Here is a 144,179-nt window from a genome sequence, read left to right on the forward strand (position 1 = left end):
GGGATTTTAACAGCAAATTTGAGGAAAACACTATCGAAGTTCTATCAACACATTGACTGTATGTAATACTTGCATTGCCAAAACAATCGACCACTGCTACTCCAACTTCAGGGATGCCTACAAGGCCCTCCTCCGCCCTTCTTTCGGCAAATCTGATCACGACTCCATTTTGATCCTCCCTTCCTATAGGCAGAAACTCAAACAGGAAGTACCCGTGCTGTGGAATGCTGGTCTGACCAATAAGAATCCATACTTCAATATTGTTTTGATCACAATCTTGAACATATCATGGGATATGTTCCGGGTAGCGTCTATGAATAACATTGGCTGGAGTGTTTAAGGACATATTCAATCTCTCCCTATCCCAGTCTGCTGTCCCCACATGCTACAAGATGTCCACCATTGTTCCTGTACCCATGAAAGCAAAGGTAACTGAACTAAATGACTATCGCCCCATAGCACTCACTTCTGTCATCATTAATTGCTTTGAGAGACTAGTCAAGGATCATATCATCTCTACCTTACCTGACACACTAGACCCACTTCAATTTGCTTACCACCCCCAATAGATCCACAGACGATTCAATCGCCTTTGTACTGCACACTGCCCTATCCCTTCTGGACAAGAAGAATACCTATGTAAGAATGCTGTTCATTGACTACAGCTCAGCATTCAACACCATAGTATCCTCCAAGCTCATCATTAAGCTCGGGGCCCTGGGTCTGAACCCTGCACTGTGCAACTGGGTCTTGGACTTCCTGACTGTAGTATGCCTGATAACCAAAAATTATGAGACAGCCTAGAGGAATCAAGTGAGGGCCCTGGGAGTGTGGTGCCAGGAAAATAACCTCTCACTCAACGTCAACAAAGCAAAGGAGCTGATCGTGGACTTCAGGAAACAGCAGAGGGAGCACCCCCATCCATATCGTCGGGACAGCAGTGGAGAAGGTGGAAAGCTTCAACTTCCTCAGGGTACAAATCACTGACAAACTGACATGGTCCACCCACACAGACAGTGCGGTGAAGAAGGCGCAACAGCACTGAGGAGGCCTCAGGACGCTGAAGAAATTTGGCTTGGCACCTAAAACACTCACAAACATTTACAGATGCACAATTGAGAGCATCCTGTCAGGCTGTATCACAGCCTGGTACAGCAACTGCACCGCCCACAAATGCAGGGCTCTCCAGAGGGTGCATCACCGGGGGCAAACTACCTGCCCTCCAGGACACCTACAGCACCCGATGTCACAGGAAGGCCAAAAAGATCATCAAGGACAACAACCACCCAAGCCACTGCCTGTTCACCCCGCTATCATCCAGAAGGTGAGGTCAGTTCAGGTTCATCAAAGCTGGGACCGAGAGACTGAAAAACAGCTTCTATCTCAAGGCCATCAGACTGTTAAATAGCCATCAGTAGCACCTTAGAGGCTGCTGCCCTATATACATAGACTTGAAATCTCTGGCCACAGGGCGGCAGGGTAGCCTAGTGGTTAGAGCGTTGGACTCGTAACCGAAAGGTTGTAAGTTCAAATCCCCGAGCTGACAAGGTACAAATCTGTCGTTCTGCCACTGTTCCTAAGCCATCATTGAAAGTAAGAGTTTGTTCTTAACTGACTTGCCTAGTTAAATAAAGGTAAAAACACCAGTCACTTGAATAATGTTTACATATTTTGCTTTTCTCATCTCATATGTATATATTGTATTGTATTGTATTCTACTGTATCTTAGTCTATGCCGCTCAGACATTGCTCGTCCAAATATTTATATATTCTTAATTCCATTCCTTCACTTTAGATTTGTATGTATTGTTGTGAAATTGTTGGATATTACTGCATTGTTGGAGCTAGAAATACACGCATTTTGCAACACCTGCAATAACATCTACTAAACATGTGTATGTGACAAATAAAATTTGATTTGATTTGATATTCTGAAGCCATTCTTCATAGTCTACATTCAAGTCTTGTGCCGATCAAATTCTTATTAAAAAGAACATCGTATTTAAAGGGATTGCTTTAGATAAATTAACAGAAAAACTAATTTAACAAAAACTCCCTGATCAAATTGGTAGGCTACCGAGTGGGTGTTTTCTGGGGTTGAATTAAATGTATTCAGTGCCTGCAACAGAATCATACCCGTAAACCTCATTACGTACCTCCTTCCGATAAGTCTGAATACCAACTACTGAGAAGTGCGTATGTAATGCGTGCTTAGTCTGAATCGGCCCCTAACTACATAGGAAGGTTAGCTCCACACAACAGGGCCTTGGTCATAAGTAGTGTAAATATACTGTATAGAGAATATGGTGTCATTTGGGACACAGCCTAAGCACTAGAAGGGTCAGCTCAGTGGAGACTGGTGGGGGGACTTCACTGAGCTCTGTTAACATGGTACAACCAGGGAGGAACCAGGGGGATGAGCCCCTGTTTACCCCCACACTGCACTGCAGCTCTGAGGAGCTGGATGTTTGCTTTAGGGGGTCAGAAATGTGTAGATTTACTCGTTTCTGAGTACAGACCAGTGTGAGAGTTACGAGTTAGGACTGTGTTTGTTTGTGTGTGTGTGTGTGTGTGTGTGTGTGTGTGTGTGTGTGTGTGTGTGTGTGTGTGTGTGTGTGTGTGTGTGTGTGTGTGTGTGTGTGTGTGTGTGTGTGTGTGTGTGTGTGTGTGTGTGTGTGTGTGTGTGTGACAGCCCCACCGTTAAACAGACTAACAATCTCAGACTCCTCCCTGGAGACCTCTTATCTGCAGGAAGGCATCTTTGAGTTGATAATCCTGCTCGTCACCTCAGCACCACACACACACACACACACACACACACACACACACACACACACACACACACACACACACACACACACACACACACACACACACACTCCCCTCCTTGTCACTTCAGCACATCACACACAAACACACACACACTCCCATTCAGCATCCCCCATCCCTTCTCACCCCCGCTCCCCTGCCCAGACCCCAAGGGAGAGAGAGGGCTGCTACCTGTCATTGCTTATGCCTCCTGGCGGCTGAACCAGAGAGGAGGAGGGTGGAGAGTGAGAGGTTGTCACTGTGCCTCGCATGAGTCACATTTCTAAAATTAACCAAACTAATTTTGTTTTATTAAGGTTGACGTGCTAGCTTAAAATGGTCAACTACAGAGGATCACCAACGTGTGACTGTCAAAAACCCTGTACAGCAGCATCATGTTCTAACAGACAGATAGAATCACATCAAATTATTCCTCTCCTCTGCGCTCCTCTCCTCCCTCGGCTGCCCATTAACAGTCATTACTCATTCTTTGAAATTCTCCCCTGCAACAAAACATTTGAATGACAACGGCATAATCCTATAACATCCCTACCAACATTTCCCTGACTAGTGCTCCGTACAGCTCCGCTCCCCTTTCCTTCCCTGGGTTCTTCAATCTCAAATCAATCAGAAGGAAAACAAACGACCTGGTTTCATATCACCACTGACTGACGCACGCACGCACGCACGCACGCACGCACACACACACACACACACACACACACACACACACACACACACACACACACACACACACACACACACACACACACACACACACACACACACACACATACGGTGATGTCTGAAATAGCTCCTCACTACAGAGGGAAATGAGTGTTTCCACGGTACAAAAGGTTCCATTAGTTGTGGCTGACCTGGTGCTATTGTGACGCCTGGCCCCTGAACAGGGCACCCTGGGACGGGCTGGGAAGGGGGGGATTGGGTATATGTCCCAGATAGCATCCTATACCCTATTGAATGGCCATAGGGCTCTTGTTAAAAGTAATGCACTATATAGGGAGGAAATAGGGTGTCATTCGGGACAAGTGAGAGGGGAGGACGGGCTCTGTGCTGTAATCCTCTGTGTACCTGGGTGGTTTATACCTGCTCTACTGGAAGAAGGCCAGAAATACTGTCTTTCCCTCTCACTAGGAATCTCGCTCTCTCTCTTTCTCGCTCTCAATCTTTCTCCCTCTCTTTCAATCTCTCTCTCTCTCTCTCTCTCTGCTCCTCTGTCTCTCTCCTCTCTCCAGATCTTTATCTCCCATGCACATTTTTGCTCTGTGTGTGTGTCTTGTACACTATTTCAAATATTGTACTAGGGTAAATGGGATTCTGTAATTGAACTGATCCTACCATTGTTCCCAATGTTGTAGGAGAGAGGCATTGCTCTGTCTGTCTGTCGTGTGTGTGTGTCTGTCGTGTGTGTGTGTGTGTCTGTCGTGTGTGTGTGTCTGTCGTGTGTGTGTTTCTGTCATGTGTGTGTGTGTGTGTGTGTGTGTGTGTGTGTGTGTGTGTGTGTGTGTGTGTGTGTGTGTGTGTGTGTGTGTGTGTGTGTGTGTGTGTGTGTGTGTGCATGCTTTTGTTGTGTGTGATGTGTAGCTGAGATAGTGTTGATGTAATTAGTGATGTGCCAGGTTGGTCTGTCCTGTCTGTGTGATTTACTGCTGCTATCTACCTGCTACTGTTGTTCCTCTCGACTTCACTGGTAGTCTACACAAAAACAAGGCACTCTAAATGCTGACTGTACTGCCTACTACTCTGGAGTCCACACTGGAGGACCACTCCGGTCCACGCTGCCACTCCAGTCCACGCTGGAAACAAGTGTTTTGTTGTATATGTTTTTTACCCAAATAAATTCAATTCACACTGGGAGTCCACACACATACAATACATCCTGAACACTGTATGTGCCTGTTTCTAAGCAAACACAGTAAGCAGTTAACAGCTAGCACATGGCCCAATAAAACAGGATGATGTCATAATTGGCCTACGATAGAGGGTTACTGAAACTGATACAAGAGTTGGAATTGCATTCCCTTTCTTCGTTCCCTTTCATCATTCTTGAATAGCTATGCAGTTTGGGAGTGGTGACTGAGGACTAAGGGGGAGGGGCTAAATGATGTGGAGATTATATAGCAAATGGTTCTCATTCTCCCCGAGCATGTTCCTTCATTAGCCCTAACCACGCAGCGCTAAGCAGCGCAGTGTGTCGTGTGGAGCAGAGAGGGACCAGAGTAGAGCAGGAGTGGCTGTACTAAGTGGTACAGAGCACATCAGCAGTTGGGTGAAATTCAACTGCCACTTTCAATGTTGATCACATATTGCAACTCGCAGCAACCCGCAACCCCGCAAGGCCGTAGACTCGCAACGCGTCTGGGAAAGAGATGAAATGAAAGAAGAAGAGACATTTGTTTGTAATCCTACAAAGCAACACGGCAGAGAGAGATAGAATAAATAAATGCATAGTTGTATTGCAAATTAAGACTACGAGAAATGAGAAATAGGCCCAGGCCAGGGTTGCAAAACATAAATAACTCCAACTGTCATTTGGAATATAACTTTGAAGTCAAATCAGGGTTGATAGAAAAATGTTTCTGTCACTCTGTCTGTCACTACTACATTTTGAGTTTAACTTTAGTATTCCAATAGAGCTTCTCCATAGATATTTGAAGACAAATCAGGATTGATAGAAGAATTCTGTTACATAAGACTGCCCCTGAAGTGTCTGTCACCGAATTGTCTGTCACTTCATCACATTATCATGGAGAGTGAAGTTGTGAAGACGTATTAGGATGATGTGAGTGATATAGCCTATTTGAGCAAATGCCTAAATTATGTTAAGTGAAGTTCATCTTCTTTTCCCTTCTTGTGCAACAATAGGCCTCTCTACTGACTGGTATCAGATCAGTCACATGGTGTGCAGTAATCGCCAAGGAGAACTGACACTGCCATCTCACTTTTCTTGTCTTTACTTTTTTTTTTTTTTTTAAATACTGCCAACATTTTAGGTGCTAAAAAGTTCAAAGCTTGTATTTGTTTGTTGTTTTTCTCACGTTATTGGAGGGTATGCGCTATGCAGCTGTACCGTCATCTACCCTATTACAGTTTTTTACGATTGCTTACACACTAAAATTGAACTTTTCCCACAATTAGCAAAACCTTACACTCAAGGAGCAAAACACACGGCTAGATTTGCACAACTGTAAGCACATTGTCAGCTTCACACTATTTGCAAAACATTACACACAGTGATTTGCAAAACACTAAACACACTTGTATACATCAGACACAGAAGTATATCATGATGTCACTTCCTTGCAATTCCAAAGCACTGACTGTCAAATTACCACACCTATGAGCCAATCTGTTAAACACAGCCATCAGGTGCACAAACACATGATTGCTAAATTGTAGACACACCAATCAGGTTTAAGCACTATAAAAATGCAGCAGGTAGGTTCACCTGCCTTCAACCACAATGGAAGGAGTCAGAAGAAGAGTGAGGGTGAGAGGAGGAGTACACAGAGGAGGAGAAGGAGGTAGAGGAAGAGGCAGAGGCCGAGCCAGAGGTCGAGCCAGAGGTCGAGGAAGACCTGAAGCAGGAGGAGAACGTGCACAAAGAAGAAGAGGACCAAACTTATCAAATGACATTCGTGCAACACTAGTGGACCATGTTGTGAACCACGGATTGACGCTGAGGGAGGCTGGACTGAGAGTTCAGCCAAATCTTAGCGGATATACAGTGGCATCTGTCATAAGGACTTTTCGACAGGAAAACAGGTTAAAGATCTGTCAACAGTTACAGTAATCATCCGCTTATTGAACGGCTGTGGCATGAGTATGTGGAGGTTTGTATTGTTCACTTTAGCACTGATGTTGCATACTGCACACAACCTTTTTTTACATTGACTGTATACTAGACCTGAACTACACAATCTTGTCTTTCACTGTATTTCAGGGAGTTTTGCAGATGGATGCTGAGGAAATCCTGCATGAATTCATATATATTGATGAGGCAGGGTTCAACCTCACAAAAGCAAGAAGGAGAGGCAGAAATATCATTGGCCACAGGGCTATAATCAATGTCCCAGGGCAACATGGGGGTAACATCACCCTTTGCACTGCCATTTCACAGCATGGGGTTGTCCTGCGTCATGCCAAAATGGGCCCTTACAACACACCTCACATTCTCACATTTTTGGACCGATTGCACCACATCGTCACAGCAGGTAATGAAATGCACCAGATGCAATACACGGTCATCTGGGACAATGTGTCATTCCACCGCTCTGCTTTGGTCCAGAACTGGTTTCAGCACCATCCACAGTTGACAGTACTGTACCTTCCACCATACTCTCTGTTTCTAAACCCTATCGAATAGTTTTTCTCTGCATGGCCGTGGAAGGTTTACGATCTCCAGCCCCAGGCTCAGGTACCCCTCATTCAGGCCATGGAGGACGCCTGTGACCAAGTCCCGCGTTGTCTTGCTAATGACGATATTGCATGTGATGTTGATGCAATTCTCTGGCCAGATCCAGCTAGGCGAAGAGATAATGTATAGTATGTTTACTGTAGTATTTTCTGTACAATATTGTCAGGTTTTTTTCAGAATTTTTTGCTATTTACTGTAATTGTAACCTGTACTGGATAGTATTTTACGTTTGTCTGCTTGCTGAGCTAACAGTGTTGTGTAGTAGCATGAAAACTGGGACATGTTTTGTTGTGATTTTCCATGTTGACTGATTTGGGTATATGGAGAGAAATAAATGATAATTTCCTCAGTCTGCAGCATTGGTCTTGTGTAGTGTTTATAGTTGCACTTTCTCTGTATTTCATTTACAGTACTCTAATCACTGACAATTAGACTTGCTAAAAGTGTTTTAGGTTAGCAACAGCAGTGTGTAACTGGTTCAAAAAGATTGAAGTCATATGAAATGTGTGTGTTTCGTATGGTAACAAAATATTATTTTTATGAAGTCGTGAATAGTTTTGACAAAAGTGTTCCATTTGGCAAATGATCTGAAGTGTTGTGCTACTTTGGTGTAGGGTGGTGCTAATTGTGTGTAGTGTTTTGACAAACCGGGCCCTGTTTTCAAAATTGTGCTTAAACAATTGAAAAAAACGTACAAATGGCATGTTTCCTTCACCAGGTGGCAGTAAAGAGCCACATTGTCAGTATGGGGAGATGCACTGGCCTTTCACGCTCCATAGTCAAGCAAGCAACAGATCCAACAAAATACACTTTTGGCCTACAATTTCAGAAATGAAATAATTTATATCAGTCTGTCACTCCCCTCTCCATCTAAGAGTTGCTCTCCATGCACCCCTGCTCCACCCATGCTAGCTCAAACTCTGGCCCCCACTGTCTCTGACATGGCACTCCATTCCCTTTCACAGTGCACTGCTTTTGAAAAGTAGTGCACTGTGTATGTGGTGCACTACGTATGGAAACGAGTGCCACGTCGGACTTTGAGTTCATTGACATGCTGTGCACTTTGGCCAGAGGTAACCTGGCTGGGGGTTGACACATACTGCATCAGGCCGTGCCGTGAGGCTGAGCCATGTTCTCCATCACAGTCACTAAGGAACAGTAGCACATAGGCCGTAAGTGCTTTACATACACCAAAGACCCTCCGTATCAATATTGTAAAATTAGAAAGTGGCTTCAGGTCTGTAAGGGCCTGTGTGTGTGTTGGTTTGTGTGTTTGTGTGTGTGTGTTAACAGACAGACATGGATGGTAAAACTGCAAATAGCTTGACTGTAAATGAAGAGAGATCTAAGGTCACCAGTTTCAGTTTTGAATCATCCTCTCAGGGTGATGTGGAGTGGAAAATTCTCTCACCTCACATTTTCTACTCAAACTAATGATCTCATAGTAGCCTAAAGTATAAATGTTTATATGAACGTTAACATTAGCCCTACTGGCTTTATTATTTCCATGTGTAATTGTAAGTGTGTCATTTGAATCGTTTCGACAGACATATATTATACCCCGATGAAGACAGCTTGTCTGTCGAAACGTTGGTTATTAGGTTATTCAATTATTGCATCTGAGCTCCTAGAGTGTGCGGCCAACTTTTACCGACAGTTCTGGGAATATATTGAGAGAGAGAGAGAGAGAGAGAGAGAGAGAGAGAGAGAGAGAGAGAGAGAGAGAGAGAGAGAGAGAGAGAGAGAGAGAGAGAGAGAGAGAGAGAGAGAGAGAGAGAGAGAGAGAGAGAGAGAGAGAGAGAGAGAGCACGCAAACAAACCAACGACAGTGGAACAGAAGATGCTCTCGTGATCTTCACTCTCGTAGCCTATGCGTTCTCTTCTTGCGAAGGTGACTTTGCCTCTGCGCGCAAACTTCCCGACTTCCGTCAGCATCCATCCTTCTAAACTATGGATATGCATTACACTAACGAAACGGACCGGAGAAGCTAAGCCTGCAACTAGTTGTTCGTGTCGAAAACACTGTAAAATAGACTGATAAATACCGAAACTGATAATATCGAAACTTTTTTTTATTTCTTTGTGTGTGCGCTCCCTGCCTGCTGTTGCTGCTGTGTGTATGTTAACCCAAGGAGGCTCGTAGTGTCAGGGTGGTCCGCAACGGAAGGTGTGCTGCGATGAAGGTACTCGGTTGGACCATTGTGATCCTCTCCCAGTGGATTTTACGAAAGGTAAGCGAGTCGGATAACGTCTGGTTAGGCTACTGAACCTTAACGTATTGAATTAACAGAAAGTTGTTGCACCGTTCTTCACTAATGTTCTTGTAAAATGTCAAACATGTTGTCTGTAAATGGGGTTTATCAAAAGACTTTCAGAAGGTAATGGACCCCATCATTACGAGAACATTTTCAAATACATTCATAGACGAGTAACGTTTAGCCAATAGAGATGTTAGGTCGGGCTCATCTCTAAAATTTACCAAAGAGGATAACCTACTATTTGACATTCCACCTGTGTGACCTGCCAGTCCAGTCCAGCTACTACGTGAGAAGCGATGAGATGTCCAGATACATAAGCGCGCTTTTCAACCCCACTTTTTTTTCATTTTTTTTGACAGTTGCTTGTATCTCATGACTAATTAGCATATGTTTCCGAGGATAGTGTTTTTAACAGTTCGGGAGAATGGTGAGCTTCTCTGGAATGGAAGAGCGAGCGCATTACTTTTCCGCACACACCCTGCCACGCGCGGAGGCTCGCTTGGCCGATTTTCAACCGTAAAGCAGCATGCAGACAAACAGCTCCAGATCCTTACTGGCTCACAGCCCCGCGCTTCGCTGACTCAATTATTCCGTCTGAGCGTTTCCCTTCCCCCCACTTAAGCATCCCGCCATTATCTATTTATCTATTTGCGCTGGCAGCAACTTCCTTCAAATTTCTTCAGAAGTTAAAAATGCCTTGGGCTTGTTTTATCTTCACATCGTTTTACTAAGCAAATAGTTTGTGTGTTTATTATAGTTGGAATTTACAGTGTGTGTGTGTGTGTGTGTGTGTGTGTGTGTGTGTGTGTGTGTGTGTGTGTGTGTGTGTGTGTGTGTGTGTGTGTGTGTGTGTGTGTGTGTGTGTGTGTGTGTGTGTGTGTGTGTGTGTGTGTGTGTGTGCGTGTGTGTGTGTGTGTGTGTGTGTGTGTGTACGTGTGTGTGTGTACGTGTGTGTGTGCGCGTGCGTGTATGTGTGAGAGGCAGTATAGAATGTACTGCGTGAAAATTCTTGGAACTTGGGAGGAGTAGTTATTTTTTATTGTGGATAGAACAAACGTGTTGTTTGCCACTTTGATCCATAAATACCGTTCAATCCTAGGTCATAGGAATGGTCTACATGTGATCAACCATCAAACCCACTCATTCATATAGAGGGGCAATGTTTTTGAAGAAAGGTACAATGGAAGGTTTGGTTAGAAGTGCTTGTGGAGTAGTAAGGGTCACACCTCAAGTCTCTCAAGTTCACCATGTGATCTGCATCATAGGAAGGGTCATGACTCATGACCTATGCACCAACCTTACTATAAAACCTTTTAGGAAAACAAACCCCTCTCAACCAGATAAGACATACGCAAACAGGCCTGCATTTTTTTTGGTGTGCAGGCATGAAAATATGCATTTTGGTGACCTTGTGAATATTGAAATGCCACACCTCAAACTCTCTTATTATTCTAACATTATTTGTAATATTGATGTCAGTATATTTTACATTATATTACCCTAATTCTCATGATTGTGTTTGTTTATCATCACATGAAAACATGTATCAGAGACAAAAAGAACAGACTCACTCAAACGTTAGTAGCCATGGCGACAGCTCAGTAGCTTTTTAGCTATTTTTAAAACGACTTAAAAGCAGCCATGAAGTGTAAAACAAGTCTTTCTTTTTAGTCTGGAATCCAACAGAATAAATTGTTTCAAAGTGACAAACCTTAGTGTTACTAGGGCTGTGAGAAGAGGCTGAGGCGATCATTTTCAGCAGTTTGTGTGTGTGCGTGTGTGTGCCTGCCCGTCTGTCTGTGTGCCTATGTCCCTGTGTGTATCTGTGTGTGTTTGTGCGTGTGTGTGTGGGTATGTGTCTGCTTACAGACAAGTTTACAGTTGACTTTTCAGACATGTTGGGGATGTTAAAAACACTCTGTCATCTGGCAGATTGAGGTTACGCCAACTATTGTGACAGATGACACTTAGTTCTTTTGAGGATTTGAAAACAAACGGAAACATTTTACTGGTCATAAATTATACCTGTATTCTGCTCTCACATCAGCGTAAACTCAACTGCCACTGTATTGGTTTCTCTTAATGTTGGAGTTAAAACCATAATGTAATAATGTGTCTTGAAACACTATTCCAATACATGTCTTCAGGACATTTATAGTATAGAGAGAACATTAAGTAATTGCTAGGTTGAAATCAAGTTATTATTATAAGCCTATGGGCCTGTAGATTAGGGGGGGGGGGGGGGGAGAGAGAGAGAGAGAGAGAGAGAGAGAGAGAGAGAGAGAGAGAGAGAGAGAGAGAGAGAGAGAGAGAGAGAGAAAAGGAGGGAGGACCGGAAAGAAGCAGAATATGTGTGAAAAAGAGATTGTTTAGACTCCAGGCACTCCGCAGCGTTGAAGAGGGATGATCACACATTTTCATGGTGGATGTAAAATGGCCCATCGCCGTTAGCTGATATGGAATTATGTTTTAGTCATATTTTTATGAGTAGTATTAAAATCGGATTATTATTATTACATTTTGATGACCATTTTATGTTACATAGCCTATCTAATATTGTATACACTGACAAAAAATATAAATTCAACATGTAAAGTGTGGGTCCTATGTTTCATGAGGTGAAATAAAAGATCCCAGAAATATTCCAAAAACCTTATTTCTTTCAAATGTTGTGCACAAATTTGTTTACATCACTTTTAGTGAACATTTCTTCTTTGCCAAGAAAATCCATCCACCTGACAGGTGTGGCTTATCAAGAAGCTGATTAAATAGCATGATAATTACACAGGTGCACCTTGTGCTGGGTACAATAACAGGCCACTCTAAAATGTGCAGTCACACAACACAATGCCACAGATGTCTCAAGTTTTGAGGGAGCATGCACTTGGCATGCTGACTGCAGGAATGTCCAATAAAGCTTTTGTCAAAGAAGTGAATGTTTATTTACCATAAGCCGCTTCCAACGTCATTTTTAGAGAATTTGGCAGTACGTCCGACCCGACCTCACAACAGCACGCCACGTGTAACCACGCCAGCCCAGAACCTCCACATCCAGCTTCTTCACCTGTGGGATCATCTGAGACCAGCACCAGCCACAGACAGCTGATGGAACTGAATCAAATCAAATCCAATCAAATTTTATTTGTCACATGCGCCTAATACAACCTTACAGTGAAATGCTTACTTACAAACTCTTCACCTATAATGCTTTAAGAAGTTTGACGAATAAATAAGTGTTAAGTAAAATATAGATAAGTAAAACATTTTAAATAAAAGTAATAAATAATTAAACAGCAGCAGTAAAATAACAATAGCGAGGCTATATACAGGGGGTACCGGTACAGAGTCAATGTGTGGGGGCACTGGTTAGTCGAGGTAATTGAGGTAATATGTACATGTAGGTAGAGTTAAAGTGACTATGCATAGAAAATAAACAGAGAGTAGCAGCAGCATAAAAAAGGGGTCTGGATAGCCCTTTGATTAGCTGTTCAGGGGTCTTATGGTATGGGGGTAGAAGCTGAGTATTTCTGTCTGTAAAAAAGCCCTTTTGTGGGGAAAAACTCATTCTGATTGGCTGGGCCTGGCCATCACAGGCCCACTCATGGCAGCGCCCCTGCCTAGTCATGTAAAATCCATAGATTGTGGCCTAATTCATTTATTTCAATTGACAGATTTCATTATATGAACTGTAACTCAGTAAAATTATTGACATTGTTGCATTTTGTGTTTATATTTTTGTTCAGTATTTATATCTATAAATATACAGTGGGGCAAAAAAAGTATTTAGTCAGCCACCAATTGTGCAAGTTCTCCCACTTAAAAAGATGAGAGAGGCCTGTAATTTTCATCATAGGTACATTTCAACTATGACAGACAAAATGAGAAGAAAAAAATCATATTTTTCTTTACGAAGCCCTCTGTTCTCCACTCATTACCTGTATTAACTGCACCTGTTTGAACTCATTACCTGTATAAAAGACACCTGTCCACACACTCAATCAAACAGACTTCAACCTCTCCACAATGGCCAAGACCAGAGAGGGTGTAAGGACATCAGGGATAAAATTGTAGACCTGCACAAGGCTGGGATGGGCTACAGGACAATATGCAAGCAGCTTGGTGAAAAGGCAACAACTGTTGGTGCAATTATTAGAAAATGGAAGAAGTTCAAGATGACGGTCAATCACCCTCGGTCTGGGGCTCCATGCAAGATCTCACCTCGTGGGGCATCGATGATCATGAGGAAGGTGAGGGATCAGCCCAGAACTACACGGCAGGACCTGGTCAATGACCTGAAGAGAGCTGGGACCACAGTCTCAAAGAAAACCATTAGTAACACACTACGCCGTCATGGATTAAAATCCTGCAGCGCACGCAAGGTCCCCCTGCTCAAGCCAGCGCATGTCCAGGCCCGTCTGAAGTTTGCCAATGACCATCTGGATGATCCAGAGGAGGAATGGGAGAAGGTCATGTGGTCTGATGAGACAAAAATATAGCTTTTTGGTCTAAACTCCACTCGCCGTGTTTGGAGGAAGAAGAAGGATGAGTACAACCCCAAGAACACCATCCTAACCGTGAAGCATGGAGGTGGAAACATAATTCTTTGGGGATGCTTTTCTGCAAAGGGGACAGGACGACTGCACCGTATTGAGGGGAGGATGGATGGGGCCATGTATTGTGAGATCCTGGCCAACAACCTCCTTCCCTCAGTAAGAGCATTGAAGATGGGTTGTGGCTGGGTCTTGAAGCATGACAACGACCCGAAACACACAGCCAGGGCAACTAAGGAGTGGCTCCGTAAGAAGCATCTCAAGGTCCTGGAGTGGCCTAGCCAGTCTCCAGACCTGAACCCAATAGAACATCTTTGGAGGGAGCTGAACGTCTGTATTGCCCCAAAACCTAAAGGATCTGGATAAGGTCTGTATGGAGGAGTGGGACAAAATCCCTGCTGCAGTGTGTGCAAACTTGGTCAAGAACTACAGGAAACGTATGATCTCTGTAATTGCAAGCAAAGGTTTCTATACCAAATATCAAGTTATGCTTTTCTGATGTATCAAATACTTATGTCATGCAATAAAATGGAAATTGATTACTTCAAAATCATACAATGTGATTTTCTGGATTTTTTTTAGATTCCGTCTCTTGTAGTTGAAGTGTACCTATGATAAAAATTACAGACCTCAGTATATACAGTAATATATATATATATATATATATATATCGTCCCCAAGAACACAGTGGCCTCCAGTTTGGAACCTCCAAGTTTGGAACCACCAAGACTCTTCCTAAAGCTGGCCGCCCCGCCAAACTGAGCAATTGGGAGAGAAGGGCCTTGGTCAGAAAGGTGAACAAGAACCCTGACAGAGCTCAAGAGTTCCTCTGTAGAGACGGGAGAACCTTCCAAAAGTACAACCATCTCTGCAGCACTCAATCAGGCATGGTACAGTGGCTAGACGGAAGCTACTCCTCAGTAAAAGGCACATGACAGCATGCTTGGAGTTTGCCAAAATGCACCAAAAGGACTCTCAGACCATGAGAAACAAGATTATCTGGTCTGATGAAACAAGATTAAACTCTTAAGCCTGAATGCCAAGTGTCACGTCTGGAGGAAACCTGGCACAATCCCTATGGTGAAGCATGGTGGTGGCAGTACAATGCTGTGGGGAAGTTTTTCAATGTCAGGGACTGGGAGACTAGTCAGGATCGAGGGAAAGATGAACAGAGAAAAGTGCTGCTCCAGAGCGCTCAGGACCTCAGCCTGGGGCCAAGTTTTACTTTCCAACAGGACAACGACCCTAAGCACACAGCCAAGACAATACAGGAGTGGCTTCGGGAAAAGTCTCTGAAGGTCCTTCAGGGGCCCAGCCAGAGCCCGGACTTGAACCCTGTCGAACATCTCTGGAGAGACATGAAAATAGCTGTGCAGCGACACTCCCCATCCAACCTGGCAGAGAAGAATGGGAGAAACACCCCAATTACAGGTGTGCCAAGCTTGTAGTGTCATACCCAAGAAAACTTGAGGCTGTAATCGCTGTAAAAGGTGCTTCAACAAAGTCCTGAGTAAAGGGTCTGAATATTTATGTAGATGTGATATTTCAGTTGACATATTTTTATACATTTATACAAAAGTCAAGGGATCTGAATATTTTCCGAATGCACTGTATATACTGTATTTAAAATATATATATATTTTACTTTATTATTTTCCCCTAACCCTACCACCCCTCCACAAATTGGAATGCAGTAATGGAAAACAACACTTAGACTTCTACTTCCAGCTTATGCATACTTTATATTTATGGACACAGTATATTTGACAAGAGTTCTCCTTTTTTTGTTTTTAGTCCCATCCTTCAGCTACCCTCAATCCCTCCCATCTATCTGAAGACCATCCAGTTCAACTGTGCTGTTTCACAAAAGTTATGAACCTACAGTATATACATTTTATGGACACATTGTATTTTGTAGTCCCACCATTCAACTCCACTCAACCCTTCCCATCTATCTCTGAACACCATCTAGTTTTGATTTCTATTTGCCATGTATTTTTCAGCTGTGCTGTGATGTTTCACAAAAGTTCTGAACCTTTCTATTATCATAGTTTCTACAGATTGTAAATTAAAGATAAACATTTTTGCTATTTACAGTGTTAGCTCCAGGTAAACGTTGCAATTCTTTATCCATTCCTGAACCTGTAACCAAAAACAAGCTACATATGGACAGTACCAAAGCAAATGATCTAATGATTCTCTCATCATTCTCTCCAAATTTTCAGAGCTGGGATGGTTGTATCCCCCCATATATATAACATTCTATTGGTTGCAAGAATTTTTTATATTAATTTGAATAGAAAAACTCTTCGTTTTGTGTATCAGTTCCATGTGCCATCAAATCGGTAGATCGAAAATCTCTTCCCAACTATTTTGCAGTTGCAAACCGTAGTCTGGCTTTTTTTATGGCATTTTTGAAGCAGTGGCTTCTTCCTTGCTGAGCGGACTTTCAGGTTATGTCGAAATAGGAATCATTTTACTGTGGATATAGATACTTTTGTACCGGTTTCCTCCAGCATCGTCACAAGGTCCTTTGCTGTTGTTCTGGAAATTATTTGCCCTTTTCACACCAAAGTACGTTCATCTCTAGGAGACAGAATGCATCTTCTTCCTGAGCGGTATGATGGCTGCGTGGTCCCATGGTGTTTATACTTGCGTACTATTGTTTGTGCAGATGAACGTGGTACATTCAGGCGTTTGGAAATTGCTCCCAATGAGGTCTTGGCTGATTTATTTTGATTTTCCCATGATGTCAAGCAAAGAGGCACAGAGTTTGAAGGTAGGTCCTGAAATACATCCACAGGTACACCTCCAATTGACTTAAATTATGTCAATTAGCCTATCAGAAGCTTCTAAAGCAATGACATAATTTTCTGGAATTTTCCAAGCTGTTTAAAGGCTCAGTCAACTTAGTGTATGCAAACTTCTGACCCACTGGAATTGTGATACAAAACTCAAAGCGGGCTATCATGTGCCTTTTACTGAGGACTGTCTTCTGTCTGGCCGCTGTACTATGACGGCCTGATTGGTGTAGTGCTGCAGAGATGGTTGTCCATCTGGAAGGTTCTCCCATCTCCACAGAGGAACTCTGGAGCTCTGGAGCTCTGTCAAAGTGACCATCTGGTTCTTGGTAAACCTCCCTGACCAAGGCCCTTCTCCCCCGATTGCTCAGTTAGGCCGGGCGACGAGCTCTTGGAAGAGTCTTGGTGGTTCCAAAATTCTTCCATTTAAGAGGAGGCCACTGTGTTCTTGGGGACCTTCAATGCTGCTGAAATGTTTTGGTACCCTGCCCCAGATCTGTCCCTCAACACAATCCTGTCTCGGAGCTCTACGGACAATTCCTTCGACCTCATGGCTTGGTTTTGCCCTGACATGCACTGTCAACTGTGGGACTTTATATGACAGGTTTGTGCCTTTCCAAATCATGTCCAATCAATAGAATTTACTATAGGCGGACTCCAATCAAGATCATCTCAAGGATGATCAATGGAAACAGGATGCACCTGAGCTCAATTTCGAGTCTCATAGCAAAGGGTCTGAATACTTATGTAAAATAAGGTATTTCATTATTTTTTATACATTTGCTCACATTTCTAAAAACCTGTTTTCACTTTGTCATTATTGGGTATTGTGTGTAGATTGATGAGGGGGAAAAAACATTTAGTCCATTTTAGAATAAGACTGTAAAGTAGCCTGTTTATTGGGGAGTTTCTCCCATTCTTCTCATACTTTTCAAATGCATTGAATGTTATGTCGGAAAACGTAAGTAATACATTATTTTGTTGTGGTTAAAAACAAGTAGGTCACCCAATAGACTTTGATACATTATTTGATGGTCCGACCCCATTCTGTCCCCTATCAACACTTTTTAAACTTTTGGTGCTATCGAGAATGACATAAGAATGTATTCAAGACAATTAGCTTGATTGAGCTTTCGTCATGTATATCTCACTAGGTCAGGATATTTAAGCCTCCATACTTGTTCCAATATATCCATGATATTCGTGATTTCCTTAAGTGCACGAGGGTGATATTTTGTAGGGATTTCCTTTACGGTCCATTGAGGTATTAAAAACCACATTGTAGTCTCCCACCATAGTAACAGAGTATTGTATTTAATTCTTTCTCGCATCTATCTACGTGCTCTCACCTTTTCCCTTCGCTTGTGGACTTCAGTGCAGTTTAGCAGTTACACCGCCTGGCCCCTTTGTCAATACATTTATAAATCCAAAAGCTTACCTTGACTTGGAAGAGTTCCAGTGTTGGATAGCCATAGCCAGCTAGCTAACATAACATCCCTCTCTGTTTGAGCCGGGTGTTTGAGTAGGCTAAAATAGCTAGCTGCAGTCAATGCTAGCTAAGTAAGTGAATGTGAAAAAATATATACTATGAAATCTCTCTCTCATCTCCTTAATTTTGGAAGAAATGTATTTGTTAAAAACTGTTAAACTATTGTCTTTCTCTCTCTTTGAGTCAACTACTCACCACATTTTATGCACTGCAGTGCTAGCTAGCTGTAGTTTATGCTTTCAGTACTATATTCATTCTCAGGTCCTTTGATTGGGTGCATATGTCAGTTCAATGCGTGTATACAACTACAGCTTGCTCACTCCATAGAAAGCTCCTATATCCGCACTGATTGGTGAAGTAATGTAATGTTGATCTAAATGTAAAACAAATAATAATAATTCAGAGGTTTAAAAAGGAACAGAAAGGAACGATATAAACCGTTACTTGTTTTGAGATTAAACGGTTCAGAACTTTATTTTGCTGGTCAGAACAGTGGAACAGAATGAAAAAAATAATGCTTCTGTTCAGAACCAAACAATTGGAAAGTAATTTTGGTTCCAACCTCTCCTTCTGAAGCATGTGCTCATTCTATTGTCAGTCAGACACCTGAGCCAGCCACTAGAGTAGAACTGTTCCTCTCCCTGCCAGGTCATATGGCTCTCTCTGAGGGGGAGAGAGGGCAGGGTAGAAGGGGAAGGGTGTGTGTGTGTGTGTGTGTGTGTGTGTGTGTGTGTGTGTGTGTGTGTGTGTGTGTGTGTGTGTGTGTGTGTGTGTGTGTGTGTGTGTGTGTGTGTGTGTGTGTGTGTGCGCGTGTGTGCGTGCGTGCGTGCGTGCGTGCGTGCTTACGTTAGTGTGTGTGGTGGTGGTTGGTAGGTAGGTAGGTAGGAGGGTATGCGTGTATGACTGGCAGTCGTCCGGTCTATTTTCAAGGCCCAGAATCATCCACAATAGGTCCCCTAATCTGTCAAATTATATTCTATGTTCACTAACCCATAATCTGTTGTGTAATCTGTTGCATGATGAAAAAAGCAATCACATTACTGGTATACCAGACAAGTAAGTATCTATCTATGCCTAGTGTATATTTATCATAGCTACTGTATTCCCTCTGAAACAGCATTAATTCCCATTGCCCAGATCAAACTATAGCCACCAAGATTTTTATTTTATTTTAACATTTGGCCTACCTACAATTATTAATTTCCGTCCCAATGAAGTTTTTGACATTTGTATCAACATTTAGGCTATGACAAACTACTGTTTTTATATTACTCATTGCAGACTACCAAAGACCTTTCTTACAACGAGTACAAAATACCTTGGCTATGGTGCTAAATATTTTCTGTGGTTTTCTTTTGGATTGTCTAGAGATACAACCAGGAGGTTATCAATAATTTCAGACATGCCAGAATGTTCTATTCATTGATCTCAAGGCCTCCTTCAGACCTCTGGCTGGTTGGACACACACAGCCTTAGCATTGTGGATTCATTGTAGTGTAGCAAGCAAATACGTGTGTTGTTGTTTGTACATAATATATATTTTTTTAACTTAAACCAATTTCCATTAAGATCAAGAACACTGCAAACATATTTCTCATTCCGACTGGAAGTATCTATGGAGTATTACAGTAAATGAGATGGACAGCATACCAAAAAATAATCAGCAATAATTAATTTACTGTCCTGCAGAAAATGTCCTATGGAATTGTATCACAACCAACTTTTACCAGTGCTCTGGTTCGACCTCTCCTCTCTTCTCTTCTCCTTTCCTCAAACTCAACTCTTCTCTCCTCCCACTTATTATCTCTCTCCTGTCTTATCCTTCTCTCCTCTTGTTTCTTCCTCTTCTCACCTCTCCTCTCTCTTTTCTTCCCCTCTCCTCTTCTCTCCCCCTGCCTCCCCTCCGCTCCTACCTTCCTCCCTAACCCTCATATTTCTTCCCTCCCTTCCCCTTCTACCCTGCCCTCTCTCCCCCACCCCTCCTGCCTCCCCCACCTCCCCTCCCTCTCTGCCAGTGCTCTGGTTCCTCCTGGGGAGTCCTGGTCTACTTCTTCTTCACTTCTTCTAAAAAAAAATGAGCCCCATCTGTTCAGGCTCTCTGCTGGTGGGCCATGGTTGTTAAATTAGATGGCTTCTGATCCATCCATCTATCTGGCCTGATCTGGACACTCCTCACAACTCTCTCCCCTATGTCCACAGGGGGGCACACCTCAGGTCATTAACTATCAGACACTATGGTTGGACTACGGATCGGATGGTGAGGGGAGAAGGGGCTGCCATCATTGGTGGTGTTAATGGTTGCTCTCTGTGATCTTATTTGGTATCTCCTCTCCCCACCCTACTGCCTTCCTGCCTCCCAGTAGGGTGGGGAGAGGAGAGGCAGAACGAGAGCACTGGGCTCCAGATCAGACCTCAGCCTGTTTTGATTGGCCAGGTCTGGGTGTATGGTGCCCTACAGTACATGGTGCCAGCCTGCTCTGGAGCTGACCATAGCCAGCTGCTGCCCTACTCCTCCAGGACGCCCTTCTCTCTCTGCCCAGCTGGAGGCTGGGTCCAGCGGGGAGGGGTCTCCTCTGTACTGGGGCCAGCCTGGTAGTGGTGAAGGTGTGGTGGTGGAGGGGTGCTTCCAGGACTAGTCTCCGCCAGAAAGGCCAACAAATGCTGATGCCAAGACGACGTAAGGATGCCTGAAACCTGCCGTGTCTAGCTAGTCTACTCTGGTCCCATGTGTAGTGTAGCTAGCACATGCCTGGCATTTCAATTCACTCACAAAGCCCACACAGACACACAGGCCTGATAACAGTCCAGATCACCGACGACGATGATGAAACAGCTTTTAGGGAGGAGGTCAGAGACCTGGCAGTGTGGTGTCAGGACAACAACTTCTCCCTCAATGTGGGCAAGGCAAACAAGCTTATCGTGGACTACAGGAAACGGAGGGCTGAACACATCCCCATTGAAATCGACGCGTCTGTAGTGGAGCAGGTCGAGAGCTTCAAGTTGCTCGGTGTCCACATCGCTAAGGACCTATCATGGTCCAAACATGCCAACACAGTTGTGAAGAAGGCACGACAAAGTTCTACAGCTGCACCAATGAGAGCATCTTGACTGGCTGCACGGCAAGGCGCTTACAGAGGGTGCGTACGGCCCAGGTGTCAGGCACCTAGGAAGGCCCTAGAAATTGTCAAAGACTCCAGCCACCCGGCAAACAATACTGGAGCGCCTAGTCTGGGACCAAAGTCTCCTAAACAGCTTTTACCCCCAAATCATAAGACCGCAGAACAGTTCATCAAATGCCTACCCGGACTATTTACATTGAACCCCTTTATTATTTACATTTTTATTTGCACTGAATCTCTTGCACTGGCTCTATGCACAATCACTAGACTCTAGCCACACACTCACACATAGTACACTGACACTCCAACACACACACGCATGCATGTACACACACACACACACACACACACACACACACACACACACACACACACACACACACACACACACACACACACACACACAACGTATGCTCACATACACAAAACACAGACACAGACATGCATATTGAGGCCACACACACACACACACACACACACACACACACACACACACACACACACACACACACACACACACACACACACACACACACACACACACACACACACACACACACACACACACACTCTCTCTCACACACAGTCACTCTTCGACACTCTTCACACACACTGCTGGTACTCTGTTTATTATATATCCTGATTGCCTAGTCACTTTTACCCCTACCTACATGTACATACTGTATTACCTCAATTACCTTGTACCCCTGCACATTGAATTGACTTCAAATAATCTAATCAAATCAAAGGTCACATACACATGGTTAGCAGATGTAAATGCGAGTGTAGCAAAATGCTTGTGCTATTATAGCCTTGCTATTGTTATTTTATTGTGTTACTATTTCCTTCTTTTATATATATATATATTTCTCACTTTTTAAATCTGCATTGTTGGGTGAGTAAGCATTTCACGGTAAAGTCTACACCTGTTGTATACGGTGCATGTAACCAATAAAATTTTATTTAATTTGACACACACATTCCTTGCTCAATGGATGGGTGACTGAGCATCACAATGGCATTGTGTTTGTGTAATTATTCAGCATATGTGACTGCTCCCCGAAAAGAGAAAATGTCAGGAAAAAAAATTCAGACTAGATGATAATGTCTAAAAAGGAATCAATTTCAGAATATCCTGGGCAATACACTCATCCCAAGTAATAATCTGTGTGACAGATACAGCTATATATCACCACGCAACCAGCAGAGCACACTGGAAATGAATAGGCCAAAAGAGAAATATATTACCGACGCTAAGGCATGGAAAGCCATGGAAAATGAGGAAACGCTCGCATATACTGTGCCTCTGTTGTCAAGGTGCGAGGGGGGTAGACAAAGAGTGTATTTATTACACTGCAATTACCATTGAGGTATCACAGGCGTAATGGCAGCGGAGAAAATGAACACTTTGCGGGAACCGATAAAGGGGACATTATAGCAGGGTTTGTCATGCCCTGTGAGCCTCTCCTCCTGGTGGTCCACTATCCATCACAACCACCACACCACATCTGCCTTTAGAATGCACCTGCAGAGAGAGAGGAGGAGAGAGGGAGGGAGGCAGATGGAGGGAGAGGGGAGAGAGAAATAGATAGGAAGAAAAAGAAAGAGGGAGAGTGTCCCCACAATACAGAAGAGAAGAGTGAGGACTATAAGAGGCTTCCTCATCATCATCATCACTTATGTTAACTCTGTGTGGTGAGTCTGCCTTCATCGTAGTGGTGTCTCTTTTAAGTGCCTCTTTGCATGTATCTAATAATGCCGAAGGAAGGGAGTTTATTGTCTTTAGCAGATGAAGTGGTCAGCCCTACTTTAGATTGGGAGTGTAGTGTGTAGGGTGTTCAGCAGATAAAGTGGTCATCCCTACTTTAGATTGGGAGTGTAGGGTGTTCAGCAGATGAAGTGGTCAGCCCTACTTTAGATTGGGAGTGTAGTGTGTAGGGTGTTCAGCAGATGAAGTGGTCAGCCCTACTTTAGATTGGGAGTGTAGTGTGTAGGGTGTTCAGCAGATGAAGGGGTCAGCCCTACTTTAGATTGCTCTGATGCTCCAGTTAGAGAGGTCCCCAGTCGTGGCTGAGATGTGAAATGTGAGCAGTGAATAAATGTGTTCCCCTCTATAGCTCTGAGGAAGGCTATGAAATAGATCACATCATAAGGGACGGAAGGACTGGTTGGCACTGATCGTCTTAGCACCACTCTTGTTGGTTTTTATCTTAGTTACTTGTACAGTGCCTTCAGAAAATATTCAACCTTCTTGACTTTTTCAACATTTTGTTGTGTTACAAGATGGGATTCAAATTGATTTAATTGAATTTAATTTCATCAAAGACTTTCTAAAAAATACTTCCTAAGGTCAAAGTGGAAGGAAAATAATATATTTTTTATTGTTTTTATGGAAAATATAACACAAATATATCTTAATATAAAGATAAGTGTTCATATTCAACCCCCTGAGATCATATATGTTAGAATCACCTTTGGCAGCGATTAGAGCTGTGAGCCCTTTTGGGTAAGTCTCTAAGAGCTTTGCAATACCTGGATTGTACAATATTTGCCCGTTATTCTTTTTTAAACTCTTCAACCTCTGTCAAGTTGGTTGTTGATCAATGCTAGACAGCCATTTTCAAGTTTTGCCCTAGGTTTTCAAGCTGATTTAAATCAAAAGTGTAACTAGGCCACTCAGGAACATTTAATGTAATCTTGGTAACTAATTATTGTAGGGCTGGGTGATATGGCCAAAATATAATTTCACGGCATGTAAAAAAAATTGATGGTATGACGGTATTATATGGTATTTTATGTTTTTGAATAATAAACGTCCAACATTTGCTTTATGAGTAGTGCATGACTCTACGGTGGCAGCACATACATTCTAAGTGACTTCATTTTGATTTGTTTTATAGTGCACAATTCAACTTCAACCCAAAATGTTAGCATTTTCTGCAATCGTTTGAGATCATTCTACACTGCCATGTAGATGAATGAAAATGCCTGGGAGGAGTTACTCTGACATGGTAGGAACCAAAGTGTTTCGTAGGGGACCCTATAATCTTTGGTTAAACTGAATGTTTTGACTTAGATACTTTATGTAGCTAACATATTCATGCTTTGTTGCACAAACAACATGATGATTTAGGTCTACACCATCACTGGTATTATCAAGCCGTATAGCTAATTACGTTTGCTCTGACTCAGTACATTCATTAGCTAGCTAGCTAACTAGCGATTAGCATTAGATGCGAACACAATTTAGGCCCAAATTGCTAAGAAAATACCAACTATACTGTTTGCAGATGTAAGAAACACAAACTAATAGTGTAATTATAGAACACATGTGGATTTATATTAACCCTTGTGTAGTCTGTATACTCCCCTTGTCCTCAGGGTAAAAAATGACCCTCCTTCACTAAACCCCTAAAATAAAGCATCTTAATTGAATTTTTTACCCTAAATCTATTTTGCATGAAGAAACAACCCGTCATTCATCACACACTTTGTGAATATCTGGGTTTTCCCTCTTCACAATGCAGAAAGACTGCATTTAATCAGTGGACGCCACTCGTTTTTATTACAACACACCTGTCATAATTGTTTTCTTTACTAAAGTAGAGGTTTATTGTTATTATTATTACCAAACGTACTGCATAGGTGTAAACACATTTGTATAGCCTAAGAAAGTAGCAGAAATGTGCAGAAAGTAGTTTTGAATGCATTTTATTAAAGGGAAACAATAACAGTCTTGAACTTTTTTGGCAACATAGTGATATATTCTTATAAACTGTACAATAAGGAATTCAACTACTAAAATATTAGTCTTCTCACATTTTGTTAACCATTGCCCCCACCAACAACAATAAATAAGAATAAAATAAGATAATAGATACAAAACAAAATGTGAAGAACATAAATCAATCAACTCTAATTAGCACATGTAGGACAGTAAGCAAGTGTGTGTGCATGGACTTTACAGATGTATTTCTCACGTGCAGCACATAGTATTTGTTTTACAGTCCTTCTTTGCACCAGCTGCAGCCTCAGGTGAATCAGAACAAGATCCAGCCCCCTGAACAGCTTTCACAAGTGCTGCAGTGGCTGCTTCTTTTAATATGTGGGGTTACAAGTATATTTTCCCAGCTGCTCCAGAAACACCCTCCTCTTGTTCCACTTATCAGGCATCCAGGTAGGGTTGATCTTGTTCCATATCACGAAGGCATTGAATGAGGACACATCAATGATGTTATGGAAGATGACCAGGGGCCACCGGGCAGTCATCCTCCTGCAGCTGTACGTTCCAATCGCCTTGTCCAGGTTGTCCATGCTTCCTTTGTTGTGGTTGTAGTCCAGGATGATGGCTGGCTTCCTGTCCTCACGATCACTGATCTCAGCCGTTTTGTGCAGTGTGCTCAGGAGGACCACATTCTTGTTCCACTTTGGGAGGTAAGAAACTAGAGTGGGGGTGGGGGTGAAGGCACACTTTGATAAGATGGCCTCTCTCTCCCTTGTTGTGAGGAGTGCAGGGGGGAGCTCAGGCTTGTTCTTTCTAACTGTGCCACCCATGATCTTTCTTTCTAACTGTGCCACCCTCTTCAGGAGCTGCTGGCTGAGTTCAATCAGTAGCACACCATCTCAATTTCTCATGTGTGTGTGTGTGTGTGTGTGTGTGTGTGTCTTTGTGTTTTTTTGTGGTGTGTAAATGATTTTATAACTGCCGGGTCAAAAATGACCCTAAGACAATATTTGTACCCTGGTGGTGTACAGCTGTCATGGAAATATGAACAAAGGCAATGTTTCACTTTTTCCAATGTTGTTGTCACTCTAGGAAAAGTCATGCAATTTCAAGATGAAAAGAACATAATTTGGAGGGTATTCTCTGCCATTAAACATAGTGGCTGGTCATTTTTATCCTTAAGGCAACACAAGGGTTAAGAAACAAAGTGAAAACAGCAACATTGTCATGAACATTGTTGCATGTGCTGCATTGACCATTCATACTGAAAGCAAGTGTCTTGTGGTTGAGGAACAACAAATGTGCTCCTTAAGTGATGGGTGCGGGGCTAAGTCTGTGTGGAAAGCAGCATGGAGAGAGAGCAGAGAGAGATGACTCAAGTAGCGAAGTAAACTATAAAAATGGACATGGTGTATCACATTTAACAAACCAAACATTCAAATACCATTATAGAAGGTAAAGTAAAAACCCAAACCGTGCATAAATACCGGTATAAAGTAAAATACCACCCAGCCCTAAACTCTAGTGTATATTTGGGCCTTGTGTTTTAGGTTATTGTCTTGCTGAAAGGTAAATTTGTCTCCCTGTGTCTGTTGGAAAGAAGACTGAACCAGGGTGTCCTCTAGGATTTTGCCAGTGCTTAGCTATATTCCGTTTATTTTTATCCTAAAAAACGCCCGTCCTTATTGATGAAAAGCATACCTATAACATGATGCAGCCACCACCATGCTTGCAAATATGAAGAGTGGTATTCAGTAATGTGTTGGATTTGCCCCAAGCATAACACTTTGTATCCAGGACAAAAAGTTTGTTTCTTTTCCACTTTTTTTTCTGTATTACTTCAGTGCCTATAATGCAAGCAGGATGCATTATTCTGTACCAGCTTCCTTCTTCACTCTGTCATTTAGGTTAGTATTGTGGAGTAACTAAAATGTTGTTGATCCTTCTTCAGATTTTTCCTATCACAGCCATTAAACTCTGTAAATGTTAATTAAATCACCATTGGCGAAATCCCAGAGTGGTTTCTTTCCTCTCCAGCAACTGAGTTAGGAAGGACGCCTGCATCTTCTATTGATATACCATCCAAAGAGTGATTAACTTCATCATGCTCGAAGTGATATTCACTTCGATGTTGTTGCCATCTACCAATACAGTGCCTTGCGAAAGTATTCGGCCCCCTTGAACTTTGCGACCTTTTGCCACATTTCAGGCTTCAAACATAAAGATATAAAACTGTATTTTTTTGTGAAGAATCAACAACAAGTGGGACACAATCATGAAGTGGAACGACATTTATTGGATATTTCAAACTTTTTTAACAAATCAAAAACTGAAAAATTGGGCGTGCAAAATTATTCAGCCCCTTTACTTTCAGTGCAGCAAACTCTCTCCAGAAGTTCAGTGAGGATCTCTGAATGATCCAATCTTGACCTAAATGACTAATGATGATAAATACAATCCACCTGTGTGTAATCAAGTCTCCGTATAAATGCACCTACACTGTGATAGTCTCAGAGGTCCGTTAAAAGCGCAGAGAGCATCATGAAGAACAAGGAACACACCAGGCAGGTCCGAGATACTGTTGTGAAGAAGTTTAAAGCCGGATTTGGATACAAAAAGATTTCCCAAGCTTTAAACATCCCAAGGAGCACTGTGCAAGCGATAATATTGAAATGGAAGGAGTATCAGACCACTGTAAATCTACCAAGACCTGGCCGTCCCTCTAAACTTTCAGCTCATACAAGGAGAAGACTGATCAGAGATGCAGCCAAGAGGCCCATGATCACTCTGGATGAACTGCAGAGATCTACAGCTGAGGTGGGAGACTCTGTCCATAGGACAACAATCAGTCGTATATTGCTGGCCTTTATGGAAGAGTGGCAAGAAGAAAGCCATTTCTTAAAGACATCCATAAAAAGTGTCGTTTAAAGTTTGCCACAAGCCACCTGGGAGACACACCAAACATGTGGAAGAAGGTGCTCTGGTCAGATGAAACCAAAATTGAACTTTCTGGCAACAATGCAAAACGTTATGTTTGGCGTAAAAGCAACACAGCTGAACACACCATCCCCACTGTCAAACATGGTGGTGGCAGCATCATGGTTTGGGCCTGATTTTCTTCAGCAGGGACAGGGAAGATGGTTAAAATTGATGGGAAGATGGATGGAGCCAAATACAGGACCATTCTGGAAGAAAACCTGATGGAGTCTGCAAAAGACCTGAGACTGGGACGGAGATTTGTCTTCCAACAAGACAATGATCCAAAACATAAAGCAAAATCTACAATGGAATGGTTCAAAAATAAACATATCCAGGTGTTAAAATGGCCAAGTCAAAGTCCAGACCTGAATCCAATCGAGAATCTGTGGAAAGAACTGAAAACTGCTGTTCACAAATGCTCTCCATCCAACCTCACTGAGCTCGAGCTGTTTTGCAAGGAGGAATGGGAAAAAGATTCAGTCTCTCGATGTGCAAAATTGATAGAGACATACCCCAAGCGACTTACAGCTGTAATCGCAGCAAAAGGTGGCGCTACAAAGTATTAACTTAAGGGGTCTGAATAATTTTGCACGCCCAATTTTTCAGTTTTTGATTTGTTAAAAAAGTTTGAAATATCCAATAAATGTCGTTCCACTTCATGATTGTGTCCCACTTGTTGTTGATTCTTCACAAAAAAATACAGTTTTATATCTTTATGTTTGAAGCCTGAAATGTGGCAAAAGGTCGCAAAGTTCAAGGGGGCCGAATACTTTCGCAAGGCACTGTAGGTGCCAATAGGTGCTGAAGAATGTGTGTACTATGTGTGTGTACCTAGGTGGTCTGAGTTATTAGACAGCCTTGGGTTTTCACAATGTTGTTGGTGATTAATAGTGACACACCTGGGAGAGATATATAGAGGACGATTTTGTGCATGTAATGAAATATTAAAGTGTAATCCCAGAGACACCAAATATCATAACTCATACTGCACACGGGAGTGCTCAGGGTCAGGCCGAACCCTGTGTGTGTGTGTGTGTGTGTGTTTGTGTGTGTTTCTCGGTGTGTTTGTGTTTGTATTTTGTTTGTGTGTTTGTGTGTGTGTGTGTGTGTGCATGCGAGTGCCCGTGTACGGCTGGCTACAGATGTGACTGGGCTATTAGGATTAGTTTCTATCATTTTTTAATATCTCTACCATCGTGCCTTGTAATGCATTAATTCAGACACGCATTGAATGTATTAGAGAGAAAAAAGTCAGTGGTCCACAGCTGAAATGATGACCCTGCTAAGCCAGACGGAAAGCACTGTAGCTTTTGAAATACACACAATAAATACAGAAGAGATTGGAAATCATTTCTAAAATCCGTATTAGACAGACATATACAAGTCTCTAGGTTTTTATTAAGATAGATGCAGTATGTAATAATAATAGATATGGTGTATTGCCTGAAATCAGAGGATAAATAGTAGTGCTGGGAATTGCTAGGGACCTCTCGACACAATATTATCACGATACTAAGGTGCCAATATGATACGTATTATGATTTTCACGGTTCTCCTGATTCTATGTCTGTTGCGATTCAATACTGTGATTTGATGTTCCAAACGTATTTCTCACCATATGTCTGCTGCAGAGGGACAAGAGAGAGCATGACAAAATTAGTTTTGATCTGTCATGGCTCACTATGTAAAAAGAAGATGAAGAACAAGCTAAGAAGGAAAAATACTATAATTTTGGTGCAGGTACAGCTGACTAGCACAAAAATAATATTGCAATATTGTCCAAAATACTATCCCGAAATGTAATTGTATAAATGTTTTTGCACATAACTAATAAATTAGTAGAACATGTTAAAGAAAAGGGAAGACTTTTTGTTATTTTAGAATTATAATGTCCAGGAAAAGATTTTGTCCATAAAGCCTTTATGTACATTTTCTGTTGGCAAGACTCTATGGCAAGCATATAATTTACCTGAAGAGAGCACAAGCAGTATTTGAACACCAATATTACTGACTCATCTTCTGCACCTGCCTTTCAATCCTGGCCAAACTGTCACATCCTGCAATCCTTCCTTCTTTCCTGTTGCTCTCTCTTTTCTTTCTCTTTCTTTTGCTTCCTCATTCTCCACCTATTCCTCCTCCTCCACTAATTCTTCGTCCTCCACCAATTCTTCGTCCTCCACCTATTCCTCGTCCTCCACCAATTCCTCGTCCTCCACCATCTTCCTTGTCCCCCACCTATTCCTCGTCCTCCACCTATTCCTCATCCTCCACCATCTTCCTTGACCCCCACCTATTCCTCGTCCTCCACCTATTCCTCATCCTCCACCTATTCCTCGTCCTCCACCATCTTCCTTGTCCCCCACCTATTCCTCGTCCTCCACCTATTCCTCATCCTCCACCTATTCCTCGTCCTCCACCATCTTCCTTGTCCCCCACCTATTCCTTGTCCTCTACCTATTCCTTGTCCTCCACCTATTCCTCGTCCTCCACCTATTCCTCGTCCTCCACCATCTTCCTTGTCCCCCAACTATTCCTCGTCCTCCACCTATTCCTCGTCCTCCACCATCTTCCTTGTCCCCCACCTATTCCTTGTCCTCTACCTATTCCTTGTCCTCTACCTATTCCTTGTCCTCATCCTATTCCTAGTCCTCCACCTATTCCTCGTCCTCCACCATCTTCCTTGTCCCCCACCTATTCCTCGTCCTCCACCTAATCCTTTTCCTGTTCCTCTTTTTTTCTCTTCCGATACCTCTCTTTTTCTTTCTCTTCTACTATAACTCCGAGTACTACTGGTCTCTGATTGTAGCCTGGCTAACCTACCCTACTTTGGTGCCATGTGTCTCCTCAGCCTTTTGCAAGTGAAGCTGATGAACATGTAGGCATTGTAGATATGAAATGTGTTAGGCAAATTCTGTATCTATGGTGCTGTAGTGTGTGCACTGGTGTTTAGTCTGTACTGTAGTGTGTAGTGTTTAGTGGTGTGTGTAGTATTTAGTCTGGTACTCTGTGCTGGAGTTGTGTTGGTTATGTGTACAGTATGTGCTGGTTCTCTGGCTCCTGTAGTGTTGTGAGCCTCTCAGGGTGTTAGTGGAACAGACAGCAATGGCAGACACACACACGCGCACACCCACTCACACACACAGATATGAATCACACAGTATATTCACTGTTGAATAATATACAATCTCAGCTTGGGTTTTAGTTAATTAGTCGTAAGGAGGGGGGATGAAGGGGGGGATTGGATTCTCTCTCCTTTAACTTGGTCCAAGTTTGCCCAAAGGAGGTTATTGGGGATGGGGTCAGAGCTGTGCAAGGAGAGGGAGAGGAACAAACAGAAATTGTGATTTAGCAGGAGGAGAGGAAAAGACAACAGGGCAAGGAAAGGGAAGGAAAGGAGAAGAGACGAGAGAAGACGAGAGGAGAAGACATTTTTCACCACCAGGACAGATTTAAAGTGCTCTTCTGCTCAAGCTGCACTTGAACTGTCTGAATGAATTAGAATGACTGTGACAGATCTTTTCAGCGTAATGCTTTTTGGGGGGTTGTTAAATGTTCACACTTCAGACATCTCCTTCTGCGTGGGCCTTGCGTAACTTTGCAGGAGTTTAACTTGACATGTTCTGAAAACAATGTTGAGAACACGGAGAGCTAGAATATTTGGACTACTGCCTTGGCTAAAATGTCATCACGTCATAACAGAGCCATCCAAGACAGAGGATTTGTCTGAAATGGCTACCTATTCCCTACCTAGTGCACTACTTTTTACTAGAACCCTACCGGCTCATGGTCAAAACTAGTGTACTATATAGGGACTATATAGGGTTCCATTTCAGACATCCCCAGATTGTGTCTAAAGACGTCTGCCATCTTGTAGTCCAGGAAACTGTGCAGATGGAACATACAGTAGCTCCCCTGTATTCCCAGATTACTTAACCTACCAGATGTCATCCTTCTGTTGGTTAGCTCCTAGATCACATAGATAGATCCAATAGAGACACAGTCAGTCCTCTGTAGTAACAACAACATGACCACTCAGAGGAGAGGAGAGGAAGGGAAGAGGGCAAGGGAGGAGAGGTTGGGAGGGCAAGAGAGGAGAGGATGGGAGGGCAAGAGAGGAGAGGAGTCCACGAAAGGAAGAGGCAATGCAGTGCAGTTCACCGTAGAAAAGAGTGAACAATGCAACGCTGCATGAACCAAATGATGTACCGTAAGCAGAGTATCTACCCCCCCCCACGGCACCAGCAGGGGAGTGCTGATGTGCTGTTCTTACTCTCAATGACTGGGGAGAAAAGCTCCAGTTATCCACAATATTATAGTAACAGCTAAAGGAGGTAAATGTAGTGATGTTGTGTTGTAGTCCAGCTGTGTATTCAGTGAGGTGAAATTCAACATTCAGACAGCTGACTCGCTTCGCTATTCTATATCTGTTCTACACTGAACATTGTTTTGAATGTGGTTTCACCCTTAGCAGGCCCCAGTTGACAATGCTCTTTAGAGAATGTAGCAACAGAGAAAAGGGACTGAAATCTTGTCTTTGGCGCGTGAATTGAAACAAGTACCCCTGATAGACAGTGTGGAAGAGGCTATAGGCGTTTTTAAACAAACCCCGAGACTAGTCTGGGGGTCAACCAGATCTAGAAGGCCAGGTGATTCTAGAAGGCCTGTCTGACAACATCAATCACTGGAGAGATGGACAGAAGGATGAGAGGGGGCAGAAAGATCGAGAGAGATTAAAAAATAGATTAATGGCCCTGTAAACCAGAATTGCTACCAAAGAAATCCTTGTAGTTGTTGTACCGTCACCCCCCAGGACCTTGAAGCAGTAAGCAACTAGTGTACCACAAACGCACACATGTACACACGCATGCATACACCTACTGTACCATAAGAAATGCTGTTGCACTGCCTGCCTGGAATTTATTGCATTTCAATCCTTGGTTTTAATTTAAGGAAATCATCTACCAAGATTCGGGCCTACAAAATGTGTTCCAATTTATTTTATGACACATTTTGTTTTGTCTGTGATTGTTAGTGTCCTGAAAGCATTATTTTATTGACACATGTTGTCAGTAAATTAGAATGCTTTGCCTGTGATTGTTAGTGTCTGTGATTGTTAGTGTCCTGAAAGCATTATTTTACTGACACATGTTGTCAGTAAATTAGAATGCTTTGCCTGTGATTGTTAGTGTCTGTGATTGTTAGTGTCCTGAAAGCATTATTTTATTGACACATGTTGTCAGTAAATTAGAATGCTTTGCCTGTGATTGTTAGTGTCTGTGATTGTTAGTGTCCTGAAAGCATTATTTTATTGACACATGTTGTCAGTAAATTAGAATGCTTTGCCTGTGATTGTTAGTGTCTGTGATTGTTAGTGTCCGGAAAGCATTGTAAAATGTAGATGTTGCAGATGCCGAAAGAAATAAGCTAAGAGGTACATGCATGGTACAGTACCTTAGGCCTGTATCAGTGCTGTAATACTGTAGTTTTATGTTCATGAATGGTTTCAACTGTAATTCTCTGGGATTACCTACTAACCCTGGGTCAAGCTGAGTGAACACACTATCCCCCCTCTCCCTGACATGCATGGGAATTGCACGATCTCCAAGTAATATACAGTGCCTTGCGAAAGTATTCGGCCCCCTTGAACTTTGCGACCTTTTGCCACATTTCAGGCTTTAAACATAAAGATATAAAACTGTATTTTTTTGTGAAGAATCAACAACAAGTGGGACACAATCATGAAGTGGAACGACATTTATTGGATATTTCAAACTTTTTTAACAAATCAAAAACTGAAAAATTGGGCGTGCAAAATTATTCAGCCCCTTTAAGTTAATACTTTGTAGCGTCACCTTTTGCTGTGATTACAGCTGTAAGTCGCTTGGGGTATGTCTCTATCAGTTTTGCACATCGAGAGACTGACATTTTTTCCCATTCCTCCTTGCAAAACAGCTCGAGCTCAGTGAGGTTGGATGGAGAGCATTTGTGAACAGCAGTTTTCAGTTCTTTCCACAGATTCTCGATTGGATTCAGGTCTGGACTTTGACTTGGCCATTCTAACACCTGGATATGTTTATTTTTGAACCATTCCATTGTAGATTTTGCTTTATGTTTTGGATCATTGTCTTGTTGGAAGACAAATCTCCGTCCCAGTCTCAGGTCTTTTGCAGACTCCATCAGGTTTTCTTCCATAATGGTTCTGTATTTGGCTCCATCCATCTTCCCATCAATTTTAACCATCTTCCCTGGACCTGCTGAAGAAAAGCAGGCCCAAACCATGATGCTGCCACCGCCATGTTTGACAGTGGGCATGGTCTGTTCAGGGTGATGAGCTGTGTTGCTTTTACACCAAACATAACGTTTTGCATTGTTGCCAAAAAGTTCAATTTTGGTTTCATCTGACCAGAGCACCTTCTTCACATGTTTGGTGTGTCTCCCAGGTGGCTTGTGGCAAACTTTAAACAACACTTTTTATGGATATCTTTAAGAAATGGCTTTCTTCTTGCCACTCTTCCATAAAGGCCAGATTTGTGCAATATACGACTGATTGTTGTCCTATGGACAGAGTCTCCCACCTCAGCTGTAGATCTCTGCAGTTCATCCAGAGTGATCATGGGCCTCTTGGCTGCATCTCTGATCAGTCTTCTCCTTGTATGAGCTGAAAGTTTAGAGGGACGGCCAGGTCTTGGTAGATTTGCAGTGGTCTGATACTCCTTCCATTTCAATATTATCACTTGCACAGTGCTCCTTGGGATGTTTAAAGCTTGGGAAATCTTTTTGTATCCAAATCCGTCTTTAAACTTCTTCACAACAGTATCTCGGACCTGCCTGGTGTGTTCCTTGTTCTTCATGATGCTCTCTGCGCTTTTGACGGATCTCTGAGACTATCACAGTGCAGGTGCATTTATACGGAGACTTGATTACACACAGGTGGATTGTATTTATCATCATTAGTTATTTAGGTCAACATTGGATCATTCAGAGATCAGAGAAGTTTGAAATATCCAATAAATGTCGTTCCACTTCATGATTGTGTCCCACTTGTTGTTGATTCTTCACAAAAAAATACAGTTTTATATCTTTATGTTTGAAGCCTGAAATGTGGCAAAAGGTCACAAAGTTCAAGGGGGCCGAATACTTTCGCAAGGCACTGTATAACTTAGGAAAATATAAGCATCACATACATACAGTGAGCTCCAAAAGTATTGGGACAGTGACACATTTAAACCAAAAAAAAATGTGGCTCTGTACTCCAGCACTTTGGCTCTGTACTCCAGCACTACTTTTGACTAGAGCCCATAGTGATGCCATTTGGGATCCAGTCATAGTCTGAATCAGGGAAACACACAGCCTGGAGGGCAGACAGGCAATGAAGCACATTGATAGACTCACTGAGGCAGGCAGGCAGTGAGCCAGTCAGAGGTATAGTATAAGCCTATAGACTGTACCAGGCAGGCTAGCAGGCAGTCAGTCAGGGGTATAGTATAACAGGCAGATTGCTCAAGAGTGACTTCAAAATTGGATGTCTATCCATGTCCTGAGGACGTCGGGAAGTCACTTCAAAACCCGACCACTAGGGGCAACATTGAGCACTATTTCAATCAAGTTGGCTTGGGTTTTTCAAAGGCATTGTGGACAGGGGTGGTGAATAGGTTCTGGGACTCTGGATCAGAAGGTTGTGTGTTCAATCCCAGCGGTGAACATCTTTTAATATATTTTTTTAACCTTATTTCAAACCTTAACCTTATCAAATTGTATTTGTCCTATGCTTCGTAACAACAGGTGTAGACTAACAGTGCTTATTTACAGGTCCTATTCCAACAATGCAAAGTTAAAGGTAAACATTTATTTAAAAAAAAATAGAAATAGTGACACGAGGAATAAATACACAGTGAATAACAAATACAACATGGCTATATACAGGGAGTACCATTACCGAGTCAATGGGCAGGAGTACGAGGTAATTGAGGTAGCTACTGCATGTACATACAGTATCAGTCAAAAGTTTGGACACACGTACTCATTCCACAGTTTTTCTTTATTTTTATTATTTTCCACATTGTTGTAGAATAATAGTGAAGACATCAAAACTATGAAATTATGAATCATGTAGTAAACAAAAAACTGTTAGTGTACTGTAAGTATGTGTGAGCGTGTGGGTAGAGTCCAGTGTGTGTGCATAGAGTTAGTGCAAGAGAGTTAGAGCAAAAAAGGTAGTCCGTGCAACCATTTTATTAGCTATTTAGCAGTCTTGTGGCTTGGGGGTAGAAGCTGTTCAGCGTCCTGTTGGTTCCAGACTTGGTGCACAGGTACCACTTGCTGTGCGGTAGCATAGAGAACAGTCTATGGCGTGGGTGACTGGAGTCTTTGACCATTTTTGTACTGGGCCGTACTCACCACCCTCTGTAGCGCCTTGCGGTCGGGTGCCTTGCAGTTGCCATACCTAGCGGTCATAAAGCCAGTCAAGATGCTCTTAATCAGGGCCTTAAACTAGCGTCTTTGTCTACCAGCGACCACCAGCCACTGTGGCAGCCACTCAGATATATATTTTTTTAATCGACCAGGCACTGAGGTTTTTTTTTACCAGCCCAAATATTTTTTGTACATTTCTAAAACAAGGATTGTATTACTAGCAGTGGTGACCCGTCATTCATGGCAGGTTATTTTGGCATTCATGTTACGTATCAATTTGCAAACAATGTAATTTTTTAAATAATAAAGTTAATAAATCCGCATACACTCTGGGTTCGTGCCCAGGCTCTGTCGTAACCGGCCGCGACCAGGAGGTCAATTGGCCTAGCGTCGTCCGGGTTAGGGAGGGCTTGGCCGGTAGGGATATCCTTGCCTCATCGTGCACCAGCGACTCCTGTGGCGGGCCGGGCGCAGTGCACGCTAACTAAGGTCGCCAGGTGCACGGTGTTTCCTCCGACACATTGGTGCGGCTGGCTTCCGGGTTGGATGCGCGCTGTGTTAAGAAGCAGTGTGGCTTGGTTGGGTTGTGTATCGGAGGACGCATGACTTTCAACCTTCGTCTCTCCCGAGCCCGTACGGGAGTTGTAGCGATGAGACAAGATAGTAGCTACTAACAATTGGATAACACGAAATTGGGGAGAAAAAGGGGTAAAATCCCCCCCCCCCCCCTCCAATTAAAAAATAAAAATAAAGCCGCATTCAACTGGTCTCTTTCTTGAGTAAGGCAGCTCCAAAATTAAGACGTTTCAGCCTAGCTCAGTGCTTTCTGTGGTGGAGGAGCAACCAGTGAAAGCAAAAAAGTGTAGACATAGGTAATCTTCGCTAGTTGCACCGTGATTGGCTCAGTGTTCTGTCACTCATTGGGACACTATGTCACTGCAGAATCGACAGGGAAAGCTAGACAGTTCAAGCCCCTTTGGGTGCTGCCATAAATTGACATCTACCATAGCTTTGATTGGACTGATCATGTCAACATCATACTTTCAAAATCTTAGCTAGCAGTCATCATCATGAATCATGTCTACAATCTAGTAAATACTTTTCGATCCTTGTCATTAAGCTTGAGACAATGGGTCTCGATGCCGCCCTGTGCAACTGGGTCCTGGACTTTCTGACGGGCTGCCCCCATGTAGTGAAGGTAGGAAACAACATCTCCACCCGCTGATCCTCAATACTGGGGCCCCACAAGGGTGCGTTCTCAGTCCTCTCCCGTACTCCCTGTTAACCCATGACTGCTTGGCCATGCACGCCTCCAACTCAATCATCTAGTAGGCAGACGACACAACAGTGGTAGATTTGTTTAGCAACAATGAAGAGACAGCCTACAGGGAGGAGTTGAGGGCCCTCGGAGTGTGGTGTCAGGAAAATAACCTCTCACTCAACGTCAACAAAACAATGGAGATGATTGTGGACTTCAGGAAACAGCAGAGGGAGCACCCCCCTATCCACATCGAAGGGACAGTAGTGGAGAAGGTAGACATTTTTAAGTTCTTTGGCGTACACATCACGGACAAACTGAAATGGTCCACCCACACAGACAGCGTGATGAAGAAGGCGCAACAGCGCCTCTTCAACCTCAGGAGGCTGAAGAAATGTGGCTTGTCACCTAAAATCCTCACAAACTTCTACAGATGCGCAATCGAGAGCATCCTGTCGGGCTGTATCACCACCTGGTACGGCAACTCCTGTCGGTCTGCACAACGCATCACCGGGAGCAAACTACCTGCCCTCTAGGACACCTACAGCACCTGATGTCACAGGAAGGCCACAAAGATCATAAAGGACAACAACCACCCGAGACACTGCCTGTTCACCATGCTATCATCCAGAAGGCGAGGTCAGTACAGGTGCATCAGAGCTGGGATCGAGAGACTGAAAAACAGCTTCTATCTCAAGGCCATCAGACTGTTAAACAGCCATCACATACATAGAGAGGCTGCTGCAACACACAGCCTCAAATCACTGGCACTTTAATACATTAATTTAATAATGGTATCGCTAGTCACTTTAAATAATGGCACTTTAATAATGTTTACATATCCTACATTACTCATCTCATATGTACAGTATTTATACCATCTATTGCATATTGCCTATGCCACACGCATCCATAATATTTATATGTACATATTCTTATTCCATCCCCTTACATTGTATGTATATGGTAGTCATTGTGAATTTGTTAGATTACTTGTTAGATATTATTGCACTGTCAGAACTAGAAGCACAAGCATTTTGCTACACTTGCATTAACATTTGCTAACCAAGTGTATGTGACCAATAACATTTGATTTGATTTGATATGAAGAGAAACGATAGACAAAACGTATTGGTGCTCATGGGCCATTGATCCTTACACAACAAGTCGGAAATGCAACTTTAACATTGAGTGGTTTGGAAGAAATCAGTGGCTAATTGCAAAAGTTACAAAGCAATCACTATTTTGCTTCCCATGCCTGCTATTCGGTGGTGAGGGTGTGTGGTTAGAGATTTAAAACATCTGTCTGAAAGGGTCTATTTTCCAAGCTTAAACAAATAAACTTTGGTTGAATACATTGGCCATGCTGTCAATCCAGCATGACTTCTGCTGCATTCAAAACAACTGGGAACTTGGAACTCGGAAATCTCCCACTTCCAACTTCAGTGCGTTCAAGACAACTGAGAATTCTGAAAAGAAACGAGCTCCGACTATGAAAATACACTTTGAACGGTCATCCAACTCGGAATTCCAAGTCGGGAACTCGGGCCTCTTTCTAGAACTCCGACTGAAGATCACTGACGTCGTGATTCAAAGTAGAGGTTACAACGTCTACTTTGTGCATGACACAAGTCGTTTTTCCAACAATTGTTTACAGACAGATTATTTCACTTATCATTCATTCACTGTATCACAATTCCAGTGGGTCAGAAGTTTACATACACTAACTTAACTGTGCCTTTAAACAGTTTGGAAAATTCCAGAAAATGATGTCATGGCTTTAGAAGCCTCTGTTAGGCTAATTGACAACATTTGAGTCAATTGGATGTGCACCTTTGGATGTATTTCAAGGCCTACCTTCAAACTCAGTGCCTCTTTGCTTGACATCATGGGAAAATCAAAAGAAATCAGCCAATACCTCAGAAAAAGAACTGTAGAAGTCCACAAGTCTGGTTCATCCTTGGGAGCAATTTCCAAATGCCTGAAGGTACCTCATTCATCTGTACAAACAATAGTATGCAAGTATAAACACCATAGGACCACACAGCCGTCATACCGCTCAGGAAGGAGATGCGTTCTGTCTCCTAGAGATGAACGTACTTTGGTGTGAAAAGGGCAAATCACTCCCAGAACAACAGCAAAGGACCTTGTGAGGATGCTGTATGAAACAGGTACAAAAATATCTATATCCACTGTAAAACGATTCCTATATCGACATAACCTGAAAGACCGCTCAGCAAGGAAGAAGCCACTGCTCCAAAACCGCCATAAAAAAGACAGACTATGGTTTGCAACTGCACATGGGGACAAAGATCGTACTTTTTGGAGAAATGTCCTCTGGTCTGATGAAACAAAAATAGAAGACTTTGGCCATAATGACCATCGTTATGTTTGGAGGAAGAAGGGGGAGGCTTGCAAGCCGATGAACACCATCCCAACTGTGAAGCACGGGGGTGGCAGCATCATGTTGTGGGGGTGCTTTGTTGCAGGAGGGACTGGTGCGCTTCCCAAAATAGATGGCATCATGAGGTAGGAAAATTATGTGGATATATTGAAGCAACATCTCAAGACATCAGTTAAAGCTTGGTCGCAAATGTTTCTTCCAAATGGACAATGACTTCAAGCATATTTCCAAAGCTGTGGCAAAATGGCTTAAGGACAACAAAGTCATGGTAATGGAGTGGCCATCACAAAGCCCTGACCTCAATCCCATAGAAAATGTGTGGGCAGACCTGAAAAAGCGTGTGCGAACAAGGAGGCCTACAAACCTGACTCAGTTACACAAGCTCTGTCAGGATGAATGGGACAAAATACACCCAACTTATTGTGGGAAGCTTGTGAAAGGCAACCAAAAACGTTTGACCCGAGTTAAACATTTTAAAGGCTATGCAACCAAATACTAATTGAGTGTATGTAATCTTCTGATCCACTGGGAATGTGATGAAAGAAATAAAAGCTGAAGTAAATAATTCTCTCTACTATTATTCTGACATTTCACATTCTTAATATAAAGTGGTGATCCTAACTGACCTAAAACAGGGATTTTTTACTAGGATTAAATGTCAGGAATTGTGAAAAACTGTGTTTAAATGTACTTAGCTAAGGTGTATGTTATCTTCCGTCTTCAACTGTATGTCTTCTGCAGCAGAATGCTGCATAAAGGAAGTAATATGCCATGGAGATATTTACACTGTTGCTAAGAAATTAATACTAAGTGTATGTTGTGTAGTAAGCTGTTAGTAGCCCATGTGTCTCACCCTAAAAATGTGGTCCCTCCCCCCCCTCAGAACCTAGCCTACTGTTTGACTTGGTGGTGCACATGTAGCCTATAACCTGTTTTTTGAGAATTGTCATCATCAAATATTGTAAATGCTTTCATTGTCTGCTAATATATGCAGAGAATACTGTAAGAACGGCCCATTTTCTGAATTCTGTCGCTGTCCATTTCAGCAAATAGGCATATCACCACGTTCGTTTTAGCTCACGCTCGTTAATGTCTTCATCGAAGTTACTGCTTGCCTCTTATCCACAAGTTCAATAATAGGCCGATGTATTTCCAGTTGACATTGCAAGGGTTGTTTTGTTTGCACACTGCGCTGTTTGTGCATCAGTATGTTGTCTATAAAAGTAGATGTATTTTGTGTACACAATACAAATACAATACTGATTGTAATTTCCCTTCCTTTTTAGACCAAATAGGCCTAATTAAATACTTTAAATGGTATGCTAAATGAATCTCTCTCATCTCTCCCTCTCTCTCTCCCTCTTTCTGTGTGTGGTGACTTGAAGAAAAGTTAAGTTAAGGCCTCATCATCTTTCTGAATTTCTTAGGTAACATCTTTCTGAATTTATTTTGGTGTCCATTTTGAAAGTGTTGAACAAAGGCCTGCCTCGTTGCAGCTTATTTGCTTGCACTTGCTTATACTTAGAGCTAAGTGTTAATGATATAAGAACAAGCATTATGGATTTACTGAACGTAAACGCAATAATATTTGTGTAAAAGTCAAAACTCATGTCGGCATTTGTTATTGTTGCAGGAGAATGCAGTTCTTAATGAGTTACACAAGTCCACAAGAAGTCAGTAGAAACCATATTTATTGAAGCAAGTCAGAAATATCATCTATGGCTTATAAAAAGCCAGTAAATGAGGCTGAATGAACTGTTTCCACTGCCAGACGATGCTCCGCTGATAGCCAGGTGTAGTGGTGGTAAGAATTCACTCCATGGTGCTGAAAAGAAAGCTCTGCTGTTGGGAAAGCTTTATGTATGCCCTAACAGTTTGAAGGCACTGTTTGTCGCCGCAAGACCATTAGTGAGGTCGGGGACTAATGTTGGGCGATTAGGCCTGGCTTGCAGTCGGACTTCCAATTAATCCCAAAAGTGTTTGATGGGATTGAGGTCAGGGCTCTGTGTAGGCCAGTCAAGTTCTTCCACACTGAATTCGAAAAAAAACATTTCTGTATGGACCTCGCTTTGTGCACGGGGGCATTGTGTAAGAACTGTTGCCACAAACTGTTGCCACAAAGTTGGAAGCACAGAATAGTCTAGAACGTCATTGTATGCTGTAGCGTTAAGATTTCACTTCATTGGAACTAAAGGGGCCAAGCCTGAACCATGAAAAACAGCCCCACCAAACTTTACAGTTGGCACTGTGCCTTGGGGCACTATGCCTTAGCAGTCTCCTGGCATCCGCCAAACCCAGATTTGTCTGTCGGACTGCCAGATGGTTAAGCTTGAATCATCATGCCAGAGAACATATTTCCACTGCAATTAATGTGTGGTTTAGTCTTGTGTTTGGTAGTGTCTTTGCTGGCATGCATCTAAAAAAAAATGTCTTTGTTTGCCTCACCAAGATTTACATGCTAAAATCGGCACTGATTACTAGCAAGAAGTAATGTGGTATATTGTTCCATTTAATTTAATATTTTGTGACTTGAGTTTTTTAACCAAAATATCACAGATGAGACAAAAATGTTCAACTGCCCCTTTAAGGTTAATGTGGTAACGGGCCACTCGAGTCCTCATCATGTGTGCCACTCGAGTGTGTGCCAGTGAGAATCTGACTAGTAGAGGCTGACAACATCTCTTTGCTAGCAGTGGAAGCAAACTCAAACATTGAAAAACAACCTGATTGGGTGAACAAAACAATGGAAATATCCAAGAAACACGAGGATAGAGTCTCACTTAGACCAACTTTTATACCTGTGTGCATTGCTTCTAAAAACGTATATTTTAGCACTTCACTCACAGTGCATACAGCAGCCCACCAGCCAGGCAGTGTGGCTGCGCGAGGTGGGATAGCTATAACGTTAGGATTCCTATTTTTATGTGCATTACCAGATATGAAACCAAACGGCATAAATACTTAGAAAACAGCTATTGCAGGATTTATTTAGCTATAAATCACTACTCACACATGTGCCCAGACTTGACTTTTGACTAATTTTAGGAAATGCTCACATGTTAGAGCCCTGAGTGTGACCACCTGCAAGTGTGGCTGGTGAATTAGACATTCTTACCTTGCCAAAATCTTCCGGAATTTGGCAAGTGGCAGGTGTTAATTTTAGGCACTGCTCTCAATGGTGCAGCTGTATACCTTTTTTGAGGATCTGAGGGCCCATCCCAAATCTTTTCAGCCTCCCGAGGGGCTAGCATTCTAAATGTAATGTTCGGAGCAACTTTGAATTTTGATGTAATCCCATGACTCTGGATCAGGTTGCATGTTCGATCCCAGTGGAGGGCAGTTTACATTATCTTTTTTTTTTTAACCCCAATCCAAAACCTTAACTGTTAACTTTCTAAATTATGTTTTAAGCAATTTCGGAATTTGAGGCTTGGAGAACGGAACAATACTGAGCAGGATTTTGTATATACTGTGTTCTAGTCAAGGCCTATCCTATTGAACTATTGCTGTTCATATACTATTTTTTACATACATTCTATCCATATACTGTCTATACATCTTATCACATACATACAGAGCATCCGGAAAGTATTCAAAGCCATACATTTTTTCCACATTTTGTTACTTTACAGCCTTATTCTAAAATGTATGAAATTATTTTTCCCCTCATCAATTTATACACAATATACCAAAATGACAATGTGAAAACAGGTTTATAGAAATGTTTGCAATTGTATTCAAAATAAAAAAACAGAAATACCTTATTTACAGAAGTATTCAGACCCTTTTCTATGACACTTGAAATTGAGCTCAGGTGCATCCTGTTTCCATTGATCATCCTTGAGATGTTTCTACCAGTTGATTGGAGTCCACTTGTGGTACATTCAATATATTGGACAGGATTTGGAAAGACACACACCTGTCTATATAAGGGCCCACAGTTGACTGTACATGTCAGAGCAAAAACCAAGCCATGAGGTTCGAATTAACTACAATCAAATCCATTTTTATTAGTCACATGCGCCGAATACAACAGGTCTTACAGTGAAATGCCTTACTTAACCAACAAAAAATCCCCTAAACAACAAAGCTGTTTAAAAACAAATACAGATGAGAATAAGAAATAAAATAAACAAGTAATTAAAAAGCAGCAGTAAAACTACAATAGCGAGACTATATAAAGGAGGGTACCGGTACATTGTCAATGTGCGGGGGCACCGGTTAGTTGAGGTAATATGTACATGTAGGTAGAGTTATTAAAGTGACTATGCATAGATTATAACAACAGAGAGTAGCAGCGGTGTAAAATTGTCCATAGAGCTCTGAGACAGGATTGTATCGAGGCACAGATCTGGGGAAGGATACCAACAAATGTCTTTAGAATTGAAGGTCCCCAAGAACACAGTTCCCTCCATCATTCTTAAATGGAAGACGTTTGGAACCACACCTGACACACCTGTGGGGAGGTGACCAAGAACACGATGGTCACTCTGACAGAGCTCCTTCTAGAAGGACAACCATCTCTGCAGCAGTCCACCAATCAGGCCTTTATGGTAGAGTGGCCAGACAGAAGCCACTCCCCAGTAAAAGGCACGTGACAGCCAGCTTGGAGTTTGCCAAAAGGCACCTAAAGGACTCTCAGATAATGAGAAACAAGATTCTGATGAAACCAAGATGGAACTCTTTGCCCTGAATGCCAAGCGTCAGGTCTGGAGGAAACCTGGCACCTTCCCTATGGTGAAGCATGGTAATGGCAGAATCATGCTGTGGTTTTTCAGTGGCAGGGACTGGGAGACTAGTCAAGATTGATGCAAAGATAAACTGAGCAAGTACAGAGAGATCCTTGATGAAACCCTACTCCAGTGGCTCTCAGGACCTCAGATTGGGGCCAAGGTTTACCTTCAACCCTAAGTGGACCCAAAGCACACAGCTAAGACGACACAGGAGTGGCTTCTGTACAATTCTCTGAATGTCCTTTTTTATATATTTTTTTATTGAACCTTTTTCTAACTACAGGTGTGCCAGGTGTGTCCTTGAGTGGCCCAGCCAGTGCCTGGGCTTAAACCCAATCAAACATATCTGGAGAGACCTGAAAATAGCTGTGACGCTCCCCATCCAACCTGACAGAGCTTGAGATGATCTGCATAAAAGAATGGGAGAAACTCCCCAAATACAGGTGTGCTAAGCTTGTAGCGTCATACTCAAGAAGACTCGAGGCTGTAATTGCTGCCAAAGGTGCTTGAACAAAGTACTGAGTAAAGGATCTGAATACTTATGTAAATGTCATATTTCAGTTGTTGTTGTTTTATTAAGAAAATATAACATTTCTAAAAACCTGTTTTTGCTTAATCGTTATAGGGTATTATGTGTAGATTGATGAGAGAAAACAACATGTTAATCAATTTTAGAATAAGGCTCTAATGTAACAAAATGTGGAAAATGTCATGGGGTCTGAAAAGTTTCTGAATGCATATATCACAGGAGGCTGCTGAAGGGAGAACCACTCATCATAATGTCTGGAACGGAGACAATGGAATGGCATTGAACACCTGGAAACCATGTGTTTGATGCATTTGATACCGTTCCACTGATTCCGCTCCAGTCATTACCATGAGCTGTTCTTCCCAATTAAGGTGCCACCAACCTCCAGTGACATTTATACTTCGGACTCCGACATTGCTCGTCCTAATATTTATATATATCTTAATTCCATTCTTTTGCTTTTTAGATGTGTGTGTATTGTTGTGTATCGTCAGATATTACTGCACTGTTGGAGCTAGGAACACAAGCAATTCTGTCACGCCCTGACCTTAGAGAGCCTTTTTATTCTCTATTTAGTTAGGTCAGGGTGTGACTAGGGTAGGCAAATCTATGTTGTATTTTCTATGTTGGCCTGGTATGGTTCCCAATCAGAGGCAGCTGTCTATTGTTGTTATTGGGGATCATACTTAGGCAGCCTTTTTCCCACCTTAGTTTGTGGGATCTTGATTTTGTATAGTTGCTGTGTAGCCTGCAGAACTTTACGTTCGTTTTATATTTTGTTGTTTTTCGGTGGCCATTTGAATAAAAGTAAGATGGTCGCCTACCACGCTGCACCTTGGTCTCCTCATTCCGACGACGAGCGTAACAGTTTCGCTACACCCACAAAACATCTGCTAAATGTGTATGCAACCAATAACAAACAAACAACTAACTAACACCCTTGTCTTCCGTGAACTAATACTTCTTTCACATAGGATTTACGATATGTTGCCTGTAAAAAAAGGCAATGTGTTTTAGAACCCAATTCATATAGTCCCATTTTTACCATATTCTTGCCGGGATAAGCCTTTTTTACCTCCGGTGCACATGCCAGCAAGTTTAGGAGTGAGACAAGTTGGCACTATGCATTCGGGCAAGTAGCATTCTCCTAGTATCCCCCAAACCCATCTGGCAGTCCGACGGACAGGAGGAAGACTCTGGAAGCGCTGGACAGGAGGAAGACTCTGGAAGGACTGGACAGAAGGAAGACTCTGGAAGCGCTGGACAGGAGGAAGACTCTGGAAGCGCTGGACAGGAGGAAGACTCTGGAAGCGCTGGACAGGAGGAAGACTCTGGAAGCGCTGGACAGGAGGAAGACTCTGGAAGCGCTGGACAGGAGGAAGACTCTGGAAGCGCTGGACAGGAGGAAGACTGTTGAAGCGCTGGACAGGAGGGAGCACCTGGAGGGAGGAGACGGAGAGACAGCCTGGTGCATGGGGATGCCACCGGAGGCCTGGGGCGTGGAGGAGGCACCGGATGGACTGGACCGTGGAGGCGCACTGGAGGTCTCGAGCACCGAGCCTGCACAACCCATCCTGGCTGGATACTCCCCGTAGCCCGGCAAGAGCGACGGGGTGGAACAGACCGCACTGGGCTGTGCTGGCGAACCGGGGACACCGTGCATAGGGCTGGTGCCATATAACCCAGGCCGAGGAGACGCACTGGAGACCAGATGAGCTGAGCTGGCTTCATTGCTCCTGGCTCGATGCCCACTCTAGCCCCGGCCGATACGAGGAGCTGCGATGTAGCGCACCGGGCTATGCCTGCGCACTGGGGACACCGTGCGCCTCAAGGCATAACATGGTGCCTGCCCGGTCCACCTCTCGCCACGGTAAGCACGAAGAGTTGGCTCAGGTCTCCTACCTGACTTAGCCATACCCCATGTGCTCCACCCCCCCCCCCCCCCCCCCCCAATACATTTTTGGGGCTGCCTCTCGTCCCTGTTGCGCTGCTGTGCTAACTCCTCATAACGCCGCCGCTTGGCTTTAGCTTCCTCCAGCTCCTCCCTGGGGCGGCGATATTCCCCAACCTGTGCCCAGGGTCCCTTACCTTCCAAAATCTCCTCCAATGTCCAGGAGTCCAGAATCCTCTGCTCCTGGTTATCACGCTGCTTGGGCCGGTTGTGGTGGGTGGTTCTGTAACGGTTGTCGTCTTCCTCTTCTTCTGAGGAGTAGGAAATATCGGACCAATATGCAGCGTGGTAAGTGTTCGTCATATTTATTACACTGAACACAGGAAACAAACGAAAAACCGAAACAGTTCCGAATGGTGAAAAACACTGAAACGGAAAATAACCACCCACAAACAAGAGTGGGAAAACAGGCTACCTAAGTATGGTTCTCAATCAGAGACAACGATTGACAGCTGCCTCTGATTGGGAACCATGCCAGGCCAAACACATAGAAATATAAACACAAGAACAAAACATAGACTGCCCAACCCAACTCACGCCCTGACCAACCTAAAATAGAAACATACAAAAGGAACTAAGGTCAGGATGTGACAGAAAGGTGTTAACCTTTTACTGCAGTGGGCTAAATCAGGGTCACACAGAGTGTTTCTTTGTAGTCTTAAATAGATCTACTTTGAAACAAAAGTATATACCTCACACACATGGTTATGGGCTTAAAAAAAGAAGACATTGCACCATGTGAGTTTTGCATTCCAATATTACACATCATATCACAGGAGACTGAAATATAGCAAAATAGTTTTAAATAGAAACAAGCAGTTTTGCAGTTTTTTTTCAATCATGATTTTTCATTGTGAAATTATGAAAAATATGAATAACATTCCACCAATGAGGCCACTAGAGGGCGTTGTTATGTAAATGCACGTGAAAATGAACCAGTGGCTGGACTTGGCCCCAAGTCAGAGCAGGTCCGCTAGATGGAAACAGAAAAGTCTGGGCCTTTTTGGTAAAACACCAGGATAAATCCTCAGAGGAAATGCTCCATTAATGTGTGTTTTACCTATAGCTCATGTGTGTGATGTGTGTGATGTGTGTGTGTGTGTGTGTGTGTGTGTGTGTGTGTGTGTGTGTGTGTGTGTGTGTGTGTGTGTGTGTGTGTGTGTGTGTGTGTTGATGGGCTAAGCTCCCTCCCCAGAGAATAAGAGAGAGACAGGGGAGATAATGAGTGCTCATGATCTTAAAAAACACCATTAAGTCGAGAAGGGAGGTGCGATAGAGGGGTTAAAATAAGAAAATACAAAATCTAAACAGCATCTCAAAATTAAAAACATTCCAAAATGAAATAAAGATGAGTGCCTGTTTTGAGCCGCCCGTCTTAATCTAAAAGTCAAGTAGATTAAATATATATACAGTGAGGAGCTCCACCGAATGCTAAGCCTGGTCTATGCCTTCTCCCTGCAACACCGACTCTTCTCTTCGATTGTTCAATATCACAGAACATAGTATGGGATCAAAGCCATGCTGCTCTCCTGTGCTCCCTCCCTCTCTCTGTCCAAGGAGAAGGGAAATCCCTTCTCTTCTCCTCCACCCCCTCACTCCATCTCCTCTCTCTCTCTCTCTCTCTCTCGTTCTTTTATCTAATTTTCTCTATTTCTCTCTCCACTTCTTCTTTCTCTTCCTCTCTCTCTCTCACTCATTCTCCTTTCTCTCTTTCTCTCTCATAGGAGGAGAAAAGGAAGCAGCTCTCCCATATTTAATACAATTCGGTGTTATTTCCTACTCAACCCTATAATGCTTTTATTATTGCAGATTTGCTTAGTGCCCAAGTATTGATTAAGAGCCAGATCCCCAACTGGGTTCAAAGTACAAGAAGAGAGAGGAATAGAGGCAGTGGGTGTTTCTGAATATGCACACTACCGTGCTCTGATTTTGCAAATTGAAGCATGCATCAGTCGGATTGAGGCCAAATCAAATGCTTCAATCAAAGTATGCGAAATGGAGCATGGACGGCACTTCGCGGATGCACACTCCTTTTTTACACACTTTGAAGCATGTATTGATGCCAGTTTCAACGGAATGTATGCACAGAAAAACGATGCAACATTTCTTGAAATCAATGGCAGCCATTATTTGGGCTGAAGCGAGAGAAAATAACCTCAAACTTCGGAATGAGATATTGCCCATTCACGTCTCATATGTTGCCTGACCATAATATTTTATCTTGATACGTTAATAAATTCAATTTATGTTTATTTTGCCACGATTACCTGCCTACAATACCCACGGTAGTGTGCGTAGATCGCAACCCCATAGTAAGACAATAATTAGTCTACCTAGCTAGCTAGCCACAAAGAATTGGTAGCTAGCTTTCCATGAAGAATTTACAAATAGTAATCTACCTTTCAATACAATAGTTTTAGGTTGTTTTTGTCTGTTAAACTAGCTGGCTAGCTAGATTATTATCATTCACATATAGCTAGCTGATAATTATGAAGTTAAGAGTTTGTTTATGTAGTCATCTTGTGTCGCCTGTGTTGCCATTAGCCTGGCAGCAGATTGAGTGAACAGGCAGTAATGTTACAGGGCATAGCTAGTTGCTGGTATTGCTGCGGAGGTGACTGTGAGGCATGCACATCTCTCCTCTCTCAATATCTGACAGAGGGGATGGCGTCCAGTGTTATATTGGCATGTTTTCCCAGGGTTGATAGAGTACTTGAAGGCTGTGTAGTAGCCCATGTAGCCATGGATCACGATGAGTGATAGCTTAGCTAGCCAACTAATTGGGCAGCTTGCTAAATAACTATGGATCATGACGAGGGATAACCTATAGCTACTGCTAGTAGATAAGTAGTGTCATTATCTATGCCAATGTTAACGTTGTGTTAAAGTATGTTGCAAACTAATACATATTATGTAAACACAAGTCGTCTCTTGCTGAAGATAGCTAGCTAGGTACTTTCGTTAAACACATTTCTTTGTAGCTAAATAATGCAAAACACAAACAGATTAACTTCTTGAGAATACTTGACACGCAGACGTCCCAAGTATGCCCCTGGAAATGCAAATGCGCTACGCTAAATGCTAAATGTACTCGTTACAACTCAATCTTTGATCAAAATTCACAAGCAGGGTATTGAATTAAAGCTACACTCGTTGTGAACCTAGCCAGCAAGTCAGATTTTTAAAATGCTTTTCGGCGAAAGCATCAGAAGCTATTATCTGATAGCATGCACCCCCCAAAATGCCAGCTCGACACGTAAACAACAGATTTTGCGATAGCCGGCGCTACCCAAAACGCAGAAATAAAATATAAAACATTCATTACCTTAGACGAGCTTCTTTCTTGGCACTCCTATATGCCCCATAAACATCACTATTGGGTCTTTTTTTCGTTTAAATCGGTCCATATATACCCAAAATAGCTTTGTATGGAGGTTGTGTCATTCAGAAAAAATCATCGTTTTTAAACGCTGCGTAATTTTTTAAAATTAAAAAAGTCGACGATAAACTTTCACAAAACACTTCGAAATCCTTTTGTAATCCAACTTTAGGTATTAGTAAACGTTTATAATCTATCAAAATGATTACAGGGCGATGTCTCTTCAATAGGTCCTCACTTCAAAAACAATGCCATCTGATCTCTCCCTAAACTGCATCCGGGTGAAGACTGGGAAACTGGAGGTCAGACAGATGTATTTTCCAACAATTAATTCAATTGAAAATTAGTACAATGGCGCCATCGTGCGGAATTTGTATGAGGTGCAGGCAGATTCCCATTAAATTCTGTTCTCTTTTAACAACTGGTGGAAGTGACTTATGGAAATTATTTTTTGCTTTCAGAGAGCAGTTTTTCTTGCGTTTTTCAATGAAACACACGATCTGTTATAGTCACAGCCGTGATTTAACCAGTTTTATAAACTTCAGAGTGTTTTCTATCCACACATACTAATCATATGCATATACTATATTCCTGGCATGAGTAGCAGGACGCTGAAAAGTTGCGCGATTTTTAACAGAATTTTCAAAAAAGGTGGGGGTAGAAGTAAGATTAACAGTCTCAATTGCTTTACTGACAATAATGCAATATTAAACAACATCCAGTTTGTGTTGTCTGAAGGCAAGGGGAGAGAGAGAGAGAGAGAGAGAGAGAGAGAGAGAGAGAGAGAGAGAGAGAGAGAGAGAGAGAGAGAGAGAGAGAGAGAGAGAGAGAGAGAGAGAGAGAGAGAGAGTTGGAGGGTGTATCTTGACATGCTGTAGAAAGGGCAATGGTTATCTGAGAAGCCAGAGAAAGAAATTGTATTCCACTGCGTTATTGACCAGAGGAGTTGTCTCCAGTTTCACATCTGTAATGGGAAGATCCAAGGAGACAAACCCTCACTGCCATAATGTCCACCACCTACACCAAACTACTTTATGTAGTTAAGTGTTTAGATATCCATTGGGGTGTCCATCCATCTGTGTATTTTAAGACATTTATAGCCAGGTTTGTTCTAGCTCTTTATCAAATTGTGTTTTCACACTGTTTTTCATTTACCTTTCTTGCAAATAATCATTCTCAGTGGAAATAAAATAAATAACACTGAATATTGAAAAGCATAATCAGAAAAACAATGTTTCACCACCTCTCAGGTGTTTAACATCACCCTCAAGATGGTGGAAGCTTGGTTGCATATTTTGAAACATTTTCTTTTACAGAAACAGATGTCTGTCTGTCTGTGTGAGTGAATGTGTCAGGGCCTCAGAAGAACCCAGTTCCTATTCTTGTCCCTTGTGGCTGAAAACAGTCTCACACACACACACACACACACACACACACACACACACACACACACACACACACACACACACACACACACACACACACACACACACACACACACACACACACACACACACACACACGCACGCACGGACGCACGTGCAGTAGAGTAACTATGCTAGCTAACGACTGTTCCTGAAGGTCACCAATCCCTGGAGAGGTGTATTGTGGGAAAGGTGTCTCCGCCACGTGAGGGATGCCAGAGTGGATGGGATTGTCTTCTTTGACTTTGTTGTCCCCAAATTCATCACCGCTCCCTCTTTGTATATGTTTTTTGCACTCTCGCTCTTCCTCTGTCTTTTTCTCTTTCTGTCTCTCTCTCTCATACACATTTTCCTTCTTTCCTCTCTCTCTTACCTGTAACTGAGAACGGGGGTCTCCAACAACAACCGTATACTCTACAAGACACTCCTCCATCATTTTGTACCGCTAAGTACCGGAAGTATGCAGGTTGAGAATAAGATGGGGAGAGTCAGAGATTCAGAGAGAGAGAGAGAGACAGAGAATCAGAGACAGAGAGTGTGAAAGATACAGAGAGAGAGATACACACACACAAAACAAAGAAAGAGAGAGAGAGAGAGAGAGAGAGAGAGAGAGAGAGAGAGAGAGAGAGAGAGATAGATAGAGAGAGAGAGAGGGAGCGTGTGTCTCAGCCTCTCCAGTCTTTGTTTGCCTTGGATCATTAACTAGTGATATAATTAGCAGGAATGCCTGGCGGCCACAGTAGGAATACAGGCAGGGAGGTGTCAGGGTGAAGTGTGTGTGTGTTTGTGTGAGTATATTTGTGTGTGTGTTTGTGTGTTCATCTGTACGTCCGTGTGCGTGTGTTTGTGTCAAAGTGAAGAGTGTGTGTCCTCCTGTCCAGTGACACTGACCTGGCCCTGCCTGGCTCACAGTCTCACAGCTTGTTAGAAATTACAGATAGACATACTCCCTCCTCCCCTCCTCCCTCCAATCCCTCCATCCCTCCATCCCCAACTAGGCTCCCATCTGCTCTACACCAACACTGGCACCAGTCCACATTCTAAATGGGGGGGTGGGTATAAGGGCTGTGTGTGTGGGATGTGTATGTCCACATTTTTACATTTGAAATATCTACCTGTTGTTCCTATCTACGTCTTGGATTATGTTACTTATGTTACACAAAATGAAATATATTTGAACTACACTGTAAAACTCCTCCTGCTGTTTTTACTGTAACTTACATGCATCCAGTTGCCTGTAAGTTACCGTAAAACAACAGTACAATGCATTACTTGGGGTTGGGGTTTGTATTTTACAGTATTTTACCGTGATTGCATGGGATTGGTTCCAGCAGGTTGGCTGCTAGCTAATGTGTTTATACCTACAGCATATGCCAGTTGGGTCTCAAAGACTAGACGTAACATAGTAAAGTAAATCCGGGACACTCAAATTAGTATATTTTCAGATTTCAAGAATCTGTTGGAAAATGTTGGAAAATATGCAGCCGAAGTCTGACGAGAACGGATACAAATGAATTGCTTTAACTAATTATGTTGAGCAATGTAATAAAGTAATGACTTTTCAAATAAGTTACGTTATGGCTGACAATTTGTTAGCTATTCTATCCTTACCAGCCCACCTAAAATTTAGACCAAACAACTACCTCTTTCCCTACTGTATTTATTTATTTTGCTCCTTTGCACCCCATTATTTTTATTTCTACTTTGCACATTCTTCCACTGCAAATCTACCATTCCAGTGTTTTACTTGCTATATTGTATTTACTTTGCCACCATGGCCTTTTTTTGCCTTTACCTCCCTTATCTCACCTCATTTGCTCAAATCGTATATAGACTTGTTTCTACTGTATTATTGACTGTATGTTTGTTTTACTCCATGTGTAACTCTGTGTCGTTGTATGTGTCGAACTGCTTTGCTTTATCTTGGCCAGGTCGCAATTGTAAATGAGAACTTGTTCTCAACTTGCCTACCTGGTTAAATAAAGGTGAAATAAATAAAAAATAAAACAAACCGCATAGCATATCATTACAGCAGAATGTTAGCTAGCTACCTAATGTTAGTTGGCTACTAATACATCGGACTTGCCATTATAGTAACTATATTTTTATTTATTTATCCGTTATTTTACCAAGTAAGTTGACTGAGAACACGTTCTCATTTACAGCAACGACCTGGGGAATAGTTACAGGGGAGAGGAGGGGGGTGAATGAGCCAATTGTAAACTGGGGATTATCAGGTGACCATGATGGTTTGAGGGCCAGATTGGGAATTTAGCCAGGACACCGGGGTTGACACCGGGGTAAACACCTCTACTCTTACGACAAGTGCCATTGGATCTTTAATGACCTATTCTTAGCTTAGCTAAGTGGTATAGTCGTTGTGCATTCTCAATGGATATTGTTAATTCGGGTGCGTTCGTAAATTCGCTCTGGCTATCTAATCTGATTTCAGAACACTCTCATCTGAGTGTACCAGAGCGCAGAATAACTGATGAATTTTATGGACGCTCAAACACCCGTTGAATATGGATGGTATCAGTTAAGTACAGCAAAAAAGGGCATTTAAATAGTTGCCAGCAGCACAGTTAGTCACCAACGCTCTGGATAACAGCCTAACCAGCTCTGTTAGGGCGAGTAAAATTGTCAGAGTGAGGTGTTCTCTCATTTGTGTCTGGAAGTAGCTAGCAAGCTAGCCAACGTTAGCCAGTTAGCTTGGGTGCTTGACTGCTTTTGTGAGGTCAGAATGCTCAGATCAATCCTACTACTCGGCCAGACCATCCAGTGTGCACTCTGAATACTCCGAGAGGGAAACACTCTGAATTTACGAGCGGATAAACTGACAACGCTCTGAATTTACAAACGCACAGGGTGCACTCTGAGCGCATTCTGGCCCTCCAGATTGAATTTACAAACACACCCAAAGTCGTAAGATGGCCAGCTAGTAATTTGTTATGCTAACAAGCTAGCAAGAGGTTGCATAGCAACAGCGTCAACTTCCGGTAGACAGCCGTAGCGCTAGTACGCTCAACTGAAAGGATACCATTCATTTACAGTATACTAAAATGAACTAATAGTACATAGTATGTAGTATATACTCATTAAGTATGTAGTATACAGTATGTTAGTATGGGTATTCGAACACAGCTAAAGTCAAAGTCAAAGATGTCTGCGCCCATTGCCTGAAAAATATTAACTTATTTTGGCCACTTTTCAGCACGACTTGACAAGTTGTTTACCGTTTTTGACAAATCACAAAGCATATAAAATGTTATCACCTCACAGATCATCAACCAAATACAAGCCTACTGCGTAGCCTAACCGTAGCATGAAAGCTAAACAGGGATGAAACCATTTTAGGGGGGTTTCTGGGAGGTACAATTACATTTGTGAGGGGTTTCAAGTCCATATGTCGTAGAAATGGGAGAAGGTATCATGGGGGGATATGATGCAGGAAATATTACTATGGTGGGAGTTTTATCAATAAATGGAGGGGCAAACACAGAATAAGTTAATACGCTAAATAAAAATAAAACCCTGGGAAAGGGGGGTCTAAACTGGCAACCCCGAAGTTACAATGTGTTCAAAACAACTTGGAACTGGAAACACGGAAATCTCAGACTTCCAACCTAAATGCGTTCATGACAACTGGGAACTCGGAAAAAATGAGCTCCGACGTGGAAAAAACTTTTTGAACGGTCATCCAACTCGGAATTCCAACTCGGGAACTTGGGCCTCTAATTATAAATTGACAAATAAACATAAACTATAGATAATTAGCAGGCAGTGTGACTTGGTTTGAGGGCAGCGCGGGTTAACTCTCCTGCTGCGTAACAATCACATAAAAAAAACTAGTGCTGGAGGAAGCATTAGAGATATTTGGATATTTGGACACTTGAAAAGTATTAAAACATATGCCTAAATTAGGCATGCCTATACAGTGCCTTCAAAAAGTATTCATACAGCCTAAATTCGAAATTAATTAAATAGATGTTTTTCTCTCACCTATCTACACACAATAGCCCATAATGACAAATTGAAACATATTTTTAGAAACTTTTAGACATTTATTGAAAATTAAATACTGCAATACAGTCAGAAGTTTACATACACCTTAGCCAAATACATTTAAACTCAGTTTTTCACAATTCCTGACATTTAATCCTAGTAAAAATTCCCTGTTTTAGGTCAGTTGGGATCACCACTTTATTTTAAGAATGTGAGATGTCAGAATAATAGTAGAGAGAATTATTTATTTCAGCTTTTATTTCTTTCATCACGTTCCCAGTTGGTCAGACGTTTACATACACCCAATTAGTATTTGGTAGCATTGCCTTTAAATTGTTTAACTTGGGTCAAAGTCAGCCTAACCGACTTGCCAAAACTATAGTTTGTCAACAAGACATTTGTGGAGTGGTTGAAAAATGAGTTTTAATGACTGCAACCTCAGTGTATGTAAACTTCCGACTTCAACTGTATCTTATTTCATACCCTTTAGTCAATACTTTGTGGAAACACCTTTGGCAGCGATTACAGCTGTGAGTCTTTCTGGGTAAGTCTCTAAGAGCTCTCCACACCTGGATTGTGCAACATTTGCCAATCATTTTTTTAAATTCTTCAAGCTCTGTTAAATTGGTTGTTGATCATTGCTAGACTACCATTTTCAGGTCTTGCCATAGATTTAGGTCAATACTATAACTCGGCCACTCAGGAATATTCACTTTCTTCTTGGTAATCAACTCCAGTGTAGATTTGGCCTTGTGTTTTAGGTTATTGTCCTGCTGAAAGGTGAATCCATCTCCCAATGTCTGGTGGAAGCAGACTGAACCAGGTTTTCATCTAGGATTTTGCCTGCACTTAGCTTCTTTCAGTTTATTTCTTTCTGAAAAACAGTCCTTAATGATTACAAGCATACCCATAACATGATGCAGCCACCACTGTGCTTGAAAATATGGAGAGTGGTAATAAGTAATGTGTTGTGTTGGATTTGCCCCAAATATAACACTTTGTATTCAGGACATGAAGTTCATTTCTTGGCCACATTTTTTGCACTATTACAGGTTTCTTTTTTCACTCTGTCAAATAGGTTAGTATTGTAGGAGAAACTACAATGTTGTTGATCCATCCTCAGTTTTCTCCTATCACAGCTATTAAACTCTGTAAGTGTTTTAAAGTCATCCTTTGGCTTCATGGTGAAATCCCTGAGCGGTGTACTTCCTCTCCGGCAGTTATGAAGTACGCTTGTATCTTTGTTGTGACTGGGTGTATTGATACACCATCCAAAGTGTAATTAATAACTTCATCATACTCAAAAGGATATTAAATGTCTGCTTTTGTATTTTTACCGATCTACCCATAGGTGCCCTTCTTTGCAAGGCATTGGAAAACCTCCCTGGTCTTTGTGGTTTAATCTGTGTTGGGTACAGAGATGAAGTAGTCCTTAAATAAACATGTTAAACATTATTATTGCACACAGAGTGACTCTATGCAACGAATTATGTAACTTGTTAAGCAATTTATTTTCTCCTCAACTTATTTGTACTTGCCAATGGGGTTGAATACTTGTTGACTCAAGACATTTCAGCAGTTAAACATTAAATCAATTTAGAGTTGTTAAATGGGAGTGAAGAGTGTGTTGACAAGCACCAGAATTTGTAAGAAAATAAAACATTATGCATACCAACATATTATCAAAGAATTAAGAGTGATCAATGTGCTTGTCAGGCGAAAATTAAATAAAATGTTTTACCATTGCAACATTTGATGTACAGTCACGTTCATTGGTGGTTGTCTGAAGCTTGCACAAATGTCGATGCCTCATTGCGATTGGTTATTCCCCATCATTGGCAACAATGTCAAAGAGTAATGTAAATGAGCACAGTTCATCACAATGGTCAGTACATTTACATTTGACATAAGCCTCAGAGAAATCTGAAAACATATTGATGTCACAAATATATACGTTTTACAGTTCTTTATAAAAAATGTAGTAATTGGTTACATTGGACTGTGTAAAACATGATTATTTGTCTCTTTGAAATGAACCCATCAAGTGATAGATTTTAAACAAATACATGTCTGTCATTGAACAATGCCATGATTGGATAGTGAAAAAAATAGCCAATATCTTTCATAATTTCTTTAAACAATAAAAGCTAATTTATCAACAATTCTGAAAATGGATATATAGCATTTTGAAATGAAACGCTTCAAATGCACAAATTTAACATAGAAATCCTTGAATGAGATGGCCAGTATCTAGGTATTCCACAAATTGCAGCATTTTCCATCAATGGGGAAAATCTTTCAAAGTCTTTAAATGATTACGTATTGTTATTATTACGTTTATTTCAACAGGGACAATGTACAGTACAACAAAACAGTCTCAGTATCATGTATCATGACGGATAGTACAGTTCTCAGATTATAAATTAGAAACACAGGGCAGGCAAAGGGCAGGTCGAGGGCAGGCAGAGGTTCGTGATCAGGTCAGAGTCAGGCAGGTACAGGACGGCAGGCATGCTCGGGTTCAGGGCTGGCAGAGGTTTGTAATCAGGTCAGAATCAGGCAGGTACAGGACGGCAGGCAGGCTCAGGGTCAGGGCAGGCAGAATGGTCAGAACCAGGTAAAGCTAGGAATCAGAACTAGAGAAACAGGATGGTGGGAAATAACGCATGTAAGATCTGACAATACAAGACGAACTGGCAACAGACAAACAGAGAACACAGATTTAAAAGCACAGGGGATAATGGGAAGATGGGCCACATCTGGAGGGGGGTGGAGACAAGAAAAAAGACAGGTAAAACAGATCAAGGTGTGACATGACACTCAGTGCACTTGAGAACAGATGTGTCAGACCAGATTTAGCCAACAGCTACTGTAATTTCTATCTGCAGTACCTGGAAAGGTGAACTTATAAACAATAAAACATCTGACATTAAAAAAAACTAGGTGAATCTAGGTGAATATATATATCATTGTTGGCCTATTGTTCCCAATCAGAGGCAGCTGTTTATCACTGTCTCTGATTGGGTATCATATTTAGGCAGCCATTTCCCCATTGTGCTTTGTGGGATGTTGTCTAGGTATAGTTGCCTGTGAGCACTACTTTGAGCTTCACGGTTCGTTTTTTTGCTTTTATTGTTTTTCTTTGAGTTTCTTTTCCTAATAAAGAGGATGGAAACATACCACGCTGCATCTTGGTCCACTCCTTATAACGATCGTTAACACAGATACGTTTCCACACAGGAGTAAAGACATTGTATATAATAATCATCGGACACATTGCTATTGGAAATATAAGTTGTAAAAACAGTAAAAAAAAACATCAACAAAACCAAACAGCAAAAAAAAGGTTAATATTGGCTACAACTCTGCTGTTCTTTTAAGCACTGTTTCAGTTTTTGTGTAAACGCACTGACAATAGTTATACATTCTACGTTTTTCGGGAAGCTGATTGGGCAAAAGCTGTTCTGCACACTGGAATTCTACTGTTGCCATTCACTATGTGAACCTATAGATAGTAGTCACTTGACTAAACATTTAAAAAACAGCTTTACATTTCAACATTTACAAAAACTTTCAAAACTCAAAGTTGAAATCCAAGTGAAACTGGGTGAAACTGCCACGTCCGTTTGTGATATAACAACAACAAAGAAGTTACTGCAAACAACAAACATACATTTTGTTCTCTCTGACATTATTGCACAACGACGGAACAGCAGAATCTATACTACAATTGTTTTTGACCACACTGTTCGACGCACCTCACCTCCATTTTGTCCACAAAACAAAAACAATAGCAAAGGTTTTGGGGCGGACAGTGGTGCTGTTTCCCCTAATGTGGATTCCATCTTTAACAAATTGTGTTTCTTGAGAATTAAACAGTGGCGATGATCATTTGGTTGTTGATCAAAAAATGTTCAATGCCGTTTAGCAAACTCCAGGCGCTTACATTTGTTGGATGACATGAAAATAGAGCTCTTTGGATTGCAAATACATTCATTCAAAAACATGACTGCCTACAAAAAGACTAACACAACCATTCTTCTCTCTTGAGTGCAAGCAGACAAAAAATAAAATGTGTCTGTTCTAAAAGTCAGAATGGATCAATACATTTTCTTTGCAATCACTAAATCATGATCAAAATTGGAAGTACAACTATCCAAAGGTCTAGAATTCTGGGCAATCGCTGTCTTTGTATGCATATTTTACCAGACATTTTCATACAGCTCAAATCCAAAATGATTCCTGAGGGAAAAAAATATATGAAATAATAAGCACATTGTGTGAAGTATTTATTCATGAGTATCATCACAATCCAATTCCATGTATTCAATACAAAGGTTGGTTTATGTATAGTTTTGTAGACTTTCAATTGGTGTACAGTCCACAATAGAAATAAGGAAAGGTGAATACAATGGAGGAACACAACTGATATGAATGTACAGGCCTAAATCCACATCTAAGCAAAGCTCTATAGTGGAAGGCCACAATGATGGAGATGATGACTTAGGAGTAACCCAAAGTCATGTATAAGTAACCTAACTTCATTTTCTGCATCTCTGCATGCAACAAAAAAAATCATAACAATATGACAGTCCCCGTTGACTAGATCTTTCCATTTTACAAAGTAATACACTGATGGAGTGATTTCGAATTCAGTGCAGTAGCATTGATTATTAACACAATTGCACAGATTTCTCCTCTGATGAAAACAATGTGTTCATATTCTGTGAACAAAACATTTAACAGTACATTTTGTATTCAATGACATTTGTATTTAACGTTTTGCAAAAAGATGGTCTAAGATATCCAAGTCAGGTACTAAGAAAATGTGTTTGGTAAATGTATTTGAGCATTTGATCATTGCTGTTCTGCTTTAGATATGTTTCGAAACAGATCCAACAATTGCTTGTACGCGAATGAGAAAAACTGTAAATATGAATATGAATGAATTCTAGGCATGGAAACCCACATGTTTGAATTAATGAAGCTTGCACTTTTTAGCAGAAAATCTTTGAGGCGTCTGTGAAATGGCATATTTTTTACAACAGTGACCAGCTGGGATCATATGTCATTGTTCATTTCCTGTATCTTTTATTACAAAGGTCAAGGTGGATAATTCTGTCCGGCTATCTCTTCTCTTTAAAGACCAGACAGGACAGTGAGGAAAACTCCTTAGGGCTGGAAAACATAAATTAGAGGTAGTAGTACCAATATCCAATCTCGTAAATATGAAGAGTTTATTTTAGAAACGCGATAAACACATTTTTTCCACGTTTACATTTTTTAATCTGAAATTAAGACTCATGGGTCCCTTTCTATGTGTATTAATTATTGCAAACTTTTAAAACATTTACTTCAGGTGTGCTTTATTTTTTTTCTCCACTAAATGCAATATCCAAAATGCGCTATGTCCATTGTTTAGGATGAATGGAAAATTCCATATGGTTTTTGCATCTGGCACAAAAGTGAGTCATTTAGCAAATAATTTCCATTATATTTCTCTATTCAGTTGTAAATTAGGTTTCTCTAACTATTTTTCCCACACTTAGGAACGTAATCAGAACCTTATCTTATTCATTTAGGCTAACCCCTGACTTAGTCAGCCAGATGTGGTGATAGACAGCTGCCAACGTAAAAAAAATATTACAGTTTATGAATACTACAGTATCGGCTTGGGCGATTTACCGTTTATACCGTAAACCAGGGTATTTCGAAATATCGACGGTATGATATATCTTTTTTAAATAGTGCCCCTTGTACTGTATACCACGTTATGGTACAGAAACAGTATGACAGTATGAAAATCTGGATACTACCCAACACACCTACAATACTTACTATAGAATTGTATTTTATAAGAGAATTCATACTTTCTCTTCTTTTGGTCACTAGAGACACGGCTCAGTCGTTTGGTCGATTAGTTTGATTTTCATGGACGTGACCCAGTTGTTCGTTCTTTATGTTCCGTATACGTAATACGTAGTATACGTAAGGGATAAACACAGACATTCTGTACATTACCTTGGCAATAATGGACGCTGAGTCCCTTTGCATAGTAATGTACAGAACAAAAATGTTTATCCCGCTTATACCACAGTTGCAAATCTTAGATTTTTTTTTATAGTATAATTCAGACATTCTCATCTTTTTTGTTGCTAGAGACGCGACCAAGTCATTTGTTCGATTAGTCAGATACAGTACAATTGGAAAGTATTCAGACCCCTTGACTTTTTCCACATTTTGTTACGTTGCAACATTATTCAAAAATGTATCAAATCTTTTTTTCCCTCATCAATCTACACACAATACCCCATATTGATAAAGCGAAAACAGGTTTTTAGATTTTTTTGCAAATGTATTAAACATACAAAACAGGAATACCTTATTACTTATGTAATAACAGAACCTTTGCTATTAGACTCGAAGTTGAGCTCAGGTGCATCCAGCTTCCATTGATCATCCTTGAGATGTTTCAACAACTTGATTGGAGTCCACCTGTGGTAAATTCAATTGAATGGACATGATTTGGAAAGGCACACACCTGTCTATATAAAGTCCCACAGTTGACAGTGCGTGTCAGAGCAAAAACCAAGACATCAGGTTGAAGGAATTGTCCCTAGAGCTCCGAGACAGGATTGTGTCAAGGCACAGAAATGGGGAAGGGTACCAAAAAATGTATGCAGCATTGAAGGTCCCCTAGAACACATTGGCCTCCATCAGGTATTCCCCTTTCCTTTCCCTTTCATAAATGGAAGAAGTTTGGAACCACCAAGACTCTTCCTAGAGCTGGCCGCCCGGTAAAAATGAGAATTTGGGGAAAACGGCCTTGGTCACGGACGTGATGGATACTCTGACATAGCTCCAGAGTTCCTCTGTGGAGAGGGAGAACCTTCCAGAAGTACAACCATCTCTGTAGTACTCCACCAATCAGGCCAGACGGAAGCCACTCCTCAGTAAAAGGCACTTGACAGCCCACTTGGAGTTTGCCAAAAGATGCCTAAAGGACTCAGACCATGAGAAACAATATTCTCTAGTCTAATGAAACCTGGCATCATCCCTACGGTGAAGCATGGTGTTGGCAGCATCATGCTGTGTGGATGTTTTTCAGCGGCAGGGACTTGGAGACTGGTCAGGAGTAAGGGCAAGATGAAAGGAGCAAAGTACAGAGAGATCCTTGATGAAAACCTGCTCCAGAGCGCTTAGGACCTGGGCGAAGGTTCACCTTCTAAGCACACAGACAAGACAATGCAGGAGTGACTTCAGGACAAGCCTCTGAATGTCATTGAGTGGCCCAGCCAGTGCCCGGACTTAAACCCAATTGAACATCTCTGGTAGAGACCTGAAAATAGCTGTGCAGCGACTCTCCCTATCCAACCTGACAGAGCTTGAGAGGATCTGCAGAGAAGAATGGGAGAAACTCCCTAAATACAGGTGTGCCAAGCTTGTAGTGTTATACCCAAGAGGACTCAAGGCTGTAATCACTGCCAAAGGTGCTTCAACAAAGTACTGAGTAAAGGGTCTGAATACTTATGTAAATGTGATATAATTTAATTTATATTTTTATACATTTACAAATATTTCAGAAAACCTGTTTTTGCTTTGCCATTATGGGGTATTGTGTGTAGATTGATGAGTGAAAAACACAATTTCATAAATTTCAGAATAAGGCTGTAATGAAAAAATATGTGGGAAATGCACTGTATGTTCTGTATGTTCCGTTGCCATGCTTGCTGGCAACATTCTTGTCCGTTGCTTGCTAGCTAGCCACCTAGCTATAGCTAACACAGTCATGACCTCTGCAGTCAAAACAACAGCAAAGTAGCTGCATTTCACAATAATTTGGATACATCCATAACAATGAGCTGATGATGCCCGATTTTGCCTGGCGTAGCTAGAAAAGTGTGCCTTCTCGTCAGGACACTTGACAATGTTCATTACAAGGAGATCACATTGCATTTCAAACACTAGGCTACATAGGGACTGGATAAATTCACGTTCAACAAATCAATGCTAGCTCGGTAAGTTTTTCCCAGTTGGACCTGTGGTTACAATGTAACCAATTTCAGTTTGTGTGGTTGTTGGTTTAGCTTTCTGTAACTTTGTAACAAGTGCAGGCTCCATGCGCATATTGCGTCATGATGGCAAGGTGTCCCGATATCTTTTCCAACTGTCCCATTATTCAATGTCCATTCTAAAATTGAGATTTTGTTTCACTGGCCTATATCAAAGTGGAATTATGTTTTTATCCATTTTTACTAATTCATTAAAAATTAAAAGCTAAAATGTCTTGAGTCAATAGGTATTCAACCCCTTTGTTATTGCAGGCCTAAATAAGTGCAAGAGTAAAAATGTGCTTAACAAGTAACATGTTGCATGGACTCATTCTGTTTGCAATAGTAGTGTTTAACATGATTTTTGAATGACTACCTCATCACTGTTCCCCACACATACAATTACAGTGCATTGGGAAAGTATTCAGACCCCTTGACTTTTCCACATTGTTACGTTACAGCCTTATTCTAAATTTGATAAAATAGTTTATCTACACACCCCAATAATGACAATAATGACAAAGCAGTAACATTTTTTTTTTAACCTGACCCCTTGACTTTTTCAACATTTTGTTACCTTACAGTCTTATTTTAAAATAGATAAAACAATACCTCATAATGACAAAGCAAAAAACGTGTATTTTATTTTTGCAAAATTATTACAAATAAAAAACTGAAATATCACATTTACATAAGTATTCAGACCCTTTACTCAATACTTTGTTGAAGCACCTTGCAGAAATTACAGCCTTGAGTCTTCTTGGGAATGACGCTACAATCTTTCCCTCAAACCTGACTAGTCTCCCAGTCCCTGCTGCTGAAAAACATCCCCACAGCATGATGCAGCCATCATCATGCTTCACCGTAGGGATGGTGCCAGGTTTCCTCCAGACGTGAAGCTTGGCATTCAGGCCAAAGAGGTCAATCTTGGTTTCATCAGACCAGAGAATCTTGTTTCTCGTGATCTGCGAGTCCTTTAGGTGCCCTTTGACAAACTTCATGTGGGCTGTCATGTGCCTTTTACTGAGGAGTGGCTTCCGTCTGGCCTGATTGGTGGAGTACTACAGAGATGGCTGTCCTTCTGGAAAGTTCTCCCATCTCTACAGAGGAACTCTGGAGCTCTGTCAGAGTGACCATTTGGGTCTTGGTCACCACCCTGACCAAGGCCCTTCTCCCCCGATTGCTCAGATTGGCTGGGCGGCCAGCTCTAGGAAGAATCTTGGTGGTTCCAAACTTCTTCCATTTAAGAATGATGGAGGCCACTGTGTTCTTTGGGACCTTTAATGCTTATATGCTTTATAGCCAGCAGCATACCACCCTGCATACCACTGCTAGCTTGCTCCTGAAGCTAAGCAGGGTTGGTCCTGATCAGTCCCTGTATGGGATACCAGATGCTGCTGGAAGTGGTGTTGGAGGGCCAGTAGGAGGCATTCTTTCCTCTGGTCTAAAAGTATCCCAATACCCCAGGGCAGTGATTGGGGACACTGCCCTGTGTAGGGTGCCGTCTTTTAGATGGGATGTTAAACGGTGTCCTGACTCTCTGCGGTCATTAAAGATCCCATGGCACTAATTGTAAGAGTAGGGGTTAACCCCGGTGTCCTGGCTAAATTCCCAATCTGGCCATCAAACCATCACGGTCACCTAATAATCCCCAGTTTACAATTGGCTCATTCATCCCCCTCCTCTCCCCTGTAACTATTCCCCAGGTTGTTGCTGCAAATGAGAATGTGTTCTCAGTCAACTTACCTGGTAAAATAACGGATACAAAAATATTTTAATAATGCTGCCAAAATGTGTGCCTCGACACAATCCTGACTTGGAACGCTACGGACAATTCCTTCAAGCTCATGGCTTGGTTTTTGCTCTGACATGCACAGTCAACTGTGGGTCCATATATAGACAGGTGTGTGCCTTTCCAAGTCATGTCCAATCAATTGAATTTAGCACAGGTGTACTCCAATTAAGTTGTAGAAACATCTCAAGGATGATCAATGAAAACAGATTGCACCTCAGCTCAACTTCGAGTCTCATAGCAAATGGTCTGAATACTTATGTAAATAAGGTATTTCTGTTTTTCTTTTTTTTCTCTTTATTTCCAAAAACCTGTTTTTGTCATTATGTGTTACTGTGTGTAGATTGATTAGGTGGAAAAATTATTTTATACATTCTAGAATAAGGCTGTAAGGTAATATAATGTGGGGTCTGAATACTCTCCGAATGCACTGTACAGTATCTGTAAGGTCTCTCAGTCGAGCAATGAATTTCAAACACAGATTAAACCACAAAGACCAGGGAGGTTTTCCAATGCCTCGCATAGAAGGGCACCTATTGGTAGATGGATAAAAATAAACAGACATTGAATATCCCTTTGAGCATGGTGTAGTTGTTAATTACTGTACTTAATGGATGGTGTATCAATACACCTAGTCACTACAACGATACAGGCTTCCTTCCTAACTCAGTTGCCGGAGAGGAAGGAAACCGCTCAGGGATTTCATCATAAGGCCAATGGAGACTTTAAAACAGATACAGAGTTTAAAGGCTGTGATAGGAGAAAACAGGATGGATTAACCACATTGTAGTTACTCCACAATGCTAACCTAAATCACAGAGTGAAAAGAAGGAAGCTTGTACAGAATAAAAATATTCCAAAACATGCATTCTCTTTGCAATAAGCACTAAAGTAAAACGGCCCAAAAATTGGTAAAGAAATAACCTTTATGTCCTGAATAGAAAGCATTATGTTTGGGGCAAATCCAACGTAACACATCACTGAGTACCACTTTTCAAATGCTTTAAGTTCCTCAGCGTACACATCACGATCAAACTGAAATGATCCACCCACACAGACAGTGTGGCGAAGAAGGCGCAACAGTGCCTCTTCAACTTCAGGAGGCTGAATACATTTCTCGTCACCTAAAACCCTCAGAACATTTTACAGATTCACAATTGAGAGCATCCTGTCGGACTGTATCACAGCCTGGTATGGCAACTGCACCGCCCACAACCACAGGGCTCTCCAGAGGGGGGTGCGGTCTGCACAACGCATCACCGGGGACATCCAGATAGCGAGGTCAGTACAGGTGCATCAAAGCTGGGACTGAGAGATTGAAAAACAGGTTCTATCTCAAGGCCATCAGACTGTTATACAGCCATCAATAGCACAGAGAGGCTGCTACCTTCTTATTTTTATTTGACCTTTTATGCTACCTTCATACAGCCTTGAAATCATAGGTCACTTTAATAAATGGAACACTAGTCACTTTAATGATGCCACTTTAATAATGTTAACATATCTTGCATTACTCATCTCATATGTATATACTGTATTCTTTACTATCTATTGCATCTTAGTCTATGCCGCGGTCATTGCTCAGCCATATATTTTTATAGTCTTATTCCATTCCTTTACTTAGATTTGTGTGCATTAGTTATTTGTTATGGAATTGCTAGAAATTACTTGTTAGATATTTCTGAACTAGAAGCACAAGCATTTCGCTACACTCGGAATAACATCTGCTAACCATGTGTATGTGACCAATCAAATTTGATTTGATCATGTTATGGTTATGCTTGTCATCGGCAAGGACTAGGGAGTTTTTTAGGATAAAAAGAAAGGAATTAAGCTATGCACAGGCAAAATCCTAGAGGAAAACATGGTACAGTCTGCTTTCCAACAGGCACTGGGAGACAAATGAACCTTTCAGCAGGACAATAACCTAAAAGACAATGCCAAATATACACTGGAGTTGCTTACCAAGACCACATTGAATGTTCCTGAGTGGCCTAGTTGCAGTTTTGACCTATATCGGATTGAAAATCTATGGCAAGACTAGAAAATGACTGTCTAGCAATTATCAGCAACCAACTTGACAGAGGCTGAAGAATTGAAAAATATTGTGCAAGTATTGTACAATCCAGGTTTGCAAAGTTCTTAGAGAGGTACCCAGAAAGACTCACAGCTGTAATTGCTGCCAAAGGTGATTCTAACTTGTATTGACTCAGGGGTGTGAATAGTTATGTACATTTGATATCTGTTTTTCATTTGAAATACATTTGCAAACATTTCAAAAAATATGTTTTACTGTCATTGGGTATTGTGTGTAGATGGGTGAGAGAAAAAACATATTTAATAAATTTTTTATTCTGGCTATAACACAACTAAATGTGGAATAAGTCAAGGGATGTGAATACTTTCTGAAGGTACTGTAAATATACTACAGTATTTCATTTGCAAATACCCTGCACATTCAACTCCCACGTATTGCAATTTGTGCCACCCATAAGTAACAAACCTACATGCCAAGTATAGACCATGTATTATGTTTCCTACAGATTATAGAAAAGAGCAGAAGCGCAGTCTTACCTGCCCACAGGTTATGGAAATGTGTTGTTTTAATATTCCTCCAGTAGGTTTCCTGAAGGTGAAGGCCTTTCTATGTTGACAATAATTCAACCTAAACCTAAACCTAAACACAATACTACAGTCCGCAAAAACGCTACAGTAAATACTACAGTATATACTACAGTTTTATTTTACCATGTTATTTATTCTATAGGTAACTGTAAATACTACAATATACCACAGTAAATACTACAAGGAATACTTTAGTATTCATACCATAGTATATGATCATGTTTTTTGATGCACGTGTCACTCTCAGCTGTTCGCGTGCTGACTACCTAGGGTCATACTTTGAGCTCTTGCGTGTCATGGAGTTTTTGGTTATATATCCCTTCGCCAGTTTGGAGCCTGTGGTATCTGATCCTGTTGGTCAAAATAGGAAACTTTCTAAACAACCTCATGAAAAGGAGAGAGCCAAGATCCAGCAATGGGAAACGATAATAGGCTACTTGCTGCAAACATATGGAGGCTGCAAACATCCTAACAGGAAAACCTGTAAAAACCCCATAAGATTGTTCCAAAAGTTGCTTAAATGTCCAAATAGAAAACACACATTGTATACACTGTTCACCCTCTGAATACAACAAATGAGTTATGTTATATTGGCACAGTATAGTTGAAACAAAGAAATCATTTTTAAATGTATTTATTTATGTATCGATACTTTATTTATTTATGTATCGATACTTTACTTTATTACATGTTACTGTTTAAAACCCAATCGGGATACTTTTTCTATCGGAGTTCTGTTCTTACTTAGGAGCATGGGGGTAGGGGACTCGTTGCCTGTTCCAGTCAGTGTTCCCCCTCCGCAAAATACAGCTGGAAGATTTTTTCATTAATAATTCTGATAAAACGTGGGCTTTAAAACTATGTTTAGTAATTCATTTAACGTTTAACATTTTAATAACAAGGGCAAATCTGAGGGGGCACGTGCCCTTTGTTCCCCCTATGTCATGACACCTCTGGGTGAGAGTGTGTGTGCGTGCCTGGATGCATGTGTACGGGCGTGTCTGTGTGTTATTATAAAGGTGTGTATGTATTTACTAAAGCTATTAGACCTACCCATCTAGTCAACAGGCAGACAGAGGGACACACACAGTAATTGAACCAGCGATACTGCTGCCCTGCAGTATCGAAATGTGAATCCCTTTGTAAGAAATGTGAATCGCTTCGCTAGCTAACTAGCTCAGCTATGCTGATCTTGAACGACTGTTAGTATATGTCTTTCTTTTGTAAATTCATTCTGGCTATCTACTCCGATTTTAGAGCACTCTCTGAGTGTGCCAGAGAGCAGAAAAACTGATTAATTTCCAAAAATGCGCAACACCCGCTGAATATGACAGGTGTAAGTAAAATTCGGCAAAAAAAGTAAAATTATTGCCAGCTATTATTATTATTATTATTTCCAGTTAGTCATTAACGCTCTAGATAACATGTGAACAGCCTAACCAGCTCTGCTAGGGTGGGTAAAATGGTCAGAGTAAGATGTTCTCTCATTTGTGTCTGGAAGTAGATAGCAAGCAAGCCAACTTTAGCCAGTTAGCTCGGGTGCTTGACTGCCGTTGTGCGGAACGCTAGAATCTACCCTACTCCTAGGGCCAGATCTTCCAGTTTAAATAGTGCGGTGTGCGCTCAGAATGCTCGGAGAGTGAACCGCTCTGAATTTACAAAAACACAAATCTGACAGGGCTCGTCATTTACGAACCACCCAGAGCACACTCTGACACACTGAAGGCAATTTATGAACCCACACTTAGTTGTCAGTCAAATGTATTTAGCATCGATCAAATGGGCAGGCAGGTTCCCATTCAGTTGTCAAAATGTGGGTTGGGACAAGCATGCATTTGCAGGGAAGCTGCAGAAGGATGAGCAGGCTACTATTCCCCATTGTTTATCTGTGCAATTTTGACGGCCAGCTAGCTGAAAAAGTTTGAGAGGGTTTATCTAATGTTCCCTCTGTTAGATTTTAGCTCATCTCACTATGGCTAGCATTAGTTGTCGATCTTGTTGTTGTTGATGTGAATAACTGAGGGAGAGAGGGCCTACCTTTTCATGGTTGTTTGATCAATAGGACTGTATATTTCACAAATGTGAGAGGAATCCCATGGTGTTCACATATTTGCTGAAATCAATTCAGGTGTATTTTATGGCTGTTGGTGAATGTGTTCTAATGATCTAAATTTGCGGTGTTGCAACTACCTGTAAACACACAGTCCAGTTCAAAGTGAATGGTGGCAGGCCTTTGTGGCCAAAAGCTTATTTGCATAAAGGCCTACTGTAGCTCTGATTGGCTATGGCACACTGGTCTGCATAGACTCTGGTTCTGGATGAGACAGATGGGTTTTATTTACGGCGGTGTCTATTAATTGTCCAAATGCACGGTCGCTTTACCACTCTATATTGCTATAGAATTCTCACAAATGCCTTAATTTCCAAACATTCTATGAATTTATGAAGATGTGAAAATGACAAATCCGAGTGCTTGCTTGTCAGAAAAGAAAGAAAAAAGAGGTGTCATATTCTTCCTGTGGGTGTATATGAACAGATAAGAATAAGAATAAGATTTCGTGTTGCTAAAACCCTGTCAGTTCCACTTTAATTTGTTAATCCATTCATTCCGATTACCGTATGCTATTACAGTAGGTCTCCTCTGATATGAAATACAACATGTTACTTGCCACTAGGCTACCTATAAGTTACTGTCACATTCACGTTTTCTCTGTTCACATCTGTCACATATTGGACTTGTGAGAATGAAACTAAGTGGAATGGTGATGGAAGAGGCGCTCGGTCAGTCTCGGGAGCGGATGGAGGGATCTCCCTCTCTCTATGTCTCTCACTCTTTCCCTCTCTGGCCAGTTCTGGAGGAGTAAAGACACTGACATACATCACATATCTCCCTCTATACGCCTCTATACGCCCTCACTCCCAATCCAACTCTTCTGTGGATTTACCACTCTCATTCCAGGAGAACTATCTAGCTACGCTGGATCGATTAGCCTGTTCTGTAGCTACCCCACATCAGACCTGGGTTCAGATACTGTCTCACATAATTTCATATTTTATCAGAGCTTTATTTAGATTGCCTGGTTACAATGTAAACAATAGTATAGTCCCATAATGGCAAACCCCAATCTGGCACTCCGGGCAGGCTAGAGCAAATGTACTGTTTGAAAGTTGTTGAATAGTATCAAATAGTTTTTGAACCCAGGTCTGCTCCACATCTCCACATCTAGCAGTTTCTCTCCAGGAGAGAGGAGAGCAGTAGAGGAGAAGAGATGTGGTCAGCACTACTGCCTTTATGTCCAGATGGTGTGGATTGTAGAGAGCCCAGTAAGGGGGACCTATGCTATGTCCTTGGGCAGACACAGTGATTCAGTACATACAGGACATACAGCCAGACATTCAGTGGTAAAGTAAAAGCATCCAAAATGCGTGAGAGGAAGACCTCACTGTACAGAAAGCACTGCACTGTGTATTCAGCTCTGTATTCAGAGTCCAGACCACAGGAAAGCGTTGGGATAATAACTGAAAGTGGTAGCTACAGTGATTACTGTTATTTGTGAAGGATATTACACTATTTAGATATCTATAGTAACAAATTGTTGACATTAGTGTACAATTTTCTGGCCCCATCGGAAACCGAGCCTTAGCCAAAGGAATTGTGCTCCTCTGCTGTAGTTTAGTAGGTGATAGGGTAATGGCTGTGTGTGCCCATAGATCGGCCAGACCAGCACAGAGGGGAATCAGGGACATATTCATAAGCACCATCCATTGCCTCAGCTCCAACTAACCACCATCAGCCATCTCTCCATTTCTGAGCCAGCAAAAAATAATAAGTCAGAGAGAGAGAGGGGGGAGAGGGAGAGAGAGGGGAAAGAGAGAGAGGGGGGAAGAGAGAGAGGGAGGGAGAGAGAGAAGGAAAGGGAGCCAGCTAGCGAGAGAGAACGAGAGAGAGAGAGAAGGTCAGAGAGGAAAAGAGAAACCCGTCTGAAACACAGAGAGAACAGCTCACAGGAGGAAGAAAGACATGAAACGTTTAGTCTTTTCATCATTTTCTAATCAGCCAATTACATCCCGCCTAGCGCTACTGCCTGCCTTACAAACCACTCCAATTCCTTTGATACCCACTTTGCTCTGTGAGGAATTGGAAGGCGAAGACCAGATCGCACAGCTCTGGCAATGCATTGGGGGAAGGAACGGAGGGAGATGGAGAAAAATGGGAAAGAACAAGAAAAAGAAGGAAGCCTCGACCGACCACCCAACTTACTGGCAATGCAGTAGGGAGAATGAAGGGAGGAAGGGCGACAAAAAGAAAAGTGGGTCTTTATTAGTGCGAGTAACTTTGACACTTTGGGCAGACCACAGAGCACCCAGCGCCAGTCCATCCGTCATCCAGCTTTCCCACTGATGAGCTGGGGAAACAAATCACAGGCAGACCAGGCTTTGCCTGCAGCCCAAACGGCACCCGATTCCCTACCCTGGTCAAAATTAGTGCACTATGTAGGGAATAGAGTCCCATTTGGGACACAGCCTTTATTTTGCCGCCTGGGTGACTTGCTTGTCTGCGTTGTCAGAAGCAAGGCCCATGTGTTCCCGGCATCCCAATCCCAATCCCGCTGATGTCTCCCCCCAACCTGCTACACGCCATCCCCTCATCTTCCCCTCACCCGCTGGGACTTCTCTCTTCTTCTCTTCCTTCTCTCTTCTTCTCTTCCATTTCTCCCCCTCCTTTTCTCTCCCCCTTCTCCCTTTCCTCCCATATCTTCTCCCCCCTCTGCTCCTCCCCCTCTACTTCTTTCCTCTTTCCCCCCACTACCCCTCTCTCTCTCCCTCTCCCCCATTCCCCTATTCATTATGTAGATAGGTCTCTCCGTTTTACCCCCATCCCTGGTGTTTATGTTATTCTTTATTCATCGCTGATATACAGTATATTTCTGCTATTTATCTCTTATGGAGTGGCAGCGTCATTGCTTATACTGCTTGATAAGTTGAGTACACAGAGAGCATCAATCACTGTCACTTAGCGCCTCAACGCAACGACGCGTCAACGAGTCCCGTCTCTCATTCTGCCACCATACGCTCCCTCTCTCCTATCTGCCTCTCTTTCTCTCACTATATCTCTCTTTCTCTCTCGCTCTCCTCCCTCCTCTCCTCCTTTAACTGCCATGAACTCAACCAATACACAAATCTGCAAAGGGGGCACGGTTTGGCGTCGGCAATCTGAGTCAAATATATGTTTACACATTTACAAATGAGAAATTCAGCAGCGCGACGTCGGTTCTTATTCCGCTTTGCCTTTTTCGCCCCCTGGGAGGCTGCCTAGCTCTCCCCCCTCCGCCTAGCGCCCGGCTTCTAGCCTCCAACTCCGAGAGTTTCTCTGTGCAACTTATTTAGATGAATGATTAAACTTAAAGCACAGCCAGGAGTCTTGCTACTCTTATTTAAAGAAGAATGGGAAAGCTGTCATCTTTTGATGCATTGCCTGCCATCCGGCATGCAAAAGAGATGCCCCCCCATCCCCACCTCTCACTACCTCCCTCTCTCTGCCTCTCTCTTTTTCTCTCACTCTGTGCCTCTCTCTCTCTCTCTACCTCCCTTGCTCTACCTTTGCTTCTCCTCCTCCCTCTCTCCCCCTCTCTCCCTCTCTCTACTCTGAAAACAGTGTGATTGATCAGGGTGGAGCGGCATCAGTGACAACATCGTAGTCCACCCACCCAACCGCCACCCGAGCAGGGCATGCTGATCTGAGAGATAGATATGCTGATCTGAGAGATAGATAGAAGATTGCTTACTTCTCGCTGATCTATCAGTCACTGAAGTTACTCCAGAAAGAAAGAAAGAAGAAAGAAAGAAAGAAAGAAAGAAAAAAAGAAAGAAAGAAAGAAAGAAAGAAAGATAGAAAGGTTCCAATGGCTTTGGCTCTTCCACATCAAGCATGCACAGTCACACTCACACTGTAGAAGAAAGCATTCTAGCATCATCATCACCTGTCTCTCTGTTAGAGTTATAATTATGTTGGAAGGAATGCTGAAACCTTGAGAACACACACACACAAATGCTGAATTCCCCCAAAACCGTATCTCTAGATGGACGAGTTACTGTGTTGATTGATGAGGTAATATATTTTTTTTACTAAAAGTTGACTATAGAGTACTTACTATAGAATGCTGTAGTAAACTGTAGTATACTGCACATTGTAGTATCACTTGATCATGGGTAGTACTTAGTACAGAATTGTGTAGTATACTGTAGAATACTATAGTAAATACTAAAGTATTATCCACACAAAATAACACTATAGTAAATACCAAAGTAATATCAGAAAAAGCACTACCGTCCGCTAAAACACAATTTTTTAAAACTACTGTAAATACTACAGTATTTAATTTGCAAATACCATGCCCATTCCCCTCCCCTGTATCCCAATTTGTGCCACCTGTAAGTTAGACTGCGACATGCCAAATATAGACCATTTAGTGTGTTCCCTATGGTTATAAAAAAGAGCAGGAGCTCTGAACTCCCTGTTCAGAACCAAGTCCGACCTGCCTACAGGATATGGGAAATTTGCTCTTTTAGTATTTCTCCAGTAGGTTTCCTAAAGGAGAAAGCCCCCCACTTTTTTGTTGAAGTTAATAAAACAAAAACACTTTAACAAATACTACAGTAATGTCCCCAAAAACACGACAGTAACTAATACAGTGTACCGTACTACAATCTGCAAAAACACTACAGTAAATACCACTGCAGGGGTACTCAAGTACAATTTGAGAAGGTCCGGTCACACACATTTCCTAGGTGGTAAAGGTCCGGATGGATAATGTAATTTATCGGTGTAAAAACAAACCCCCACCTTTCAAACCATGCGACCCCAAACTTTTCACACCCCTCTTGTTGGACGAGAGAAAATGTTGCATTTTGCACGGGGCAGAGATTTTCCAATTGAGTATGGAGGTACTACATCATAATACAGTCCACAAAAACACTACTGTAATTACTACAGTATAGTATACACTACCGTTCAATAGTTTGGGGTCACTTAGAAATGTCCTTGTAGGGGCCTCCCGAGTGGCGCAGTGGTCTAAGGCCACTAGAGATTCTCGGTTCGAGTCCAGGCTCTGTCGCAGCTGGCTGCAAGCGGGAGGCCTGTGGGGCGGTGCACAATTGGTCCAGCGTCGTCCGGGTTAGGGTAGGGTTTGTCCGGCAGGGATATCCTCATCACGCACTAGCGACTCTTGTGGCGGGCCGGGGCCAGTGCACGCTGACACGGTTGCCAGGTGTACGGTGTTTCCTCCGACACATTGTTGCGACTGTCTTCCGGGTTGGATGGGCTTTGTGTCAAGAAGCAGTGCGGCTTGGTTGGGTTGTGTTTTGGAGGATGCATGACTCTCAACCTTTGCCTCCCCCTAGTCCGTACGGGAGTTTCAGCGATGAGACAAGACTGTAACTTCTACCAATTGGATACCACGAAATTGGGGAGTAAAAAGGGATGAAAATACAAAAAAAAGAAAAAGAAATGTCTTTGTTTTTGAAAGAAAAGCACATTTTTTGTCCATTAAAATAACATCAAATTGATCAGAAATACAGTGTAGACATTGTTAATGTTGTAAATGACTGTTGTAGCTGGAAACGGCTAATTTCTAATGGAATATCTACATAGGCGTACAGAGGCCCATTATCAGCAACCATCACTCCTATGTTCCAATGGCACATTGTGTTAGCTAATCCAAGTTTATCATTTTAAAAGGCTAATTGATCATTAGAAACCCCTTTTGCAATTATGTTAGCACAGCTGAAAACTGTTGTCCTGATTAAAGAAGCAATAAATTTGGCCTTCTTTAGACTAGTTGAGTATCTGAGCACCAGGATTTGTGGGTTCGATAACATGCTCAAAATGGCTAGAAACAAAGACCTTTCTTCTGAAACTCGTCAGTCTATTTCTGTTCTGAGAAATTAAGGCTATTCTATGCGAGAAACTGCCAAGAAACTGAAGCTCTCGTACAACACTGTGTACTATTCCTATCACAGAACAGCGCAAACTGGCTCTAACCAGAATAGAAAGAGGAGTGGGAGGCCCCGGTGCACAACTGAGCAAGAGGACAAGTACATTAGAGTGTCTAGTTTGAGAAACAGACTTCATTAAATAGTACCTGCAAAACACCAGTCTCAACGTCAACAGTGAAGAGGCGACTTCGGAATGCTGGCCTTCTAGGCAGAGAAAAGATTAAGATGATTAAGAACACAGACACTAGACAGAGGAACTCTGCCTAGAAAGCCAGCATCCCGGAGTCGCCTCTTCACTTTTGACGTTGAGACTGGTGTTTTGTGGGTACTATTTAATGAAGCTGCCAGTTGAGGACATGTGAGGTGTCTGTTTCTCAAACTAGACACTCTAATGTACTTGTCCTCTTGCTCAGTAGTGCACCGGGGCCTCCCACTCCTCTTTCTATTCTGGTTAGAGTCAGTTTGCACTGTTCTGTGAAGGTATAAAGCTTGTTTTAGTTTAGTTTATTCATTCAACCATTTTAAAAAACAAGAACACATAAACTTGAAAAAGCCATACATGCACATTAATAAAATCATGGAGGATAACACACAATAAAGTCTGGGACTTTTTTCCATTGTGGTCCTCCTGAGACAAGATGGCTAGACAAGATCGAACACAGTATGGCAGTGAAATAATAAAACAAAAACAGAGAAGAAGAACATCTATATCGTCATTCCAGTTACATCATAGGGGTTATTCATATGGGCACAGAAGACATCAAACATATTTTTACTTTATTTTTAAAGCTGCCCAGAGAGGACATTGGTTTTATGGGCAGAGGCAACTCATTCCATTCTGAGGCTCCAGTATACAAGAAAGTACCTTTCCCCAGCATTACTCCTGAACCTGTATAAGCACACATCAGCAACACCTGATCTGATGCTGTGATTGTGTGCATCCCTATCACGAGGAAAGTAATCACTTAGATATCTGGGCGCAGGACCATAAATACTCCTGTAAACCAAACCTAGTCTAATCTGGGACACCCTAGCCTCAACAGGCAGCCAATTTAGTTCCTGAAAGCAGCTCCTGCCTATGTGAGTACGTGGACCCACCTTTAATACTACCCTGATCAGCTTATTCTGGGCTATCTGTAGCTTCCCCTTCATAAATTTAGATACGCTCCCAAACTAGGATTTTCTAGCATAGTCAAAATTGCATTGAATGTGGGCAGTAGCAAGCACTTTCATGGAGAACTTATTAAGCAGCTTGGAGTTTCTAGTCAAAAACTTAGTCCTGGCATTAACCTTTCCTAGCACCTTATTGGCCATGCTCACACCTCCAAAGCTTCCATCAAGGATACATCCCAAGTAGCTAACAGAGGTTTTAGAAATCTGCACCTCACCCACTAACTCCACTCTGATTTCATACAACCTACACAATTTAGGTCTGGATCCAAAAATAATTGCTTCAGTTTTCTCTAAGTGCAGAGATAGCTTATTATCTCCAAGCCATTTGCTAATGTTAGTAAGCTCTGTGCTACGTATGCTCTCCAACATAGTTTTACTTTTGTGAGACACCAGAAGTGTAGAGTCATCTGCATAAAGAAAAATACGGCAAGAACAATCATTTTTCAAATCAATAATATACAATGAAAAGAGCAGAGGCCCAAGCACGCTCCCCTGCGGAATGCCACAACTCATTGGTTTTGCCTGAGACAGTGAACCATTAACCTCTACCACTTGCTCCATTCCTAATATATAGGACTTTACCCAGCCTAGAGGGATAGTGCTTAACCCCAGAGCCTCCAGTTTGAAGATTAGGAGAGAGTGGATAACTGTAGGTAAAAAGGTATAAAGAGGAGGAGAGCTCTAGGAAATTGTCTACTAACCCTCCAGCCCTATTAGAGAGAGACCTTTAGTCTACACTGTATATCTATCTCCTGACTCACTGCCAAAACACAACACAGGCCAAGTCAGCCACAAGAAATACAGTACAGGAGTTATAGCTTTGTCTTCTCTCTCTGAGTTAGGTGTGTGTGTCTTGGTTCCCGTTGGCTTTCTAAGGAAGAGAAGACTTGCATCCCAAATGACTATGTACTAAATGGCACCCTATTCCCTTATGGGCCCTGGTAAAAAGTAGTGCACTATAGGGAATAGGGTGCCATTTGGGATGCAAACAATACCATGTATTCATTCATTTTGAAGGAATTGTTATTCTAACAAACCATACTTTTTTACTTTACCGAGCTCAGTTATTGACATCATCTGTCTATCCATAAACTATTTTGAATATTTTATAGCTCATACTCGTACCCTGGGTCATGATTTATTTTTCTCTCTTGTTGAAGCCTCAGTGCAACACTCATATTGTACTATGCAACACATGCTGCATATTACAGTTAAACCAGTCTACTAAGAGAATAGTAGCAATGGAATGGAAGGTTTCAATCTTACTGTACAGGCATGCTTTATTGTTCTCATTCATTAATTCATTCATTTACATGATTACATTTATTATTTGTTTCAAATTCATGTTTATACAGCACATAACTGTGTGAAGGCAGGCAAGGAAAGCCATAAACAAACATTCCGGCTCGTCTATACAGATGCAAGCAACAATAAAATATGTAAATAGCAGGCTACTGTTTTTCATTTGTTCCTCATTCTAGTGATGAAAAGTACACGGTGTGTTTCAAATCAACCAGCCGTTATACCTAATGATCAAGCAGCTGTTTTTAAAATTATTCTATCATGATTTACAGATAAATTATTGTTGACTACGCCTATCAGTCCTCCAGCCAAAATCACAGTCCCAGAACTACCTTAAAATTGCATTTGAGATATTACTGCTGTAGAAGCTACAGTAAGATTATTCATTATTGGGTGAAGAGATCCTCATTTCTCTGTTATTATGCTCTCATAATCTCTCTTTGTGTCATATATTGTTTTTATTTGGCCTGTCTTTCTCTTTTCTTTCTTGCAATCTCCCTTGATATTCTCTTGTATGTCTTATTAGACCTCTCACTCTCCCTTTCTACTCTTTCTCCCTTACACTCCTCTCTGCCTCTCTCTCTTCTCCCCCCCCCTCTCTCTCTCTTCCATCTATTTCTCTCTCTCCCACTCTCTCTCTCATTCCCCACACTCCTCTCATTCGTTCTCTCTGTCCCCCGTCCCCCCTTACTGTGGTTATGTGTTATCTGCCACGGCTCCATTTCCCTGCTGACTGATACTCCCTGACTCAGTCGCTTTCATTTTCATGATAATCCAGCAACACCACTAGACTGCCAAATCGCGTTTACTGCCTTTTCTCTTTTTTTCCTATTTTTTCCCCAACTGGTTTATCTCTTTTCCTTGGGGCTTTATTTTTGCTCTCTGTAATTAAATGTCATTTCCAGCTCTCCCTTCTTCTTCAGCGAATGAAAAAAAAGTCTATTATTTTGTTATGAGATCATTGTCAAAATAGAATGGATGGATACGTCCTTGCCCTGTATCTGTCGTATGCATCCCAAATTCCATCCCATTCCCTTTATTGTGCACTACGTTTGACCAGAGACCCATGGGAATACGCACAAAAATAGGAGAACACTTTTTGTTCCAGGTAGTACCTTTTTGAGTTTCATGTAGGCTTCCAACTGGAACTAAAAGTGTTCTTCAAAGGGTTTTCTTATGGGGACAGTCGAATAACCCTTTTAGGTTCTAGATAGCACCTTTTTTTCCCCCTAAGAGTATAGATTGCCATTTGGGATGCAGACTCTGTGACTTGGCAGTACACTGAAGCCCCACCACCTGCTATCTATGTATGGAGTGAAAACAATATAATTCTACATTTCTGAAAGCCTTTTTATTCATTTGAATGAAAACAGTATATGTCATCCTGTGTGTGACCCATATAGTGCTGTAACTTCAGTTTCATATTCTACTCAATTCAAGTTCATTTCCATGGTAATAAGATTGTTTTATCTCATATCATATATCCAGTAAGCTAGCAACCTGTACTACTACACTAATCAAGACTGACAGAACTATGCCATTTCAATTTGTGAGAATCATTTTTAGATACTTCTACTACTCTTGTTTATAGCTACGTTTGTAGCTCACATGTAATGTAGTGTAGTGTAACATACGATTATATCAAACACAGCATGTGCAGGTGTTGTTTGTTGGATTCTCTCTTACAAGATCAAACCTTACTTGCCAGATAGATGTCTTGATTTTAATGGCTGGTTGATTTGAAACACACCGTGTACTTTTCATCACTAGAATGAGGAACAAATGAAAAACAGTAGCCTGCTATTTACAAATTCATTGTGAATTTCAGACATAGGGTTTATAAAAAAAAAATGTGTTCTGTTTTGCTTGAAAAGGAAATCGAACAGTAGAGCGAGCAAAAGGCAGAAATGTTGAGGTATAGCTACCACATGTAAAAGTATGCTCGCTCAAACGAACACGAGAAGAGTAAAATAAATCCAAACTCCAGCCGGCCCATTGCTCATCTCTAGTGCATGTGGGGTGGTCGGTGTGGCGGTGGTAGATTCTTAGGGGGAAAAAAAGAGTTCCAAAGGGGTTCTTTGTGGAGGATACGGGTTCTACCAAGAACCGTCTTCATCTGAAGAACCCTTTTTGGAAGATGAGGGTTCTTTGTAAGGCAAAGGATTCTACCTTGAACCTTAAACATCCTAAGAACCGTCGTTTTTGTGGGGAAAAAAATATTTGAGGATTCTTTGGAAGACAAGAAGGTTCTACATAGAAGCCTTTTGAATCTGAACACAGCAAACTAGCCAGTGAGAGAGTAAAACTTTTGCTGATTTTTATTGATTGTCTTTGTTTTTTCCATTTATGTATTTATTAATCTTATGCTACCTCATGATAAATAACATACAAAATCAAATCAGTCACATACACATGGTTAGCAGATGTTAATGTGAGTGTAGTGAAATGCTTGTGCTTCTAGTTCCAACAGTGCAGTAATATCTAACAAGTAATATCTAACAATTCCCAACAACTACCTACTACACACAAATCTAACAAGTAATCAAAAAATTTCTCACCAAATACCTAATGCACACAAATCTAAAGGGGTGAATGAAAATATGTATACGTATATAAATATATGGATGAGCGATGGCCGAGCAGCATAGGCATGGTGCAGTAGATGTTGTTTCCTACCGTCACCACCTGGGGGCGGCCCGCCAGAAAGTCCAGGACCCAGTTGCACAGGGAGGGGTTGAGACCCAGGGCCTCCAGCTTGATGATGAGCTTGGAGGGTACTATGGTGTTGAATGCTGAGCTGTAGTCAATGAACAGCATTCTTACATAAGTATTATTTTTGTCCAGATGGGATAGGGCAGTGTGCAGTGTGATGGCGATTGTGTCATCTGTGGACCTGTTGGGGTGGTATGAAAACTGAAGAGTGTCTAGGGTGGCCGGTAAGGTGGCGGTGATATGATCCTTGACTTGCCTCTCAAAGCACTTCATGATGACAGGAGTGAGTGCTCCGGGGCGGTAGTCATTCAGTTCAGTTATCTTTGCCTTCTTGGGTACAGGAACAATGGTAGCCATCTTGAAGCATGTGGGGACGATAGACTGGGATATGGAGCGATTAAATATGTCTGTAAACACACTAGCCAGCTGGTCTGTGCATGCTCTGAGGACACAGCTAGGGATGCCGAATGGGCAAGCAGCCTGCGAGGGTTAACATGTTTAAATGTTTTACTCACGTCAGCCACTGAGAAGGAGAGGGAGGGCCACAGACTTTGTTAGCGAGCCGAGACGGTGGCACTGTATTATCCTCAAAGCGGGCAAAGAAGGTGTTTAGTTTGTCTGGAAGCGTGACGTTGATATCCGTGACGTGGCTGTTTTTGTTTATGTAGTCTTTGATTTCTTGTAGGCCCTTCCGCATATGTCTCGTGTCTGAGCCGTTGAATTGAGACTCCACCTTCTCCCTGTACTGGCATTACACTTGTTTGATTGCCTTGCGGAGGGAATAACTACACTGTTTATATTCAGCCATATCTCCAGACCTCTTTCCATGGTTAAATGCAGTGGATAGCGCTTTCAGTTTTACGCGAATGCCGCCATCCATCCACGGTTTCTGGTTAGGGTAGGTTTAATGGTCACAGTGGGTACGACTTCTCCAATGCACTTATTTATAAACGCACTCACTGAGTCAGCGTATAGGTCAATATTGTCCTCTGAGGCTGATCGGAAAATATTCCAGTCTGCGTGATCAAAACAATCTTGGAGCGTGGCTTCCGATTGGTCAGACAGTGTTGAATGGTTCTCGTCACTAGTACATCCTGTTTGAGTTTCTGCCTATAAGCCGGGATGAACAAGATGGCGTCGTGGTCGGATTTGCTGAAGAGAGGGAGGGGGAGGGCTTTGTATGCATCACAGAAGTTAGAGTAGCAGTGGTCAAGAGTATTAGCCCTACTCTTAGCCCGACACGTGCAATCAATATGCTCGTCAGGGAAATGACCGGACCAAGGTGCAGCGTTGTGAGCGTACATTCTTCTTTATTGTTATAAATGTTGCCAACAAAACAAGAAAACACCAAAATACGAACGTGAAGCGGACTAGGGCTATACAGGCCACTAACACAGACAACTACCCACAACTAAGGTGGCAAAACAGGCTGCCTAAGTATGATTCCCAATCAGAAACAACGATAGACAGCCTGACCTAACCAAATAGAGAAATACAACGGCTCTCTAAGGTCAGGGCGTGACACTGATAAATTTGAGGTAGCATTGTTCTCAAATTTGCTTTGTTAAATTCCCCAGCTACAATAAATGCAGCCTCCGGATATATAGTTTCCAGTTTACATAGAGTTCAGTGAAGTTCCTTGAGGGCCCTCTTGGTGTTCACTTGAGGGGGATGTTCACAGCTGCAACTATAACTGACGAGAATTCTCTTGGTAGGTAGAATGGCCTACATTTAATTCTAGGTCGGGTGAACAGAAGGACTCGAGCTCATGCATGTTGTTATGATTGCGCCACCTTCCTCTTCCCAGAGAGGTGTTTATCTCTGTCGGTGCGATGCATGGAGAAGCACGGTGGCTGAACCGATTCCGACAACATATCCCGAGAGAGCCATGTTTCCGTGAAACAGAGAATGTTACAATCTCTGATGTCTCTCTGGAAGGCAACCCTTGCTCGAATTTCGTCTACCTTGATGTCGAGAGACTGGATATTGGCGAGTAGTATACTCGGGAGTGGTGAGCAATGTGCCCATTTACGAAGCCTGACCAGAAGACCGCTCCGTCTGCCCTTTGTCCATTGTAGTGTTGGTAAGTTGACGTTGCTCTTATATCCAATAGTTCTTCTTAAGTCTTATTACATAAGACTTAAGATTACATGTTTCTAAACTAATCCAACGTTCAAATTGTATTTATTGCACCTGTTACAGTTCATATGGTTTAGATCAGGAGTACTCAATTCTTACCCTACGTGGTCCGGAACCTGCTGGTTGTCTGTTCTACCTGATAATTAATTGCACATACCTGGTGTCCCAGGTATGAACCAGTCCCTGATTAGAGGGGAACATTGAAAAATGCAGTGGAACTGGCTCTGAGGTCTAGAGATTAGTTGTAGGGGTTTAGGTAGTCTCCTTTACCAATGCTCCTAACCCTGGCAGTCATTCTGAATACTGGTTGTGGGTGGATAAAAATTCCAACCGTTGGATATCATAACTCTGGCTGAATCCCAATAGGAATTATACATCACTTTGCAAGCTAGTATAATATTACTTGCAGGCCTGATGTGACCTGTAACCCAGGAGTTTTCTACCACCTCTGTGTTAGGGTAAAACTAGGCTATCAAAGTAAGGCCTTGTGATATATATAATTGTCATAAAGAGTTTAATTTTAAAGGCTAATAAGGCTCTAGGAAGAAACCTTCAAAGATAAAAGGATTCTCGGTAGAACTGTTCGTATAGGGTTTTAGGTAAAACCATATACAGGATTTTTATGAAGAACCATACATAGAGGATTGTAAGTACAACCCTCTGCAAAGGGTTCGTCCTAGCACCAAAAAGGGTTCCCCTGTTGGGAAAAACCGAAGAATCCTACATGGTTCTACTTAGCACCTTTTTTTAAGGAAAGTGTAGTGTGTGTGTGGAGGGGCAGACTTGGACAACATAGTCCTACTTCTTTTTTAACCAGTTATTTTCAACCAGCTCCTGATTAAGACAAATACAACATGTAAAAGCACCACTTGAGATACAACTCAACACCAGAACTGTGCCCCTATTGCCTCCCTGTTGTGCAGCCTGTCTCTGCGTCTTCACTGCTGTCACTCTCTGTCGGTCTGTCTATGCTTCTCCTTGTGCTCCTCTGTTGACACTGTCTGTCTGACTGTCTGTCCGACTGTCTGTCACTCTGTCTGTCTGTCACTCCTAAGTGTTAATTGCTATAACATATAGAGCCAACATATTAGGGACTTGTAGTACATCTGTGTCTCTCTGTTTTACTCCAACCTCCACTGCACCCACCCCTGAGCTGTCTCTGCTAGCATCCTTTTCCACAGCACTGGTACCAGAAGGCCAAGGGACCACGTTGCCGGTGCTGTGCGCAGCAACATCCTAGGGTAAAACTGTATTTTAAGGGTCCATATTAATAATCCATTTATAAGGCATTTACAAACCGTTCGCTCACCATTTATTAATAATTACTCCCACATTTGTAAATGTTAGTAAGCTAGTTATTATTATTCACATGTACCTTGCAAAAGTCTTCATACCCCTTCTTGGGTAAGAGCTTTACACTCCTGGATTGTGCAATATTAGTCCATTATTCTTTTTATAATTCTACAAGCTCTGTCAAGATGCTGGGGATCATGGCTAGACAGCAATTTTCAAGTCTTGCCATAGATTTTCATGCATATTTAAAACTGTATCTTGACCACTCAGGAAAATTCACTGTCTTCTTGGTAAGCAACTCCAATGTATATTTGGCTTTGATTTGCTCTAAACATTTTTCCGGGTGTACGCCAGGTTATGTTTTTGATTTGTTATTGTTACCCATCTTTAAGAAGCGTTCGAAAAGATCCCAGGTCTTTGTAGTTGAATCTGTGTTTGAAATGCAATACTTGACTTAGGGACATTACAGATGTTGTATGTATGGGGGACAAAGGAAGGGTTACTGTTGCTACTTGCATTTTGTATTTATATTTTGATGTGTGTATTTTCTGTAATATATGTAATTCAGGGCTCATCTGTAAAAGAGACCTTGGTCGCAGTAAGACTCCCTGATAAAACAAAAGTTAAATCAAATTTAACATTTAAAAAATACAATGTATTGTGAAAGTGAAAGACAATTTATATATATTATATATAATTCAGAAAGTATTCAGACCCCTCCCCTTTTGACATTTTGTTACATTACAGCCTTATTCTAAAATGGATTAAGTGAAAACATTTCCTCATCAATCGATGCACAAACCCCATAATGAAAAGTGAAGACAGGTTTTTAGACATTTTTGCAAATGTATTAAAAAAAAAAACAGAAATAACTTATTAACATAACTATTCAGATCCTGGGCCTACCGAGTGGCGCAGTGGTCTAATGCCACTGGAGATTCTGGGTCCAGGCTCTGTCGCAGCCGGCCGCGTCTGGGAGACCCATGGGGCGGCACACAATTGACCCAGCGTTGTCCGGGTTTGAGGGTTTGGTCGGCAGGGATGTCCTTGTCCAAGCGACTCCTGTGGCGGACTGGGTGCATGCTGACACGGTCGCCAGGTGTATGGTGTTTCCTCCGACACATTGGTGCGTCTGTCTTCCGGGTTAAGTGGGCTTTGTGTCAAGAAGCAGTTGGGTTGTGTTTCGGAGGACGCACGGCTCTCAACCTTCGCCTCTCCTGAGTCCGTACGGGAGTTGCAGCAATGAGACAATGATACTGTAAGGACCAACGCCGGCGATGAGAAGCAGGTACGGGGAGTTGAAATTTAATTCGTAACAGACAAAAAGTGCAAGACAGAATCAATTCAGCAACGGGGAATAGAACTGGGGAGCTGACAAATATAGGGGAGGTAATAAACAGGTGATTGAATCCAGGTGAGTCCAATAGTTGCTGATGTGCGTGACAGGGGGAAGGCAGGTGAGCATAATGATGGTGGCAGGAGTGCGCAATGCTGGGGAGCCTGGCGCCCTTGAGTGCCAGGACGGAAGAGCAGAAGCAGGCGTGACAGTACCCCCCCCCCCCTAGAGGCGCCACCCAGCGCCCCACCTAGGCAAGCCTGACGGTCCGGCTGGGTGTGAAACCCCCAACGAACCCGGCAGGGGCTGTTTCCTATGTCTGCCTATATAACCATGATTTAAGAAAGCTTTAGGTTGCTCTTTGGGCTAGGTGTCCCGCTGGCGGGACACAACATCCAGTGAAATTGCAGGGCGCACAATTAAAATAAATATTTGTAATATTATACATTCATGAACATACAATGTTCATATATAAGATAACAACATATACAACAACAACATATACAACAGTGGTGGGCCGTCAGGGCCAGCAAGGACTTCTCTGCTGGCCTAAACATCATCAGAATATAATTAAAAAATATATATATTTTCCCACAAATATGTATTCTATTATTCCCCAGAGTAAGAGTTATACTCTTCATTTCATAGCTTTCCTCTTGGTTGCATTGCTTCCAGCCCCAGGTTGAGATTTGGAGGGCTGGTCTTTATGTTAGATCTTTTATCCAATCATATTCAGCCATCATGAGTTGCCAGGGGTCTAAAATCTGCCCTCAGGCCTTCAGAATCAACAGTGCGGGCGCTTGTAGCTTGAAGTGAATGGAAATGAAAATTTAGTGTCAACCAATCAGCTTTACAATCAGGCTATTGTACGCCTGCTGGCTGGCTCCAGTGTTACACAGGAGCCAGCTAGCAGGCGTGGTGTGTGCACGTCTTAGATTGGATTACCAATATTGAGAGGCAGTTCCAATGGGAAGGTCTATGCAGAACCTCAGAACTAGGAAACTGAATTAATTTGCGTACTACTAAGCTGTTTTTTCAACCCACAATGGCGGAAGGAGGAGAAGATATCAATTTGGTCGAGGATATAATTTAACGCCATTCTCAAGACAAACTTTTCAAGAAAAGTTAGACATTGTAAGGAGAGGTCGCCCGATGCCGACGCTACAAAGCCTGTCACAGGTGGGAAAGGGGTTCGTTCGCCACTTTCAAAGTTCCAACTACGAGCGCTATCAATGGCTCACAGGCTCTGAGAAGCACTGCAAATTGTACTGCCTATTATCGGAATGCCTATTATTTGCAAGTGATGGATTTGGTGTTTGGAGCCACACTGGCTTTGCAAACTTGAGTTGTCTAACAAAGGCAGCAACGAGACACCAAAATACGGCTGGGCACTTACAAGCAATGGTGCTTTTGAAAACTTTTGGGGACACCCGAGTGGATCTACAGCTCAACGAACAAGCGCGCAGGGCAACGGAGCTGCACAATGAAAAGGAAAATAGGGAAATATTTAAAAGACTCATTGATTGTGTCATGTTTTTGGGTGACACCTGGTTATACTGCGTTTCTGTCTAAATGTATAGTGTCTAGAGCCATGGCTTCATAATGATGGTAATAAGAGGTGGATTAATTTGGGTGGGACTGTGTAGGACCTCACTGAAGGCCCAGGCCTCAGGCCCACGGCACGCCACTGATATACAACATATATAACATATATAAGAAACATACAGTGTCTTATATAATTTAAAAGCTTAACTTCTCGATAACCCAACTGCATTGTCACATTTCAAAAAAGCTTTACGGCGAAAGCATACTATGCGATTATCTTAGGACAGTCCCCCACCAACATATTTTTCAACCAGCACAGGCTTCACAAAATCACAAATAGCAATTAAATAAATCACTTACCTTTGAAGATCTTCCACTATTTGCAATTCCAAGTGTCCCAGCTACAACATGAATGGTCGTTAAAATCCATCTTTATATCCCAAAAATGTTTAGTTGGCGACATTGATTTCAGGGAATCCACTCGTTCAACAGCAAACAAAGGAGTCCAAAAAGCCCCGGTAAACTTCATCCAAACAACGTTTCTATATAATCCTCAGGTAGTCTAACATGTAAATAAACTATAATATTTCACACGGAAAGTACTATGTTCAAAAGGAAAGGACAATTTGTAAGCGCACGCTGAAAGACCGATTTGGGCCAGGTGCAACAAAAACTCTAAATACTTGTTCGTTTTTCAAAAAAGAAACCTGAAACCTTGAATTAAGACTGTTGACATCTAGTGGAATATGAATTGACATCTAGTGGCCATAGGAATTGCAATTTGCGTGACGGACATATGGGTTTCCAATAGGTTTCCATAATAAGAGCCTGTGAGATGAAATTGTTTTTTTTTCTGGTTGGATTTTCTTCAGAGATCTGCCTGCCATATTAATTCTGTTATAGTCTCATACATCATTGTAACAGTTTTAGAAACGTCAGAGTGTTTTCTATCCAATGCTACCAATTATATGCATATCCTGGCTTCTGGGCCTGAGTAAGAGGCAGTTTACTTTGGGCACGTCAGTCAGGCAGAAATTCAGGATACTGCCCCCTAGCCCCAGGTGCATTAGATAATGTTATTCTAAGTTACAATTAAATACTAAACCGTACATACTTGTCACGAGTCATCAATCTAAGAAGCCTTTAAGGATACTACATATTTGGCAACGAGGATAACTATGGAGGACTGTGTTGGATTTTTTTGCCACGAATTCAATGGAGTGTTTGGCGTGTGACGCTGGATGTGAGACTCAAGTGAGCGGTGGAAGAAGGGTTGAAGGTTTGATTCCCTGGATACGGGTAGGACAAATTATTGACTGTGTGAGGGGAGAGAGAATCGGAAAAGATGGTTTTGGCAACAATAGGCTCGCTACCACCATTTGATCATAAACATCAGGAATGGGAAGAGTACTGTGAAATAATGGAACAATTCTTTGCTGCTAAGGAAATAAGTGATGTTGCTATACAGAAATCCATACTCATAAGTGTTGTCGGTGCACAGATGTGCAGTTCATTGAGGAACCTGTTGAGCCCAGATAAACCAGGAGAAAAGGCATTCATAGATCTAGTCGATCTATTAAAAAATCACTTCAACCCCAAACCCAGTGAGAGAGTGCAAAGATTCAAGTTTGATTCACGTGTCAGAAAATCTACCGAATCAGTGGGGGAATATGTGGCTGAGTTGAGAACTAGCACTGGACTGTAACTATGGGATTACATTATCGCAAATGCTTCGTGATCGGCTGGTGTGTGATGACAGGATACAAATACGCTTGTTATCAGAGCCTAATCTCACGTTTGAGAATGCACTCAAACTGGCCCAGGTCATGGAGTCCGCGAACAGAAATGCACTGGATTTGCAGGCAAGCGGCGCAACTGCGTGCCATACAGTAAAAGAGAGCAGCTGTCCGGGGGGCAGCAGCAAAAAGAAACTGTTATCATAGCAAAGGCAAACACGCAGCGTTTGACTGTAAATTCAAACATGAAAAGCATGTGGGATAATAGGTCACATTGCGAGGGCGTGCCGCAATAAAAAAAAAAGCCACGGGCTGCAGAAAAGAGAACAGACAGAAAACCGGATACCTCCAGACGCTCTTGCTAAGGCTCTAATCAAGTGATAGAAAGTGAAAGTGAGTACGCAGACGCAGAGCAAGCATTCTCAATGTACAGTGTACAGGGGGCAGAATATGAAAAAGGTGAAGCCTTTCATTGTGGAAATGTGAATAAATGGATTTAAGGTACCTTTTGAAATAGACACAGGATGCAGTGTCACACTGAACAGGCCCCAATTCTATAGGAAGTGGAAAAAAGTTGAAGTGCCTAAACTGAGAGACACCCCCAATAAACTCAAAACGTACACAGGGGATAAGATCACTGTGATTGGAGTTGCTGATGTTCAAGTGGAATATCAAGGACAAAATAAAAGTCCGCCTCTCTTAGTAGTGGAAGGCAATGGCCCTAGCTTACTAGGGAGAGGGTGGTTGGAGGAAATAAAATTAAATCAAACATGTCACCACAGAGACATTGACACTGCAGCAGGTGCTTTCAAAGCATGAGTGTGTGTTTAAAGAAGAGCTAGGGACATTAAAAGGGGTCCAAGCTACCATTGATGTTGCTGCTGATGCTACTCCCAGATTCTATATGCCTTGATCAGTTCCATGTGACATGAAGCCTAAAGTGGATGTGGAAATTGGCCGACTCTTAGCAGAGGATATAATTATACCTGTCAAGTTCTCTGAGTGGGCAGCACCAGTTGTTCCCATACTCAAACCAGATGGTTCAGTCAGATTATGCGGTGACTATAAACTGTAAATAGAGTTTCCTCTCTGAAGCAGTACCCATACCTAAAGTGTAGGATTTGCTTTCAACGTTAACCAGAGGGCAACAGTTCACAAAACTGGACATGAGTGACGCATATCAGCAAGTGCTAATGATAAAGCTTCACAGAAGTACCTGACCATAAACACCCACAGAGGGATGTTTACCTACAAACGCTTACCTTTCGGGGTGTCTTCTGCACCAGCTATCTTCCAAAGAACCATGGATGGAGTTCTGCAGGGGATACCCAAGTAGCGGTTTACCTCAACAACATTCTTGTCACGGGAGTCACGAAGGAGGGACATCTCAGAAACTTGGGTGAAGTTTTGAGGAGGATAGAGGAGGCCGGTCTCCGGCTGAAGAGGAGCAAGTGTACACTGTTAGCTGATGAAGTGCAGTACCTGGGTCTCAAGGTGGATGCCACAAGGGGTTACACACTGTCAAAGCTAAAGTGAGGGCTGTTGTGGAATCTCCAGCTCTGACAAACGTTACAGAATTGAAAGCCTATCTAGGCTTACTGAAGTATTATAACGCTTCCTCCCTAACCTCTCTACCTTCTTAGCTCCTCTGCATCAACTGTTAAGGAAGAATGTGGCCTGGGAATGGTCAGCAAGACAGGAAGAAGCTTTTGCAAAGTCAAAGGTGTTACTGCAATCAGCAGAAGTGCTCGTGCACTACTCAGCAGACAGAGACCTCATCTTATCATGTGATGCCTCATCGTATGGTGTGGGGGCGGTGCCATCACACAGGATGGAGAATAGTGCAGAGAAACGTATCGGGTTCATGTCAAGAACGTTGTCGCCAGAGGAGAAAAAGTACTCTCAGCTGGACAAGGAAGGATTGGCTGTCATATTCGGAATACAGAGATTCCACAAGTACTTATACAAGAGAACATTCACTATTGTGACTGACCATAAGCATAACAGATCTCTCTGTTCCATGAACAAAAGCCAGTACCACAAATGGTCTCTCCAAGAGTTCAACATTGGGCTGTGTGGCTCAGAGCCCACGAGTACAGAATCATTTACAAACCAGGTAGATACCATGGGGATGCGGATGCTCTGAGTAGGCTGCCTGTTCCAGAAATCATCATTCAGGAAGAAGAAAATGACCAGGTCTTGATGATCAATGAGTTGGATGATGTACCGGTGAGCACCGCACAAATCAGGCAATGAACTTCAAAGGATGTGACATTATCACAAGTGCATGAATTTATCCTGAAAGGATGGCCTACAGTGACAGAGCCTCAGATGATGCCTTACTACACTCGCCGCTTGGCCTTGAGTGTTCAAGATGGATGTGTTCTGTATGGCTCAAGAGTAGTTATCCCACCACAAGGGCGAGGTATGCTACAGAAGTTGTTGCATCAGTCGCATCCAGGAATGTTGAGAATGAAAGGCCTAGCAAGGTCATACGTCTGGTGGCCAAAGATGGACCAGGATGTGGAAAATGAGGTTAGCCGGTGTGCAGATTGTTAGAGTAACAGGAAGTCACCCCCCCCCCCCACCACGCCATTACATCCATGGAAATTGCCATAAAAACCATGGACACGACTACATGTGGACTACGCTGGACCTTTCCTAGGAACATTTTTCCTTGTGCTGATTGATTCTCATTCAAAGTGGATGGATGTTTACCCCATGAACATGTCCACATTGTAAGCTACGATTGAGAAGCTGAAACAAAGCTTCAGTGTTATGGGATTGCCTCAAATGTTGGTTAGCGACAATGCTACTTGTTTTACAAGCACTGAATTCACACGTTTCATTAAACAAAATGAAATTCAGCACTTAACATCGGCCCCTTTTCACCGATCTTCAAATGGATTAGCAGAACGGCAGTTCAGACCTTGAAGGAGGGGATGAGGAAGATGCAAGGGCCCAGCATTGAAACAAGGTGTCAAGATTCTTGTTTAGCTACAGGATTACTCCTCAAGCAACAACAGGGTTGTCAACTGCAGAAATGTTGATGTCATGGAGGTTAAGGTCAACCTTGGAACTCATCAGTCCAGACTTGAAAGTGAAAATACACCAACACTGAGACGCTCTATTAGAGAGAGACGTTTGATCAGATGTAAATATGAAAATAGAATAGCTCAGAAAGGAATTAAGTTGGGTTATTAGCTTTAAAGGGGGGGAATGTAGTAACCTGGTATATTTATGTTTATCAGTAGATGGCAGTATTGACTCAAGATGGGGGTTTGCTTTCTGCTATCCGTAGCTGTTTCCTATGTCTGCCTATATAACCGTGATTTAAGAAAGCTTCAGGTAGCTTAAGCCAGGTGCATTAGAGAATGTTATTCTAAGTTACAATTAAATACTAAACCGTACTTACGTGTCATGAGTCATCAATCTAAGAAGCCTCTAAGGATACTACAGGTACCAAAACATTTCTGCAGCATTGAAGGTCCCCAAGAACACAGTGGCCTCCATTATTCTTAAATGGAAGAAGTTTGGAAACACCAACAAGACTCTTCCTAGAGCTGTCCGCCCAGACAAATTGAGCAATTGGGGGAGAAGGGTCTGAGGTGACACTCAGACCATGACAAACATCTGGTCTGATGAAACCAAGCTTGAACTTTTTGGCCTGAATGCCAAGTACCACGTCTGGATGAAACCTGGCACCATCCCTACGGTGAAGCATGGTGGTGGCAGCATCATGCTGTGGGGATGTTTTTCAACGGCAGGGACTGGAAGACTAGTCAGGATCGAGGGAAAGATGAACGGAGAAAAGTACAGATGGAAACCTTCTGTAAGGGCTATTTGACCAAGAAGGAGAGTGATGGAGTGCTGCATCAGTGCTGGAGTGTGCTGGTGCTGGAGTGCTGGACCCCACAATCACCCGACATCCACCCAGTTGAGATGGTTTAGGATGAGTTGGACCACAGAGTGAAGGAAAAGCAAACAACAAGTGCTCAGCATATGTGGGAACTCCTTCAATACGGTTGGAAAATCATTCCAAGTGAAGCTGGTTGAGAGACTGCCAAGAGTGTGCAACGCTGTCATCAAGGCAAAGGGTGGGTTGTGTGCTTGTTCTTTTACCTGGTACTGCAGGAATGGCATACCCATCTTTTTGTCAGAAATTACAATGGTCACTCAAAACATTTTATAAAGTATTTATAAAGAATAAATAGAACTGACTTTAGATTAAGGCCGGCAAAACTACTTTAGTAATGATTAATACATGTATTTTAAATGGTTTATTAATGACCATTAAAATAAAGTGTTACCACTCCTAGTTGTGAATTAATAAACAGATATATTAGACAAAAAATAAAATCACTGAATAAATGCCTTATAGATGACCATTCTGCATATGTAACTTTCTCACTCATCATCATTCACGATTCACTCAGGATTATCCATAATCGTGGTAGCATACACATTAATGTAGAAGTATTTCTAAGTATATTATATTCTTATTTACAAAGTGACTCTAAAATTACATAACACATCCTATTGTAACGCTCGAAGAGTGATGGGTGTGGAGTCAGGCGCAGAGAGCAGAGGATTCGGGAAAACGCTTTAATGTCCGTACAGGAATAGCGCACAAACGGGTGACGCCGAACACAGGCGAAAAACACTCTACCCAAGTACAAACTTGTACATACGGACAGCGAAAATCCCAACAATAAACAGGAACACCTCTTGACATAACAGCAAACAAGCCCGCACATACACAGGCGTGCTAATAGAACTTAAATAACCCCAACCCAAAAACCCCAACAAGGAACAGGTGAAAATCAGACAAAACCAAACGAAAAGGGGAAAAAGGGATCGGTGGCAGCTAGTAGACCAGCGACACAACCGCCAAGCGCCACCCGAACGGGAAGGGGAGCCACCTTCGGTGATATTCGTGACACCTATACCCTTCATTTCTATTGGGCACAAAATAAATCTGAACACAACCAAAACAAACAGAAAATGCTTCCAACAAATGTGTAGTCAGAAGCTTGATGTAGTCATTGCTGGTAATGAATATGGGACCAAATACTTTCTACTACTTTAATACACATAAGTGAATTTGTCCCAATACTTTTGGTCCCCTCAAATGACTATGTATTAAAGGTGCTGTAATTTCTAAACGGTTCACCCGATATGGATGAAAATACCCTCAAATTTAAGCTAACAGTCTTCCCATTAACCTCATAGTCATGGTATAATTTCAAACCTCATAGTCATGGTATCATATCATGCCAAGAAGTGATGGGTTTTCAGTGTACGAAATAAGCGGGATATTGGCTGGACTTTTCAGCATTCAGTGGTGATGGTTATGTAATGTAATCCGCCCCTAGTCTCTGGTCTGGAACCTGATGTCACGAGCTCTGCTGGTTGGCTACTGGGTAGCAACCTAACGGCGCCAAAAGCCTGGGCCTACCCTAGAAAGCTTATGTAAATTACGATCACAAGAAAGGCCAAACAAAAACATTTTAGATTGCCCTTTTGGCCGTTAACTTGAATTTATTACGATCAAGTTCAATCCCCACAGTGAATTATTTTCAATTTAGCTACAAATCAAGATATTTAATTAAATAGTGATCCATTCTGACTAGCACATTTATCGTCACACAGGACCACATGCTGACACAGATCAATCACAGGCTAGCAGGAGGCTCGCGCCCTCATGGGATATTTTATTTCACCTCATGGAACATGTGACCAACACTTCACATGTTGCGTTTATATTTTTGTTCAGTGTATTTCATACAATATACTGCCAAAATATTAGCCCTAACTGGCAGCATTAGGCTACATACATGAGGCTACATACATCATCTGTGTCAGTGTGCGTAAGTGTCTTTCTCTGTTTTCTTCCTACCTTGACTGCACCAAAGCATCTGATCTGTCATTTCTCAGAGACATAGACACAGCATTGGACCAGCAGAAGCTGAACTTTAAGCAAATAAGTCGGTTAATTTCACACATTTAGCAGCGTTGGCCTCAATCCTTTTTTTGCTCTCTCTACCTTTCTGTGTTTCTGTTCTGACTGAGTGACTGACAAAGAGTCAGAGTGGGTCTCACTCCCTTGGATGAGGCGCGTTTGACTTTGAATGTGAGTTTGACCACCTCAGTTCAGCCCACTTATCCCCGAAGCCAGCCACACCAATGTGTCAGAGGAAACACAGTACACCTGGCGACCATGTCAGCATGCATGCGCCAGAACCACCACAGGAGTCGCTAGAGCACGATGGGACAAGAACATCCCTGCCGGGCCAAACCTCCCCTAAACTGGATGACGCTGGGCCGATTGTGCATGAGTCTCCCGGTTGCGACAGAGCCTGGACTCAAACCAGGATCTCTAGTGGCACAACTAGTGCCTTAGACCACTGTGCCACTCGGGAGGCCGTGTGTGTGTGTGTGTGTGTGTGTGTGTGTGTGTGTGTGTGTGTGTGTGTGTGTGTGTGTGTGTGTGTGTGTGTGTGTGTGTGTGTGAGAGAGAGAGAGAGAGAGAGAGAGAGAGAGAGAGAGGATGGGGGGTCAATTTGACTCTTCTCAGTGACAGCAGATCAATGGTAGATGAGAGGGCAGTGGGAGAGATAGAAATGAATTGATTGTCACAAATAAAACTCCAATTAAGCAAACGAACAGCCTGGTGGGTCAAGTGCTCCAAGATGGGCTGCACTCATCCTCCTACTATCAATCCTATGGGGGGGAGATAGAGAGAGAGTCATGTATCCTCATATTACTCTTCTGGGAGAGAGAGCAATGTCAGCCATGGGATGGTGGGCAGGCAGGGCAGGCCACATCCCCTGGCCACACAGTCACTTACTCACTCAATCTATCTCTCTCTAGGAGGAGGATAGGTTTTAAAGGATAAATGTAAGTATGAGTGAACTGTAGATCAAGGATCAGACCATTGCAGCTGCCAGCTCATTGATCCAAAGCTTCCTAATGATGAAAATAGATCTTAATTGTAACAGTCATTGACACATCAGAAGTCAATTTCACCTGACACCCTAACCCTCTGGCATTTGATAAGTGAGTATGAACCTACTTTCTTCCTGCTGCATCGAACATGCTTTGGCTTTCCAATCACTGCAAGTGCTTCCCAAATGGCACCCTCTTCCATATATAGTGCATTGCTCACGACCAGAGCTCATAGGCCCTGGTCAAAAGACCCTGGAATAGTAGTGCAAAACACAGAGAGTAGGGTACCATTTGGGACAGAGCCTGCTTCTCTCTGTATGCACTTACAGTTGATCGGCTAGCTCTGCGCTCCTCTTTCCTAAACAGTGTACTAAGATGCTTTTTGCTCGTAGACCCACCAAATGAAGTTAAAGTGTTATTAATGTTTCAACATCCCCTAGAGAAAGTGCATGTTCTTGCTCTTCTCTCTCATCTCACCTCTTCAGTAATAACATTTTCCTTAGCTTATTCTCTCTCTCCTGTAATATCTCGTAATTCAATTCTCTTCCTGGAAAATTTCTTGCCTGTATCATACAAATGTATACAAGATTTTACCAGAAAAAAAATCACTCCATCTTTATCCGTTCCCCTCCCAAACCATAAGATTGGCAAATAAATGGGGGGGGGGGGGGGGGGGGACTGAGAGAGAATCTTGTGTAAAATCATCTTAGCTGTGAAACGTTGCTGACATATATCATGCTGGCATGCCAAATAACACAGATGCATTACTTCAATTGACCACCTGTCCCTTAGAGGTGAACTGAGTTTGGTGAATGAGATTATTGGGTTGATTCGAAGTGCTTGTATGGTGTGAAGAAACCTATTTCTGTCAGAGAAGAGGGAAAGATTGCTTCACTCCGTTTTATGATTATTATCTGAGGGAGTCAGAGGGACGGCTATATTTGTCAGCTTTTCAGGCATAGGCCTCCAGTACTTAAGTCTTTTTTTAATGGTACTGCGGAATTACTTTGTGTATTTACAGTACCTTAAGAAAGTATTCATACCCCTTGACGTATTCCATATTTTGTTGTGTTACAGCCTGAATTCAAAAGTGATTAAATAGATATTGTTTCTCACCCATCTACACACACAATACTCCATAATGACATAAGTATTTACACCCCTGAGTCAATACTTTGTAGAAGCACCGTTGGCAGCGATTACAGCTGTGAGTCTTTCTGGTTAAGTCTCTAAGATCTTTCCAAACTTGGACTGTGCAACATTTGCGCATTATTCTTTTCAAAATTGTAATTGGTTGTTGATCATTGCAAGACAACCATTTTCAGGTCTTGCCATAGATTTTCAAGTAGATTTAAGACAAAACTGTTACTCGGCCACTCCGGAACATTCACTGTCTACTTGGTAAGCAACTCCAGTGTAGATCTGGCCTTGTGTTCCTCTAGGGTTTTGACTGTGCTTAGCTCCATTCCACTTCTTTTTATCCTGACAACCTCCCCAGTCCTTAAGAATTACAAGCATACCCATAACATGATGTTGCCACCACTACGCTTAAAAATCTGGAGAGTGGTACTCAGTAATGTGTTGTGTTGGATTTGCCCCAAACATAATGCTTTGTATTCAGGACAAAAAGTTGATTTGTTTGCCACGTTTTTTTGCAGTATTACTTTAGTGCCTTGTTGCAAAAGGATGCAGGTTTTGGAATAGTTATATTCTGTACAGGATTCCTTCTTTTCACTCCATAGGCCAATTATGTTATTTATGTGGAGTACTTTAACTACAATGGTATTGATCCATCCTCAGTTTTCTCCTATCACAGTCATTAAACTCTACAACTGTTTTAAAGTCACCATTGGTCTCATGGTGAGGTGTGAATACTTTCCGAAGGCTCTGCATGTAGCTAATGCGGATTTATGCACCTCCACTGGTCTGGTTTTTCCAGTCTGTGAAAAGTGGAATATACTGTGTATGTGTTTAATTTAGATTTCAACAAATAGCTTTAGGCCTACTGTGTATATACATTTATGGACATATATATTTTTTAATTATTTTATTTATTCCGCATAGTCCTTTCAGCAACAACCAGCATTGATTTTAAAAGGATCGTATAGCTATACCCCCCCTTTCCTGCCATGTTTGAAGCAACATTGCTGACTCCATACTTTCAACCCTAATCTTTGACCTTACTGTGTGATCTCCTGGCGTGTGGCTAATTTGCTAAAACATTATCTGCTCCCCATGTGAGAGAAGCCATTTCACCCTTTACCAACCTCTACCCAGTGTGTCTTTGATTTAAAATATGAACCATATCTTTAGCTTACTAACCTCGGCGCAGTGTCCTTACTAGGGCTGTGGCGGTCACAAAATTTCATCAGCCGGTGATTGTTAAGCAAATAAATGCCCATCTCACGGTAATTGACTGTTAATTAACATAAACACATTTAGCATCTCCTGACTTCCACACATAGCCTTACAATCAACTGATGCAGAGCTTTGGAACGTCTACATTTTAAAATGTCTAATAAATCCATGTAATATAACCTACACCCTCACAATAAATCCATGATTTATTTTAGACAGGTCTAAAGAAACATGATATGAAGAAAATGTAGTCTATTTCAGAAGAACAGAATAGTGTTGTCCTTATGTTAGGTCCTGATCTGGCAATGTGATATGGCTGTGGGCTACACTCATTTAGCAGCCAAGATTTGCTTAGAATCCGGTGGCATTATTTTATATTATTTTATACTGTAGTATGAAGAATACAATTGAACAAAGCTGAAAAAAAATAGAAAGGATATTTTCTCCAAACAATTTAAGAGGGTGTGCCCATGTGGCTATTCTGTGTCGAGCGGTTAACAAAGAAACAGGCACTTTATGCTTCATTTAGAGTTACTAATGTAACTTTAGTTGTGATATAAACATTGGGCTATATGTTTAGATTTTTTATACATTCTAAGGCTGCATGATGCAACTCTAATGATGATTTGAAAAAAAAGTTGCATGAAAGGCATGAGCTGTGCTTTGTTTTTTTGTGCAGGCTTCATCAATCTCTTATTCAATCTCTTATTCACAATTTGACAAGCACTTAATAATTTACGGCTACATCGCCTTTGTGTGGCCGTGATGCCCCCTAAAAAAAATCCATGCCTTTTGCGGCCAGTGGCCATTTTGCCCTTGGGCTGAATATAATCATTTGTATTCCATTCTCCCTGTGTGCTGCATGCTCTGAAGCACCTCTCACTCACATGGCTCTCTGATCGAGTGTTTCTCACAGGCTACAAGTGAAGACAGACACATCAGGGACTCAACTGCGCGCATCCTTATCCAATTCCGAGGCGCATATTGAAGACATTGGAAGAACTGTCCACATTTACTTTTCGTCAGCCAACAAGATGAGTAGGCTGTCACGCTCGCTATCCTCAAACTCCCTGTCATATATCAACCAAGGCGCAGCGTGCATGTAGTTCCACATCTTTTAACCTCTCTGAGCACGGAACCCGGTAGCGGGCTGAAATTTCACAGCATACGGTGATCGCTACGTAAATAGTCATATTAAACATTAATGAAAATACAAGTGTCTCACATGTATCGAAAGCCTAGAATCTTGCTAATCCAACTGCGAATACGATGCGATTATCTGAGCTTAGAGCCCCATAAAAAAAAACAATTTCAACCAGCACAGGCGTAACAATCACAAACTGCATTAAAATAAATTGTTTACCTCTGACGATCTTTGTCTGTTTGCAATCCCAATGCTCATTGTTACACAATGAATGATCTTTTGTTTGAGAAAATCAGTTTTTATAGCCTAACACAAAACATTTTGTGAACCGCTTGTGTCGTGAATTCCATCTCATTTCCATTTTCGACGACACATTCCAGGTAAATAACCCACACAGAACGTGATTTTTCCAGTCATGTTTGGTTTCATTGCAATCAACTGGTTTGTTTGTAACACAACCAAACGTGATGGGCCATTTCACGGGACGTATTGACTGACGTATTGACGTATTGACTGAAACCGATTTGAAGACAACAAGTAATGACTTCACTAATGCACCAATGATGTTTCGTTGATTGACTGTATTTTAACCCAATGACCACTGATCGTCTTGAAATCTAGCTGGGTAGATAGCCAATGAGCTGAGGTAAACGGAAGTATGCAATGGTTGTGTGTTGGAAGACCAACCCATGTCGTAAACTCCAGCGTAAAGAGAGTCATTCGCTATTGAAGTTTAATTTTGGAAGGAGCTACGCATTTTACGCACAGCGTTGTTTTGGAAAAGTGCAGATTCAGCTGTTTATATATCAATCAGTATGGCGACTAAGTCAGGGAAAGCTAAATCTAAGTCAGATATACAGATGTACACACAATTTGAGAAGAAATTGATCGGAAAAGTGAGACAGAGATTGTTGTAGGACGATTCATTTAGCGATACCCAAGTGGAGGATTTTTTTTTTTTACGGAGAGGACACCGTTGTAGCCACTGTGTATAATGTGTAACGTGCCTGCAGAAGAGGAACAATGTCACCGTTTTGGACTGGTAAGTTCTTCTCATGCTAATGCCCTTGTTTGAAATTAATAATATAAAATATTATTAATTAATATAATATTATTATGATTTTTTTACATTTTAGAAGCAATATATAAACATGTAATGTCATGAAATGTGAGATGCGTGTGTCTGCCGCCCCACCCCAACCCACATGAAATAGCCTATTTGAGGCTGTTGAGGGGAGGGCAGGCCCACAACAATGGCCAAAGTGAAATGGAGACAGTAGATACAGCTGGTCTGTTGTAATATAATAAAGACAGTAGATCTAGCTGGTCTGTCATAATATAATAAAGACAGTAGATCTAGCTGAAATGTCATAGTATAAAAGAGACAGTAGATGTAGCAGGTCTATAATAATATATTCAACCTTATGTTCCCTGTACTCTATATATACAGTGGGGCAAAAAAGTATTTAGTCAGCCACCAATTGTACAAGTTCTCCCACTTAAAAAGATGAGAGAGGCCTGTAATTTTCATCATAGGTACACTTCAACTATGACAGACAAAATGAGAAGAAAACATCCAGAAAATCACATTGTAGGATTTTTAATGAATTTATTTGCAAATTATGGTGGAAAATAAGTATTTGGTCATTAACACAAGTTTCTCAATACTTTGTTATATGCCCTTTGTTGGCAATGACAGAGGTCAAACGTTTTCTGTAAGTCTTCACAAGGTTTTCACACACTGTTGCTGGTATTTTGGCCCATTCCTCCATGCAAATCTCCTCTAGAGCAGTGATGCTTTGGGGCTGTTGCTGGGCAACATGGACTTTCAACTCCCTCCAAAGATTTTCTATGGGGTTGAGATCTGGAGACTGGCTAGGCCACTCCAGGACCTTGAAATGCTTCTTACGAAGCCACTCCTTCGTTGCCCGGGCTGTGTGTTTGGGATCATTGTCATGCTGAAAGACCCAGCCACATTTCATCTTCAATGCCCTTGCTGATGGAAGGAGGTTTTCACTCAAAATCTCACGATACATGGCCCCATTCATTCTTTCCTTTACATGGATCAGTCGTCCTGATCCCTTTGCAGAAAAACAGCCCCAAAGCATGATGTTTCCACCCCCATGCTTCACAGTAGGTATGGTGTTCTTTGGATGCAACTCAGCATTCTTTGTCCTCCAAACACGACGAGTTGAGTTTTTACCAAAAAGTTATATTTTGGTTTCATCTGACCATATGACATTCTCCCAATCTTCTTCTGGATCATCCAAATGCTCTCTAGCAAACTTCAGACGGGCCTGGACATGTACTGGCTTAAGCAAGGGGACACGTCTGGCACTGCAGGATTTGAGTCCCTGGCGGGGTAGTGTGTTACTGATGGTAGGCTTTGTTACTTTGGTCCCAGCTCTCTGCAGGTCATTCACTAGGCCCCCCCGTGTGGTTCTGGGATTTTTGCTCACCGTTCTTGTGATCATTTTGACCCCACAGGGTGAGATCTTGCGTGGAGCCCCAGATCGAGGGAGATTATCAGTGGTCTTGTATATCTTCCATTTCCTAATAATTGCTCACACAGTTGATTTCTTCAAACCAAGCTGCTTACCTATTGCAGATTCAGTTTTCCCAGCCTGGTGCAGGTCTACAATTTTGTTTCTGGTGTCCTTTGACAGCTCTCCGGCCTTGGCCATAGTGGAGTTTGGAGTGTGACTGTTTGAGGTTGTGGACAGGTGTCTTTTATACTGATAACAAGTTCAAACAGGTGCTATTAACACAGGTAACGAGTGGAGGACAGAGGAGCCTCTTAAAGAAGTTACAGGTCTGTGAGAGCCAGAAATCTTGCTTGTTTGTAGGTGACCAAATACTTATTTTCCACTATAATTTGCAAATAAATTCATTAAATATATATCAAATGTGATTTTCTGGATTTTTTTCTCATTTTGTCTGTCATAGTTGAAGTGTACCTATGATGAAAATTTACAGGCCTCTCTCATCTTTTTAAGTGGGAGAACTTGCACATTTGGTGGCTGACTAATTACTTTTTTGCCCCACTGTATATCTGATTATTATACCTCAGCAGCACAATATTGTGTAGAGCTTTGGCAAAGTGGGTGATGTTATATCCTTCCTGTTTGGCCCTGTCCGGGGGTCTCACGGATGGGGCCACAGGACCCCTCCTGTCTCAGCCTCCAGTATTTATGCTGCAGTAGTTTATGTGTCGGGGGGCTAGGGTCAGTTTGTTATATCTGGAGTACTTCTTCTGTCTTATCCGGTGTCCTGTGTGAAATGATGTATGCTCTCTCTAATTCTCTCTTTCTCTCTCTCGGAGGACCTGAGCCCTATGCCATGCGTCAGGACTACCTGGCATGAGGACTCCTTGCTGTCCCCAGTCCACCTGGCCTTGCTGCTGTTCCAGTTTCAACTGTTCTGCCTGCGGCTATGGAACCCTAAACTGTTCATATTTACTCTTGAGATGCTGTCCTGTTGCATCCTCTACAACTACTGTGATTATTATTATTTGACCCTGCTGGTCATCTATGAACGTTTGAAAATCTAGGCCATGTTCTGTTATAATCTCCACCCGGCACAGCCGGAAGAGGACTGGCCACCCCTCATAGCCTGGTTCCTCTCTATGTTTCTTCCTAGGTTTTGGCCTTTCTAGGGAGTTTTTCCTAGCCACCGTGCTTCTACACCTGCATTGCTTGCTGTTTTGGGTTTTAGGCTGGGTTTCTGCACAGCACTTTGAGATATTAGCTGATGTACGAAGAGCTATATAAATACATTTGATTTGATAGAGGACTGAGGGTCTTCCAAATATTGAAAGTGTGTAAATAGTTACCCATGTTATTTTTTAAATGTATATATTTTTTCTTCATATTTTGTTCTCCATTTTTTGGGGGGGCTGTGTTAGAATACCATTTTGGCATTTTGTATATAGTTATTTGTTTCAAAATGTATACCTTCACCAATTTGGCCTCTTGGGTATATTTGGGCTACTTGTGTGGGACACCTGGGTGACTTCATGATAAATATCATGTAGCACACTCATTTTGGAAGTTATCATTCTGAAACTTTGCACAAATACTGTTGCCCTCTTATTTATTTCATTGAAATTGTCCCCATCATCCTATCTGAATGTTTGTTTTATCTTGTTCATTTTAAAGATGATGATAAAACAATTTTTTTTTAAAACGTATGGTTTTCTTTATTGTATTATCTAAACCAGATATATTGTGTTATATTCTCCTACATTCAATTCACATTTACACAAACTTCAGAGTGTTTTCCTTCAAATGGTACCAAGAATATGCATATCCTTGCTTCTGGGCCAGAGCTACAGGCAGTTAGATTTGGGTATGTCTTCAGGCGGAAATTGAAAAAAGTAGGGGTGTAGCTCTAAGAGGATTAATGAAAGTGAAACCGAAATAACCAAAAAAACAAACAGGTAAACAGCAAAGAACGTGACGCAACCGAGGTGCACACAAACACGTACTGAAAAATAATTACCCACAAAACACAGGTGGGAAAAGGCTACCTAAGTATGGTTCTCAATCAGAGACAACGATTGACAGCTGCCTCTGATTGGGAACCATACCAGGCCAAACACATAGAAATAGAAAACATAGAAAAAACACAGAATGCCCACCCCAACTCACGCCCTGACCAAACCAAAATAGAGGCGTAAAAGGGAAACTAAGGTCAGGACGTGACATAGGCCTAACGAACAGCTAAAGCACTAGCCTATGTCAATCTACTATCCCCCGTAGTACAAAAGTTGACCTATTCTGTGCGAGAAAAAAATATTCCAACAAACATAGTCTGGGACCGATGTGGGATGCGATAGATCCCAAAATAATACAACCAATAGCATCAAATACACTTTTTTTACTCAATGAGGCTGATGCAACAGATTAGCTTAAAATGTTGATAAACTATTAGGCTATTTTTTTCACATTATAAGCGCAACAATGCGCACACGGTAGTAGGCCGTGCAAATGTTCCATTAGCGGGAAAACACCATTATCAAAAGTGACCGCAAATGTGATTATGTATGTAATACTTTTATTATTATTTTTTTTTTCCCAAACTTGAAACTCACACACTGCTTATGTATGGCAGTTAGGCTCTACACCCATTGTAAAGCGGATTAATGTGCTTAATTTTAAGAAGTTATTTGGCCACTTTAATTGTGATACAAACCATATCAAAACATATAGGCCTATGGGCTAGGCTACATGAGGTGTGGGACTATGATTTGAAAAAGAAAGGTATGCATTGTTTCCTGCCTTATGCTGGGCATTATTCACAAGTGATAATATATAATTTACAAGTGCAAGGCTAAAAATGTCACCCATCAGACTATTCTTGTCTGTGTGCTTAATACTAGGAACGTTGAGGTATAAATATAGTAGGCCTAGCTTATAGAAAGCTGATGGGATCCCCCTCTTTTTAATAAAGGTCTTCACTCTGGTTTACTCACGCAATTGCATAGCCTATAGAAATGTTGCACAACGTGAGCTCATGGGCTCTCATGAAGTGTTTGATTAGATCTTCAATGACATTTGCATTGATGTCAGAGTGATTAGAGGGACAATAGCGTACTGAGTACCAGGCGGATAGCAAGTTTTGTAGGCTACTCATGACCACCAGCAGCATCAGAGCTTGGAGTAGCCCAATTACTGTGATTAAACGGTCACATGGAATTTGACTTTCTTCATGACTCAGTGACCGCCGGTGTAGTTGTAATATGGTCACCGTAACAGCCCTAGTCCTTACCAACCTCTATCTAGTGTGTGTCTTTGATTTAAGATAGTCACTTTTGATGGACAGATTAAATCTTAAATCTCTCTGTAAGGATGAATATCCTGTACTGACTCGTCATATAAAATAGGAGTATTTAGGACTCCTCCTCACTGACGCATTCAAAGGGGGTACTCTGTCTGTTTTATACTTCAACCTTTTTCTGTTTCGGGATCCAGCTTTGATTGCTGAAATGGAAATGACAAGTCCAGGTTATCACATGGATATAGTATCTGCTGTGAGGTGTATGCAAGGGTGAAAGTAAGGCGGTACGGTCCAGTACGACATCCCAGCAAAATAATTATTTACCATACCGGTTAAATATGAGCCTATAACAATAACTGAAACAAAATGTCAAGAAAGCTTTAGGCTATTCCATCACATTTTATCATTACCGCACAGGATTGGGGAGTAACTGATTATGTGTAATCCGTTACATGTAAGGGATTACAAAAAAAACTGTAACTGTAATCCGTTACGTTACCAGCACAAATATTGTAATCAGATTACAGATACTTTTGAAAAACTAGATGATTACTTCATGGATTACTTTTAAATTCAGAAAGGATGTTAGTGAAAAAAAATCTTTGACACTTCTCTGTTTTCTCAATGACATTCAAATCATAATTGGAAAAGGCGCAATTTTAAGTTCGTTCCACCTGAGCGACTCTAACCACAAGTCAGAGACCGCTATGTGTTTGATGGATCGCGGTAAAAGAACAGGAGAAGGAATTTTGTAGGCTACAGTCTAAGTTATGTATTCCAATGGTGCTGCTGTCAGCATCCAAAGATGAACCAACTTGAATAAACGCTTGGAGGTAAGGATGACAGCAGTGGTGTAGTCTACGGCGATATGGATATAAATTATTATTGATATCTACATAGCACATTGATGTGAATCACACTGCTACTCTCTCATTTAGCTATTTGCGCCTTACGTATTGTGGTTGTTGTGGATGGCTATTCACAAATCTAAATGGGTATTTGAACCCAATAATAGTTGAATTCAAGAAGTTTTGGCTGCCTATCAATCATTGTTTTTGAAACCAGTGGACAGTCAGTGAAAATGTGCTCATGTAACAGCTGCATAGTGCGGATCCCAGCCTATGGAATAAAAATAGGGCTTTTATTACTCAAATTCATGCTGACAAAAAATACACCCATAGGCCTAAGGGACACATGCTCAAAGTCGCACACTTTTGATAGACTTAAAGGGGCAATCTGTAGTGGCTACATAAATTTTTGGACATATAAGTTATATATATTAATGCAAAGATATAGTTTAATCCTATTATTAAATGTAGTAGAAAGCGATGGGTTAGAATAAGTCTACATAACCAACCCATGAAGTAAAATTTGACATCGATATGGCCAGCTATGTAAACTTTAACATTGATTTATCCTGCAATAGATGTCGTTCAATTGGTAACATACATTTTTGTCTTCTTCGAATGCCTCTTAAGGGGGAAGTAATCTAAAAGTAACTGAATGTAATCAGATTAAGTTTGGGTAATCCAAAAGTTACGTTACTGATGACAATTTTGGACAGGTAACTGTGACGGATTACATTTAGAAAGTAACCCTGTCACCGCATGTCAGAAGCATAAAAAATGTGTGAATGGACTCCAAAATGTGGTTCGATGAGTTCACTAAGTTTACCCTAAAGTAAATTGAATTAAATTGCCGAAATGATGTAACCTAATTAGCCTATACCTGTCTATACATAAATGAATATGAATCATTCAAAATAGGCTACTACACCAAAAATCATGATTCGGCCACAGAGGATCATTAGCTTATTTTTTTTAAATAACTGTGGATTGTTTTTAATCACATTGTATGTATCATAAAATCATTCTGAAATATTGTGCTATAAACATATATACAGTGAACATCATTGAACTAATTGGATATTTTGATTGGAGTGCAGTGAATCAAAAACTATTCATACCCGACCAAATCTTGATGTGTTACAAAGTGGGATTTTGCTCCCTAGTGGCGCAGTGGTTTAAGGCACTGCATCTCAGTGCTAGAGGCATCACTACAGACCCTGGTTTGATCCCGGGCTGTATCACGGGCTGTATCAGTCCCATAGGGCGGCGCACAATTGGCCCAGTGTTGTCCGGGTTAAGGGAGGGTTTGGCCGGGGTAGTAAAATGAGAATTTGTCCTGAACTGACTTAATTGCATTTTTTGTCAGTGATCTACTCAGCATACTGTGTAATGTCAAAGTGGAATAAAAATGTATCAACAAAAAAGTATTAATTGAAAATAAAACACAAATATATTTTGATTAGATAAGTATTCAACCCCCTGAGTCAATTCATGTTAGAATCACCTTTGGCAGCCATTAAAGCCGTGAGTCTTTTTGGGTAAGTCTTTAAGAGTGCTGCAAATCTGGATTGTACAATATTTGCCCACTATTCTTCTTAAAATTCTTCAAGCACTGTCAAGTTTGTTGTTGATCATTGCTAGACAGCCATTTTCAAGTGTTGTTTTAGATTTCCAAACCAATTTAACTACGCCACTCAGGAACAATCAATGTCGTCTTGGTGAGTAATGTTATCGTCCTGCTGAAAGGTAGATTTGTCTCCCCGTGTCTGTTGGAAAGCCTGTGCTTATCTCTACTCCTCTTCGTTTTATCCTAAAAAACTCCCCAGTCCTTGCCAATGACAAGCATACCCATTAGATGATGCAGCCACCACAATGCTTGAAAATTTGAAGAGTGGTACTGAGTGATGTGTTGGACATGCCCCAACATAATGCTTTGTATTTAGGGCAAAAAGTTCATTTCTTTGCTATATTTTTTTGCAGTATTACTTTAGTGCCTTGTTGCAAACAGGATGCATGTTTTGGAATATTTTTTATTCTGTACAGGCTTCCTTCTTTTCACTCCATCATTTAGGTCAGTATTGTTAAGTAGCTACAATGTTGTTGATCCATCCTTAGTTTTTGTCCTATCACAGATAATTGTATGTTTGGGGTATAGAGATAGGGTAATCATTAAAAAAATCATGTTAAAAACCATTATTGCAGAAAGAGTTAATCCATGCAATTTATTATCTGACTTGTTAAGCAAATTCGTCAGCTTTTTTCAGGGTGACATGTTTTATAAATTTGTAAACATTTCTAAAAACATAATTCCACTTTGACATTATTAGGTATTGTGTGTAGATCAGTGACACAACATCTAAATGTAATACATTTTAAATTCAGGCTGTAACACAACAACATTTGTAAAAAGTCCAAGGGTCTGAATACTTTCTGAAGGCACCGTACATCCTATGTAGGCTGGATATTGTATTGAGGTGTATGATTTAGCTGACCTCTTAAGCTCCAATTTTGAGTTCAGGCTCTTTGCTGGTGTGATGATCATGGAGGCATAATAACATAATAACCACTATGTTCATCACACACACACACACACACACACACACACACACACACACACACACACACACACACACACACACACACACACACACACACACACACACACACACACACACACACACACACACACACACACACACACACACACACACACACACACACGACCATGGAGCCTCTGCATAACACCATGCTAACAGAGCTGTGATGATTAGGTCTAATAATGCTGTGCAATTCAGTGTTAGTCTGAGAGATTGCCACACATGGCGATACCTGACAGCACTGCTGACATGGCTGTCAGGGCATACATGTATAATGTATTATTGTAATTATGCTAAAACCTACATGACATGTAACAAAATACACTGGAAATACACTACACTTACGTACAGTTGAAGTCGGAAGTTTACGTACACCTTAGCCAAATACATTTAAACTCAGTTTTTCACAATTCCTGGCATTTAATCCTTGCAAAACGACCCTGTCTTAGGTCAGTTAGGATCACCACTTTATTTTAAGAATGTGAATTGTCAGAATAATAGTAGAGACAATTATTTATTTCAGTTTTTATTTCTTTAATCACATTCCCAGTGCGTCAGAAGTTTACATACACTCAGTTAGTATTTGGTAGCATTGCCTTTAAATTGTTTAACTTGGGTCAAACAGGTTCCGCAAGTTTCCCACAATAAGTTGGGTGAATTTTGGCCCATTCCTCCTGACAGAGCTGGTATAACTGAGTCAGGTTTGTAGGCCTCCTTGCTTGCACACACTTTTTCACTTCTGGCCACAAATGTTCAATAAGATTGAAGGCAGGGCTTTGTGTTTACTTTGTTGTCCTTAAGCCATTTTGCCACAACTTGGGGTCATTGAAGTATGCTTTGGGTCATTGTCCATTTGGAAGACCCATTTGCGACTTTTTTCCTGACTGATGTCTTGAGATGTTGCTTCAATATATCCACATAACTGTCCTACCACAGGATGCCATCTGTTTTGTGAAGTGCACCAGTCCCTCCAGCAGCAAAGCACCCTCAGAACATGATGATGCCACCCCTGTGCTTCATGGTTGGGATGGTGTTCTTTGGCTTGCAAGCTTCCCCCTTTTTCCTCCAAACATAACAATGGTCATTATGGCCAAGCAGTTCTATTTTTGTTTCATCAGACCAGAAGACATTTCTCCAAAAAGTATGATCTTTGTCCCCATGTGCAATTGCAAACCGTAAACCGTCTTTTTTATGGCGGTTTTGGAGCTGTGACTTCTTCCTTGATGAGCGGTCTTTCAGGTTATATTGATATAGGACTCTTTTTACTGTGGATATAGATACTTTTGTACCTGTTTCCTCCAGCATCTTCACAAGGTCCTTTGCTGTTGTTCTGGGATTGAGTTGCACTTTTCTCACCAAAGTACGCTCTCTAGGAAACAGAATGAGTCTCCTTCCTGAGCGGTATGACGGCTGCCTGGTCCCATGGTGTTTATACTTGCGTAATATTGTTTGTACAGATGAACATGGTACCTTCAGGCGTTTGGAAATTGCTCCCAAGGATTAACCAGACTTGTGGAGGTCTACAATTTTTTTTCTGCGGTCTTGACTGATTTCTTTTGATTTTCCCATGATGTCAAGCAAAGAGGCACTGAATTTGAAGGTAGGTATTGAAATACATCCACAGGTACACCTCCAATTGACTGAAATTATGTAAATTAGCCTATCAGAAGATTCTAAAGCTGTGACATCATTTTCTGGAATCTTCCAAGCTATTTAAAGGCACAGTCAACTTAGTGGAATTGTGATACAGTGAATTATAAGAAAAATAATTTGTCTGTAAACAATTGTTAAACTTTTACTGTGCCTTTCTATGCAAATTATGTTTAAATAGGTTTTTAGACACTTACTGACTTTCTCGGTCATCTCGCAGTCAAGTCCATGTTACCTATCTTTGATTTAGATTCTGTGAGTTCACTGCCCTTACCCCCCCCCTTCTTCAGACACACACACATAGCAACCCACCCAGGGGACTCCAGCGACTGTTAAAAATCCACCAGCAACTCGTTATCAGATCAATAGCCATTCATCAACATCTGTCTTTTAATTAATTCAGCCAGCGCTCAATATACTTCCAGTCATTTCACCCCGATCAATTCACCTTAAAACCAGACTGCTGAGGCCCGCTTGGCCCCATGTTAATGAATGAGCAGGAGAAATGCATACATTCATTGAATGAGTGTCTGCGTCCCACATGGTACCCTATATCCCCTATACAGTGCACTACTTTTGACCAGAGCCCTATGGCCAAACCCTATGGGCCCTGGTCAAAAGTGATGCACCATATAGTGCCAGTTGGAATGCAGACATAGATACATTAATGTGTGTATTGAGTACTGTATTAGGAGTCTGAGACAAATGGCAACATGAGGCTATTATTGGGATTAATGATTGATAGCAAATGAGCAGAATTTTGGCACAAACCTGTCTGTTCTACTTCGCTGGTTTGGTCAGACAGAATTAGGAGACAAAAATCATTCTTGCATGACTATTTACGCCGACGTCTGACTGTGGGGGGTGTTGCTCTCTTTTTTTGAGTTTTGGTTTTGCTTGTTTGATGGTTTGTTTATCTATTAGGATAATTTTTATACTGTAGCTGGATTGCGATGTGTCTCTGTTGTGGGGAGCTTGTGTTGGTGTTATAACCCTTTAAAAAAGCTGTAATTTTAAACGTCAAACCGTCATCTTCTGGGGTGTGTGGCAGAATGTGTGTATGTGACAGTGCTTCATAGTCTATGTGTTTGGCAGTGACATGATTGATGAGACATGAAGGGAGAACAAGAGAAGATGTCTAGTCAATCACCTCTGTGAATAACCACTTACTAGACTGTGGATTAAAGCTGTGTCGCCTGTCTGAACAAACCCGTCCATTATCTTCACATGTAAAATCTGCTTTACTGTGTAAAACAACATCCACAACAAATTGTCATTATAAAAATAGATGCTTTGTGTCTGGTTGGAATCGGGGGATGAAGAAAAGCCATCCAAGTCATCTAACAACCTGCATAGTGTATGAGATGAATGATAATCAATATTCCTTGACACTAACTCTCTCCCCCCTCTCTCTTTCTCTCTCCCTCTCTCTCTCCTCAGGCGCAGGGACTGGAGAAGCAGGTGGCCAAGGGCTACCCTGGACTAGACCTGGGTCCAGCAGGCTCAGTGATGAAGACCCTACCGTATGGCATGGGAGAGGGAGCCGTCGGCACCGGCGGAGGGGCTACAGGGGGAGTCAAACCCCCATACCAAACCACCTCCCGCATCTTCTCCACCGGCATGGACGGGGTCGGCAACCCGCCCATGAAGCCTCCTCTGAAAACCCCCACCTACAGCTTCTTTAACCCCTACGACTGGGCTCGTAATCAGTCGCTCCTACTCGACCAGACAGGCTACCGCAACAAACGCAAACCCTCACTTAAGACGGCCCAGAAGACCAAGAAGATCTTTGGCTGGGGGGATTTCTACTTCAACGTGAAGACCATGAAGTTCAGCCTCTTGGTCACGGGGAAGATCGTGGACCACATCAACGGCACGTTCACCGTCTACTTCCGCCACAACTCGTCCAGTCTCGGTAACGTCTCTGTCAGTATTGTCCCTCCCACCAAGGTGGTGGAGTTCGAGGTGTTGCAGCACCATCAACCAGGCCTCCACGCTCAGCTCCACCCAGAGCTCACCCAGATCACCCAACAACAGACCCCGCACCAGTCCACCATCGACCCCAAAGAGATAAAGACCTTCAACTGCCGGGTGGAGTACGAGAAGACCAACCGTTCCAAGAAGCCCAAGCCCTGCCTCTACGACCCCTCCCAGACCTGCTTCTCAGAGCACACTCAGTCCCATGCCGCCTGGCTCTGCGCCAAACCATTTAAAGTCATCTGCATCTTCATCTCCTTCTTCAGTATCGATTATAAGCTTGTGCAGAAAGTGTGTCCAGACTACAACTTCCAGAGTGATCATCCTTACCTTGGATAAGAGAGGAGGGATGAGGAGAGGGGAGGGGAGGGGAGAGAATCTTAAGCGCGTTTGAGGGGATCAGTTTGAGAAAGGCTCCAGACGCAGAATGGCCAATATTGATCAGAGAATGTGTAGTTATTTGGGATGCAAGGTGATTTGTAGATCAGGGATCCCGTGAAGTCCGACTCCAAAGTATTGTAGTCGATCTCAAACACTCACAATGACAGGACTGATGACCACAGGGATGGTATTTTTCTGCTCTCAACCTCCTGTTGGATTGTGGATATTATAAATGAGAAGTACGGCTAGTCGGCGTCATGGATGACATACATTATATGGCAGATTTTTCAAAATGACATAAAAACCCTTGTATTAGTTGACTTTAATTTCTATGTAAATAATGTTTTAAAAAATCTATACAGCTCTGCTCTTTAGACATTGGTTATCAATTTTAAATCATTTCTGTCTGTTCGATTTAAACTTTCAAAACAAGCTGGGAAGTATGGACGTTTGATTTTGATGATGTCATATTCTATCTGATGATCTGAATGTGTCATGCTGTCCCTATTATACTATCATGCAGTCCAGAGTCTTGGAACCCGGAACCAAATCTTGCGTGTGCAGCAGTCTGCCGCAAGAGACTAGACCTTGTATGGATTTATAGGTTCTAGAAGACTGTTATGTTTTCATTCAAACTTTTCAAATCCTGGATTCAAGAGAATATATAGTCCTGGAGTTATATGTATGAGAAATGATACGCTGGATATGCATACAATATATGAGCAAAGCACATTAAAATGATCTGTTTCAAGTCATTGAATAATGGTCAACATACTGGGATTTATTTTCACATTATATATTTTACGTTCACTGAACACATTTATTAGGCATTGTATGAGTCAAGAGCATTGTACGAGGCATTATCTAAAAAATAAAGGAATCTTAAATTAATCTTCAGTTGGACATCATTATTTGTATTTATTTGCTTGAAAATAATCTTCATTCAGATGTTTGTGTCTTTCTTACTCACCTTCCCTATACCGGTCTTCTTATACTATGTATCACTGTCAGCTCTCTCTCTGTCTTGCTACACTTTCAGGGATAGACCAGGGTTTTTTGCCCTAGCCCGACACAGCTGATTCAAATAACCAACTCATCATCAAGCTTTGATGATTTGAATCAGCTGTTTAATGCTAGGGCAAACAACTAAACGTGCACCCAGGGGTAAGATTGGAATCTGCTGCAGGTTTTCATTAAATAACCCATTACTAGTGCTTAATTGAATTGTGCTCGATATCCTATTATGTTCTTGATCAATGATGTTCAGGTGGAATGGAAGACCCCGGAGCTCTACTACCCATGTATCTTCTGGATCTGCTCAGGACACACACACACACTGTACTGTTTCTTCTGGAGCTGTTTAGGACACACAGGACACAGAGATTTATGTAGTTCTACGTCCCAGGAGAGCACCTCTTTATCACGTCTCACTGTTGTGGTTGGGAAGCGTCTCCATGTTATGCTCCATCTCCTTGACACTGACTCTGACACTCTCTCCCAGAAGAGTAATATGAGGATACATGTGTGTATGTCTCTCTAGCTTTCTGTGTCACGATCTCTCTCTCTCTCTCTCTCTCTCTCTCTCTCTCTCTCTCTCTCTCTGTGTGCATGCACGTGTATGTGCATCTGTGTGTGTGTGTGTGTGTGTTTAATCAATAATAAATCAGCCATGTTAGAAGTAACCACACAGGTCATGCAACAATATGTTCTGCAGCGAGGACATTGCTTTGATACTGCATTCTCTTAATCCTACTTGTCCACATTGACAGTGAGCAGCCTGTGTCAAGGCCCTGAGGACTGGGGATGAACCCGACCAGACAGACTGCCAGCCCCGTAGTCTATATTGCCAATTGTTGTATTTACAGAGCACATTTATTTTGAAGAATCTTTAGAGAAGTAAACATATAGTCTACAATGAATGAAGGAGCCCTGCATGTTGAATGATTATGATATGTAGAAAGTAAGTATAAATTAAATATTTTACAGCTTCAAAATGTAAAGTAAGTGTCCATCAGTCTGGTTTCAGGCCAAGTCATTTGGCCTGCAGCACTATTTCTGCTGCTTCTTTGGTGCAAAATTACACTGTAAATTGCATTGACAAAAGGCAGCATTGTACTGCCCATTTTTATAGACCTGTTAAAGTTTTCAACTCTATTGATCATTCATTATTAATTTGTAGACTATTTGCAATTGGCCTGCATTTGGTTTGAAAACAACCTGAAAGACAGGACACTGGCTGTGTTTAAAAATGCATACTTGTGTTCTATCTAGGGTGTATAGCAAGTACAGAACACAACTGTCATTTTTCAAATTAATTTCCAAATAGAGATAGAGGACTCATCTGTGTACATGTATCTGTGCCATTTTACCGTCCATGATGAGTCCTCCATTTATCACTATGGATTCCAAAACATATGAATGTGAAAAGGCAAGTATGTACTAAGCTTACTAGAAGTTCCATACCCTTACTTGGGAGGTCTGGAAAACAGCACACGCATACTTGTACTGTCTTTGCTTTTTCGTTCCCTATCCCGTAACATAGGCTATCCCATAAAACCTTGGGTCGCTGCGAAAATTCCCAAAACTTCTGAATTAATGGAGGACTGAAGTGTTCTAGAGGAATAAGGAATATCTTTGTTAAATGTAAATGTAAGTATTACGTTTATTCACCAAATTATGTTAAAATGCTCAACAAATTACTTCCACATTAATTTTTTATTCAAATGTTGAGTCACTGCTGTTTATAAGCCCGCTAGGCAAGCTAAGTTAGCTCGTCGGACAAGGTGGGACTCTTAAAACCTCTTGAAACTAGGGGGCACTATTTTATTTTTGGAAAAATAACGTTCCCAAAGTAAACCGCCTATTTCTCAGGACCAGATGCTAGAATATGCATATAATTGACAGCTTAGGATAGAAAACACTCTAAAGTTTCCAAAACTGTAAAAATATTGTCTGTGACAAACAAAAGGAGGTATTTTGGGTATAAAAATCATCTTTATGGAACAAAAGGAACATTTGCTGTCTAACTGGGAGTCTCATCAGTGAAAACATCCGAAGATCATCAAAGGTAAACGGTTAATTTGATTGCTTTTCTGATTTTCGTGACCAAGCTTCCTGCTGCTAGCTGGACATAATGCTATGCTAGGCTATCGATAAACTTACACAAACACTTGTCTTGCTTTCGCTGTAAAGCATCATTTAAAAATCTGAGATGACAGGGTGATTAACAAAAGGCTAAGCTGTGTTTCACTATATTTCACTTGTGATTTCATGAATATGAATATTTCTAGTAATATTTGTTTTACCGTTGCGCTATGCTAATTAGTGTAGTTAATGACAATTCTCCCGGATCCGGGATGGGTAGTTCCAAGAGGTTTTAAAGGAAGCAGCGTGGTCAAAGACTTAGTAACTTAGCTGTATTCACAATATGGTTACCTATAACTACAAAGATAGTTGTATTTTTTATGCAGTGGTGTAAAAATACTTTAAAGTACTACTTAAGATGTATATTTTTGACAACTTTAACTTTACTACATTCCTAAAGGAAATTATGTACTTTTTACTCCATACATTTTCCTGGCACCCAACAGTACACGTTACATTTTGAATGCTTAGCAGAACAGAAATGGTCCAATTTACACACTTATCAAGAGAACATGGTCATCTCTTCTACCTCTGGTCTGGCGGACTTGTCACGACTTCTGCCGAAGTCGGTTCCTCTCCTTGTTCGGGCGGTGTTCGGCGGTCGACGTCACCGGTCTTCAGGCCATTGTCATGACGTTGGACTGGGGGATAGATTTATGACAGTCATAAATACCTCTTTCCTCCTTAGGAAGGAACAGACAGAGTATCCCATCTATCACCCAAAGACGTTACAAACAACGTATCCAATTGACAACCAGAGACATTCTTCAAAGGACTCGGTTTGGCAACACGGCCTTCCAACTACCACCAACCTACCGAAGCGCAGCTCAGAGTAAATATTTATTGCATTTTCCTTTTCCAAATGGGCGGTAACTTAGAATGCATCAGATATTGCATTTACGATAGCACAGCTTCTCCCTGTGTCCCTCAGTCTTACCACTCTTTCACACAAACCCAGCCCTTTTCCTTTGTGTAACAAGCGGTCATATCTGTTCCGCCCGCTAGGGACGTTTCCTTTATGACGTCATTTGTAAACAAGTTATGATTTAAATATGTGTATGTGTAATTCTGTGTGATTAGTTAGGTATCTAGTAAATAAATAATTAAAACACAATTTTGTATTGCTGTTTCAAATTGTTAGCCAGGGTTCGTGCAGATAACTAAGAATTTACAACTTTCAGATGAGACTGAATTAAGGTGACGATTGATATTGACTGCTATTGATGTAAAATATTACTAGGTCTTTAAGAGTTTATTTGGAAGATAACAGCTCTATAAATATTATTTTGTGGTGCCCGACTCTAGTTAATTACATTTACATGATTAGCTCAATCAGGTGATATTAATTACTGAGAAATTATTTTATAGAATAGCATGTCATATCACTTAATCCGGCATAGCCAAAGACACGACACCATCATCAATCTATTTTTCATGTTACATTTGTTTTGTCTGGTTGTCACACTCACCTGGTTTCAATACCCTAATAACATGTTGTATATGTTCCCTCTGTTTCCCCCATGTCCTTGTCGGGAATTGTTTATTGTAAGTATGTGTGCTTTATGTGACTGGTGCGATACGGGTTTTTGTGCCCATGTGTTTTGTTACTTTTGTATGCCGGTAGTTATGTACATTAAACGGCTCCGGCCATTTACTAAGTTCTGCTCTCCTGCATTTGACTTCCATGCCACCAGTTACGCACCCCTTGACAGGACTCAATAAACACAAATGCTTTGTTTCTGAATGTCTGAGGGTTGGAGTGTGACCCTGGCTATCCGCAAATGTCAAAATAATTAACAATTGTGCCATCTGGTTTGCTTAATATTTGAATTTGAAATGATTTATACTTTTACTTTTGATACTAAAGTACTGTTTTGCAATTACATTTACTTTTGATACTTAAGTATATTTAAAACCAAATACTTTGACTTTTACTCAAGTAGTATTTTACTGGGTAATTTTTACTTGAGTCATTTCCTATTAAGGTATCTTTACTTTTACTCAAGTATGTCAATTTGGTATTTTTTTCACCACTATATCTTTGGAATAATAATAATAGAATAATAGTGACATATAATAGAGACATCAAAAATTTGAAATAACACATATGTAGTAACCCAAAAACGTTTAAACAAATCTAAATATATTCTCTATTCGAGATTCTTCAAAGCCTTGATGACAACTTTGCACATTCTTGGCTTTCTCTCAACCAGCTTCATGAGGAATGCTTTTCCAACAATCTTGAAGGATTTCAGACATATGCTGAGAACTTGTTGGCTGCTTTTACTTCACTCTGCAGTCCAACTCATCCCAAACCATCTCAACTGGGTTGAGGTCGGGGGATTGCGGAGACCAGGTCATCTGATGCAGCACTCCATCACGCTCCTTCTTGGTCCAATAGCTCTTACACAGCCTTGAGGTGTGTTGGGTCATTGTCCTGTTGAAAAACAAATTATATTCCCACTAAGAGCAAACCAGATGGGATGGCGTATTGCTGCAGAATGCTGTGGTAGCCCTGCTGGTTAAGTTTGCCTCGAATCCTAAATAAATCACCAACAGCGTAACCAGCAAAGCACCCCCACACCCCCTCCTCCATGCTTCACGGTGGGAACCACAAGAGGAGATCATCCATTCTCCTACTCTGCGTCTCACAAAGACACGGCGGTTGGAATCAAAAATCTAAAATCAGACCAAAAGACAGATTTCCACCGGTCTAATGTCCATTGCTCGCATTTCTTGGCCCAAGCAAGTCTCTTCTTATTATTGGTGTCCTTTAGTAGTGGTGTCCTTATGCTGCAATCGACCATGAAGGCCTGATTCACGCAGTCATCTCCGAACAGTTGATGGTGAGATGTGTCTTTCACTTGAACTCTGTGAAGACTTTATTTGAGGCTGGTAATTCTAATGAACTTATCCTCTGCAGCAGAGCTAACGCTGGGTCTTCCATTCCTGTGACGGTCTTGATGAGAGCCAGTTTCATCATAGCTCTGGATGGTTATTGAAATTTTCCAGATTAACTGACCTTCATTTTTATTTATTTCACCTTTATTTAACCAGTTAAGATAGTTGAGAACAAGTTCTCAATTACAACTGTGACCTGGCCAAGATAAAGCAATTAGAAACAACAACACAGAGTTACATGGAATAAACAAGCGTACAGTCAATAACACAATAGAAAAAAAAGAGTCTATATACAGTGTGTGCAAATGGCATGAGGAGATATGGCAATAAATAGGCCATAGTAGCAAAGTACATTACAATTTAGCAGATTAACACTGGAGTGATAGATGAGCAGATGATGATGAGCAGATGATGGTGTGTAAGTAGTGATATTGGTGTGCAAAAGAGCAGCAAAGTAAATAAAAACAATATGGGGAGGTAGGTAGATTGGGTGGGCTATTTACAGATGGACTATGTACAGCTGCAGCGATTGGTTAGCTGCTCAGATAGCTGATGTTTAAAGTTAGTGAGGGAAATGTAAGTCTCCAGCTTCAGCGATTTTTTGCAATTCATTCCAGTCACTGGCAGCAGAGAACTGGAAGGAAAGGCTGCCAAAGTAGGTGTTGGCTTTGGGGATATACCTGCTGGAGCGCTTGCTATCGTGACCAGTGAGCTGAGATAAGGCGGAGCTTTACCTAGCATAGACTTGTAGATGACCTGGAGCCAGTGGGTCTGGCGACGAATATGTAGCGAGGGCCAGCCGACTAGAGCATACAGGTCGCAGTGGTGGGTGGTATAAGGCGTTTTGGTTTCAAAAACAGATGGCACTGTGATAGACTGCATCCAATTTGCCGAGTAGAGTATTGGAAGCTATTTTGTAGATGACATCGCCGAAGTCGAGGATCGGTAGGATAGTTAGTTTTACTAGGGTAAAAGTTTGGCGGCGCGAGTGAAGGAGGCTTTGTTGCGAAATAGAAAGCCGATTCTAGATTTGATTTTGGATTGGAGATTTTTGATATGAGTCTGGAAGGAGAGTTTACAGCCTAGCCAGACACCTAGGTATTTGTAGTTGTCCACGTAGTCGGGCGGGCGCGTGCGGACAACGAACAGTTGAAAAGCATGCATTTGGTTTTGCTAGCGTTTAAGAGCAGTTGGAGGCCACGGAAGGAGTGTTGTATGGCATTAAAGCTCGTTTGGAGGTTAGGTAACTTCTTAAGCTATAGGGGGCAGCATTTTCACTTTTGGATAACTAGCGTGCTGATTTAAACTTCCTGCTACTCATGCCAAGAATATAAGATATGCATACTATTAGATTTGGATAGAAAGCACTCTGACGTTTCTAAAACTGTTTGAATCATGTCTGTGTTTATAACAGAACTTATGTAGCAGGCAAAACCCAGAGGACTGACCGTTCAGATTTTTTTTTTTTAGGTCTCTGTCTGTTCAGTGAAGTCTCATTGGGAAATGATATTTCTTAGGCACTTGTTTTCAGTTCCTACCGCTTCCACTGGATGTCACCAGTCTTTGGAATTTGGTTGAGGTTATTCCTTTGTGCAATGAAGAAGTACGGCCATCTAGGAACTGGGTAACACTGGGTAACACTGTGCGCAAGACTTGAAAAGTAGCTTTGGTTTGTTGTCTGCCTGAATTGAACACAGATAGACCCGTCTTCAATTTGATCGATTATTAACGTTTAGAAATACCTAAAGTTGTATTACAGAAGTAGTTTGAAATGTTTTGGCAAAGTTTACAGGCAACTTTTGAGATATTTTGTAGTGACGTTGCGCAAATTGGAAGCTGTTTTTTTCTGGATCAAACGTGCCAAATAAATGGACATTTTGGATATATATGGACGGAATTAATCTAACAAAAGGACCAATTGTGATGTTTATGGGACATATTGGAGTGCCAACAAAAGAAGCTCGTCAAAGGTAAGGCATGTTTTATATTTTATTTCTGCGTTTTGTGTAAGGCCTGCAGGGTTGAAATATGCTACTCTCTTTGTTTACTGTTGTGCTATCATCAGATAATAGCTTGTTATGCTTTCACCGAAAAGCCTTTTTAAAATCTGACATATTGGCTGGATTCACAACGAGTGTAGCTTTAATTTAGTATCTTACATGTGTGATTTAATGAAAGTTTGATTTTTATATAATTTTATTTGAATTTCCTGTGCTGCCTTTTCCCTGGCTTTTGGCCAAGTGGGACGCAAGCGTCCCCTATACCTTAAGAACTTAACACAGTGTCCAAAGAAGGGCCAGATGTATACAGAATGGTGTCATCTGCGTAGAGGTGGATCAGAGAATCACCCGCAGCAAGAGCGAAATCGTTGATATATACAGAGAAAAGAGTCGGCCCGAGAATTGAACCCTGTGGTACCCCCATAGAGACTGCCAGAGGTCCGGACAACAGGCATTCTGATTTTACATACTGAACTCTATCTGCGAAGTAGTTGGTGAACCAGACGAGGCAGTCATTTGAGAAACCAAGGCTATTGAGTCTGCCAATAAGAATACAGAGATTGACAGAGTCGAAAGCCTTGGCCAGGTCAATGAAGACGGCTGCACAGTACTGTCTTTTATCGATGGCGGTTATGATATCGTTTAGTACTTTGAGCGTGGCTGAGGTGTACCCATGACCAGCTCAGAAACTGAGCGGAGAAGGTACGGTGGGATTCTAAATGGTCAGTGATCTGTTTATTAACTTGGCTTTCAAAGACTTTAGAAAGGCAGGGCAGGATGGATATACTGTAGGTCTGTAACAGTTTGAGTCTAGAGTGTCACCCCCTTTGAAGAGGGGGATGACCGCGGCAGCTTTCCAATCTTTAGGGATCTTGGACGAAATGAAAGAGAGGTTGAACAGACTGCTAATAGGGGTTGCAACAACGGTGGCGGATAATTTTAGAAAGAGAGGGTCCAGATTGTCTGGCCTAGCTTGTTTGTACGGGTCCAGGTTTTGCAGCACTTTCAGAACATCTGCGATCTGGATTTGGGTGACGGAGAAGCTGGGGAGGCTCGGGCAAGTAGCTGCGAGGGGTGCGAAGCTATTGGCCGGGTTTGGGGTAGCCAGGAGGAAAGCGTGGCCAGCCGTAGAGAAATGCTTATTGAAATTTTCGATTATCATGGATTTATAGGTGGTGACCGTGTCTTAAAGTAATGATGGACTGTCGTTTCTCTTTGCTTATTTGAGCTGTTCTTGCCATAATATGGACTTTTACCAAATAGGGCTATCCTCTGTATACCACGCCTACCTTGTCACAACACAACTGATATGCTCAAATGCATTAAATTAACATTTAACAAGGCACACCTGTTAAATGAAATGCATTACAGGTATATACACTACCAGTCAAAAGTTATTACAGGTTGTTCTTTATTTTTACTATTTTCTAATTGTAGAATAATTGTGAAGACATAAAAACTATGAAATAACACATATGGAATCATGTAGTAACCAAACAAGTGTTAAACAAATCAAAATTTGGAGATTCTTGAAAGTAGGCCATCTTTGCCTTGATGACAACGTTGCACACTCTTGGCATTCTCTCAGCCAGCTTCATGAGGTACAGTGGTTCTTCCTTTAACTTGTTGAGTGTAGGGGGCAGTATTTTGATGTTTGGATGAAAAACGTACCCAAATGAAACTGCCTATTTCTCAGGCCCAGAATCTAGAATATGCATATGATTGTCAGATTAGGATAGAAAACACTCTAAAGTCTCCAAAACTGTCAAAATATTGTCTGTGAGTATAACAGAACTGATATTGCAGGTGAAAACCTGAGGAAAATCCAACCAGGAAGTGCTATTTTTCCTGAAAGATCTCTCTTCCATTGTATGCCTTCACTCAATTTAAAGGGATATCAACCAGATTCCTTTTCCTATGGCTTCCACATGGTGTGAACAGTCTTTAGACATCGTTTCATGGTTTTATTCTGAAAAAATGAGCGAGAAACATCCCATCGCGTCAGTGGATGGCTGGGTGCCAGCAGCGTTTTTCATGCTCCAACAGTGGAGCAGACATTTTCTCTCTCTCTCTTATTGAAGAAGCTACTGTCCGGTTGAAATATTATCGATTATATATTCTAAAAACAACCTGAGGATTGATTATAAAAAACGTTTGACATGTTTCTACGAACTTTACGTGTTTCTATTCCAAGGAAAATGAAAAACGAAACCTTCAAGGTTTCCATTAGGATGGAGCCGAAAATATGGCGCTGTACAAAGTGACGGTCGGGAGTAGGCTACAGTACTATGAGAATAACATTTCCACACGCTAATTGTAGTCTAACCAATACCCAAACGGAGATTCAGTGAAAATAAAAATCTCATCGATTTATAAAGACCAGTCCCCATGCTTGTCTCAGAGCAACGCGCAACGGTGCTGAAATAGTTGACCACAGCAGGTAGACTATTCCTTCAAATTGTCACAACTTCCGCCGAAGTCGGTCCCTCTCTTGTTCGTTCATCGGTCGACGTCACCGGCTTTCTAGCCGCCGCCGATCCACTTTTCGTATTCCATTTGTTCTGTCTGTCTTTCACACCTGGCTTCACTCAACCAATTACTTGTTAATTATTTAACCCTCTCTTCCCCATGTTTTGTTTGTGAGTGATTGTTCTTTGTACATCGGTCTGTTTTTGTGGGCTCACTCTGTTAATTTGTATTTTTTGTAATTTTGAGTAAAGTACGTTGATTACTCATATCTGCTGTCCTGCGCTTGACTCTCTACACCAGCTACATACAGGACCATTACACAAATATTATTGCTTCTAACTTCAATATGCTTTTTAAATATATAAGACCTACACCACTTTTAACAGCATATCACCCAACACTAGTGAGACTCAAGTTGCCTACGGTATGCCTACAGTATATTGAAAAATATTTTTTTCAATGACTTGACTCTCAGCCAATAATTAGATTTAGACGATTGGAGGATTCTAAATTAATAGGGGGCATTAATAAGGGGCATTTTTCGTTAGGGCAAATCTGATCTGTGAGAATATCTAAGGGGATTTTATGTAATTCTAAATTAATTAATAATAATCGCTTTGTTTAAAAAAATAAAATATTTTGGAGATGATTTTGTTTTCAAATACTGTAAAGTGAGCGACAAAAAGGCCATTCTCGAACATAGGGTGAGGCATTGTTACTAATTTGTAAATATAGCCAAATTGTTTATTTCTGTTTTTGGAGGGAGAGTAACCAAAAGTCTATCGTCGCCTCATGGGTCTCCCGGTCGCAGCCGGCACAGGTATTGAACCAGCATCTGTAGCAACGCCAGTGTCTTAGACCACTGCACCACTCAGGCACTGTACAACATGACTGGTAGGGAGTAGGCTACTCTACTACGGTAAGGGCAAAATAATCATAATAAACATTTACACACACTAATTTGAGTCTAAGTTTCCCTTAGAATAAAAAACTTAGTGTAAAAACAGTTTTAGTAAGTAATACTGAAGAGTAGTAACAAAAAAATAAGTATTTTTTTCTGGGTGTGCGAGTGCAGGACAGAGGAATAGCAGTTCTTACACTATTGTTCTAAACTCAATCACCTTCTTCATCCTCATCATTCAGTTCATTGAAATTAAATTTTTAAGTCGCACACAATTATCAGTTTGTATTTGGTTTATGTCGCCCATTCATTGTCAGTCAGAGACACAGTAGCGCCTTGGGACCCAAAAGCATAATAAGTGCTCTAACTCCCCTTGCGCTGGTCTGGAGCAATGAAGTAGTGATGCAGGGTACTGTACTAAACCACAAATGTCCTCTAAATCCCGCAGCATAATCACAAAACTTTTAGTCGAGCAACCACTGTAGTCAGCTGGTTAATACGTGGAATTTCTTCCCATCTTAATGTGTTTGAGCCCATCGGTTGTGTTGTGACAAGGTAGGGGTGGTATACAGAAGATAGCCCTATTTGGTAAGACCAAGTCAACATTATGGCAAGAACAGCTCAAATAAGCAAAGAGAAATGACAGCCATTACTTTAAGACATGAAGGTCAGTCAATCTGGAAAATTTCAAGCTTTGTTAGGTTACAATCGCTAACCGTTAGCTAGCTAGCTAACTAACTATCGCATAGGCTAATGTGACTCTGTGTTCTATTTAGAGTCCCATCAACTTCTGCAGATGCATCAACATCAAGCTCAGCACCAGGAAGTGGTGCAAGTCACCTTCTAAAACCAACTCAATATTTCCATGACGAGCAAATAAATATACTGGAGCTGGGCATGAACATGGTTTGTGGCTTTTTGTCATAGTTGGTGTTTTTACAGGTAGGCTACAACTTCTACTGTAGTTCTTTCTGTATTATGCAGGTTCAGTTGATTATTCTAGTAGGTATTAGTAAGGAAGGGATTGTGTGGGTGACTGACTGGTGTCTGTTGTGGGGGGGGGGGGGGGGGTATTGTGTGTAAAACTTAGTCTGCAAAATGTATTGGCATTAAGGGGGTGGGTGGATATAGCACCTTGTTTGAGTGTGTATTGATGGGGGCAAAGTAGCAAAATTTTGGCTAGTCACTGACTACTGTGTGTCCTACAGACTCATCCTGCTGCTAATGACAACAATGACCTTGACACCAGCATTAGTAGTACACCGTCTGTAGACCCATTGGATGAAAGCTTTCAGCCTGGAATAAGCACAAGCTCAACATCCTCTGACTTTGAAACAAGCCAGGACAGCCAAAGGTATTTATGAAAACACAACACCCTCTTGAGAATAAAAAATCACCAATACACTAAACTGTCTAGTGCTCCTCAAACATTTCACACCCTTGCAGTCAGTTTTTTGGCATGGGGGAGAGTTACTGTTAGTATACTCTTCTAGCCTATTCATTCTATAGTTGGCAGTGTTTGTCTATTCAACAGCACAACTGTAGGTGCTTATACACAACAGCACACGACTAGACTGTCTACAAATCAAGCCCCCTTCAATCTTTGCTAACAGCCTATCTCAATGCCCCATTATTGACTGAGTGTAGCAAAACATACCAGTCTACTGCACCCTTTTTTGTTTACAGATGAACATGGATTATTGTATGGTTATCCTGTTTGGGACAGGGGGCAGCATTTTCACTTTTGGATGAAATGCGTGCCTAGAGTAAACTGCCTCCTAGAAAACATGCTGAAGTTTCTAAAACTGTTTGAATGATGTCTGTGAGTATAACAGAACTCATATGGCAGGTGAAAACCTGAGAAAAATACAACCAGGAGGTGGGAAATCTGAGGTTTGTAGTTTTTCAAAGCTTGGCCTAGTGAATACACAGTGTCTATGGGGTCAAGTTGCACTTCCTAAGGCTTCCACTAGATGTCAACCGTCTTTAAAAACGTGTTTCAGGCTTCTGCTATAAAGGAGGGGGGAATGGGAGCTGAATGAGTCAGGCGTCTGGCAGAGTGTCTCAGGCTCGTGACGCGCGTTCCCGACAGAGTTAGCTCTCGTTCCAGGGCTTTTCTACAGACAATGGAATTCTCCGGTTGGAAGTTTTATGTTAAAAACATTGTAAAGATTGATTCCATACATCGTTTGACATGTTTCTACGACCTGTTACAGACTTTTTCAAGTTTTTTTCTGGACGTAGTGCTCGCGCCTCATGAAGATGGATTACTGGGCTGAACAAGCTAACAACAAGTGACTATTTTGGACATAAATGATGGACTTCATGGAACTTTATGGAACAAATCAGTCATTTATTGTCGAACTGGGATTCCTGGGAGTGCATTATGATGAAGATCATCAAAGGTAAGTGAATATTTATAATGTTATTTCTAACTTCTGTTGACTCCAACATGGCGGATATTTCTTTGGCTGGATTGGGCTCTGAGCGCCGTACTCAGGTGAGGCTTTTTCCGTAAAGTTTTTTTTAAACCTGACACAGCGGTTGCATTAAGGAGAAGTCTATCTTTAATTGTTGAAGCCAGGGGTTCCCCTCAGGGAACGCCACCCCCCCTCCCCCGTTCAGCTGAAACGGTGGCGCAGGGAATGCAAAAATATTCGTAGAAATATTTAACCTCCATACATTAACAAGTCCAATACCTCAAATTAAAGATAAATATATTGTTCATCTACCCAGCGTGTCAGATTTTTAAAATGTTTTACGGCGAAAACACAGCACATATTTATGTTAGACCACCACCAAAACAAAGACAAAAGGCAGCCATTTTGTCCCACAAAATATAAAATGATAAAAGCAGGATTAAAAAAAAAAAATTGACTAACCTCTTGATAATCTTCATCAGATGACAGTCATATGACATGTTACACAGTACATTTATGTTTTGTTCGATAATATGCATTTTATATCCATAAATCTCGGTTTACAGTGACGCCATGTTCAGAAAATTCTCAAAAATGTCTGGAAAATTATAGAAAGCTATGCCAGATAACAGAAATACTCATCATAAACTTTGACTAAAGATACATGTTCTAAATATAATTAAAAAGATACACTGGTTCTTAATGCAACCGCTGTGTCACATTTTTTTTAATAATCTGATACGGCACTCAGACGTAACAATAACAGTAACAATAACAGAAATACAAAATTAGCACAAGAAGAAGTTCACCAGTTGACAAACATTCTGGAATGCAACAACAAGTCAACTACTTGATTGATGAAGGCATGTCATCCAGCAAATGCAGCAGCGCAGTTATCAACTACATGCACAATTTCTTCACCAACTACGGAGTTGGGGAAATACGCGTGGACCTGAATTGTGATAACTGCAGTGTCCAAAACAAGAACAAGCTTGTGGTCTGGTATTTTTCCTGGCGGACCATGCACAAGCTCCACCAGTCTGGACCTTCACTTCCTAATCACAGTCTACACCAAGTTTGCCCCCCACTGGTGTGTCGGCCTCAAAAAAGCAGCGATTCAGAAAGACCAGAGTGAACACTGTCTGACATTATTGGTGTTGTGAAGGACAGCACTGACAGGGGTCAACATCCCACAGCTGGTTGGACTGGAGGATGGTTCGGTGCTGGTGGAAAGCTATGGCTGGCAACAACACCTGACTCCGTACTTCAGGCCAGTGCCACAGATCAAGCAGTACCAGTACCAGTACCACTTCAGGTGAATATAATTTTCATTGCATGAGGTTATTCTTCTTATCTAAACTTGGGAGGTGACTTGATGTTGTGCAAGGTCTAATGTCTTTTTGTAATTTCTTATTTTACAGCTTTGATGCTCTGGAGCCTAGTGTAGTCGCCAAGGAGCGTTCGGACCAGGTTTCAGCTGCTGCGAAACGCTGCCATCCTTCCTCCCATAGATGGTCTGCTTGTACAAGCACCACCTGGACAGGACACAGCTAGACAAACATATCATTTGAGAAGACCTCTTTGTCGCAAAGGACATCACATGCCCTGCACCAAAGTCAAGGGCAGGACAGAAACAGGCTCTCCGAATATACAGTTGAAGTCAGAATTTTACATAGCCAAATACATTTCAACTCAGTTTTTCACAATTTCTGACATTTAATTCTTCAGTTAGGGTCAGTTGGGATCACCACTTTATTTTAAGAATGTGAAATGTCAGAATTAGAGTAGAGATACTTATTTATTTAAGCTTTTATTTCTTTCATCACATTCCCAGTGGGTCAGAAGTTTATATACACTCAATTAGTACTTGGTAGCATTGCCTTTAAATTGTTTAACTTGGGTCAAACGTTCCGGGTAGCCTTCCACAAGCTTCCCACAATAAGTTGGGTGAATTTTGACCCATTCCTCCTGACAGAGCTGGTGTAACTGAGTCAGGTTTGTAGGCCTCCTTACTCACACATGCTATTTCAGTTCTGCCCACAAATGTTCTATAGGAATGAGGTCAGGGCTTTGTTATGGCCACTCCAATACCTTGACTTTGTGGTCCTTAAGCCATTTTGCCACAACTTTGGAAGTATGCTTGGGGTCATTGTCCATTTGGAAGACCCATTTGCAACCAATCTTTAACTTCCTGACCGATGTCTTGAGATGTTGCTTCAATATATCCACATAATGTTCCTCCCTCATGATGCCACCTATTTTGTGAAGTGCACCGGTCCTTCCTGCAGCAAAGCACCACCACAGCATGCTTCACGGTTGGGATATTGTTCTTTGGCTTGCAAGCCTCCCCCTTTTTCCTCCAAACATAACAATGGTCATTTTTATGGCTGAACAGTTCTTTTTGTTTCATCAGACCAGAGGACATTTCTCCAAAAAGTACAATATTTGACCCCATGTGCAGTTGCAAACCGTAGTCTGGCTTTTTCATGGTGGTTTTGGAGCAGTGGCTTCTTCCTTGCTGAGCGGCCTTTCAGGTGATTGATATAGGACTCGTTTTACTGTGGATATAGATACTTTTGTACCTGTTTCCTCCAGCAACTTCACAAGGTCCTTTGCTGTTGTTCTGGGAATGATTTGCACTTTTCGCACCAAAGTACGTTCATTTCTAGGAGACAGAACATGTCTCTTTCCTGAGTGGTATGACGACTGCCTGGTCCCGTGGTGTTTATACTTGCATACTTGTCACGTTCGTTGAAATGAGCGCAGCATGCATAGAGTTCCACGCTCATTAAAATGAAACTCACCAACAAAAACAATAAACAGCAAACGAGACGTAACGACTGGAGTGCTCACAGGCACAACACAAAACCAAGATCCCACAAACGAAAGGTGGAAAAAAGGCTGCCTAAGTATGATCCCCAATCAGAGACAATGATAGACAGCTGCCTCTGATTGGGAACCATACCCGGCCAACAAAGAAATATAAAAACTAGAATTCCCACCCAAACACAACCGACCTAACCAAATAGAGAAATAAAAAGGCACTCTAAAGGTTAGGGCGTGATAGTACTATTGTTTGTACAGATGAACGTGGTACCTTCAGGCGTTTGGAAATTGCTCCCAAGGATGAACCAGACTTGTGGAGGTCTAAAAAAAAATCTGAGGTCTTGGCTGATTTCTTTTGATTTTCCCATGTGATGCCGCCTGCTACCGACCCCCCTCAGCTCCCAGCTGTGCCCTGGACACCATTTGTGAATTGATCGCCCCCCATCTAGCTTCAGAGTTTGTTCTGTTAGGTGACCTAAACTGGGATATGCTTAACACCCCGACAGTCCTACAATCTAAGCTAGATGCCCTCAATTTCACTCAAATCATCAAGGAACCCACCAGGTACAACCCTAACTCTGTAAACAAGGGCACCCTCATAGACGTCATCCTGACCAACTGGCCCTCCAAATACACCTCCGCTGTCTTCAACCAGGATCTCAGCGATCACTGCCTCATTGCCTGTATCCGCTACGGAGCCGCAGTCAAACGACCACCCCTCATCACTGTCAAACGCTCCCTAAAACACTTCTGTGAGCAGGCATAGCAGGCCTTTCTAATCGACCTGGCCCGGGTATCCTGGAAGGACATTGACCTCATCCCGTCAGTTGAGGATGCCTGGTATTTCTTTAAAAGTAACTTCCTCACCATTTTAGATAAGCATGCTCCGTTCAAAAAATGCAGAACTAAGAACAGATATAGCCCCTGGTTCACTCCAGACCTGACTGCCCTCGACCAGCACAAAAACATCCTGTGGCGGACTGCAATAACATCGAATAGTCCCCGCGATATGCAACTGTTCAGGGAAGTCAGGAACCAATACACACAGTCAGTCAGGAAAGCTAAAGCCAACTTCTTCAGGCAGAAGTTTGCATCCTGTAGCTCCAACTCCAAAAAGTTCTGGGACACTGTGAAGTCCATGGAGAACAAGAGCATCTCCTCCCAGCTGCCCACTGCACTGAGGCTAGGTAACACGGTCACCACCGATAAATCCATGATTATCGAAAACTTCAACAAGCATTTCTCAACGGCTGGCCATGCCTTCCGCCTGGCTACTCCAACCTCGGCCAACAGCCCCCCCCCCCCTCCGCAGCTACTCGCCCAAGCCTCTCCAGGTTCTCCTTTACCCAAATCCAGATAGCAGATGTTCTGAAAGAGCTGCAAAACCTGGACCCGTACAAATCAGCTGGGCTTGACAATATGGACCCTCTATTCCTGAAACTATCCGCCGCCATTGTCGCAACCCCTATTACCAGCCTGTTCAACCTCTCTTTCATATCGTCTGAGATCCCCAAGGATTGGAAAGCTGCCGCAGTCATCCCCCTCTTCAAAGGGGGCGACACCCTGGACCCAAACTGTTACAGACCTATATCCATCCTGCCCTGCCTATCTAAGGTCTTCGAAAGCCAAGTCAACAAACAGGTCACTGACCATCTCGAATCCCACCGTACCTTCTCCGCTGTGCAATCTGGTTTCCGAGCCGGTCACGGGTGTACCTCAGCCACGCTCAAGGTACTAAACGATATCATAACCGCCATCGATAAAAGACAGTACTGTGCAGCCGTCTTCATAGACCTTGCCAAGGCTTTCGACTCTGTCAATCACCGTATTCTTATCGGCAGACTCAGTAGCCAGGTTTTTTGGATGACTGCCTTGCCTGGTTCACCAATTACTTTGCAGACAGAGTTCAGTGTGTCAAATCGGAGGGCATGCTGTCCGGTCCTCTGGCAGTCTCTATGGGGGTGCCACAGGGTTCAATTCTCGGGCCGACTCTTTTCTCTGTATATATCAATGATGTTTCTCATGCTGCGGGCGATTCCCTGATCCACCTCTACGCAGACGACACCATTCTATATACTTCCGGCCCGTCCTTGGACACTGTGCTATCTAACCTCCAAACAAGCTTCAATGCCATACAGCACTCCTTCTGTGGCCTCCAACTGCTCTTAAACGCTAGCAAAACCAAATGCATGCTTTTCAACCGTTCGCTGCCTGCACCCGCACGCCTGACCAGCATCACCACCCTGGATGGTTCCGACCTTGAATATGTGGACATCTATAAGTACCGAGGTGTCTGGCTAGACTCTAAACTCTCCTTCCAGACCCATATCAAACATCTCCAATCGAAAATCAAATCAAGAGTCGGCTTTCTTTTCCGCAACAAAGCCTCCTTCACTCACGCCGCCAAACTTACCCTAGTAAAACTGACTATCCTACCGATACTCGACTTCGGCGATGTCATCTACAAAATTGCTTCCAACACTCTACTCAGCAAACTGGATGCAGTTTATCACAGTGCCATCCGTTTTGTCACTAAAGCACCTTATACCACCCACCACTGCGACTTGTATGCTCTAGTCGGCTGGCCCTCGCTACATATTCGTCGCCAGACCCACTGGCTCCAGGTCATCTACAAGTCCATGCTAGGTAAAGCTCCGCCTTATCTCAGTTCACTGGTTACGATGGCAACACCCATCCGTAGCACGCGCTCCAGCAGGTGTATCTCACTGATCATCCCTAAAGCCAACACCTCATTTGGCCGCCTTTCGTTCCAGTTCTCTGCTGCCTGTGACTGGAACGAATTGCAAAAATCGCTGAAGTTGGAGACTTTTATCTCCCTCACCAACTTCAAACATCTGCTATCTGAGCAGCTAACCGATCGCTGCAGCTGTACATAGTCTATTGGTAAATAGCCCACCCATTTTCACCTACCTCATCCCCATACTGTTTTTATTTATTTATTTTTCTGCTCTTTTGCACACCAATATCTCTACCTGTACATAACCATCTGATCATTTATCACTCCAGTGTTAATCTGCATAATTGTAATTATTCGCCTACCTTCTCATGCCTTTTGCACACAATGTATATAGACTCCCCTTTTTCTACTGTGTTATTGACTTGTTAATTGTTTACTCCATGTGTAACTCTGTGTTGTCTGTTCACACTGCTATGCCTTATCTTGGCCAGGTCGCAGTTGCAAATGAGAACTTGTTCTCAACTAGCCTACCTGGTTAAATAAAGGTGAAATAAATAAAATAAAAACTGAGTTTGATGGTAGGCCTTGAATTACATCCACAGGTACACCTCCAATTGACTCAAATGATGTCAATTAGCCTATCAGAAGCTTCTAAAGCCATGACATAATTTTCTGGAATTTTCCAAGCTGTTTTAAGGCACAGTCAACTTAGTTTATGTAAACGTCTGACCCACTGGAATTGTGATACAGTCAATTAGAAGTGAGATAATCTGTCTATAAAAAAAAATGTTGGAAAAATGACTTGTGTCATGCACAAAGTAGATGTCCTAAACGACTTGCCAAAACTATAGTTTGTTAACAAGAAATTTGTGGAGTGGTTGAAAAACGAGTCTTAATGACTCCAACCTAAGTGTATGTAAACTTCCGACTTCAATTGTATAGTTAAATACAGTAGCGGTGAAATTAACGGTAGGCTCCTTTAAGGGTAGGTAGCATAAACTTAACCACATGTAACACATGGATTTGCATTAGTATACACATCAAAAGTCCCAATGCAAAGTTACACCTAACTTTTCAATTTGTTCAGTTATTACATAAAGCTGATCTGAATTCCGAAGTCGGTGAAGTCATGTTTTTTCGTGGTGTGATGTAATATGGAGGACTCGCTAAGCTAGCCTATTACCTATATTGTAAACTCCAACAGAAATCAGTTCGAATTGTATAACTTCAAATTAAACCATATCGTTTGCACTCATGATTACTGCTTTCAATTTAAATGTCAGCCAAACTACAAGCAAATACTCTATGAATTTATTGTTACTAATCAACTTGCAAGGTTGCTAGCCATCTAGCCTGCTAACATTAGCCCTACTAGTCTGCTTACATTAAATAAGCAGTGAATGAGTCAGCCAGTTGCTGTCAGCACCTAGCTTACAGCTACATTAAAGGGAATGGAAATGGGGACAACTAGTCAGTTGTACAACTGAAATGTGTCTTCCGCATTTAACACAACCCCTCTGAATCGGCGCCCGGGGAACAGTGGGTTAACTGCTTTGCTCAATGGCACAAACAGATTTTTAACCTTGATTAAAGTAAACCAAAGTTTTGGAAATACATAACGCCATCTAACCAAATATCAAAGAATGTTAGCTATATTAATAGCTCAAATAGGCAAAAAGAAACGACAAGCCATCATTACTTTTAAGACATGAAGGTTAGTTAATCCGGATAATTTCAAGAACTTTTAAAGTTTCTTCAAGTTCAGTCGCAAAGACCATCAAGCATTGATGAAGAAACTGGCTCTCATGAGGACCGCCACAGGAAAGGAAGACCCAGAGTTACCTCTGCTGCAGAGGACATGTTCATTCGAGTTACCAGCCTCAGAAAATACAGCCCAAATAAATGCTTCGAAGTTCAAGTAACAGGCATCTCAATATCAACTGTTCAGAGGAGACCGTGTGAATCAGGCCTTCATGGTCAAATTGCTGCAAAGAAACCACTACTAAAGGGCAACAATAAAAAAAGTGGTAATTTATAAACAATGACAAGTGTTGAAGTCTCCACACGGTTCTGGTTTTGAGGCTTGGGCATCTGGGTGCTGCAGTTCATCTGTCTAATCCCCTGCAAGGAGAGAGAAAGCCATTACTATTATTACAATGGTGTATTCATTTAACATAATATATTCCTGTTTGATATGCATGCATATAATTAAATTGGACATGTCCTCCTTTATAATATGCCAGTGTTTGTTTTGTATCCAAATGCATTTAGCTTAGGATGAAGTAGCCTAGGCCTTCTAATCTAGTTACATTGCATATCGCCTATGAATATTATTTACCTATGCACAAGGTGAACATGAAATCAAGCCATCTTGAACATCAGGTTAGTTTAATAATATGCACGGGTGATATCGTTGTATGAATATATCACAATGCAAGCCTGTTCATTGGAAATACATCACCAGCAGTCCTAATGCAATGCAATATTAGTGTCACAGTGAAACACCACCATTCTGGCTCGATCATTCATTAAACAGTAAGCAAAATAGCTTAGCTATTACATAAAAAAAATATATATATTTGCTTCAGCCTCTCTACAATGCATCCAAGCTTACCAGTCATACGTCCAAAGATGTAGCAGCAGACCAAGCAATGTGCGAGAGGAGGACCCAACAAAATAATGATTCTAGGAGATCAGTTTTGTTACTTGTTATTTGTGTTAAATATTTCCATTCTGGAATAGTTGTCCACTGAATTACTAGCACTAGTTTATCACGCTGCTACATTGGCTACAATGTAAACAGACATAGATGGCTAGCATAACAATCAAGTGCCTGGAGCTAGTTTTGTTGACGCTGGCTGCGTGATGTGGTTTCCTGTTTAGGTTAGAGGTCACGTTGAAGACAGTTAAAATGTAACAGATGTACACATTCTGCGTTCTCCCATACTAGACAGTATGCTCTCTCAGGTGTTCTTAGCAAATCACCCCTGAAAGAATGGGAGAACGCAAGTGCATATTTTGAAACGCAGCCAATGTGTTTCTTCTGATGATGTTAAGTAAGCTTTCCTTGATATTACTAAAGGTGTCCCCCAAGGGCCGATTTTGGGCCCTGTACTTTTTAATATTGGTTTGTCTGTAAGAAATTGTAACCACTTGTATGCGGACGATACTTTTGCGTCACAGAAAGACTTTGTAGAACTGAAATTGGTACTTAACGCAGGTAAAACTGGCTCCCGAGTGGTGCAGTCGTCTAAGGCACTACATCTCAGTGCTAGAGGCGTCACTACAGTCCCTGGTTCAATCCTGGGCTGTATCACAACCAGCCATGAATGGGAGTCCCATAGGGCGGAGGAAAATTGACCCAGCATCGTCTGGGTTTAAGGGATGGTTTGGCCGGGGTAGGCTGTCATTGTAAAATAATGATGTTCTTAACTGACTTGCCTAGTTAAATAAAAGTATGTATTTTCTTCCAAAAAGCTTTAAGATTTGTCTGATAATTTATTCAAGAGTACATTGGATTGACCGTGTCCCTGCTTATGAATATCTGGGTATATGGATTGATGGAAAGCTGTGTTTCAAAAAGCATAATGTTGTTAGTTAGTTAGTTACAGTGCCAGAAAGAAGAAAGTATTCATACCCCTTGACTTATTCCACATTTTGTTTTGCTACAGCCTGAAATCAAAATAGATTTTTTTTAAACACATAATGACAAAGTAAAAACATGTTTTTAGAAATGTTTGCTAATGTATTGGAAATGAATAGAGAAATCTAATTTACATAAGTATTCACACCCGAGTCAATACATGTTAGAATCGTCTTTGTTTTGGAGATGACATAGCATAATGCAGACAGAATCTGTTCTACAAAATATATTCCCAAATATTTTATGTTCTCTGTTACTCTGTGTGCACAGAACTGCACGAGGGGAATTAAATAGTCTATTATCCACAGCAGCTTTCAACTCAGAACGCGAAACATACTGTAGCCTACAGCAGTACATGCTGGCAAAGTAATTCAAAGCCTACACTTTATCTCACATTTGCCATGTAATGTTGTTAAGAAAACCAAAATCAGACAATCCATAGTAGAATAGTTTACCTATTTACCTGGTCGGCTTGTTGTGTGTACTATGCGAGATAGATATCCCTCTCGAGGTGCATTCAAATTACGAGAGCCAAGCAGTCCATTCTTAACGCAATCGCGGAAAAACACTTCTGAAAGCAGTTTTGCCAAATTTATTTTGAAAGCAGGTTTGGCCTTTGTTAAAAAACGGAGGGGATCCCAGTTTTACATTGCTACCATGTTTATGTCTCTACTCCCTCTAAACAAAATGCAGTTTTACCACATTTAGGTACAAGCATGGTTTTAGGCACAACTTTGCAACAGAGATCTTAAAGAGGCAATGTCTCTTAAAAAGGGCAATGACATACTTTGTAATTGAAAACAAAAATAAACATTGAGAGATATTCATATGTATAATAAAATAATGACAATCAATATGTTGTGTCCAACGGGGTAAATGCAGATGGACAAATTACATGCGTCAGCCTATGTACATTTTATAACCACTATGCTTTATCAGTTGATCTACAGATGATAATGCTTATTGCTAACAGCACATCTGATAATATAGAGCATGCATAGACAAGGTCCAGTATGTACAAAATAAAACATTAATACCAATATGCTATTGGGTGGTGTCAGTATCATCTTGTCAAACATTTTGGAGTAGAATGTAAAAAGTTACAGGGAGGACCCCAGACCCCTAAGCAAGTGGAGTGGAATTGGTCAAGCGATCCGTTTAATACGTGTACAAAATGATCCTCTTTCCCTAAAAGCATGATGGTCATGACTTTTTTTACATGAACTGGGAGTTTTACTTGGCCCCAGAAAGTCATTATGAGAATGACTTAAGTTTCAGTCATGGGATTTTGTTTTCTTTAACCTCTGCTTATTACATGCTTTTTCATTTATTATTATTTTTTTTTAAACATAGTGCATTCGGAAAGTATTCAGACCCCTTGACTTTTTCCACATTTTGTTACGTTATAGCCATATTCTAAAATTCATCAAATTAAACGTTTTCCTCATCAATCCACACACAATACCACATAATGACAAAGCAAAAACAGATGTTTTGTATTAAAAATGAATAAATATAAAACTGAAATATCACATTCACATAAGCATCCTTTACTCAGTACTTTACTGAAGCACCTTTTGCAGCGATTACAGCCTTGAGTCTTCTTGGGTATGACACTACAAGCTTGGCACACCTGTATTTGGAGGGTTTCTCCCATTCTTCTCTGCAGATCCTCAAGCTCAGTCAGGTTGGATGGGGAGCGTCGCTGCACAGCTATTTTCAGGTCTCTCCAGAGATGTTTGATCGGGTTCAAGTCCAGGCTCTGGCTGAGCCACAGTCCCAAAGCCACTCCTGGCTTTGGCTGTGTGCTTAGGGTCGTTGTCCTGTTGGAAGGTAAACCTTCACCCCATTCTGAGGTCCTGAGCACTCTGGAGCAGATTTTCATCAAGGATTTCTATATTTTGCTCCGTTCATCTTTCCCTCCATCCTGACTAGTCTCCCAGTCCCTGCCGCTGAAAAACATCCCCATAGCATCATGCTGCCACCACCATGCTTCACCGTAGGTACGGTGCCAGGTTTCCTCCAGACATGATGCTTGGCATTCAGGCCAAAGAGTTCAATCTTGGTTTCATCAGACCAGAGAATCTTGATTATCATGTTCGGGAGAGTCCTTTAGGTGCCTTTTGACAAACTCCAAGCGGGCTGTCATGTGCCTTTTACTGAGGAGTGGCTTTCGTCTGGCCACTCTACCATTAAGGCCTGCTTGGTGATGTGCTGCAGAGATGGGAGAACCTTCCAGAAGGACAACCATCTCCACAGAGGAACTCTAAAGCTCTATCAGTGAGACCATCAGGTTCTTGGTCACCTCCCTAACCAAGGCTTTTCTCCACTGGTTGCTCAATTTGGCCAGTCGGTCAGCTCTAGGAAGTGTCTTGGTGATTCCAAACTTTTTCTATTTAAGAATGGAGGCCACTGTGTTTTTGGGGACCTTCAATGCTGCAGACATTTTTTGGTACCCTTCCCCAGATCTGTGCCTCGATACAATCCTGTCTCGGAGTGCTACAGACAATTCCTTTGACCTCTTGGCTTAGTTTTTGCTCTGACGTGCACTGTTAACTGTGGGACCTTATATAGACAGGTGTGTGCCTTTACAAATCATATTCAATCAATTTAATTTCCACAGGTGGATTCCCAACAAGTTTAAAAGCATCTCAAGGATGATCAATGGAAACAGGATGCACCTGAGCTCAATTTCGGGTCTCATGGCAAAGGGTGTGAATACTTATGTAAATCAGGTATCTGTTTTTTCTTTTAATACATTTTTCAAAAAATCTAATCTAAAAACCTGTTTTTTGCTTTATCCATATGGGATATTTTGTGTAGAGTGATGAGGAAAACATTTTATGTAATCCATTTTAGAATAAGGCTGTCAAGTAACAAAATGTGGAAAAAGTCAAGGGGTCGGAATAATTCCCTAATGCACTGTAATTCCAATTTTACATTATGGGCTATTGTGTGTAGGCCAGGTACACAATCTCAATTTAATCCATTTTAAATTAAGGCTGTAACACAACATGTGGAAAAAGTCCAGGGCTGTGAATAACTTCTTACAGTGCCTTCAGAAAGTAAGAATTAATATGGGCTTCCTTTATAGGAATAGGGCCTTCGTTAAATAGCACAAAACAAGTCATTCAATAGACATTCATTCCGGCTTTAGACTATGACATTATCATCAATATGAATGCAGTTGCCACTAATGAATTCATTAGACAGTTTATCAAAGCGTACTGCACTTTATTACGGGCGATAGGGTCAGTACACATCACTGAATTCTGTATCAAAAAGTAGACTGACCCTCTCTTAAGTTTCATGAATCAATGCTCTGCTCTCTTTTTTTTCATTAAGCCCCCTTGTGCAAACTTCCGCCATACCTTACTTCATTGTTAAATTACAGACATTCGAGTCACATGACCTGATTACAGGGATGTCTAACTCCGGAGAGCCCTTCGGTCTCCACTGAGCTAGTCACTAGATCTACATTTAGTTTTTTTGCACCTTGTGGAATGATCTTCAGAACTCTAAAGTTGGATGAATTTTACTGAGAAGTATTAATTTATCATGGTCATGTTTTGTACATTTTTATCAAATGTGTATTGCATGTTTTTATTGCGTTAGAAATTTTAAATATTGTCAATTTGTACGACTGTGTGCAGATTCCCTTGTAAAAATAGGCCTATTGCTGCATTCACATGCTAGTCGTAACTAGGAAGCTCCGAATTTTCAGTACTGGCTGTTGTTTTACACGTGCCGTGTTCACCAGTTAGCAAGTTGGAAATTTCAGAGTTCCGACTAGTTCCGACTAGCATGTGAAAGCGGCATTGGTCTCCATGGGATTTCACTTTTTAAATACATTTTTTTTTTATTAAGTCTGCTGTAGAGATAGTATTCATAGTCAAGTGAAAATGTTTTACACATGGATCATAATCATGTAATATAATATGTGTGTTTGCATTGTCTGATGACAAAATTGACAAATAACACAAAACACCCTCCAAAAGAAGGAAAGCTGCTCTTATTATAGAGCCGATCATTTACGACAAAAAAAAGTATAATATAATGATCACAGCTGAAAGATGTGAAAATATTACATGACTCTTGCCAAAACTACAACTCCTGAACACCCTTTTGGCAACGTAGGGAGGGAGGAGTCATAAAGGTTTCCGGAGTGGAGTACTATGGGAAGTGTTTTGACCTACAGAGTAGGGCACCTGTCAAGGGAGTCATTTCTGGAGTCTCGGAAGAAGTCAACATTAGAATGAATATACAGTTTTTTAATTGTTTTATTTTATTTCACCTTTATTTAACCAGGTAGGCTAGTTGAGAACAAGTTCTCATTTGCAACTGTGACCTGGTCAAGATAAAGCATAGCAATTCGACACATACAACAGAGTTACACATGGAAAAAACAAAACATACAGTCAATAATACAGTAGAACAAAAGAAAACAAAAAGTCTATATACAGTGAGTGCAAATGAGGTAAGTTAAGGAAATAAATAGGCCATGGTGGCGAAGTAATTACAATATAGCAATTAAACAGTGGAATGGTAGATCGGCAGAAGATGAATGTGCAGATAGAGATACTGGGGTGAAAAGGAGCAAAATAAATAAATAAACACCAGTATGCGGTAGGTAGATAGATGGGCTGTTTACAGATGGGCTATGTACAGGTGCAGTGATCTGTAAGCTGCTCTGACGGCTGTTGCTTAAAGCTAGTGAGGGACATGTGAGTCTCCAGCTACAGAGATTTTTGCAATTCGTTCCAGTCATGGGCAGCAGAGAACTGGCAGAGAACTGGAAGGAAAGACAACCAAAGTAGGAATTGGCTTTGGGGGTGACCAGTGAGATATACCTGTTGGAGCGCGTGCTACGAGTGGGTGCTGCTATGGTGACCAGTGAGCTGAGATAAGGCAGGGCTTTACCTAGCAGAGACTTGTAGATAACCTGTAGCCAGTGGGTTTGGCGAAGAGTATGAAGCGAGGGCCAACCAACGAGAGCGCACAAGTCGCAATGGTGGGTAGTGTATGGGGCTTTGGTGACAAAGCGGATGGCACTGTGATAGACTGCATCCAATTTGTTGAGTAGAGTGTTGGAGGCTATTTTATAGATGACATCACCGAAGTCGAGGATCGGTAGGATGGTCAGTTTTAGGAGGGTATGTTTGGCAGCATGAGTGAAGGATGCTTTGTTGCGATATAGGAAGCTGATTCTAGATTACATTTTGGATTGGAGATGCTTAATGTGAGTCTGGAAGGAGAGTTTACAGTCTAACCAGACACCCAGGTATTTGTAGTTGTACACGTATTCTAAGTCGTCCAGAGTAGTGATGCTGGACGGGCGAGAGCAGTTGGAGGCCACGGAAGGAGAGTTGTATGGCATTGAAGCTCGTCTGGAGGTTAGTTAACACAGTGTCCAAGGAGGGGCCAGAAGTATACAGAATGGTGTCGTCTGCGTAGAGGTGGATCAGAGAATCACCAGCAGCAAGAGCAACATAATTGATGTATGCAGAAAAGAGAGTAGGCCCGAGATTGAAACCGTGTGGCACACCCATAGAGACTATCAGAGGTCCGGACAACAGGCCCTCTGATTTGACACACTGAACTCTATCAGAGAAGTAGTTGGTAAACCAGGCAAGGCAATAATTTGAGAAACCAAGGCTGTCGAGTCTGCCAATAAGAATGTTGTGATTGACAGAGTCGAATGCCTTGGCCAGGTCGATGAATACGGCTGCACAGTAATGTCTCTTATTGATGGCGGTTATATGATGTCGTTTAGAACCTTGAGCGTGGCTGAGGTGCACCCATGACCAGCTCTGAAACCAGATTGCATAGCGGAGAAGGTATGGAGGGATTCGAAATGGTCAGTAATCTGTTTGTTAACTTGGCTTTCGAAGACCTTAGAAAGACAGGGTAGGATAGATATAGGTCTGTAGCAGTTTGGGTCTAGAGTGTCACCGCCTTTGAAGAGGGGGATGATCGCGGCAGCTTTCCAATCTTTGGGAATCTCAGACAATACAAAAGAGAGGTTGAACAGGCTAGTAATAGGGGTTGCAACAATTTCGGCAGATCATTTTAGAAAGAGAGGGTCCAGATTGTCTAGCCCGGCTGATTTGTAGGGGTCCAGATTTTACAGCTCTTTCAGAACATCAGCTATCTGGATTTGGGTAAAGGAGAAATGGTGGGGGCTTTGGCGGGTTGCTGTGGAGGGTGCCGGGCAGTTGGGTAGGGGTAGCCATGTGGAAAGCATGGCCAGCCGTAGAGAAATGCTTATTGAAATTCTCAATAATAGTGGATTTATCGGTGGTGACAGTGTTTCCTAGCCTCATGGCAGTGGGCAGCTGGGAGGAGGTGCTCTTATTCTCCATGGACTTTACAGTGTCCCATAACTTTTTTGAGTTAGCACTACAGGATGCAAATTTCTGTTTGAAAAAGCTTGCCTTAGCTTTTCTAACTGCCTGTGTATATTTGTTCCTAACTTCCCTGAAAAGTTGCATATCACGGGGGCTATTCGATGCTAATGCAGAACGCCACAGGATATGTTTGTGCTGGTCAAGGGCAGACAGGTCTGGCGTGAAACAAGGACTATATCTATTCCTAGTTCTACATTTTTTGAGAGGGGCATGCTTATTTAAGATGGTGAGGAAGGTACTTTTAAAGAATAGCCAAGCAGAAGTGAAGTGTCGCAGAAGTGTTTCAGGGAGCGTTTGACAGTGATGAGGGGTGGTTGTTTGGTCGCAGACCCATTACGGACGCAGGCAATGAGGCAGTGATCGCTGAGATCTTGATTGAAAACAGCAGAGGTGTATTTGGAGGGCGAATTAGTTAGGATCACATCTATGAGGGTGCCGGTGTTTACTGATTTGGGATTGTACCTGGTAGGTTCATTGATAATTTGTGTGAGATTGAGGGCATCAAGTTTAGTTTGTAGGATGGCCGGGGTGTTCAGCATGTCCCAGTTTAGGTCACCTAGTAGCACAAGCTCAGAAGATAGATGGGGGGCAATCAATTCACATATGGTATCGAGGGCACAGCTGGGGGCAGAGGGAGGTCTGTAGCAAGCGGCAACAGTGAGAGACTTGTTTCTGGAAAGGCGAATTTTTAGAAGTAGAAGCTCAAATTGTTTGGGTACAGACTTAGATAGTAATAAAGAACTCTGCAGGCTATCTTTGCAGTAGATTGCAACACCGCCCCCTTTGGCAGTTCTATCTTGGCGGAAAACTTTATAGTTAGCAATGGAGATTTCAGGGTTTTTGGTGGTTTTCCTAAGCCAGGATTCAGACACGGCTAAGACATCTGGGTTGGCAGAGTGTGCTGAAGCAGTGAGTAAAACAAACGTAGGGAGTAGGCTTCTAATGTTAACATGCATGAAACCAAGGCTTTTATGTTTACAGAAGTCAACAAGAGCACCTGGGGGGTGGGAGTGGAGCTAGGCACTGCAGGACCTGGATTAACCTCCACATCACCAGATGAACAGAGGAGAAGTAGGATAAGGGCACGGCTAAAGACTATACGAACTGGCAGTCTAGCACGTTCAGAACA

General features: G+C 41.8%; 1 protein-coding gene and 1 non-coding gene across 2 annotated transcripts; both read left to right on the forward strand.

Annotated features, from left to right (window-relative positions):
• Positions 1 to 9,291: 9,291 nt before the first annotated feature.
• LOC139414199 (neurexophilin-2-like) lies at positions 9,292 to 114,496 on the forward strand. The gene is made up of 2 exons (XM_071162088.1): positions 9,292 to 9,477; positions 112,724 to 114,496. The coding sequence occupies exons 1-2, from the start codon at positions 9,424 to 9,426 to the stop codon at positions 113,597 to 113,599; spliced, it is 930 nt and encodes a 309-aa protein (XP_071018189.1). The 5' UTR covers positions 9,292 to 9,423; the 3' UTR covers positions 113,600 to 114,496.
• On the forward strand, positions 75,283 to 75,336 carry LOC139414510 (U7 small nuclear RNA). Its single transcript, XR_011634887.1, has one exon. It is a non-coding gene; the product is annotated as a U7 small nuclear RNA (small nuclear RNA).
• Positions 114,497 to 144,179: the final 29,683 nt, after the last annotated feature.

The sequence above is a fragment of the Oncorhynchus clarkii genome, chromosome 7 (genome assembly GCF_045791955.1).
Source record: "Oncorhynchus clarkii lewisi isolate Uvic-CL-2024 chromosome 7, UVic_Ocla_1.0, whole genome shotgun sequence".
Classification (NCBI taxonomy): domain Eukaryota; kingdom Metazoa; phylum Chordata; class Actinopteri; order Salmoniformes; family Salmonidae; genus Oncorhynchus; species Oncorhynchus clarkii.

What these genes read in the sequence shown, in the direction of transcription:
- LOC139414199 (XM_071162088.1), top strand. Translation starts at nt 9,424, where the DNA reads ATGAAGGTACTCGGTTGGACCATTGTGATCCTCTCCCAGTGGATTTTA. An exon ending in CCCAGTGGATTTTACGAAAG is followed by an intron (nt 9,478 to 112,723) that starts GTAAGCGAGTCG and finishes CTCTCTCCTCAG; the next exon opens with GCGCAGGGACTGGAGAAGCA.